The sequence below is a fragment of the Strix uralensis genome, chromosome 2 (assembly GCF_047716275.1).
Source record: "Strix uralensis isolate ZFMK-TIS-50842 chromosome 2, bStrUra1, whole genome shotgun sequence".
Taxonomy (NCBI): Eukaryota; Metazoa; Chordata; class Aves; order Strigiformes; family Strigidae; genus Strix; species Strix uralensis.
Window position 1 is genome coordinate 61273861 of NC_133973.1, and position 101989 is coordinate 61375849.

Genomic DNA, 101989 nt, shown 5'->3' on the forward strand with positions numbered 1-101989 from the left:
TGGGTGATGTAAAGCTGCTCCACTGAAACTCCCAACTCTTTCTGCCCCAGGTCTGTCCCAGTGGTGTGATATCAGCTGGGCTGCAGCAGGTCTGGCCTGAGCAGGGGCAGCCCGGCCCTGAGGAGCAGCTAATGGTGGCAGAGCCAGGGGCTGAACTCAGGGCCTTTGAAAATGGGGGCTCAACAGCAGAGCTGGTCTGAAGTTTTCCTGTGAGTATCACTGAGAAATGCTGTTGTTTTACCTAAAGTATTTTCTTGGAAACATATTGCATTATCAACAAAGTCGCTGGGTCCCAACCAGGGCTCTCAGGGTCCTGGAGTGTGTGGCCAGCAGTGTAAAAACAGTTTGGGGTCCGGCAGGGATGAGTGTGACCATGGCCTGAGAAGCCTGTGCTGAGAGCGAAGGGTTCAAGGTGTTTGACTGTGCAGCAGGCAATGGGCATACTCAGTAACTCAATAAAATCCTTGAGGGTTTGCTGCACCAAATAAACATGAAACTTTCAGAAACATCAACCTTCTGGAACAGGGGCAGCACCCAAGCTGTATTTCATCTAAGGAAACATCATAATTTCTTGGAATCTTTGGTTTGTGAGAAATTAAAAAAAAAAAAAAAGAAGTCTGTGTGTGTATAGTTGTGTTCTGACTCAGACCAAACCCAAATTTTGAAAGCGCCCAAACTTCCCAGAACTTCAGAACTCTTTCTGATCATCTCTGGAAGGAGGCTTGCTCTGCCACTCACCATTTTGTTCTTTTGAACAAAAAAAGTTGATTTCTGCACAAGTCTTTTTCAGGAAGCACATTGCTCTCCTGTGGCTGTGGCTGAACTTTTCAGAACAGAACATAAAAAAAAAGACTTTCACAGTAGAGAAGAGAGAAGTTTACAGCTGTAATGAGGTAGAACAGATTGGAGCAGTTAAAAACCTTGAATGTTGAGAACATCACTTTTATTTGCATTTATTTCATTCAGACACAAAGATAATGACTTTTTGTAGTGTGGTACGGACTTACTGCTCTCAGGAGGAGATGAAGGCAGACAGTTTTGAAATCTCTCTCTCTACAGGCAGTGGTTAGACCATAACAGAAATGTTACTTGATAACAATGGGGCTTATTTGTATTTCAGTACAAAGTTTCAGCGTGCTACTTGATACTTCAGTGCACTAAAAGTATTGCTAAGAATATTACTGACATCAATAGGCAAATGAGCTTCATATCACTTGTTTTAGATATTAAAGCATCTTTCCAGGCAGTGATGTAGCTCAAGTTACACACAAGTAAAAGGTCTAATCTGAACAATGTAGAGCTTTTTCGGGACAACCAGATGATCAGGCCCAGTCAGCATGGGTTTATGAAAGGCAGGTCCTGCTTGACAAACCTGATCTCCTTCTACGACAGGGCGACCTGCTCATTGGATGAGGGAAAGGCTGTGGATGTTGTCTACCTTGACTTTAGTAAGGCCTTTGACACCGTTTCCTACAGCATTCTCCTGGCGAAACTGGCTGCTCGAGGCTTGGATGGGCACACGCTTTGCTGGGTAAAAATCTGGCTGGATGGCCAGGCCCAAAGAGTTGTGGTGAACGGAGTTAAATCTGGTTGGCGGCCGCTCACGAGTGGTGTCCCCCAGGGCTCGGTTTTGGGGCCACTCCTGTTTAACATCTTTATTGATGATCTGGACGAGAGGATCGAGTGCACCCTCAGTAAATTTGCAGATGACACCAAGTTGGGTGGGAGTGTTGATCTGCTCGAGGGTAGGGAGGCTCTGCAGAGAGACCTGGACAGGCTGGAGCGATGGGCTAAGGCCAACTGTAGGAGTTTCAATAAGGCCAAATGCCGGGTGCTGCACTTGGGCCACAACAACCCCCAGCAGCGCTACAGGCTTGGGGAGGAGTGGCTGGAGAGCTGCCAGTCAGAGAAGGACCTGGGGGTGTTGATTGACAACCAGCTGAACATGAGCCAGCAGTGTGCCCAGGTGGCCAAGAAGGCCAATGACATCCTGGCCTGTATCAGAAATAGCGTGGCCAGCAGGGACAGGGAAGTGATCTTACCCCTGTACTTGGCACTGGTGAGGCCGCACCTCGATTACTGTGTTCAGTTTTGGGCCCCTCACTACAAAAAGGACATTGAATGACTCGAGCGTGTCCAAAGGAGAGCAATGAAGCTGGTGAAGGGTCTGGAGCACATGTTGTACGAGGAGCGGCTGAGGGAACTGGGGTTGTTTAGTCTGGAGAAGAGGAGGCTGAGGGGAGACCTCACCGCCCTCTACAACTACCTGAAAGGAGGTTGCAGAGAGCTGGGGATGAGTCTCTTTAACCAAGTAACAAGCAATAGAACAAGAGGGAATGGCCTCAAGTTGCACCAGGGAAGGTTTAGACTAGATATTAGGAAGCATTTCTTTACAGAACGGGTTGTTAGGTGTTGGAATGGGCTGCCCAGGGAAGTGGTGGAGTCGCCATCCCTGGAGGTGTTTAAGAGTCGGGTCGACATAACACTTAGGGATACGGTGTAGTTGAGAACTGTCAATGTTAGGTTAATGGTTGGACTACGTGTTCTTCAAGGTCTTTTCCAACCTAGATGATTCTGTGATTCTGTGATTTCCACTTCTCATCAGAGGAGCTTTTTTCTTTTTTATTTATTTATTACTACCTCACCATTCACAGACAAGTATAGGGATGTGATTTGGACTAAATCTTCTGTACAACAGCTGCCTTGCCAAAATCATTTCAATGTAAAAGTCTTAATGGAGTTGAGGAACTGGTCTGTATTGTCTGGCTGACTCTCTTTAAATGGTTTTTACTTTTGGCAGTTCTGAACAGGTTTAGCTTCAGCTGAGCACAACAAAGTAAAAATTAACAGTGTCTTGTTTCTGGTGAGACCCTACAGGGAGAAAACAGAGCTTTGTTGACAGTGTAAGTGCAGTTTCATTTAAGGATTGAGAATGTGACCCAGCCATTGCATAGAATGAAAGCCAATAGACTTGGGTTTCTATTGCCTCATGTATGTATGTGCAGTTGAAACTACCTTTCCTATGTACATGGTAGGGAATAAATCCTGCCTTAAGTAAGTCGATTGAACATTGAGCTTGTCAAATTGTTGTGTCCTTTCTTGAAACAGCTTGAAACTGTTTCTGTGACAGCAAAGCTGATCAGAGATAAGGATGACTTGAAGTTTTTAACTGTTGGGTCTTGAACTGAGCTGTGAGTAAATCAAGGTGTAATTTATAGACAAGTCGTGAGCTAGCTGTAGAGGTGAAGGACCCCATTGCTAAAAGACAAGGAAGGGAAAAGGAAAGTGACGAATAATTTGCAATTCAGTGTTTCCTTTTTTTCTGCCTTTTTGTGCAGGTCATGCAAAGTCCATTCTTCAAAACCTGTTTGTGAAACAGCTGAAAAATCCTTCATGGTCCTTACTAGTGAGGAACGCCTAGCAGAAGGAAACACAAACACTATTCTTTGCCTTGTGTTGTATTTATGAGGTTAAAGATCAGCACAAAATCAGCACGAAGCCATGGTATTAAGATGAAGAGGCCTATAGCACCTGGTCTGAGTCAGAGCAAAAAAGTCCCTTTCTACAGAGGTGTTTCAGGTGCTTTATTACTGTCACAAGAATTGTAATATGGGAATGAGCTTTCAGTTACAACCCTCTGTTTGGGGGTCAGAAACTTGCCATTTCAGTCATACATCAAAGCAATGGCATTAAACATGTTTTCCCTGCCCTGCCTCAGCAGCAATTCCCTGGAAATGAACAACTGGGGTTTTCAACAGGTGCCACTGCCTCAGCCTTGGGAATCCAAAACTGACTCAGCAGTGTCTCTCTTGCTATGACCCCACTCAACCCGAGACAGCTCTCCATCTGGCTGAAATGAGGGCACTTGCCCCTCTGTCCTCAAGTCTCAGGCACCTTCATCCAAGGATCTCCTCTGAGATGAACCCAAGCTGTCTGCACTGAGCCCCAGGCCTGGGAACATGTCCCAGGAGCTCTGAGGCAGGTGCAGGAGGTGTTTTGCTTCCAGCACCTGGAAACTCTGTCACCCCTCAGTTGGGCATTATAAGATCCTACTTTGAAATGGCTATATTCATGTTATCCCAATGCCCTGAATGAGGACCAACTCCTTGTAGCGTTTGTGAACAGGAGTGGTTCACTTTGAAATTGTTCATTGGACAGTACTGAACTTTGATAACTGCATTGTGGGCCATTGCTTCTTGGGCTTTAAGATTTTTCATATAATGTTTTTAAAGATTTTTGAATTATACTTCAGGGCTATTTGGGCAAAACTATCAGGACTCAGCAGTTTTTTATCAACTCTCTTCTTCTCACTTGCATCAAAGCACCAAACAGCCCAAAGAGCCCCCCAAAAGTATGATGTATGGAGAATCCCTTCTCATCTTCTGCCTATACTACATTATTTATCTCCTGCCTCCAAAAGAGCCATATTTTCCTGCTGTTTGCAGCTCCTCAGCCCTGCAGATGAGGTCCATCCAGAAGAGGAAGCCAGACACAGTAGATACCTTGGCAGGAATGAGTCAAATGGAAAAGGGACAAAAGGAAGTCAAATGCTCGGTATAGATGAGTAAACCATTCTTCTTAGGGAGTTCAGGAAGGAGATGGAAGTCCAAGGGATGATGATAACCTTCTTTTCAGTTTCTTACTGTCTAAAAGAGATTGTTAAGATATGTGTGGGAGAAAGCACATGCTAGTAAAAGTAATTGTGAGGATAAGTGCAAGAAAGAGGGAGTATTACTGGATGTCAGAGCTCACCTCCCACTGTAGGACAGCAGATATACATATTTCCATCCCAAGCTGTGTGCTGTCAGTCTTGCTATCTGCTGACCAAACCCCAAAACTTTTTCACTATTATAGCACCAGTTTTCCTGCTCATTGCTGATAAGCACAATCTTTTCAACAGTGAAACATCAACTGAAACTTTTATCTCAGGACTGAATACATGCTCTTCAACACTGAGGGAAAGAAATGCCGATGGAGATAGTGTCAAAAAATGTATGAATTATATCAATAATTTCTTTCTTGTTCTTTCCTTCCTGTCTACTTTACATTATTTCTTGAAAAATAGAATACAGCTCAAAAAAGTAGGGTAACAACACAGTTGCAAGAATTGTCTCCTAGGGTTGATTTCTACTACAATAAAAAGAGAGTGCTTATATGTGGAGTAAATCGGATTTCTACAGTTTGGGAGGAGCACAAGGTCCTTGCTGGAGGTACCACTGTAAACCAGTGATGGTAACTCTCATGCTTGCATGGCACCACCTGGTGGGTAGCTACACATCACTACAACTTCCAAATCCTACATGTGTGATGGCAGTTACTGGGCGAGTTTTTTGCATTTTGTCTACACTTGGACTTGCGCTCAGTCCAGATGCACCCACACTCCAGCCCATGGTTAGGCACAGGCATAGTCAAGTCCCCAAGCCTTTATCCCAGTGTCCCTCCCTTCTCTGGGTTCCAGAAGGACGGGGCACAGGTGAGGTCAGGTGTACTTCAGGCTCATCCCCTTGCAAATATTTGAGTCTGGGTATCCATAAATACTGAGCCAGAACTGTGGCTAGGCTAACGTGCAGATACAAAATAAATGGGGCTGTGGGGCTGGGAGTGCATAAACTGAACTCTTGCTTCGATGAGCAGTGTCAACAAAACCTGGTTTTATAGCATGCATAATTGGCATGTGTAACCCTTTACATCCACACAGGCAAGTAAAACTGAGGTAGCCTAACAATAGCCACCCTCTGACTGAGGAAGATACACAAGGGAAAAAGGGGAATATGGTCATGTAGTTAAAGAGCAAACTTTCTCACCATGCTTATAAAGAGGGATAGTGATTTTCATGCTATTATCTCTGCTGGATTTCTCTCGTTTCCCTGGAGGGAAATTTTTGTGGATAAATAGAACTGGTTTAGGTTCAACTCCAGATCACCTCAGATCCTCTTTAAATTGCATTAATTGATTCCTTTAAATTATAATTTGAACTTTCTTCTTCTACATTTTGGCTCTTAAGAGAAAGTTTTTCATCCCCATAGTTTCAGAAAAAGGTTTGAAGATATGAATCTCAGTGAATGACAGTCCATAAAGCAAGTATTTAAGAAATAATCTGATTTTTCAAACAATCTCTTAGTATTTCTCACATTTAGGATTTCCAGATGCATGAGACTGGTAGTAGGACCACCAGGTAAAAGTGTTAAGGAATAAAAATACAGTGTTACTTTCTGGTTCCATGCTCTAATTCTGCTACATTTTATTTGAAAGATCTGTATGCATAGCTAGCAATACTGTAGACTTACTCTGCTAGAGCAACAGTTGCATCAACTGGTACTAACTCAGAATCAGGTTTTCAATTGTTCTAACCTGTACACCCACAGAAATGAAATAGTTAAGGCTCTTTATGATAAATGGGGGGTGTGGGGGGAGAAAATCACTTTTATACTCATCTGTTACAGATTTCATCTAAGATTCACTCTAAAATAATTTAGTTTTATATACTGAGTATACCAAGGCCAATTTGGGGAAGCTACATGCTGAATATATACTCAGCAATGACAGTAATGAGTTTAAGTTATTAAAATACCCATGAGTTAAGACTTGCTTTTCTGGAATAAGTCACAAAGGATGGGATTCAGCTCATGTAAATTAAACAGTCTAAAATGTAGGTGTCTGGGTTAATCTTGCCAGCTGGGGAGAGATGGGCACTTCTAGAAAGAGATTTCATTTTATTCCAGGACAGCTATTTCAGAGAGATGGGACAGACCATGCTCTGGGCAATGCTTCTCTCTTCAAGGACAGAAATCTAGCCAATGAGGGTCAGCAGCTTTTACATGGCTAATGTGATTCTTATCCACAAAACTGTTGCAGTATCATTTGATTAGCACTTGAGCTTTAAACTCACACTTATCTGGCCTGACAGGGTAGAGGAAGATAAAAAGGAAATGTTATTTTAGCTAACAAAACAAAGGTGAAGGTAGTTACAAGCCATAGCTAAGCCTAAGAGAAGTTGTTCATTGTTAGTCCAACCATTTTGTCCAACTGGCCAAGTCTGAGTCAAGTAGAGTAATGGTGGCAGCAGAGAGGAGGCCGAGGGAAGCGTTTGGGTTTCAATTGCTCCCACACATCTGCAGTTTAGTGCTAGCCTGTGCCTGGGCTTTGGCCAAGAGGTGGCAGGTCCCTGCCAATGGTCAAAAGCTCCCTAGTTTCTGTTGCATCTGACAGTCAAAGCAGAGGCTGGACAGGTCCTTGAAAGCCTCTCAGGCTCCCCGAGTTGCAGTCTCAGCTGCCCTGGGAGTGGCACACTTCAGTTTTGCACTGGGGCAGTGGGGCAGTGTGTGCCCTGCAGCAGTTTGAAAATGTATTTTGGGGGACAGAGCACTGCACTGTATCCAGCCGGAGCCTGCTGAAGGGAAAGAAGCTGGGGAGAGGGGGTTAAGGAGCAAAGACTTGGAAATCAGCAAATTTAATTTTGCTGAAGCTGACCTGGCATAAGTTACAACAACAGAATAGTGTTGCCGGCACTTGGAATACGGGCTGGGTTAGCTGTCCCTCCTGCTGCTTTGCTTCCCTTTCCTTCCCCGGGACAACAATTGTTTGCTCCTGCCTTGTTCTGGCAGGAGCAGGAGGATGTTTGTGGTGCCAGCTGTGCTGTTAGGGAAGGGATAGCACAGCTCATCTCGAAAGCGAGTGACTTTTGCAGTGAAGGAGGATCTTGCTGCATGTAGGAGCAAGGTTTTAGGGTTTCATGCTCATGAAGATGCCTGCTTTCATATGAGGAAGGAGGATGGTGCTAACAGAGGCTTCTACATGTGTGATGAAGAAAATCAGTCTACTGAACAATTAAATTTAAACGCATTCAATGTAGCTCAATGAGCTGCAATTACTGACGTACTAGCCTTAATTTTTATCCCGTTTGCTCAAATTCTTTCTCCTTTATAAGTTTTGGTATTCTCTAATGCTTCCTCATTAGGGAATGCAAACTAACTGTGTCATGAAATTTCTGATTTAGAAAACACATTTCATTTTTCCCCATTGTTATGAAAAACAATAGGTGGAGTTGAAACCTGCAGGAAGTATCCCTTATCATCCCCAGCCATGGGCTCGTTAAAGACTCAGCCTCTCACATTTGCAGCAGTTCTAGAATCAGAGATTACAAACAGGTCACTACATATTAATAAAAGCTGAAGCTGCCCCTCATCTATATGTGTGGGAGTCAAAAAGGAAGGTGAACAATATCCCCCATATCTGAGGTGGAGCAGGAGGAATCTGCAGGATAGAAAATTCAGTACAAATTAGTTCATGCTGTGGGAACTGGGGAAACACAAAATATTTTGATCTTCTAGAGGCTTACATGTGCTTAGAGACTTGAAAATCTACCTGCCATCTAGCTGCCACTGTAAGTTCAAAATCAAAATCCTTAAATTTCCCACCAATGCCTTAAAGTTAAGGTTAAAGATACTTCAACATTGGGGAAAAAGAAATCAAACCCAGATAAACATTTGCTTCAGGTCCTAGCAGGGGCCTTTTCTTTTCACAAAACCGTAGTGCCAGACTACATAGGAAACAAAGAATTCCTGGAAATTATTTATCTATTTATTTATTTAATTTTCTCATTTGGCTCCTAGCTCCTTCTTAGGAGTTTGTTCAGTGCTGAACTGGTCAGTGAGGACCAAGGAAAATGCTGCTGCAGATGCTTCTGGACTGAATTTTACTCTCAGTCAGCCAAACAGGCTTGTTTCTCTGCCACTGTATTCAGCTTTCCCAAAGGATTCCACATCATGTAGAAGAAGAAGCGGCTCATAGCGGTCCAGCAGGTTGGCCACCTCAACTTGGATGACTATTCAGTGTCTCCATTAGAGCTACAAAAATATTCTGGGGCTTTCCTCCAAACGTCTTCAGATCCATTTGCTCACTCACAAGTGTATTTTACTGCAGCTATAGTAAATGCTCCCACACTTGCTGCCAGTCAAGGAGCTTCAAGCCTCACCCAGTGACGCCCTCCCTTGCCTTCAGTGAAGGGGGAATGGTGTTCAAGCTGGCATTTGGCTGCTGCCATCAGGCCTGTGATATTTGTGTGTGACAGCATACAGCCTGCAGGAGGATTTCAGTGTGTGTCAAATAATTGAGGACATCTGTGTTCATTGCTTCAGGAGCTTGGCATCATGGCAGAAGTCACCAGGAGGCACTGTTACCTGTCTCCTCTCATGTTGGCCTGAGACTCTCTTCACACCTCACTAACTTTGCAATATCAGGAGCCGTGGCAGGTGCAAAATTAGATTTTCTGAGGTGGCAAGTGAAACTCCACATAACACACAGGGAGGAAACACAGGCAGGGAGGGTGGGACCTTCACTGTGTTCACACAGGAAAGGTGCGTTTCAGCCTCCAAAATCCTTCTAGCCCTTTCCTCCAGTTGGTGAAAACAAGTGGCTGGGTGGGCTAAAAGCAGAGGTTGTCTTTAGGCTGATTGCCCAACTCTAGCATCAAGCAAGGTAGGTGCTGCAAAGGTATTCCTAGCAGCTGTGTGAGCAAGTGCTTCCCCACCAGCACATTAACTGGCAAAACCCCAGAATAGGCTGGTGCATGTTTCCCCCTGCCACCGCTCCATTTTGCAAGCTGGAAATCTGCAAATACTCTGGTCACAAGTGAGAGAGACAGGAAAAGGTACCTTGCAGTGCTGCCTACAGCACTGGTGCCCAGTGATGCAAACCAGGACCAGTGAAGTGCATTCCTTCCTCTGTAAACAACCAGGTTTTTACCCCCATTTAGGACAAAATGCCTTATCCAAAAAAAAGCATAGGTTTAAATCCCACTAAATTTAAGAAATCTAAACATGTAGAGCACATTCTAATCAGAATCCTGTTAGCAAGAACTAGACTTAATCTAGGGTGACAAGACAAGATGGGACTGGGAGAATAGAGAGGAATAATAATTGAGGGGGGTAAAAACATACATTAATGGAAATATTTATTTGGTGAAACAGCTATTCAGAGTACCTAAGAGAACATCCTTTCCTGATGCATTATGTACAAATGCCTAAACTGCTATTACAACTGGTAGACATACTAAACACTGCAAAAAGTAACTTTTTTTAAAAAAAAAATATTTATGGATGAAAATGCATAGTATTTACTGATATGAAAATAAAGAAGTTAAAATATAACTTTATTGTTTCTTCTTAAATATATATAACATATACATTTTTAAAAAATATGGGCCTTCTTTCATAAAAAAAGGTCTTCTTATCTAGAAGAGTAATTTCAGAAGAGATCACCAAATCGATCCTACTGCTGTGGCAGCATCAGCTAACAAAACAGGGGAGATACCCAAGAGTGAACACTGCACGCTGCCCTGCCAGCCCTCTGCTTGCTCACTTCCCTGCCAGCCCAGGCTCGTGGCAGGTCCCCCATAGATGCTGGATGCCTTGGGCTCCCTTTCTGGATTTCCCCCTTAACGTGACCAGCAGCGCGTTGCTGTACAGCATGAGAGCCCACATTGCCTGCTGTCTCCAGCAAACATCTGGCTCTTTGGCCCTGCTCTCTGTCATCCTGCAGCTGTTGCCTTCTGCAGCAAGAGGCTATGCTCCAGCTCAGGCCACACGCAGCAGCCTCGGGCACTGCCCAAGAACTGGTCACTCAACGTTGCAAACATTTGAGATGTTCAGAACTGCTCCTCTGGTGTGCGTCTTCTTCAACTCTTCGCTTCCACTTAGGAATACACACCACACTTTTCAGTAGGAATGGTAGACAGGAGCTCACTTTGATGTGTTTGTTGCCCTGAATTATGTTTTCCTTAAGAAACACTGCTTACCTTAGAGATGCTGTTTTGGCTCACAGGTCTTTTTGTGCTTTCTCCCCCCTCACTAGCAATGGCATTGCAATTATTCAAAAACTTCTTACTGAAAATGTCTTACTTCCCCTTGTACACAATTTGGGGAAACCAGAAAGCACACTAGTGCTTTCAAGTTTGTTTTGTGTAAGATATTTATGATGTGCTATATGCTTGATACTGTGATAACAGTAATCCAGTTAACCTATATAGCCAAATTGAGGAGTTTGTTTGGGGTTATACAAGTTTTTGCTAGCATTAAACAGTCTCTGCTTTGGTCCTGTTGTTTATTATTGTGCTGCAAAGACTTTCAACAAAAGGCACAAATGAAGATCTGCAGATGCATTCCTGAGACATGCAATGGAAATGAAGATATGCCAAGAACTTCCTGAGAGAAGAATTGCAGAACTGAAAATATATTTATTCTGGAATAGATACACATTACAGTTTTATTTGGGACCTGAAAAAGACTGCTATTTTAGAGCTCAGACTGCAAAAACCAGAAAAGAGTGTGCGCTGCTCTCTGCCAGAACATGATTGCAACTTCTTTGGGAGACAATTATTGGCACTAAATACAGCTCAGTGTGAATAGCAAGAAAGGAACTGATCTTCCTTGGCATCAGAATACTCCAGCATATGAATGTGTCTGGTAAGGTATACATTAGTGCAGGGGCCATGCACCCTGCTGGACTACATTTCTTGGCCTTAAAAAAATTCTTCTAAAGCTTCTTTTCCGTTTGCATTGTTAAAGGAAATGACTGAAGACAATACAATAAACATTCAGTCATGCAGCAAAGAAATATCTGGACTGAGAGCAAAATTCATTGTTGCCTGGGTCAAGGGTAAGTGCAGATGAGCTGACAGAGCCTGCAGTTAAAAACTGAATGACAAAAGACCCACAGATTAGCTTTAATCTGTCGACGTAAATTTGGTTTCCTCTTTGCAATCAGTATTTTCATTGTTGATACAGTCAGTGTTAACACATTGTATGTATGTTTTCTAATGGTGTTGGTGCTTTTATGAGCCATTTATGGGCATGGCCCATCATGTCATGTAGCCCCTAGTATCTGAAGTACATGGCAAAGCATAGCACAGCAGAAAATCAACCTGATGCTTTGCATCTCTCCTCCCTCTGGGCACTGGCTGTACAGCCTCACCTGCTGCCCAAACTTTGGCCTTAGGCCCATGTCTGCTGCCAAGAAGCACCAGCCACAAAAGCAGCTCCGTGGGCCTTGGCTGCACCCCATGGGAGCCCGAGTCGTGCCGCAGCCAGAGCGCTGCGGGCGTCCAAGCCCACAGGTTTGCATGTGAGGCCGCTGGTCCTCTGGAAAGCTGCAGCTGAGCAGACACCTGCCACAGCAAGTGCCCCAGACAGCTCTGCTCCTCAGTTGCCTGGGGACTCCTATCAAGGCTTCCCAATCCATCCTGCTTCCTTCCTTGCTTCTTCCCCCTCCCCGCTGCCCCTGGTGCTCACTGCATATCCAGAGGTCCTGCACCCCTTGCACTCCCTCTCAGCTGGTTCCCTGCACCCCCTGAGCATCCCAAGAGCCATGTGTGAACCAAATTCTTCCCTAAGCTACCCCAAAATACCTCCCCTGCCCTGAGTGGGAGCACTTTGCATGCACAGCTTTGCAAGCGAAAGCAACAAGGATGTAAGGAGCAAAGCTGTAGGCCCAGTGAGATGGCAGCAAGCGTGGAATCATCCCAGGACCTGCAATGGTTTTACTCCCACCTTGGCAGAACTGGGAACAAAATTTGGCCCTCACTTTTCTTATCTGATGATCCGCAGGAATAATTACAAGATTGAAGGCACTGACTGATAGGAGTAGGATCCAGGTTTCTGATTTGAGCTGCAATACAGAGCCCTTTGGAAATATTAATCACCTAACTTCTCACTCTCTCACACACCATTTCCTTTCTGCAAGAAATAACACTAAATCTTTTTGTATCTTGATGAAAGGATTTCTTAGCAAATGTGCGGCTGGAAAAATCGAAAGCTTTTTTGGGTGTAACTGCCATATAATTAATAACTAATGAGTAGAAAGATCATCTGGTTTTTTTCCCCCTTTTCTTTTTCTTAAAAAGAAGAGGAAAAAACAGATTTCTGTTGAGACACAGGTGACACCTTTCAGCAACGGTGCATGATAAATTAAGAAACTGGGTGGAGTGCTTCCTTCCTGTAATCCGTTTGTAATCAGTGAGAAGTTAGAGACAAATAGGACATCTTAAATGCCATCTGAAAAACAACCTTTTTATAGTTAAAAAAAAAAAAAAAAAAAAGAAAGAAGCTCTCCCAGCTCCCAGGTGGGCCTAATCCTGAGTCCTCTTAAAGTCCTGGATGACAGTCCCTCTGCCTCAGCAGGTGGAATTGTTGGTACTCGTCAGCTGATATCTCTTCCACCTTTTGTTTTCCCTTCTTGTTCAGTAGGCAGGCTTGTTTCTTGCACACCTACTATTGGAGGTAGAAGTAAATGTGTCTTTAAGGTATTTTTGATGGCAGTCAAGACTTGACAGCATCTGCTTACCAAAACATGGGTGAATATATTTTCCCAGCAGCTGTGTGAAACAAGAAGGGGACAGAGGAAAAAAGAAAAAAAACAACAAAAAACCTAAGGGGATGTCACTGTCCCGTATGAGACAGCCACAGCCTTATTTTTCAGCACCCACTGCTCTAGAGCTGATGGATGCTCTGAAACATCTACTCGACATATTCCAATTTGTCACACACTTTCCAAATAGATGCAAACCAAAACTGAAACATTTTAGTTGTTAAAAACAAAAAGCAAAAACAAACCCAAAGAATTAAAAAGCTATTATTTTTAATGACAGAAAGGTACTTTGCTTCAGTAAGATGAGTATATTGACTTTTGCAGGAGCTGGCCATTTTCCTGCCTGTTTTGTCTAAGCACAGTTACAAGGAGCGAGGAAGCTAGATGGCCTGAAGAAAGGCTTTCCCACTTGTGCATCCTTCATTTGGGGTTGGACTAGATGATCTTTAAAGGTCCATTACAACCCAGGCTATTCTGTGATATATCCATGAGTTTGGTTAATCAGGGAACAGGCAGACAGGAAGCATTGGTTTCCTGCCAGTCTGCCCACCAGTCACTCAAGTGTCTGGGTTGGCTGAGGTCTGGCAGGAAACAAGCCTTGTTTGTGGTTAACATAACCAAACAACCTTGATGACCACCAGCAGAAGTTTTGCTGGAACCTATATGTCCCTAGTTGCACAGCTTTTGACCAAGACCTTGCCCCTACTGACTTCGGTTGGTCAGTTCCCAGGTGTTTCAAGGTATGCTCCCAGAAATTGAGACCCAAGAATATGTCCAGTTTGGGAAAACTTTGGTTGACATGGTCTTACTAGTATCTCCTAGGAACCACAGGGCAGAGGACCAAGACAGAGTTCAGTTCTGGGGCAACACTCAATCGCTTCAACCATAAGAGTGTAGAGGGACCAGCAGACTACTACCTTCTGCAGAACCGTAGAAATTTGTCTCTTGAGCTGACCCACTCTTTGCGAGGGCTTCAGAGAAATGGGTGTGTGGAGAGAAATGCCTGTGTGGCCATGTCAGCAGAGACATTGTGTCGGTCTAATCTTGGGGGCCCAGCTCAAGCAGGTGCTTGGAGAATGGCAACAAGTGAGTGCATTTTCCTCCAACCCAAGTTACCTGAGTTTCTGATCACTCTGCTTGTCTCTGTCCGGGAGGAAGTTCCCCTCTGCAAAATGCAGTAACCCAATGGACTGAGGTCTGGATCCTGCCTCCTCCCAACACTTCTCCCACAGAAATAGCACTTGAAGTGCTCAGTCCTGAGTCCAGTCCTTAGGCTGAAATTTAAATATATCTTTAACAAAGGCAAATGACAAACAGAATTGAACTTTATGTGACTGTTGGGAAAATTACCTCCAATAATTAAACACAAAGGAAGACATTCTGATACCTGCTTTATTTCTTTTTTGCCTATTTAATGGCCCCTTTACACTGCCTGGGAAAATTAAGGGACACCCACTTATGTGGGGATCATACCCTGAAATAGAAATAATAGCTAGGGGAAGTCACTTTTAAAGTCTGTCTGTGTATTGGGATTATCAAACTGAAATCTGCCTAGTAGGGGTTAGTCAGACCAGCAATCAGTTAGCAAACACACAGTTTTCTAAACGATTTCAAAAGCAGTTATTAGTTTTCTTGAAGCTGAGTCAATTCAAACTAGGGCTTTAGCCACTTCGTGCTGTGCAGGTGGTTTTATTCAGAGTGAGCTTGTGCACTGCTGCACTTCGCTGCAGTCTGGAATGGAGGCAGTGATCAAAACTACAATGACAGGGTGGTCAAAACTTTAAAACCCCTGTCATACTGAGGATTTGGGATGAAAATTTCAAGAATTCTCAGTGAATCGAGAAGTGTGTATTTTATTTTGTGCTCATGAAAATTTTATTTTCAGCCCAAATACATCTTTTCATTTGGGAATTTTTTTCTAAAAATCTCACTGCTAGATTCACAGGAGTTCTGTGAGGTGGCAGCCACACACCTGGAAGCAGAGCTCTGGTGCTTCACAAAGTGGGCTTTAGTTTCAGCTGCAGGAAACTGAGGCACCTCTCTTGGTTCTTGATCCAAGCATCACCTCCCTCCCAGGAACCTGACTGCAGATTCATTCTGCAGGGAGTAGTTCAGTATTTTATACAGTATAGAATTGGAAAGACAAATTCTGCATCTGGACTCGCAATCTGATGCATACCACAGTACATCTGATAAGCCTGTTTATTCCTGATTTGCAGGCTGTGCCCCCTGCCTACTCCTACCTGAGGGCTCTTTCCCCTTTTCTCTGGTTCCCTGCTTCTCCCTCCTCCTTGCACATCATAGAATATTCACTCCCCTCTGCCATCTATCATCACTGTCCCTCTCTTTTTGCCCAGACTTTTTTGCATCCTTTGCTTGCAATAACTCACCTGTTCCCACTTTGTCTCTACACAGCACCAGGAACCCTTGCTCAGACTGCAAAAACACATGCCATGAGTCTCGTTTGGAGAATGCCTCCAGTTTTGCATAGAAACCAAGGGACATGTGTAAGTCTATTTGGAGGGGGAGGAGATGTTGAGTCTTAAAGTGTGGAGACAGTTTGACTCTGCAGTATAACTAAGACACTCACCTCAATGTAAAAAGTATGAAGTTTCCCTGGGTGTGATAGGACAGATATAGTTGGAGAGATCCTATCCCCAGATTACACTGCTGTCCAGTAACTGAAATGCTACCCCAGGAAATGGAAGGCCTCTCTCAGGCAAAGCAAAGACCCATATCATGTACTACTGCCGTTGCCACCGAATTAGGCAGTACTCGTTTCCTTTGACAGAAATTTCTTATGCTGAAATGAAAACATGTCAGTTTGAAAAAACTAAAATGAATCATTTTGGCTTTGAGTTTTTTTCCTTCATTTTCTCTTGGGCAAAACTACATGAACCTGCAGTTTTGGAGATGAATAACTATCAGATGAAATGTTTCTTACACCCTATGAATGCCGTGTTGTTGGACAAGGAAGCAGGTCACACCTCCCTGTGCAAGAAAAAACTTAGGTAGGTTTTCTTTCTCACCATACCACCCCTTCATGGGCCTAAGACATCTGGATACTGAATCTAACTTTAGAAGTAATGGGCCAAGATTGTCTACTTATTCCCTGGAGACTTAAGAGGAATGTCTTCTTCCTGGAGAGATCCAGAGGTGGTTGCATGTTAGCAATGAAATGGACAATGAGTCATAACTGAGGTCTGGAGTTTCATCAGATGTGTAATGGCATCATAGCACAGCCAGCTCAATGGCATGGGCAAAAATGAGTTTTTCCACCTGGATGATGAGCGCCAAAATACTGTATTCTGTCTGTCCTTGTCACTGTTGGCATCACAACTCAGTTCTGAGCTCTGGAGATGGGTGGGTATTAGGGAGCTCGGAGATATCAGGTTGACTGTGAGGCGGCGGTCTCTTCTTTCTTCTCACTGGTTGCCTGCCTTCTCTCCATCCCTGTGCAAAGCTCATCTTGCTGTGGGACACTTCATGCCTGCCCAGAATGGACCAAGTGCCTGAGCCGTGGAGACCTGCCAAAGACCTCCTGGTGCTGGATGACAAAGAAGCATAAGTCTTCCAGAATACTCTACTCCTTTCCTTCCCCTCTGCTATGATACAAGATGGGTTTTACCAGAGCCTCTTTCCTCCCCTTCATTCTGCTTGCCCTCCTTCCACAGTTCTGGGACTCATTCTCTCAGCCTCCCTCACTCCTACCACCTTCCATCACTTCTCCAGCCCTCCCAGCTCCTCCTTCTTTCCATACAGATATACATTTCCTTCTTCTCACTCACAAAGCACGGGACTTCTTTATTGAAGTTGCCCACCCTCCACCACCCTGTTCACACTTCCATATCGCTGTGTTTATAGACCCCTCCACCACCACCACCACCTGTTCAAGCTCTCTTTGCCTCCCAATGCACCTCAACCTGAGATGAAGAACCCTTTAGGAAGAGTGCCATGACAGCTTGCCTCTCATGCTTGTTTTCATGTCACAGTTAACAGTGTGCCATGCCCTCCAGTGGTTAGGCCTTCCTCTGTTCATTGACTGCCAGGCTGGGTCCATCAGAGGAATCCAAAGCAGGTCCTTTATTTAGCCGCAGTTGTGCATTACCCCAGACCCTCCACAGCTGCAGAAGAGAAGCTGGTGTTTGCTTCTCTGGGAGTAGCATTGCTATTAATAAATAAACACATTTAGCCTTAGTGCAGATCCCAAAGACCATTTATTTTTTCTCTGTTATTATGCAAGGGGTTGGTATGTGCTGAGGCTGGGGACCCCATAGGGCCTTGTGCAGATCAGATCCCCATCTGCATCTGCTTTCTCCCAGCACCAGGAGCCAGAGCCACATTTGGATCCCACTCAAGGTTGGTGCAGATTCACCCTAGAGGAAGATCTCTGCACTGGAGGTATACTGAGGAGCTTTCTATCACTTCAAAAAAAAAGATCTAAAATATTACCACAGTAGTCTAAAATGTCTTGGACAAAAGTCATGATCCTGACTCCCAGAAGAACATAGTCAAAGTGCATATTCTTACCAACAAAGTCAGGAACCCAAATACTAATAGACTGAGACAGCTTCAGGGAGTACTTGCAATATGAACTGATGACCCTATTGAGCTCAATAAGAAACCAACTGTAGATTTATAGAGGGCTAGAGCGTCACCCAGAGGAAACTGATCTATAAAAATTCACTACATTGCTCATAATCATTCTGAAAGATGTAATTAGTCTTCAGAGTGATGCTTTCTTAGCACCTAATTGCTTTCTGAGGAAAAGTTAACATGGCCGAATGAGTCCCATCAAATTGGTTACCTTGCAGTAGCAGTAATAACAATAATAATTTAATTATTAAATATCTTTCTTTTCATTACATTATGTTATAACATAGTATATTGTACAGCAGCATTAATTACTGCTTATACTTATTATATCATATAATACACCAGGACTGTCAAATTTCTTTTTTTTTTTTTACCAAAAGTAAATGCTGACTTTTTTTGTTCTGAAAGTTCCTTTCCCCAGTTTTAGGGGGAAAGGTTCTTTAAAAATGGTAGTGAATAAAAGTTGTAAAATTTTAAATCTTTGTAGCCTTAAGGATCAAATATTGGAAAAAAAGCTCTATTTCTAACTTCCTATATTTGAAGCAAAAGATTGTTGCTAAAAAATATCAACCTAGGAAGTAAACCAAATCTCATTAGTTTTTAGTAGGTCTGATTCAATATATTTTGCATGCTTTGAGGTTGTGAGACTGAAACTCCTTCCTGTTTACCTGTTGGCTCATGGTGAGAAGCAAGTCTGGCAGCTGACAAAGACTGACAGTTGATTCAGTTTTTGTATGTGAAAGTGAGAGGAGTCAAGGCAAGAAGAACTTGAGTCTCTGTCCTGCAACCACTTTTAATGTAAAACTCCCCAGTGCTTCTGCATATGAAGCTATATAATAAATAGCCCTAGCTTGAGGAATCACACAAATGTTTTCGCCTCCATTCAAAAAAAGCAACTAAGCACCTGCTTACACTGAGGATCCTGAGTATCCATGTTATTTTTGTGGTAGGGATGTGGTAGGGATGAACATCAAGTGCAGTTCACACTCCTCAGTGACTCGCAGGAGCATGCCTCGGGAGTCATTATTATTGGAAATAATCCCTGGGAAGTCAGTGGAAGAACTTAACTTCAAGAGAATAAGGATTTTATTTCCTTTTATAAAATCTTGATTGCATAAAAAATTATGCAAGCATATACATATATATAGCAAAAGGAACTCTTACTTGGCTGTTAAAACTCCCAGATAAAGAACCTTGCAAAGTTCTGTTTCTCTCCATTGCCTATATTCAAAAGTGCCTTGAACGACTAGCCCTGGTGTAGACATCTGTAGTGCAAATGCCCAGAGCTAGGTGAGACAACTGCAGACCTGCCTCAAATAACCCAAACATGAGGTCTCTCCACAGGCTCAGAAGCTCTGCAGGCTGCAGGCTGAGGGACCAGAGCTGCTGTCATGCGGGGGAGGGAGGAAGCACCCAGCCGTGTCTGCCTGCACAGAGGAACCTGACCCTTGTCCAACACGGGTTCAGCAGTGCTCTCTGCACAAGGCAGGGGGGCTGTGAGCAGTGCTGGGGAAGGCGGTCCTAGCCACCCTCGGTGCAGTAATCCAGAATACTGCCCCAGGCAGTGGAAGATCCTTCAGTCTGGGCAGGTTCAGGATCTCTATTCCCACTTTCTGGGATAATCCGCTAAGGACATGCTGGGATGTGTACCCTTTCCAGTCCTTTAAGTGAAGCTGAACAACACTGCTGAGAGGAATCCAAGATCTGAGTGACCAGGTCTTATAAATAGTAATAATCTAAGAATAAACATCTTTCTGAAAACCACCATCCACTGAGAGCTGGACAATGCTGAGGTCTCATCCTTGTTTCTAAAGCCGTTTATGTAGTTCATACAAAGCTTCTCCCATGGAAAAGTCTGTGGAGCACAGGCTCACTGACACACCAAGTCCTGCTTTGTCATCTCAGCTTTGCTGAGAAGAATGGGCTAGATCCCTACCTCTTCTAGCTTCTGTGGAAGGACATGCTTTATGCCCAAAAAAGGGATCTAACTTTTCTTAAAGAGAGGACTATACCCAAACCATCATAGCTGGGTGCTTGAGCTATGAAACTGTGGTATAAAAGTGCATGTTGGTGATTCTATTCTCTCTTCCTCTACCAACATCCCAAATGCAGGGAGTGACACTTCCCCCCCACCCCCACCCCCCCTAAGGTTTTTAAAATAAAAAGCACACATGCCTAGGTGAAGAGACCTCAAGACTGTGGAAATGACACATATGCACATATGTCTAGGGCTTGTTTTCTAAAGCATAAAAAAGGGAGAAGGGTGAAAAACACAGGTCTGTCTTCAGTGTTACAGTCTGCATTGTTGGAAGTGTTTTCTTTCTCAGCCTGCTGTTTTGGCGGGGGGACTCCACTTTGGGGTGCTGATCCTCCCTGCACCTGCACGCAGGGAACCCAGGTGCCACCTTGGGTTCAGTGTGGAGGTGCCTGCTCCCCAAAGGCAGGTTGTGCTCCTGTTTGTGCTTTTGTTGGAACTGGCCTTTACTAGCTTTCAGGCTAATGGGTTTATATAGTGCTTAGACTCAGAAATTATTTTCAATCGAACAGGTATGTTCAGACACAGGAAACGGGTTTTTAGGGGCAGAAGGTTTTTTGTGCACGGAGGACCTAACTCCTGATGTTCCAGCATGCCTGACTTTCACCTAGAGACCCCCTGTGCTTAAAAGTATCATACCCCATATGTACATCAAAAGCCTGTCCAGGCTGCAATGGATGCTGCTCCTTTAAATAACTTCTTTTTTCTTGCTCTGTTGGGCACTGCAGCACTGAAGTCATGTTGAGAATAAGCCTCTTCTAAAAATGAGAGTTAGGCACTCAAGCCATTACTTAGTCATTTCTACACTTCATCACATAAACTTCACTCAACAGTAAAATGTACTTGGTCACAGTTATGCAGAAGACACAGCAAATTCTCTCTTCCATGGAGGTGATCAGAGTCATCTCCTCTAGTCTCCTTCATATTCTCAGTGTGAAACAGAAATCATGTGTAGGGCATGGCATTAGTTACCAAACTGAAGTGGAAGGGTAAGATGGATTTTTTTACTGTACTTGAAAAAGCGAAGACATTAGAAGTGAGGAAGGAGTTAATCGTTGCAAAATACACGGTCATTTCCTGAGCCCTGTGGTTGGATGAGTACAAACTTTCAACTATTTCTAATCCTTCTCTGTCATTTAAGAGGCTTTCAAGGTGCACTGTACATCCCAGACCAGGTAAGTGGTACAGCTTTTCACTTCTTGATTGTTTATTCAAAATTGTTTTTCAGTGGAGTCAGACTCAGTCAAGACTCATTTGTTCTCTCTCCTATTATTTACATCCGAAGGGAGAACAAAGTTCATTGCAATCCAAGAAGTACATGTGTGTCTTTGTGCCAGATGACTGTGAGCTGTAGAAATAAAGAACTGTATGAGTTAATAATAGAGCAACGATAATGAAGAAGTTATGTTACACATAGTCAGAAGTCAGAATTACTGCAGCAAATACTGCAGTAAAAGGGAAAGAAAACTCTTCCTGCCAGTTTTAAGGAGTTCACTCTGCACAAACCACTATCAAAATAAGGGGTTCTCGGGTGTACAGATTGCTTTAGTAAGGAGAGTAGTAAAAATCATAGCATGTCTCCAACTGTATTTTTAAAAGGAGGAAGAATGAGCTTCTACATATTGGGGGAGAAAAAAAAAAGATTGTTTTGAACCAGTTTTATTTGTAAATCTGGACCTGATATCTATCTTTAGCTATTGCAGAGTCACGTATTGTAGTCATCCTGAGACTGTTCCTGAGGTTTGCAGCAGCCAAACATACACAGAAGTGACTGTGGAACCATATCATAAAATGATGTAAATTCATCGGGGTCTTTTGATGCATAAAAACTGAGCTCAGACAGGCGGGCACCAGAAGGAAGTCTCGTAACACAGTGCGCTCTTGCATACTTCATTTCTTGTTTCTTAATAGACAGGGTGAGAGACTCTTTGCATGAAGGTTTTTTTAGTAGTTCAGAAAGAAGCATAAAATAGACATCTGTAGGGCAGTTATTGTAATAATGTGCTGTCACCAAGCTGACCTACAGAAAGTGAAATTGTATGTGCCATGAGGATCCCTGGATGAAGTCATACACTGGAGATTCAGGGTTTTGGCATTTGCTTGTTTTTCAGTCTTTGCTTGTAATCAGTTTTAATGTTTGGACATTGGGTCCTTGACTGTGCTCAGCATTTGATATAAACACTTTCTGGATTTTATACATAGTGGTCAGGAGAATCTAGCTAGGGTTTTCAAAAGCACTCATTTGATTCAGACAACATAAGTCCCATCAGTGTTTGGACTTCATTCCTAAATCACCTCCACCTTACTTGTGAGATTGCTACTATGGTAGTAATGAGTTTCATCCTTAAAAGACTCTATGAGCCACAGAAGTTTTGTCACTGTCATCTATGGATGGGGAACTCAGATGAATCTCAGTTGATGTCAGACTTATGCCCTGGTTTTTGCAGCTCCCCACTGCAGGTGATCTGATCAAGAATTCCAGGTTTTCCCTTGCAAACAGCTGTACGTCAGTTTAGACACAGCTGGAGAGCATGTCACCATTCTGCTAGGGAAGAGACTCTGGCATGGGTAGAAGCATTTGCATCAGCCTTAGTCTTCTCAGTTTGAGTATTGATGCTAGGAAATGCTGTTCCTTAGAGCTCTGTATGGCCTTAACTGCTAAACACTTGCAGCCTATGCTACAGCTTGCTAGATGAAAGCTCGCTGAAATGCACCTACCCATCCTGCAGTCACTTTCCCCAATTACTGCATAGGCACAACTCAAGGGAAACTACTCATCAGCTTTCTGTGGGAAGAGCAAACTGAACCCAGGCCTCCTCTGTTGACAACGAGCAGCTTACCCACTGCTTTAGCATCCCTTCAGGTACATTTATTGAAAATGTGCATACACCTTCTGTCTTTCACAGGGGGTTTCAACTTAGATGCATCTGCCTGTGCAGACAATTTTGCTTTCACTGATGACTGTAAGCACAGAAAAGGCCAGCTTAAGGTGCTTTAAACTGTTCTCAGTGCTCTCTTTCAGCATGAGTATCTTTGGTGTGGGAAAAGGGTGTACTCCCCAGCTCTCTGTCAGAGGGAAGCGTACGTTATATGTAGCGGCCATAATAGGATGGAAAAGAAAAAAACCCTAGAAAAGCCATTCCTTGTATGGTAAATGTGGTCTCCTCCAGTAGCTGCTGTGTTCTGGTCCAGTGGCTAGAGGGTAAAAACCCAGCAGCCCACAACCCAGCCTCAGGAAGTTATCCTGTGGTGGGATCTCCCTGTCCTGCTCAAAAATGAAGACACACCAAGACTATTTCTCAATCTGTTAAACATTGATATAGTGGTGTTTTGCACACGTATTGCCACCTGACAACTTTACTTCATATTTGCATAGTTTCCAGATAAAAAGTTGTATTAAAGCAAAAGTCCAGGGGGCTTCACTGCTGACAACTAATGCTTGCAAAGTCTCCAAATAGACAGAAGGATGTTTTTTGTATCAAGCATATTTACTGACACTGTTCTCGTGTTTTTCACAGAGTGCAAAATGAGCTTGAAAATGGAGCTCTACTCTGAAAAATGACTTTATAGAAATGGGAGTGTTTGGCCCTTGACTACTGCCTCAAAAATTCCTGGATGAAATGAGGTCATTTTATAAGTAAATGTCTTTGAGACTGTTTGGGCTTGTTTACTCTTACTGCCAGTTCTCAAATGGGAAGGTCAAGTTGGTGTTCCTTCTGGGCTTACTAATTATACGCAGGAAACCTGAAAGTGACTCTTAGCCTGAGAGTTAGGGTTGTAACTTTAAAATAGGTAATATAATCCAATTTTTGTCTAAATTTAGGTGCTAATCAATGAGAAATATCTCACAGGGTTCATTTTCTACATCACTTGAGTTTGGTAGTGTCAGTTTGATCTGGTGTCTTTTCACATAGTTTTGATCGGAAGCCTTCCATCCTTACTGAAATTTTCCATTGGTAGTCTTATTTTTTCAGTGTTGTTGAGTAGTTAACTAAAACTAAATACTTAGAGAAAGAGAGAGATAGATCTGTACATGCTTCATGCAACAGCTCAATTTTTTGAAATGCTGGATTTTAGCTCTCATTGATATCGTAACAGAGAGATTCTGCCTTTTTGTACACAGACTGATGAGGGCCCAAGAGTTGTTCAGGCTGGGTCAAGGCATCTATAAGCTTGTTCACCAAGAGCTCCTCATTTTTTGTCACATTTTCACACTACTGCATGAGGAATTCAGGCTCAGCAGCTGATGAATTGAAAATAATTTTACCCTCACATCCTCATTCTCTCAACTGCTGTTTAAGTCTTGAAATAACAGAAATTATGCACTGGTACAGTCATGATGAAGCAACTAGGGTTACTTACTGCCAGATACACTGTACCTGATTCAGATCTGCAAAAATAAGAAGGAAAAATATCAAGTCACCAAAAAGAATGTGCTCTTTTATCTTCTCTTAATCTTCAGATGTGGATATTACGCATCTTTAGTAATCCTGCAAACGCACATTTTACAGCTAGTGAACTCTGTTTTAAAGCTTTGAAAGGTAGTATTATCAGTGCTTGTCACTGTTCAGCATTATCTTTAGATGTGCTCCTTTCAAAAAATTTTTTTTTGTAACAACTGATTCTTAAAGGATTTTTTCTTTGGTCCCTTCTGCATCTCTTACTCATAGAGGAAATCTGATCTGCTGCAGCACGGAAACATCAGCGGTGACCACGGCGAGACAAATTCCTTAGGGAGCTGCCTGTAAGTCTGATCAACATTTAAGATGAAAAGTTTTGCATTTTCTTTGGCAGGATGTTACATGCAGAGTTTATCTGTATGAGGCAATTGCTGAGGCAATAAGGGAATATTCAGGAACACAAGCCTCTGCTTTGAGTAGGTGAATAAGCACAAAGAAAGGAATCATCTTGTAAAGACTTTTTCTTTCTTTTTTTTTTTTCCTCCACAACTTCTTAAAAATATGATCAGTCTTTGAGACTCTCTAAATCATGCCTAATTGAAATCCTGTTCTCCCAGGATCATGGGTACAGCAAGTAGACCCCCCCCCTTCTGGGATACAATGGTTCAGCAGCTGAAGGCTGGGAGAATAAGCATCTTGTACTTTTGTTACTTCACTGTGTGACAGTCAAGCAGTGCAGGGATCAATGGACAATCCTTCTGGAGCACAGGCGGTGATGACAGGTAGGGTAGGAAACTGTGGATAAGCAGAAACAGAAATGGTGAGGGAAAGAAAAAAAAAAGAGGAAAACAGGTGGTATGAAATCAAGGGAGACAAGGAGAGAGGGCAGTGTCTGGACAGTGGTTAACAGGAGAAAGACAGACTTTGGGTTACATGCTCCATGATGACGTAAGTGGGTTTGCAGAGGACATCAAGGCATGATGTCCTCTCAGCTCTTTTTCTCAAATACTCTGGAGAAAAACCTGAAATACCCAGGTCTCGGTAACCTATAAATCTTCAAGGCAAAGTAGGTTTGTCTGCACCCTCTAGTGGTCTCGACAGAAAAGACATTTTTACCCAACTAATTTTGCACTAGATCCATTTGTGGGAACCAGTCATACCCTGGTCTTTAGCTTGTCTGACACATCTGTAATAATTGTTCTCAGCCTCTGAAACAGGATGGCTACATCCAAGCACCTTTTTGGGAATGGACTTTGGTCTATGATAACTCCTAAACTACACAAGGAGGTTGTGTGGGCCCCAGAGTTTGAGGGAGCATTAGTTGGTGTGAAACAAAACTGTGCCAGAATTGTGACAGCCCGAGGAACTGAAATTGATGGCCTGAGCTCAGGTTCTGACAGCATTTATTTTACTAATATTAACATACCCTTCATGTAGTAACATCTCCCTTGTGCACCTGGTATAGTCCTCAGTCTCCTAAGTGTATATATTACAGAAGAATACTTCAGCACAAAAAAATCAATCAACAGCTCATTCAGAGGGAAACCATTGCCTGTCTCCTTTATCAGTTCTCATCTGCCTGCTGCTGGAGGACACATGCTAACTGAGGTAGGACTGCAGGAAAAGGCAAAGTAGCCTTGTGATTTTAGTGACTGAATGATGTCCTGGAAAATGAGATCCTGCCACTGATTCTGCCTGAAATTCTTGTATGATGCTGAGAAAAGGGCACCTCCATAAGAAAAGGCTACAAGAGAAAGGCCTGAAATGGAGCTGGGGTGGAACTTCAGAGCTCCAAGTGGGGACAATTCTTACAGAGCCTCTGATTACTCGGGAATTATACTCTAGTAGTTGCTTCTCATAACATAAGATAGCAGTACTTAGGATAGCAGTACTTAAGATACTTAAGGACAAATAGAGAGCAGATATCCATTTGCAATTATAGAGCAATTGGATTTTGACAGGACTGAGAGAGCTGGCCTAGTGCCAGTAAGGAGCATGCTTAAAGTACATCAGTAACACTATGTTTCTTCTTTAGAAATACAAGTACTTTCTTTTCAGACATAGTCAAGGAGTAGGAAATAGTGTAACTCCTGCTCTAGAGAACTCTCCTAGGAGAAAGAGCATGCACATTCAACACTCTCTTTGGAAAGTATTTAAAGCCTTATCCACCTCTTTCCTTGCTAGCTAGATAGTATGCTAGCTGTCACAGTCTGGGCTGATTTGCATCTGGCCAGTTGAAGCTGGAAGAGCAAGCAGTGTCACTGGACTAAAGAGGAGCAGATGCCTGAAATATTGTTCAGCTAGAAGGCAAAAGACCTCATCTCTAGTCTCATCTTCAAAGACACTGTTTCACATTAAGTAGTCACTGGATAACCCCAAAGGCCAATCTAAACAGTAGATACAAGGCCATGTCCACTACCTTACAACTGATGACTGCCCCTGTCACTAGGCTAGAGAATCTCTTGCCCTCCTGCATGGTGTTTTCGTCTTTCCCTGAGTTGTTGTATCTATAATTTTTTATTGCGCATCTTTGATGTGAAATATGGGCGGTGCCCAGCAGCTCTGTGGTTAAAGCAATCTCCTGCTCAGATAATAAGTCCCATGGTCAGACTTGGGAGGCAACTGGAGACATCAGTTTCCTGACCTTAACCACTAGTCTATCATTTAAACAGGGAAGGGAAGTGTTTCTCTTCTATCAACCATCTTAAAAGATTGTAGCAAATCATATTCAGTCCCCAGAAAGAAAAGGCAACAGGGAATTTTCATAAAGGGAACCTTCACAAACTGGTTCAAGGTTCGGGTCTTCAAGTAGTTCTTCTGCGAGAGAGAGGATGTTCTGTGAGACTCACTAAGATTTTTTTTTCCAAGTTTTCATGTTTCCAAGGCTCATCCATCGTCTCTTCCAGATGACCTATGTGTGTGGCACGTGAAGAGCGCTGACTTCACACTGTTCCTCATAATTTTGCTGACTATTTCAGATCCTCTTCTGAGACACCTAAGTCTTCACTGGAGCCTTAATCCTTCCACTCATGTGGTGTTCATCTTACAGAGCCTGAAATCCTGTTTCAGATCTGGCTTCAAGGGGTTAAGCTTTCAGAAACAGGCACTAACTCCGAGTTCCTCATTTTCAAATGCTTATTAAAAGACACCTGGGTCTGACTTGCAGAAGTATTGAGTACTCACAGATCCAGATACAGTCAATAGAAATGTGGCCTTGAAACAGTAACATTTTATATAATGCCAAATACTCTTAGAAATCAGGTCCTAGGCAACTCAGGGCCTCCATTCCTCACTTTTCTGCTTGCAATATGGGGTTAAATAATCTTCATATTAAAGGAAGGCAGCAAAGAAGAAATTTGCAGGTCTTTTTGAAGCACTTTAATGATACAGCACTGGATGCCACAGAAATGCCCATAAATAAATTATTTATTTGGTGTTGAGGACAAAAGTTTGAACAGTGCACTGTACATAGGGCATAGTGTCACTCATTGAACAATGAGGAGAAAAAAGTCTAAATCTTTCTGATGGGGTATTTTGTCTTTGAAAAATTGCTGGGTGGGCACTGGTTCCAACAAAGATCAAATGGAAATGGTCAGGCTTAAACTTGTCCATTTTCAGCCAGCTGACTTGTAAGGTTTCTTGGCAGCTGGGTTGATTGGCTCTCTTCAGCTTGTTGACTTCCAGCTTTTCACTAGTAGGATCATTAAACTGCAAAGCAACCAGGGGAACCTGCTGATGAAATTCTGGCTCCCAGGCTTTTCAGCTGTTTATTTGTCCAGGCTGCTAGAGGAGCAACCTTTCTGAGATATACGAGCATTGTGAGTATCTTGACAAGGAAGGAAAAGAAAACATTTTCATAAGGAACACCTTCCCCTCAATCCCATGTCTCTGCAAAGATGACAATCTCAGTTACACAGTGCTTAAATAATCAGTGCACTGCTCAGACCTGTTGTGGTCATTAGCAACACATAGTTAGTCAAAAAGTTTGCGGCTAACAGAAGTTGGCTGCTAGCACAAGACTGTGAGACTAAGTTAAGCAGGAGCAAGATGAAGCTCTTAAGCTGAACTAAACACTGCTTTGCACATTGCACATAACATCTCCTTATCAGCCCAATTCGCAACCTAAATCTGTACATGTTTGTCAAAAAAAATATTTGGAACCCCCTCTTTCACATGAAGACATGCCTTCTCAGTCACACATTTCTTCCATGGGGCATAAAGATATCATTAACACCTGTAAGAGGATGAAGAATGAAGTTTCCTGCTAGGTGTCTGGCTTTCATGATCTCAGTAATTCTCTGCTGTGTAGATACATAACCTTAAAATCTGGTCTTGGTGGATAAAATAGCATCACAAACTCATCACTGACATGTTTCAGGTTCAGCATATGTTAAATGTGTGATATTTTAAATCATACATACTTATGAAAGCTTTTTTTCAGCTTTTGAAATGAAAAGTTTTCCATCAACACTTCTCAGAGAAACTAACAGGACATGGTGCAGTTTTACGTGTTATGGTAGGCTGATAGGTTTGCCTGACTCACACATCTATTCCTGCTAATGTTTGTGGGCTGTCTTACATGAGTACATGATTACCCCCACAGGAGAGAGGCAGAGATCATAACTGATCTGGATATCAGTAACATAGATGGTTGATCTACCCTCGGCTTGAAAATGTTTACACTGAGTGGGGTGGATTCTCAGCACCTCACAGTTTTTGCTGCCGCAGTATGAACTTTGAAGTCTCTCACAGAAGTGCCTGGGGATCACTTTGTTATACAGGGAACACAGGCATACGGAAAGATTATTCCTATGCCGGTTAGCAGTAGGAAAGCAGAGAGAGATAAATTGTACTAGAGAAATATTGGCTTCTTTGGTTGTGCCTACTCTTCTGGCTGCTCTAACTTGTCTCTTGGACCAGTGTAGTTATGAGTGTAGAAGGAAAAATAGGTGGTCAGAAACATCTTTGCCTACTTCTAAAGCATGTGAGGGAACCTGGGGATTTGACTTCCTCACGTTTGAAATAAAAAACGTAGAGTTGCAGCTTGCCATTGCCAACAATTTTATAGTTCAGACTAACATGCTACAGGAGCTGTAAAGGATTCTCTACCCCCACCTGCCTCAGCAAAGAAAAAAAGGTCTCACCTTCCATATATCAACTGCTTAAACTTTTCTAGTAGATCTGAAAGAAAGAAAGGAATGAGTAGGGGTTTGTTCATAAAGAACTGTCCAGAAATTCAAAGTGTGCCAGGCATTAGAAATAAAGTCACACTTCTATATCAAGGATATTTTTGTGTCCGGCTGTGGGCCCAAGCGAGCTGAATGCTAAATGCTCTCACTTCCTGTTGCCTTCAGTGGAAGATAAATGTATTCACTGGGTCTTGGTCCATTCATAAATTGGGTCTGTCATGTGTTAAGTCAAGCAGGATTTGGTGTAGGATTTGCAGACCAGTTTTTGTAACCTCATGAAATACTCTGCCATTGCTACAATTCTATTTCTTTGATCCCAGGCTGAAAAAGGGATGGATGAGAGACATTTTGATCAATTAACATGAGAATCACAGTGGCACTCTCCCAATAGGGGAGATAACACCAACAAGCTCTCCAGTGGCTCTGTGGACAGTAGAAAACACTAGCCTATTTTCTTCCTACAATTCTATGACTTACAGTGAATTACTATATAGTGAAGATGGACATTACTGTCATTGCATATGTCTACAAACTTCTCCTGAGTTATTATGGCCATGACGCACAGAAAACCATATGCAGTTGTAGAAATCAGGGAAAGGAACTAAAAATATTAGGTGGAATTGTAAATGTCTGAATTGGATGAAAGTGGCTTTCGAATTGTCCAAACATTTTTATGCAATGCACAGAAACTTAGTTAATCTTGGGACCTACACACTTTATCAGATTTGGCTAGAATTAACCAAGATGTTCTCATCTATTGAGGGAGAGAGGGGAAATACAGACCTGTGATATAGACCAAAGATCCTTTTCAGGCAAAGCTGAACAGCAGCCGGGCTCAGTAGTTGTTTGGTTTTTGTTTATATTCTTGCTTCTAAATTAATGATAAAGTGAACAAGTGGAGGTGTTTGATGCCCTCTGGCTGACTGTCACCCAGGACTCCCACATCCCTTTCTGGATTCTCCCACATCACATCCTTCCCCTACAGATGAGGCCACATGCCCACCCACAAACCTCATTTGTCAGGTAAGAAGGTGTACTGAAAAAAATGCTTTTCACTTTTAAGTCCAAGCAGCCTATGCTGTTTCTGTGAACAGTATTTATTGACTGGCTCATAGAAAGCATTGCCTGGCCCAGCATCTCGGTGCACGTTATCCCCATGGTAGTTCACAGAGTCCTGGCCTTCCATTTCTACAGCCCAGTGCCATTGTGCCCTTTTACTTTCTTCTGGGAAGAAGGCAAACAACCAAGCCTCCCCTGAAATAGATCCAGTCTACACTTTCTGTGTCAACATTAATGCCTCAATGCTCTCCTCCCCCGGAGGAGAAAAGTACTGTAGTGACTATCTTGTGGGTGCTTATTTCCTTTTTCAGGATCTGAGCTGAAGCTTAATTCTTTTGATTTGTAGCCATCAAAGACAGTGAAGATAGCAACTTGCAGTGGTGCTCATAAATAAAAATCTTACAGACTGTTACGTGCTCTCTTACTACTTCATGCACAAGTGTTAAATGGAAGCAGAAAGTTAAGCTTACAGCAATTAAACTACTAAATAGCTCTGAAGATCAAGATTAAATATTTTCAATGTTATCTATTTATTTTATATTAATTTTATTCACATTTATTTCACTTATGAAATAAATTAATCCAAAACCATCCTAATCTAGATCCTTTTCCATGACCACTCACACTGGTAAAACACAGTGCCGTAGATTTTGGCAATGCCCTGCATACAGACAGTTGCAAATGACAGCAGTTTTTTGAACATACATCTCTAAGAGACAGTGACTTTAGCATTAGAACTCCTTTCTCTGTGTTAGGGCTGCAAAGATCATACTGCTGCTGAATCACTACTGTCAATGATGACAAATAACAAGAGTATTTCCCCAGTGGAAAGACAGCCAAATATAGTATAATTTTAAAAGCCAGTATAGCATTCTTAGATGAGAATTATAAAGTATGTAAATGTTCTTTGCAACTCAGTTTGTATTTGTCTTTTTGACACTGACAGTCCAGCTGTCCTTATTACTGCACTTGTTCTGTTTTATATACTTTTGATCTAATAGTTCTCAAAGTAAATAACTGGGTAGAAAAGATAATGCTACCCTATACTGGAAGGGTTTGGAAACCAACCTCTCTTCTCATTATTAGAAATATTCCCTTCACTTCATGTTTCAGTCTGGGTGGGTGAGAAACCTGTGCTTGTTCTTTGCCTAAACCTACAGAGTTTCCACTTCTGAAGTTCCCATTATAGTTTCCACTAGTTCTGAATGCCCCTACCCCCCCAAAAAAAACACCTAGTTTGGGGCTCCTCTGTGTTGTTCGTACACTCTGTTTAAAATGTTATCAAGTATTTTTTAACTTTTTGTATTCTTCAAAGCAGATTGTTTCAACCACTACTTCCTCATTTCTCCTCCCTTCCTCTTAACTCTTCAATATACAATCTCTTAGATACTCGTGCTTTTCTTCTTTGTTTACAGTCTATGAATAAGTTGATCTGTGCATCTTCCCACCCAACTGGGAATATGAAAGCCAAGCAAATTTACAGGTAGCTTCTCATCGGAAAAACAAGATGGGGTTGAAGAAGTGACAACAATTTGGTAAGGAATGGGGTTTTGTCAGGCTTTTACCACTGAGAATCTTATGGTCTTATTCATCCTTCTAATAGTGTTTTATTTGACAAGCCTACGTCACACATTGCATCGTAAGTATCAGGATTACTTGCTATCTGCCACCACACAACACTAAAAAAGACCTGATCATCTGCTACTTTCCTCAAACCCTGTCCTTCACAGTGATGCATCCACATATCCACTGATACGAGTTAGTCATACCAGCAATGACAGGGTGTCACAAGAGATAGCTGAGGTCTTGTGCTGGGGTGAGGAGGTGTGTGTGAACTACTCCATGTGTGTCCCATGGGCCTAGTTCTGTTAAAAAAGCATTAGGTTATTCTCCCCTCTGAGGCCAACCTGCCCCACACACATTGTAACTCCATGAGCCCAGCTTTCATTTTTACTGAAGTCCTTTTCTCTAGCCTTAAAGTGGGGAAAACAGCTTCCTAGGTATCTTCCTGTGTAATTGCCCCTCTTAATAGGTAAACGTAGTCAGTGTAATTACAGAATCTTTATACTGTTCTCCCATCTCAGCCTGGGGGAGGGAGGAAATGTAAAGGACCTCAGCAAGAGGTAGAGCAAGTACATACCTATACACCTTTGAGACAAGGCTCACCATCTTTCTCTAAACAACCCAGGAATCAGGTACGTTTGTGCAAGAAACTGCCCTACTTCTCTCCTGCCTGTCAGAAGAGAAAGAAACACAAGCGTTCAGCCTGGTGATTTGCAGTGAAGGCACCATACCCACCTGCCAGACTCACTCTCGTCCACCCGCACAAGTCCCTTATACCCAGACTGCTCTGTCTGGGAGAATGCCACAAAAATGCTGAGTTGAGCCAGGTAGCTTTTCCCCACTCCATGCCTTTCCTAGTCTGCTGGGATAGGATTTATGAACAGGGTACGTGTTCTCATGGAGATTGGCAAGGGAGAAGTTAAAATGTCTGCAGACATACCATGATCTGGGAGGACTGGTTAGCTGATTGAGCGGCTGTACAGTATGGAGTACTTGCCAGGAATTTTAACCTAGGGAAAAGCCATTGAGACTGCTGCAAAAGCAGGAAAAGCAAGTACTTTTACTTGACTGCCACTGAGGCTTACAATAGACAGCACAGGCAATCCAGCCAGGGTGGGACTATGCTCACCAAGGAATGATTTAGCTGCACAAGCCAAGGACATTCTTCTGCAAAAGGGGTCCAATCCCAGAAGGCAGAGCAAGACAAATGTGCACTTGTGGCTCACATTATATGCCCAACATCAGGCCTCTGCATGTTCATATGCCTGACCTACTCGTTGGCATTCACCCCAACCTCACACTAAAGGAGAAAAGATTTCTTCACAGGTGGAATTTCCAATATCTGATTTTAATGCTAGCATTGAAAAAAGGCTTTAGGAGCCTAAATACTTTCTTGTCACTGTAAATGTTAAAACTCAAGACTGAGTCTTCAGCTGCTCAGCTTTTGCTAAGGGTGCCAAATATCAAAACTGTGAAGCCCAGTCACTAAGTGCTCAGAAGCATGTATATCCTAATACCCAACTCAGACTGAAGACCTAAAATGATCCACAGTTATGGAGTGGGGAAAGACTATGCCTTGCACTGTATCATTTTGAGCACCCAGTATACTGTAAATAGTTAAAGCACTTATCGGAGACTTACTGGAGTAGATCCTCCATGGGATACAGCCAGAAGAAAGGTGGCAATGCCATGTGCCCTTTAATCCTGTGGATGCTACGAGCACTCTCTACAGATTAGGGATGTTTACCTAATCTGATTGGAATCAACCATTCCTGCAGAAATGCATGTTAAAGTTATTTATCTACAAATTATCTTTACTCTTGCACCTGAATTTGTTCCAATTTGTGTTCTGCAACTGGGATATAGAGTCCATGGGTGGAGAAAAAAACAAGACTGTTGTATTTTGTTCAGTACCTGAGAGGAGAAGACATCCAAACTGCAGTACCTATTTCAACATAATTTATATGTTTTATATGAAGTGACTAATAGAAAATCTTATTGCCTGGTGGGAGGTGTAGATTCAAATCTCATCACTCTGAAGAGAAATGAATTCATATCTCCCACATCCCCACTTGAGTGACATTTGGGAAATGTGAACAGTACTGTTGCTGCTGGTGTGGATCCTTCTATTTTTTTGTAAGATAAGACTGATGCAAGTATCTTGCTCCAGGAGAGATTTCATACATAATATATGGTTGTAGCTAGTGGCCTCCTTGCAACCCTCAGCAAAGTATTGAAAGCTGCAGCTTTCTCAGGGACCAAGGCACTTCCTGTTGTCTAGCTTGCTTGCTGCTCGGTGTCCTGGTTTTCTGGATCTCATTCCAAAATGCTTAATTGTGAGCCAACGAGGTATGGGACATCTCAGCTGGGGCCGTGGAGACTCCTGGGCAGACAGGTGCCTCTGTCTACCTGTGTTTATACAACCTGAGCTAGAGGAGGTGTGGATGGTGGGTGCTCTAGGCTCTATCCGTGGATTTGAATTCTGTATTAACTGCCTCTAGGTACTTGTTGCTTTCCTGTGTGTCTTTTTTTATGATTGAGCAAAACTAACCGCAATCTCTTTTCACACCCAGTTTCTAAAGAAACTCTTTTAACTGGTTTTCAGCTGAACTGTGGCTTTCTTGAGCTTGACTAATGACAAGAAGGAGACATCAGAAATCCAGTGTACAAAGTCATACCTTGTCTTTTTTAATATGAACTATTCAGTCATTTGAGAAGCAGAAAAACCTATTGTATGTTGCAGTTTGGGGAGATTTTTTCTGCTTAGGATATTATTGCATTATTATAATCTGGGCAGAAGAAAAACCCTTACCTGTAAAGAAAGAATTATCTGTTTCAAGAATCAGTTTGGGAAGTCTCATTATTTGGATATTACAATTTAAGGTACAAGGAAGTGCTCAATTTAAAAATAAAAATATCTGAACACAGTTTTGACAAATGCAGTCCCTTGAATATGGCTTGAACTGGACATTCAAGAAGATAGCACAAAAACTCACTCATTCAAGAGCTTTCCATCATAACTTTTGAATGATTTCATCAAGCTTACTGCACTGTTTTAAGAAGTCATTGAAAAGCTTGCAGAGATTCCAGCATAAGAGATCTTGATGCCTTATCTGGGAAAAGCATAGTTATAAACCATCAGAACAAGTCCACTGATTCCAGTAAATTAATTAATTGGATTAATACTTTCTGTAAAACTGGATACAGAACATATCTAAATTCTTGAGGCATTCTAGAAAAGAATGGAAAATCTTCTAAGGCAATAGGTACTGTGCTACAGCAACAGTTTTCATCTTAGAATGCACATCCAAGTACACAGGTTGCTTCTTCAGTTAAATAAAAGCAGATGCTGTGCTGGCAATTTCCAAAGCCACTTGTTCTCCTTATAACACTTGGAGCATTTACAAAGCAAGACACTAATATTTCTTAAACCATCATCAGCCAGGTAACTGAGCAGTGCAAATATATTAGTATTATAAAAAAAAAAAAAAAAGAAAATTAAATCAGAGTAGGAAAAGGCACCGAGCAAGCGAAGGAGAGAGCACTGGAATTGAAGATTATCATCCTCAAGGACACACCTAAAGTCTTGTCAACTCTCAAAATACTGTTTCTTAATCATCTACTTCTTGTGTTTGCGAGGAGACTTTTTCACAAAAAGATACAGTGAAGTCAATAACATCTTCATCTCCTTATTGACACGGCTTTCTGTTGGAGTGACAATGAGGAAGCTTGTTGTGGGTGTTGTCCTCAACCCACTTCATGCCAGCACTTTGGAAGTGCTCTTGAAGTGCCAAAGCAATCCCTTTACACAGGTGTGTTCAATAAGGTTGATCCTTACTCTGATCTAGAAAGTCATGTTTTGGTTATCATGCCACTGAAGAGAGGTCATTGACATACTGATATCCTGGTCAAAGCATTGTTGCTACTTTTTCATTGACAGTTTTGGCATCAGGATACAAGCTTGCTTTTGCGTTTGTTTTTGCAGAAAAGAGCATGGAAACCAGTCAGGAATGTTATTGCTAAGGACTGATTCCTCAAAAATACTTGGATGCCTAATTCCTTTTGAAGACTTAGGCCAAAATTAGCATCTTTCCCAAATATTGTTTTGCTGCAGGTGCTTAAAGAAACAAGAAAAAAAGGTCAATAACTATGAGGCAAACAAAAGCCAGACATATTTAATTAAATGTAAACTAGCTAGTTCTCTTTGCTTCTGTCAGATTATGTATTTGAGTATAGCAAGTAAGAACAAAGCAAGAATGAAGTATGATCCTATTATTCTTGAAGACTGCAAAAGTTATTATTTCATCTGTAATTAAAATACAAATGGCAATGGCAAGGAGTTAGCATGTGATGTGACCTAAAAATAAGAGACTAGCATAAACACATGTTCAGCCTAAAAAGTAGTCTGTCTTGTGATTAGTGTGACCATTTCAAAATATTTCCTGTTGTGATTATATAACCTTTAAAAAGAAAGGATAGGTTTTAGCTGATGAATTGCTAGGTGTCTTCTCTTTCTACTAATCTTGGTACAAAAAGGATAGATTTCTTTTACATTAAAGAAACATGTAAGCAAAACTAGTTAACAAACCTAATTTTTTTGTGTGGGGTAGTTTATAACATGGTGTAACAGAATGCTCTAAAAACTATCAGTCTATGCAGTGCAAACACAAGCAACTTTTCTATGTAGTTTATAGTATGTCTTAGTGGTAGCATCTATAGAGATGGTGTGGGAGTGGTGGAACATTTGAACTGAGGAAACCGCTTTTGAAATTTGTTTTTTTCTTTGTGTGTAATTTTTTTAAAGAGTTTCAGAGAATTGAAAGAGGAACCTGCATTGAGCAGCTAGTTCTAACTTGTACAAAACTTTCCCCACATCATGTGATGAAACGTCTTTTATCACTGCATTCTTATCTTTGGTATCTGAGATGTTAGAGCACTATGGCTTTGCTCACCTACATGGCTGGACATACGGTGTTAGAAGGGGTTCTGAGAACTTTTTTGCCTTTCCAGGCTCTTTTATGAAAATGTAATGCACAACCTTTACTAAACCCCAGTGCTCAAGAAAATGCATGTATTTTCAAGCTTAAAACTCTGCTTTCCTTCTCTTCCTCTCTGTATATGTCTATGACAATGCAGCAAGAGACTGAGAAACACACACAGAAAAAGAAATGATACTAAAGCTGCTCTCCTGGAATTTTTATTGCCTTTATGTTTTTATGAAGACTTGTTAGGATGTTAAAATTAAAAGGACTTGGGCCTGTTTCCTTCAGTTCCCTGAATGAGTTTCAAAACACTGCCTCTTTCCATCATTTGCTTGCCAAACCACATTAAATCCCCCACGGGCTGCAAAGCTAAGTGACTATCGCAGGCATCGGTGACTCCATCTCGTGTGCCCCGCTAGGCCTCTCCACCGCCAGGCTGATATGGCACAGAGAGGCAGGCTGGACACCACACACATGTGCAGAAACTGTGCCCCAGCCCCAGGTGATTCCAGCAGGGCTGGGGAAAGCATAGGCTTGTCAGGTCTGTAGGAAAACCCTGAGACGGCCCCAAGCCCCTGAATTTCCCGTGAGCAAGCATGAGCCATGGGGCCCAAAATAGAGCTGGGAACTAAGTAGTAGCAAAACTTAAATGACCTCCACTATTCTCAGAGAGAGAAACAAGAAAGTAGTTGGTGCTAATCTTTCTTCACAGCAGGCAGGAGGACAGGTTGTGTTTTCAAAAACACCATTCTGTCTCTACTTCCAGGAAGTTGAGGGCATCCTTGGAGCTTCGGAAGAGAAGGTGGCTGCTGTCGGGTCTGCAGTCACATTTCAATCACTGCCAAAGCATCAGGTGTCTGCTAATGAAGGAGCTCCCATCAGCAATTCTCCTTTGAGATCTACAGCACTACAAGAGAGTGAAAAAGGGAACCAAAACCTTTCGATAGGGAAGCCCTCACGAGAGCCCAGGTTTCAAGCTTGTCGTTTTCTACCAAGTCTTATTTCTCACCAGATATTCCATATATTATGGCATTTCTTTGGAGACAACAAGTTTTATTTTCATGTTTTATCAATGCTAATAGATTCATCAGCTCCAAGGAAAGTTTTTGGTCCCTGGAACATGCTTCTCTGTACCCTTAGCTCACAAGAAGGATCCCTGGTGCAGATTTGGTTTGTGCTAGCTGACTTCTCCCCACCAGTTCCCAAGCAAGGTTCAGCAGCGAGTAAGCAGGCTGCATGCCATTGCCCTGCTGAAGAAGCCTGATAGCATGGGCAGAGGCCGTCCCTGGCCAGCCAACCTCCACAGCAAAGAACAGCCCCAAGCGCATGTGGTTTATTAGTACCAAGCAAGACTCGGAGTACCAACTAAGGGCCCTCTCTACTTTCAGTCAGAGCACCTGTTCTTCTGGGGACAGGAGAGGGTGTTTTTAAGAAGAAAAGGGATTCTTCAGTGATGATAGAATTTCCTTTGGTATTTCTCCAAGACCTAATTCCGTATGTGTGTAGCAAAGGACCAGGCTCACCAGTAGGCTCCCCTCTCTGATGGGCCTTGCCATTATCTAGTGCTGCTTGTGTCAATGGCCCAAAGCAATGGCTGGGACAGCCTGGTGTGTATCTTCCAGCTGAGCACTGTAAGGATCCAGAAAAAAATGCAAAAGAGAAACTCTGTCTCCTTAGACATATCCAGTAGACACAGGTAGGGTCAAACCTCACACACAGACAATAGAATATTATTTTTTTAAATTAAGCAGCTGAAGTTGTAGAAATTTATTTGCAATGGGCTATAGGCCAAAGCCCTTGGGTATCCTGATGGTGGAGTGGGAGACCCCAGGTTGGTGGTCCTGCTGCTGCAGAGGTTCAGGATGACAGAGGCCTGAGTCAAGAGTTGGTTCTCCTTGTCTTGCAAGGAGCTCCCCTCTGGATCTTGAATAAGTGGTTTCCACGAGCACTTGTGGTACCTGACCACACACATCATGCCAAAACCAGGAGAGCGCATTTGCCCATTTTGTTTAGGGGTACTTGAAGGGTTTTGTTATTTCCGTACTGTTTGCTCTCACAGCTGGTTTTCTATCCCAAGAACATTGCTGCGACATTTACCATCCTTGTTATGTGACTGATGATACAGTCCTGCAGTTACAGCCTTCAGCCCATGGAAGTTCTGTCTCATTTGTTGATGCAGCTGAACTGTTTACTGGAAGTGACACCAAGCTTCCTGTAATACAAGAGCACCGGTCCTTCAGTGACACAGCCTATTTTGGGAGGGCTGTACCAGCGTGTGCCCTGGCCATACCATTTCCAACAGTTACTTTCTTTCATCAGACTTCTCAGATGCCTAAATTAGGTCTGATTCCCAGCTGAAAACCAGGTCAGTCAGCATCAGCATTTTTACACTTTTTACATATCTGTAGAGACACAAATATGTGGGGTTTTTTCTGGCTGACTGTTCTACGTGATCTGCTTCATACACTTCACACATAGAAACTGTTTGTCTGGTTCCTTCCTGGACTTTATTAATACCTTTTCCTGCCCTTTTTTCTAAGAATACAGAGGATTTAATAACATTCCCACCCCTAAGTATGTGTAATCCTGAACTATATGCTTTTCTGTGTCAGTTGGCTTTCTCTAGTCTTTTGTTTAAAAACTATAACCTTTAGTAACAGAAGCCTTACCCTGTTTTGGTTTATGTCAAGCCATATTTTCCTGAATAGTTGCTATCTGCACCAAACATTTCCTTTATTCTTAGTACATTTATATTATTTTCCAATGCATCTATTTTCAAGTTACTAACTGAAGCTGCAGAAATACAGTAATATTTCAGAGTATGTTACTTAGAGGTCTCTAGGGCTCCTAACAACCCAGATTTTGCCTCTAAAGAGCTGTCTGCTACTGCTCTATTGTTATTAGTATCTTATTGGATCATAATTGTACCAGTCTTCAAAACTACCTTAGAGTTTGTCTTTACATATCCCACAAGTTTCACCGTCTTCCCCTCCAACGGGCAGTTTTCAAACTGAAATCTATAAAGTCCATAATCAGCTCCCCAAGGGAGATGATATTTTAATCTGTGCCACCAAAGGACCTCCTCTCTGTAGGTTTTTCTCCAGCTTGCCATTCCTCTGTCAGTAAATGTCCATTCTGCTCAGAAAGGCAGGGACTGCTTGTCCATGGTGGGACTGCTCATTTATGGTGTGCTTGAAAGTTTCTTCAGAGTATTTCTTTTCTGCCAGATTATTGCATTTGTTTTATTGTGTTAGTAGGTTTTAGCAGAACAGGAGGAGTTTGATTTCCTTTTCCTTATAAACTATTCGGGGGAAGGGAAGAGTGTTTGCTTTGTCATTTTCAAGTGCCAGAGGGTAAGAATATTGTGTTTTCTTTTCCCACACCTGAATTCTTACCACAATCAAGTTCCTCTCTGTCCTGTAGACTCATTTTGAGAGCTCATGCCACCCAGGGGCCCCCTTCTTGCTCTGACAAAGCCATGTATTTCACTTGAGGTTAGACCCCAGCCTCAGCTAGAGCTCAGATAAGCCTCAATAGTTTGATCCACAGCCAAGAGATGATTAATTAAGGGTAATTAATTAGCTATCACGGAGTGTGGCACCTCACTGAAGACTGAGTCACACCAGAATCTTATGTATATAGCTACATTTGGAATCACCTGAACCTTGTGTTTAAAATATGTGGATTTGTTTTTTGATAAAACTTTAAAAGTTCTAAATTCTCCAGTCTAGGTGTTAAGCTAAGCAAATTTTTAAAAATGCAGTTTTATGTGTTTGTCCTTGTCACTGCAGCTCACAGACTTAGTATGCTTTTCCAGGTGGTTGAATTTTAGGTGTCACCTTAAAAGGAAATTCTCTTTAAGACTGGCTGAGCTCTGGAGGCCACATTTTTCTCTATAGTGTTTTGGACCCAGTGAAACTCAGACTTTAAATTTACATTTTACATTACATTTTCCTGTACTGTAGGATTGCTTTCCTTTCATTTAAAGGCTTATTCTACTAACATTTAACATACAAATAGCAGAAATTTCACTTGTAGTCCTGAAAAAAAGTTTAAAAACAGAAGAATGTTATCAGTTGTAGCTATACTATAAAACAAGAAAATAATATCATATATTATTATATATGAACATACAATATAATAATATCATAACATATATAATGCTGTGCACATATGTATATACACACACATATATATATGATGAATCAGTAACACAAGCTAAAACATCATCCAATAAAAAAGAGAGAAATTCTAGTACTTGGGGTGTTGATTATGGGGTTTTTAGGTATTTCAGTTTGTGGTACCAGTGAAAAAATATTTATAGCATACATATATCATATAAATCATATTTAATATATAATATCTAATATATACTATTATATCAGTGTATTATAACAATATCTCATACATAATATTCATTTTATAAGTTGGACAAATAATAATGCTTTACATGTCCTTATGATGGCTTCCCACCTCTCCTTTACTTTGCTGGTGCACCTTGTCATAAGGCGCTGCCTGCATCAGCATCACGCTAAGGCTGTTCTCACCTCATACCAGCCTGTGCTGCTTGCATGTGGTCACCATATGAAATATCATGGCTGTATTTATTTACCTTAAGCATGTGGGCAAGCAGAAAACTCATGACACAGACAATGTAGGGCGTAAGGTGGTAGTATATTGGCTGTAGTATAGTATGTCTTATGGTATAGTAATGAATACACTTTCTCACATGGTAACCTGGAGCTGTTTTGCAAAACTTTATCCCAAACGGGTAAGCAATTTCCTTTGTATGTATGAGTGAGATCAAATATGTAGAGTGGCTGATGAGATATGGATTCATACCTTCGCCTACATTGCAAGAATGTGTTTGCTTGCCCATACGCTTAAAAAGAGCAGACCACAGATATATGTGGTAGAAGAGACTGTGAGATACAGACTGAAATTGAATTACAAATTGAATACCCAGATTTATCTCTATTAAGTTGGAGCTAAATGCCGAGGTCATAACATTTATAGTTAAGACATTAATTTTTAGTGCATAGGTCAATAAATAGCACCCTTCAAAGCCCAGCATCTTCACTTTCATTGTTTTATCTCAAGATGGCAAGATTCCAGTAATGATCTGCAGAGCAGCGATGATACAGATATCTCAGGGCATTTTGCTAGCAGTAAAGAGGAACTCAACTAAAGCCAATAACAAGCTGTTGCAATGTATTGTTTGTTGATAAGAGCAGAGACTAGCTCCCCCAACAAAACCAGCTGCAGAACATGTTTGACTTCTGTCTGTGATTATTTCGTAGGTAGCATTCATATAATATTATATCAGCGTATATCTTGACTATAATTAGGGCACTTATGTACTTCTCAGTGCAGAAACAGTATATTAGACAAGGACAGAATCCTATTTTTGTCTTATTTATGTATCTAAGTTACCGAAGTGCTGTGAGGACTTGAGAGGAAAACCAAAGCCTGAAAATGAGGGCACTTGCAGTTTGGTTCAGCTGAAGTGCTGAATTTTGACCTGCTGTCTCACCTGCACTTGAGGACTTTCAGAAGAATGAAACAATAGCAGAAGTGGTTTCAGGGTGCTATTGCTGTTGTATCTCTTTGTATTAGTGCGATAGCTCAAGTAGTCACAAAGAAACTGAACAAGAGGTGCAGCTTTTGTTAGAAATCTTTTTCTTTTGTTCCCATTTTATAATCTCCACTTCTTGTATGTTACCAGTCATACCTCTAACTGGTATCAAATTGCCAAACTGAAGAGAAGCCAGGAAAAAAGTGTTAAGTCAGGGAAAAAATAATACTTATGTTGGCTCTTTCTTTTCCTTTGTATGCATATACAACACTGCTTTAAAAACTAGGTGATACAGTACATCTGCTCCTGTAGTTAGCTATTTCTGGGGTTCCCGTTACCTGTGCGTCGTGCCTTTGGGTACATCTGCTCAGCACTGTCCAGGCATGTGTGAATTTATATTGTGCCCTGTGCCAGCCACAAGCAGCGCAGCTGCAGTTATCGATGCTCAACATGAGCTTTTGCAGAGAAGCCAACTTTCAGTTCTTTCAGCATGTGAACAAAGTGAGTTTGCATGAGCTCAGACGGGGTGAGCTGGCTTCTACCTACCAAGCAAAAAGCTCTGAAGTGCTGTGCACATAGCACATGTAGCTGCCTCAGACTTCACTGGGACTTGCATGAATACCAGACCTACGGAACTGGTCCCAAGATAAATGAAGCCTGGTCATGCTATCTGGGCTCCATCGAGACACTGCATGTACCCTAAGTTGTTCCTCTCAACATATATGCAGGCAATACATGGCTGTCCTAGTGACACATGCCCTGATCATGATATGACCATAATTATAAGGCAAAATTAGCCAGGGTTCCCCATGATTGTAGCTTGAATACTGTTGACTGCTGATGACAACATTGAAAAAATGAAGAAACTTTCTCTAGCAGAGAATCATAAACAGTTTTAAGACCATATACACAGGCAACTGAACATCACTCAGGAAAAATACAGTTATATATAGCTCAATAGTAGAGATATGATTCAGGGTTTGCACTCTGAGCTGTGACAATAAGCAGTAAGAGAAACTGTGCAAAGGAAAGAGTCCTGACAGTGCAAGATTTCTCATGGAGACCACCTGAGGTGAGCCCCAACCACTCCTCCCTTCAGGCAGGGCTGGGAAGTATTGTCCAAAGTGCTAGGGAATGAGGAGGCAACCACAGAGCTCACACATTTCCCACTGCCTTGGATTGCACACAATGCTGCCTATTGGCCCTTCACCAGCCTGGGCACACCTCTCTTGCTAAAGTACATGTTGGGACTTATTTTCAACTGGTATTGACAGGAGGCCCAGGGAAATGAGTGGACACAATATCAGTTCCAGCCATACGAAAGAGCCCATTTTTTGTATCAAAGCCTTCCAGTAAGAGGCACAATTTGACAGGAAGCAAGGCTCATTCTTCCTGTACATCTAGCTCTTCTTGCCCTTTCAGGAGCAGAGAATCAGACATGCAAGAAAGCTGCCAAGTTCATGTCAATTTAGCTCCTGCAGAGCCCCTGGTCTCATGTATTTTTTCAGCCAAGACTGTTTTCTCGAGTGCTAATGTGAGAATCACTTCTAACTGATGTGTGAGCCAGGAAAATGCCCAGTCTGCCAGGAGTTCACCACCAGTACACTGCAGTAGGCATCTGGGGAGAGAGCAGAGCAGTCACTCCTGTAGGTGAGCTGTCAATAAAAGCTAAATTATATGTGCTGAGCAAGTATACCAGCAGGATCAACAGGAGACAAAATAATTTTTATTCTGAGTTCCAGCTGTGGCATCTTTGCTACACAAACTGTTTTATGATCACATAAAACTGACTGTAGGTTTTGACACACAGGTGGAAGAAGGTGGATACAGGTAAAATCATGCATTTGGTCCTCTTCTGTGCCAATTCATTTTCACATGGAAGCTAGCCTGGTCATTTTAAAGTGGTGGCTGAGTGGTCCAAGTGTGAAAAGGGACAATTATGTTTTAGTGGACTAATTCAGATTTTGACAGAATCCAGGCAATTGTGTGCCTCCAGGAAACCAGGATCTGAATCAACGGGATGTTTAAAATGTGCTGGATTCAGCTTCAAACACCTGCATTTACAATGGAAGTGACTACATATGAGCCTGTTACAGTTGCTGGAGATCTGCCCAGTACAGTCAGTGGCATCCACACTTTCCAACTCACCCTAAAATAGACACTTGGATTTCTATGGATGTTAAATCCACAGCTGTAGCAAAGACCAGGCAAGAAAGGTGCCAGCTATACCCAAATCCTGCTTACATTATGCTACTGTTCTGGAAAACGAGTTGCATACTCATATAGATCTTATTTAACAAGAGGAAAAATAATTTAGCTTGTATTTACAAGTCACCAGTTGTTATGAATCCAGCATGGGCTTTTGGAGACACGTCTATTTATCTAGGAGGTAGTAAGAGGTTTCGTACATGCTGAAACCAACTAATGGAAGTAGTGGAAGAAAGCCTATCTGAAGACAGCCTACGTGCTCAGCCAAGTTCTTTGATTCACCCCTAACAAGACTGTTTCCAATTTCTGGCCCCAGTACATTACCTGAATGTTAGAATTACCCTACATTCTTTTCTCAAAACATTTCCCAAATACCATGCCAAATTATCCTTTCAGCTCCACCTGCAAAACTTGGTTCACTGTCCTGTTTATGGACTGCATCATACGTTAAATCGACCAACAGCTACAGACTGTCATATCCTTAGTGCAAGTGCAAGAAAAAGCAATGTGTGAACTTTTTTCTTTTTCTTTTTTTCTTTTTTAATCTTGAAAGATAATCTTCAAAAACACACATGCAGATCTACCTCAATTCCTTTGTGGACTGAACAGGAGAGGAAACATTCAAAAAAATTTTCACAGAAAAGAGAGATGAAAAGATAGGAAGTACAGATTTCAAATAGAATATATACACACACACATAAACGTATGTTTTCTGTAAAATGCCAATCAGACCATACAGACTCAATATAAGACCATCAAGCTTTATTCTCTGTTGGGAATCTGTCATATTGTCTACCACACACACCCTGTGCCAACAAACCGTTACTTCTTTTCCTGGCATTTGAGGTCAGAAGGGAAATGATCAACTACACTTTTTCCTCAAATTTCACAACAGCTATGTGAGGCAATTACTTGTAGTAGGAAGTAATTGCAGACCGGAAGCCATTGTCTGTTAATCCTGGACATAGGCAACATCTGAAAGATTTAAAGTTATAAAGGAAATCAGTTCATATGTTATTTAAATTTAGGCACGATTGGGCACTTTCTGTGGACAAAGTTCTATAAAAATATAAATCTTCACCATCTTGCCATAACTCAAGGGCAAGCTACCTGCAGGAGGGCCCCCTGGCACAGGATAACTCCACATTACCTAGGATGTCTGCCAGAGTGGTTAAAAGGAGCTTTTCAATCTGGTTGTCCATGGCTATGCATCATCCGACAAAAACTGTTCTCTAATGAAGTCAAGGTTCCCCGCCAGGCATCAGCAATATTTCAGTAACTGCTTACATGCATGCTCTTCTTCCGTGATATGTGCATGATAGAATTATTTCACCAAGAGGCAAGTTACCTTATGCTGTTGGGAAATAAGAGCATGCACATGGGTAGTGACTGCAAAGGAATATAAGTCCTGGAGAATGAATTCCAGAGCTGTTATGCTGAATTCTTAAAAGGGGTTGCCTTAGCTTTGCTAATCCTTTTAAAAATATCAGGCTTGAAAAAATTAAGCTTACCAAGTCTGTGTTTGTAGGAAAGACCAACATATATATATAATATTCTAGCTATTAGCCCATAAACTGGAACCTCTTTAAATCAGTTTAGGATGCTTACTCTGACTGAAATTTAAACCAGTCTAGAAAATCTATCAGTGGAGTTACACAAGTTGACCTAAGGTTTTGCTCACAGAATTTTTAAAAGCTGACTATCTTGCACACCAATAAAGAAAACTGCAAGATCTTCGTTCTGTAATGTAACTAGCACTTAAAGTCATAGAATCACACTTCAGATTCTGAGAGGTTTTTGTCAATGCTGGCCCACAGCCTTACTGTTTTCATAAACCTGACTACTGCAGAAATGAACTTTTTAAAGATCACAGTGACTGGTTTCACTCTGAACAGGTTTACTGACACAGATGATAGTGACTGTGTTTATGCAAACCTTATCTAAATTAGAGTGAAGGTTGATAACACCAGCACAGAATCCTGACTTTGATAATTTATGGTTAGCAAAGGTGAAGGTTCAACTGAACTAAAATTCAACTATCAGCAAAACTGGATAGTCCAGGACAGACACAGGAAAGGTAGCTATGTACTGTTAATTTTACTTAGCTAGTTCTGAAGAATTAGTACAGTATTTCCTTGTGATATTTCTTTGCCTCTCACCTGTATATTTAGATTTTACACTTAGTAAGACTTCTTCAGCTGAATCTTGGAAACTGCCCACTTGCACTCTCTCAGGCTAGAGAAGAGAAGCACTCCCTAACAGGCAGAAATGATAGGATTATTTTACTTCACCTTTGAATAAAGCTCTTTTCATCTAGATTGATATAGCTAACAAGCTCAACAGGCATGTACCCCTCCACTACACTAAAGATAGTAATGCTTCTCATTTTCTCACTGAAAAAATAGAGGGTTTTTTTACCTCTTAATGTGAAATCCTTGTGGAGAGAAGACACTCTTGGTTTACCTTGCTCTAACTCTTTGAGGTCAGAGCTATAACCACCATAGGGTTTACTTTGACTGGGTGTACTAAGATAAAGACTGACATTTGTCTCCGCAAAAGTTTTTGATTAATACAGTGATTATAATGTAACTCTTTCATTGTAAAAAATATGTCATATTTTGCAGTGAAGGCATACATATGGTATTCTTTATGTGAATAGTCTTTGGTGAAAAATAAGAAATAAATAACAGTTTTATTTTTCTAAAGCTAAATGACGTAGACGGTCAGGAATATTGCAAGTAGTTAGATGTTTTCACATTTGTTTTGTTTGCTCAGAAATACTTGTATACACAGGTGCACAGCAGGTAGAATTCTCATTTCCCAAATCTATTTATTCTTAAAAGATGATAAGCTAAAGCCTAGTGTGAAATAATGCCTTTGTGATAACATAACTACAGGCTCAGCAAGTTTCTGATATTTGCAATAATGATACTCAGAACAGAACAACAGAAACAAACGAAAAAGAAATCTCACAAAAAGAACAGGGAAGGCCCAATACAAAGAAGTTTCTTAGAAGACTTACGTTCAGATCTTGACTGAGTGAACGAAACCCTTGGCTTTTAGAGATGTAGAGATGTAACCGTACAAGCTAAAATTTGCATGAAAGTTTATTGCAAGGGTGAGAAAGAACCATCTAGACAAAACCTGCAGCCTCTTTTGGTAAAGTCCCTGTTCAGTTTAAGGAACACGCAGTCAGAGATGCACTCATTTACATTTCCCAGTTTGGTGAACTTGAACATTTGCAGAAGTGTTTCTCTGAATTGCATCAATGACGCTTTAGGAGCAATAACTGAGATGTGTTACAAAAGGACACTTTTTCTTTTTGTTCCTCATATTAAAACCCTTTACTCTATTTAAATATCAAAGTGTTTGCCACAACTCAAGATGGCTGGCTCTTGGCTCCTTCTTCTCCTCATACTCTGTCTACAATAGAAATTAAGTATCTGTTTCCTGTGTTTCTCTAATATTCTGTCTTCTCACTAGCAATTCAGACAGTCCAGGAGGGGTTGAATCCTGAGCAGGAACACTGCACACTGAGGATCCCTAAGTTTTCACCAGTTTTAGCTATATTTAGGTAGACATAAACTATCCTATCACTTTAGCTCTTGTTACTGCTTTGTAAAATTTTTAAACTGAGCAAGTAAAAAAAAAATTTTAAAAAATTTCAAAAAATGCAGTCTTTTGAGAAAAAACAAAATACATTCTTCAGCCACATTTTCATTGATTAAAAAATGTTAATATGATTTCTCTAAGTGCTTACAATAAAATCTGTGCTTTCATTTTGCTTCATTCTGAATCTGTTTGCAATTGTCTTGAAATTGCAGTTCAGGGTTTTTTTCCTGTAATCTGAAACATTCTTCAGCTGGAAGGGTGTCTTTCCAAAAGTCTAACAATGTTAAAGAATTTATGAAATAAGACCTTTTTATTGTACACAATAGTGCTTTGATGGGTAGTGAACCAAAAATTATGAAACAAAAGAGGTTTTGGAAGGCTTTCTGCTGCATGATATGTTTTGAGATTTATTTTTCCATCTCAAAACACACAACAAATCGCAAAACTTTTTATAAAATGGAAATTACGGTTTTCATTTTTCTTACAGGCTTTTCAGTCTTTTTCACAGGTGCACTTGACATTGACAACAGGAAGAGAATAGATGTAAGAGAGGAAACACATCAGTTTTATTTAGTAGTCCCCTAAAAAGAAAAGTAGACACATGTCTACTGTTACTGTTCCACAGCAAAGAAATAACACCGTTCTTTTCTGAGTTTTTACTGTTTGATTTTCAGTATACCCTTTAATGTTTTATTTGTCAACCTTTGTCAGTTGAAGGGAAAGGAATCACCATTCCTGTCAAAAAGGCACTGAGCAGCTGTCACCTTTGCTGACAGTTACAGCTCAGATGAAAACCTGATGTTACTGAATTTCCAAGTGAGCTTTCTATTCAGAGTGCCATGAACCAGGGAGTATGAAGAGAAGCAAAAAAATTCTACCTGGATTTAGTGAGGGTTACTCCAGAGGCCTTAGGTGCTCTTAGTACCTAATATAAGACTAGAATAACATCCATCCACTAAATGTTTCAGAAATGAGGCACGCAGAAAAGCTTAACATTTCTTTTTCTATGTCAGAAGCTTGAGGACTGATGTAAATGGCAATAAGACGGGATCTTCTCACTTAAAGAATCCCTACTGAGTTTTTGTTTTAGTCTACTTGTATGTCCATTTGTCTGTTGTAGTTTAAATATAGCTCTCCCCAAATAAAAGCAAACCCATGTCTTTCTAACAGGGATATTTATGTAACAGAACTATATTTTGACAGATTATGCATATGAAACCTTAGTTAAGAGTTGATGTTTTAAACTTATCCTGCAGCAAAGTTTCTCTTGCAGAGAATCGATGCAAGCTCCAATGATTTGAATTGTGTTGGAAACCTGTAATTGAAAGGAAGCAACTTATAAAAGGATTAGAGCCCCAGAAGGATTTGACAAAAGGAAAGACAAAGTTGGAAGGAGGATTTTCTGTACTCCACATTTCCCCAAGAGGCTATTTGCCTTCGAGAATGACTTGCAACAATAGTCTTGTGTGCTTTGCATGCCCCCTCCTCCTCTGCAGAAGACACTAGGGAAACATCACTTCGTTCTTTTGCTCCTTGTGATGGACATCTTCCTTACTGAAAACCATGCCAAGGGGACCTACCCTTTTCAGAAAGCTCTTGTAGGCATCTAACCACAAAGTCTGGTGCCTTTCAACCCCAATTCAAGAGGTGCATAAATTGGGGAAGCAATTTTGTTTCACTGATGGTAGTGTTCCACAAGTGCATAAAATTTGCCTTTAGCCAGGACATGAATTCTGACGCTGTTTGTGCAGAATCTATGCATGCATTTTTTTATCTCCTTATCAAGGTGTGCTCTCAGAAGAAGCAAGTTTAGAAGAAAATACTGTCATAAGAAAGAAAGTTTAGATTTAGAAGAAAATACTGTAATTAGTCCTAACACAAAACCAAATGTAAGTGGTATTCAATAGCTTTATAACCACTGTGACAGATTTAATGGAAATTTTCACCCATGCTCGTACTTTCCAAGAACATACAATTTCTATAGGAACAGTATCTAGGGATGAGATCCCTTAGCCTGTGAGAGCAAATATCTTTCACTTGCAAAGGCTTATTATTAGAGCTCTGTAGATACTTTGATACAGATAAAAATTTTCTGTTTGTTTTAGGAAATTTAGCGTTGTTAGGTACAAAGTAGTGCCACTTGAAAAGGATTTCTGAGGCAACAGAGTTCATGAATAGGTATTTAGTATGGTAAGTCATAGATAGAAGAGTTAAAATAGACAGCATTAGGGTTTTTTTCCAAGAGCTTTTTGTCAGTGAGTGCCTTTTCAAGTTCCCGTGAAAACTGAAGAGTTAGTTTCATTCTTGATATAGCTCCCTTGACAAGAACAGAATTTCATCTGCAATGGATTCGGCTCAAAGTTTTTTTGCAGTTGTGATCATGTGATGTGCTTATTACTTGGAACATGTTTGCTCTGTGTCATGTGCATGATATATTAGGAACGCATCTCTGACTTCTTTGCAATTCCTATTTTCTTGTGCCTTTTTCTGGGCTTCCAACAGCTCAGCTAGAAGCTCCTGAAAGACTGGCAACATTAGTTAACATCACTTGTTTGACACTGACTCACACTACTTCTGAATATTTTTAGCTGAGATTTGAAGTACTATGTCAAATTGATCAGATCAAGAAACAACAGAAATAAGCCCCCTCTGATCTTCTTGCTGCTGTAGCTGTGCTTTTTCTGGATCTGCACTCAGTTTATCTTTAGAGTTGAGTATCTCTCTCTACTGAACTACAGCCTTCAGTAGAGACTTCACCTTTGCCAGGTTTCAGGAATCATCAACACTTATTTTGTGAAAGGTCTAGCAAGTTATTCAGTAAGAGCCTCTGTCAGAAATGACAGTTTTTGTCAGAATGGTTATTTCCAACTAGCATTAGCCAGCACTGAGGGCTGACCTCTCTGAGAGACTGATCTGTTACACTGCTCACAGGCTATGACCACACAATTAAATTAAAGGTCTTATTTAACTAGATCTGAGGTTAAGTGACACCAACTGGCTGGCATTTATGTTTTTTATAATCTAACCTCCTACACCAGGTGCGTCTTGCAAAGAGATGCTTGATTTAAACAGTGCAGGTGATCAGAGTCCACAAGTAAGAGTGTGTGCCTGAACCCACTCTCTGCCCCTCTTTTATTAAACAGCATAGATGTGCCCACAGTTATTGGCTGGCTTGGACTGGTACCCTTTTCAAGCCTCTGTTGCCACTCTTCACAGAACTTACTGTTGCTCTGTCATCTGTCTTTCTGGTCATTCATTGCCATTTCTTCACTTTGCCGACTCTGTACTTTTGTGAAATTGAATCCCTGTACTTGCAGCTTAGTGAAAGTAAGCACGCATGCATGTAGCACATTGAGGCATGAGTTCTTACTTGCAGCTGCTAAATGCTGCTACACTATACAAAATAATTAAGCTAAACCATAAGCTTGTGTCTGTCAATAAAGATCTATATAGGCCAAACAGTGGAAGCATGGTTTTGCTTTGCAGGCTGGAAATCTGAAATTAATTTTGTAGAATTACAGGTGATGCCAGTAAGACAGCTGCAAAGAGAACATGTTTTAATAACTTACATCTTGCAGAAATTGAAACTCAATACCTTTCCTTTTTGTTAGAAGAGGGCTTGTCACTTCTTTAGCCTAGTCCCTTCAGCCTGTAAACCAGTCCAGGCAACTGCAATCTGTCCCTGGTTCTTGATTATACATGGTGTTTTCCTTCTATTATGTTTACATCATGAATATACCAAGAATAATTGATTGCATGTTCTCCTTTCCCCAACTGAAAAAAAAAAAATCTGGTACTTACTTGTTATGGATCAATGTTTAGTTGGGGGGGGGGGGGGGAAATGTCAGAAAATATTGTGTATTACAAGAAGCAAGATCATGACATCTAGAGTAGATAGGATGGATTTAGCTCATGGAGATCCTGTGGCGTAGTGTTCTCATGTAGACATCAATTTAATTTTAATTTGTGGTATGTGATTTTCTTTATGTTACAATAACATAAGAGGTATGAACACATAGAGTGCAAAAAATATCAGAAAGCCATACAGCAGGGGAAAAGTAGCTGTTCAAAGCTAGGAAGAAGTGGGACTGGTAAAACATTACCATGATTTGGAGGGAGGAGAGAGTTTTCAGAGATAATTTTAATAGATTCAGTTCATTCAGAGATAATCTGTCAAACTACATAGAGGCTTTTTCTTAGTTTGATTAATAGAAGAAGTACGTTCTTAATTTCTGTTTTGACATATTGCTTTTCTCTCTTGACAGTTGTCCTCTAGGTTTTTAAGCCAAGTGTTCATGATATGATCCAGCTGTCTTATAGGGATCAACAACCCCCTTGTGAATAATGGTTAAAAACGGATCCCAACTGGATGTTGAAACACTGGCAATGCTCCAGAATAAAGCTATCTCCATCACCCTCCCAGTTGTGTATACACTGGTGGCTATGATCAGTATCCCTGGTAACTTGTTCTCCCTTTGGGTGCTCTGCTGTCACATCAAACCCAAAACACCTTCTGTTATCTTCATGATCAACCTAAGCATCACGGATCTCATGCTGGCCAGCTGCTTTCCCTTCCAGATTTCTTATCACATCCAAAGCAATCACTGGAGCTTTGGCAAGACCCTTTGCAGCCTTGTGACTGTGATGTTCTACTCCAACATGTATTCTTCCATACTGACCATGACCTGTATCAGCGTTGAGCGGTACATGGGCGTGGTATATCCCATGAAGTTGATCAAGTGGAGAAGAAAAAGATATGCCCTGGCTACCTGCCTAGGTATGTGGATTTTCTTGCTACTAGCCTTCTACCCACTAGAAAGCACAGACCTGACCTATGAAGTGAAAGAATTGGGGATTATAACCTGTTTTGATGTCCTCAAATGGGATATGCTGCCCAGCTTTGCAGCCTGGGTAGCCTTTCTCCTCACGCTATTTTTCGTGCTCTTCCTCATCCCTTTTGTTATAACAGTTGCATGCTATATTGGCACCATTCGGAAGCTTATTCAGACATCAAACAGATATGGTAACAGGCAGAAGACTAGATCCATATACCTGGCAATGATAGTCCTTCTGGTATTCATCACTTGCTTTGCTCCCAATAACTTTATTCTACTTGTGCATATGATCATCCGCCTATTTTATGACAGGAGTTTGTACCCTGCCTACAAGCTCACCTTGTGCTTCAGCTGCCTCAACAACTGCATAGATCCCTTCATTTATTATTTTGCATCCAAAGAATTTTACCAGAAATTCATGCAACTGTTTCGCCCTAAGGTACTGCTCAGTGACAGTCTGGAAAACAGAAGGGAAAGCTTATTCTCTGGCAGGACCATGTCAGCCAGGTCAATGTCAAGCGGACCTATGGATGGGTTAGAGGGAGTAAAGGTCTATTTGCAAAGGCAGGAAAGTGTTTTTTAGCCTTAGACATCCTCAGAAGAAAAGCAGCTGTGAGGTCCATGAGCAGAACAGAAAACCTTCCTTTCTGAATGGTTACCCTCAAAATACCTTGCTCCAGTGACGGAACTCAAGCCATACTTATATTGTGCATCCTACTTCAGTATTTTCTGGTGAGAAATGGAAGCATTAAAGGAACTGAGTTTATTCAACAAGGCACTGAAGTAAACCCAACATTGTTAATTAGGGGTTGGCCTGGAATTAGTCCTACTGAATGAAACCAAGGGATAAGTTTAGAACAAAAATTACTTTCAGGGTGTGTGATCTCAGTGTTTAATCAAAGGCTTGTGATTCACATTGAATGTGAAATATTACTGTATATGAATTAGAGCATACACTGAAGTTGGATTTGGGGTAGGGGAGTTATTTTTCTAAGCAACGTGCTGGGTTTTTTGTTTGTTTTTGTCTAATGTATTGCTTTCTCTCCTGTTGTATTTCTATAAAAGAATGAATAAAAATAGCTTGTCTTTTTATCATTAATGCATAATGCATAGCCACTGTGAATTCACCACAACACTCACCCAGCTGTTTATCAGAACCAAACCACACTAACCTTTGAAAAGGTTAGGTTGACTCATATTATTTATTTCATTTTATATAGCAAATATCTCATACAATTGAAGGAAAGCTAGAACTAACAATGTTTGAGACTACTTCAGCTGCTGAGTGGATTATATTTTAATTTCCTGAAGCTATTAATTTCTCAGGACAGTGGGGAACAGTTGTTTTAAGAAAACGTTTTCTCACATTGACCTACTACAGTTATAATGCTGCTGCTCTTATGTGATTGGTATCAACAAGTCCTTTTCACCAATTCACTATAGGCTATACACAGAAGCACCATCCCCCTCAGCAGAGAGTGTAGCTTTATATAGCTCATGGACAGTGAGTTTATCTTCCTTATGGCAATGGTGTGGATTATTAATCAGATTTTCAGATGGATATATGAGAATTAACCACAGACTGAAGTGAATCTGTGCCAGCAGAAACCAGCTGAAAATCTGTCCCTGTGGCCAGATATCAGAAACATATTTCTTTCAAGAGGGCAAACAGAAAGAAGAAAAAATGAAAGCAAGGCTTGAGAATGGGAGATGTACCAAATACCCTGGAAATAGGTTACAGCAGGTTAATTGTGCAGTCCTGTGTTTGGGACTCCTCTCTGAAATATCCTTCTCCAGCTTGTTTGCATATACTGTGTCATGTTTTAATTCTTTTCACATCTCAGCAACTGCCTGTGCACTTGGATAGAAAACTGCTACAGGATATGTACTGGGGACAGACAAAGGCAAAGTTTTTCCTGTAGTATTTACAGCTTTTTACCTACCTTTGTCCCTCATTGACAGTGAAGAGCCAAAACACACCTGACAGAGCCAGACAAGTTTGCCCTCACAAGCAAGACACAGCTATACAGTATCCTTTTGCTGCACTGCAACTCCATCCAATGCTGAGTAGGAGGCTGTCTTTGACATTGTTGACAGTTGGTTCAGACACCACATGCTATGTTTGCCTTGAGCATATCTATACTGATTTCTGAGCTCCTGTGCCTAAGTGAAATACATCACCCAAGGCCCTTAAAATCCACCTTTTTTTGTGTCTGTATGACATGATTAAAACACAATTTTCCACCACTAATCACCACAAACTTCTTCACAGTATCGGCTGGATAACCACAAAGTCAGCTGTGAGATATTTGTATGTCCTATCTTCTGCTAAAGTATCATCAGTTATTGGAGCAGGATAAATGTCAGTGGACCTAGTACTACCTTTCAAAAGCCATCTGAAGTGTTTTGTGGCATTTCACAGTGTTAGTTTTAATTGATCTGCACATTGTCTGCCCACAAGGCCAACCTTAGTGATATGCAACCTGTCCAAACCTTCCCATCAATTTGCCTGGAAGCTACCCTGCACTACCAGTCTGTGTGTTGGGTGCGCATGTGCAGTGAGATGGGCTTGCTACTTTACATCACCTCTTGGGTGCTGAAAGAGAGGAGACCACTGCTGTGTGAGTCCAGGGCTCTGAGCTCCTGTGTCAGCTCTAGCACATGCTCCAAAATGCCTGCTTGTGCCAGGACATCTAAAGAAAGAACGATGGCTCTTCCTAAGCCATTACACATCCATCAGGCAGAAATTTAGTTTACTTATGTTTTGCAAACCTGCATATTAATTTATCAGTGCATGGTTTCACCTTGCTGTTCAAGTCTCTCCACCATCCACTTTCACAGAATTCCACCTTTCTAACTACCGAAAATGTTTTCAGCATTTTGGTGTGGCAGAAACTTTTTTGGAGGTTATACTGAAATCTCTCTCCTTTTTTTTTTATTTTATTTTTTTTTAACATGCAAGTATTTTTACAGTAAGAGCCATTACTTCTCCTAGCTCTAAAGCAGATTTTCACTCTATTTTATCTTGAACCTGATCTTCAAGCACTCAGTGCCTCTTAAAATGTGCTGCAATGTGCCTGAACTATAACTGACAGCAAACAGAGCCAAAATGGAAGAAACTTTGCACTTTGGACATTAACTGCTCTATTTTGAAAAATACCGAATTGCTTCTTTTGCAAGCGAGAAAAGATGCTTACAACTGACTGGAAATGTTCTTCTCTTTGAGCCTCACGCAGCTCTTCATAGCCCTTCATCCCTCTTCTGACATTGTCTAAAAATGAACAAGAAGGATGCCTCATTCAGGTACCTCTTCATGTCATTTTACTAACTAGCCTCTAGTTAGCTCTGATTAGGGAAAATTCCCATTTGAGTCAGCAGGATTGTTCCTTGAGAAAGGAATATAAAACTGAACCCAATGACAGCAGTGTTTTGAGTCCGATGGTGTATACTGTGAAGTTTTGAAGGCATATTTTAGACAGGATGAGCAGAAATTATTTTTTAAAAGTGACCCAACATACTGTTCTTTGACACTGGAAACATGTCCTTCTGGGGCATCATAAGGTAGCAAGACTTCTACCCTCCTTGGTCAGTGGGTGTGAGTTGACATACATATATATATATACATAAATATATACACATAAATGTAGATTGTCATTTGAGAGGTTATTGAGAAGTTAATGTCTATACTGCCTTCAGTTTGGGGAATATGGGTCCTGAGCAACATGCTTACTTAATTGCCTCTATGGTTAATGTCATTTTAGTGAGAAGACATGAATGTATAGGCCTCCGTCTGAGTTTGGGTTTTGGGTTTTTGTGGTGGGTTTTTTTGTAATTATTGTTTATCAATTTAATCTATGAATGTGCTTGGACTTTTCCGAATATATAATAATAAAAAAAAAAAACATAAAAAGGACATGATTTAAGATTCTTTCCTTTGTTTGCACCTGCCATGTATGAGAAAATTCCAGGGTTAGAAGAGGGCAAGGAAACCAAGTTATGAAATAAAACTAATCCATTTTCCATTGCTGTTGTGCTTTTTTTAGATTTCTGTTTCAAGTCTCTTATTTTTCCCACACATTTTGAAGATTGATTTTTTCTTTGCATACTTGTTCATTTTTTTCTATATATCTTAGAAGCTGGCATTGGCATACCCCCTTCACACAAATTTTAAGAGCAGCAATACTTGAATGAGATGTTGGCTAACTTGGAATCCTTCTCCTTGCCCAATAGGTACACCAAATACATATATTTTTAAATTTTAATGCATTTCTGAAGGGGACTGGCAGCCTGGGCCTGTCCCAGCCCCAACCGGGAGCAGGGCAGCCTGAGGGCACTGGGGCAGCCCCAGCCCCAGCATTGGTCACCTTCCTGGGGAGGGGGATGGGTCATGGGCCCACGGGTGGGCCTGGCTCGGTGGGGCCGACGGTCAGGCAGGGCAGGGTTGTGGGGAGCTGGAATCTGGCTGATGGGGCAGGGGCTGATGGCCCTGGAGTGCTGACATGGGGTCCTGGGCCCTGGGCAGGGTGGGAGGAGTGCTGGGGGGCTGGGCAGGGACAGTCAGGGCTGGTGGCGCCTTGATAAACATTCCCTAGACTGACTATGCTCCATTTTGGGTTCAGTGTCTGTTTGGCTACATCTGTGCTGATACTTGAGAGGGCTAGGGATCATCCTAAAGTCACTCGATCATTTTTTGTTGTTTTTTCTAGTTCAGTGTTTAAAATAACATGATGTCTACATTGATACCCACCAGAGTGTGGGTATTTCTCTAAGGAGATGCTTAGGTTACATTGGTGAAATTCAGCATTGGTAAGTGTGAAGTAGTGCACATGGGGAAATCCAGTCATAGCTTTGTGTACAAAATTATGTTGGTCTCTTGATCACAGATAGGATCTAGAAGAACTGGAAAAGGTCAAGAGAAGGGCATGTGGGGTGATCTAAGGTATGAATTTAAAGCCTTATAAGTTAAATAGTTTAGGCTCTTCAGCTACAAAAAGAGATGAAGTATGTTATGTAGGGAGTGCAGAAGCTGACTGAGATGAGTTTCACTGCCTTTGCCCAAACAAGAACTGCAGAATAGTATATTAAGCTGAGAGCCAGGCTCATAACCAGGAAAAGTTAGTATCTCTTATCATAACACATAGTATAGGTGGGGAACACCTTGCAAGGATGCTGTGGATGCACATAGTACATGGGTCAACAGAGAGACTGGAAAAGCACCTGAAAAAGAAATTCATTGTAGGTTACTAAATAGGCAAACAACAACAGACTCAGGAGAACTCCTAAAATTAGAATGGTCAAAGGTTGGAGGGGTATTAAGGGGAAGTGACATTATGTGATTGCCTTGTTCTCATTTTTCTTGAAATGCCAGTGCTTGCAGCAGGACACTGTAGGCTAGACAGCCCCTTGGCCCCACTCTACTCAGTCTCATGGTCCCAGGTAAGGCCTGCCAGAAAACTGCCTTACAGCCTGGCCTCTTCCACCCTGCCTGCGGGGGTGCTGCCAGTGGAGATTCAATGGGGAGCTTTGCCTGCTAGTGTCTTGGACCAGAGTCGGGGGGGGAGCTACCCTTGGGGCACAAGCTTGGCCCTCTGTCACTTAGCACCATTGGACAAGGCACAGAATGTCAGGGTGGTTGAGGGTGAAAAAGACCTCTGGAGGTCACCTTGTCCAACCCCCCTGATCAAGCAGTCCCTCATGTTCAGGTAAAGATGAACTCATGTATCACCCTTCAACAAACCCCTCTAGCTGCTGGTAACAGTTAATCCATTTTGCTTCAAAGCATATAATTATTAATTCAATTTCTAACATCTTTTCTCACCTCTGTTCTCATTTTTTCCATCACCCGACTCTCTTGAAGGCTGCTGCTGTTAGAGCTGACTAGCAGCAGACCTCATTGTCCTCTTGGGGCAGGGCCATTCGCATTTGCTGGCTCTCTTTCAACTTCTCAGGCAGCAGCCTAGTTTACTCTTAAAAGCTGTCATAGTTGCATTAGTGGAGTATGATTCCCTGCCCTGAATTGTCACAAATACACTGACAAATACACTCTAGTGTTCCTTTGCAGAAAGAGAATGTAACAAGGTCTTTTGCAATGACCTGACAAGTTCTTCTAGAGAAGCTGATTTAAGATATTCTGATAGTATCTTGTCTTGGCAAAGCCCATTAGGAGAATCAGTTTTATTGGCAAAATTTTTAGATGTATCTAAAGCCGCATTTCTTTTAAGTCCACAAAATTAAAATTCTAATATAAAATTACTCTCACAAGAACGATTAGGATATATGCCTTGGTTATTGTACTTAGTAATTAAATCCATCCTGAAAAAAAGAGTAACTCGTTATTGGAATAAATCTTGTGCTGTCTTTCCTCATTTATGCTGCAGTTCATACTCTTAAAAGGAGTTATTGAGAACAAAATTTCAATCATGCTATTCATCTTGATATATATAGATTAATTCTGGATTAAATTTTTGCAAGTAAGTGTTCTCTTGTCAAACCTATAAAGTGCAATTATGGAGCGCATAATAGAGTAGAGCATAAGGCTAAGTTGAAATATCTTTTTAATGCTTGCTTTTTTATTTGACAAAAAAACCCTGCCTGTCTGAAGTCTGGACTCCTACTGAACTCCTGGTCTTTCATGACTTGGTTGCAAGTCTTATGACTTCTAGTATTTTTCCTTAAAGTCTAAACAGCTGAAATATGTTATCAAAGGAGGAGATTCTCATGCCTCTTTAATTATAAAACAAGAAGTTCAGAGGTGCCAGACAGAATACCTTTCTAGTGTTTAGCATAAATAAATACCTCAACCCCCTGCTTGACTGTCTTGGCTCATGATAATGTCCTGCAGTCAGTCTTTCTCTTTTCCTTCTGAAGAAATTTTCAGCACTGGGACAGGTTCTCTTTCCCAGTTTCTGCACCACTGCCCACATGACCTGCCTCTGGCATGCCACAATTACTCAGATGCAGAAAGTAAAGTGCGCATGTTGTCCTGCTGGGAGCTACCAAGGCTAATTGTCCTTTGAAGCTTATCCCGGTATCTTCCACACCCTTTACTGGTGTTGTTGGATATGGTGAGGTACCAGAAAAATGGGCAAATGTTTTGCTGAGTGGCTTAAATCTGAGGAAACATAAAGGTTTGGCTCTTCTGCTTGTATACCTGAGCAGCCTTGTCAAAGGAGAAAGGACAAGAGACTTAAGGCAGGTATACACAGATTCAAGCTAGAGATGGCAGAAGGGTTGAAGAAGTAACCTTTGTGGCAGCTGGGCAGAGAAATACAGTGAGAGTTTGGAAAAAGATCCAGAAAGTTAGTCTCTGCAAGAGGCCATCGGCAGTTAGAGAATGTCTGTAAATAGTTTTCTTCATAAACAGCCAGTTTCATTTTAGAAACATGGAGCCCTTTCAGCATGAAAGCTGGAAGCAGCAGCAAATCTCCAGATCTTTGCTGTAAGGTAAGGAATGTGATTAACAGACAAATAAACCATTACCTAGATACCGAGCAAACATCTCACACAGGGACTCAGATGTCTGGAAATCTGGGCTTGCCAGGCACAAAAGGTGCAACTTATCTGATCAAATGTAGATATTCAATATTGCTCTAAGCATCTTACTGCTTGGCAGCATTCATGTTGACTGCCTCCTCCATTTCCAAAACCTACATGATAGCTGCTTTGGCTATTGGTTGCATTCAGACATTCAGTTGTTGATAGATTTCTGTGTTACCACAGACCCACACCACAAAAGCAATGTTGGTATCCCAGGACTGCTACCCCCTTCTTCTTGACAGCTGTCTTCAGGTTTTGCCATCTTCATGCTTGTAACAGCAGTCTGTTCATCTGATATAGGCTCATGACCTGGGAAATAATATTCCTGGGGACCTCAGCAAACACTTACATAGTCTGCAGGTCTTTCTCACCTCCCCAAACTCAGAAAATAAAGGAAAAAATATAAGTTAAATGACTGGAAGCCTCTTCCCATCATTTACCTCTACAAAGAGTCTGTCCACCTTCTCAATTAGAAACTCTTTATGGAGGTGCAATGGCTTTTTCTCCTTCAAAAAGTTTCAGCACTGCAACACTGATGGTTTGGTTTCCCCAGTTCCTCATTATTATCCACAGACTGACATTTTTCCTTTCCCTATTTCACCCTGCATTCCATAGTACATGCAGAATGCATCAGTATCTCACCCCATTCTGATGAATAATATACTATAATAATGTACACTTTCACCTAAAATGTCCATATATTTGAACTTTTTTTAACAAGGCAAGTGTTCCCATATTGCTCCTAAAACTAAACCTTGAAAGGAGTACAAAAATAAAATAAAATACAGCGGATAACTTTTCTTCAATTGATAAATCTGATCAATAAAGCCATTAATCTGACAATATTTAAGTTTTTATTTTCATATTCAGTAAAGGTATTTGTGTTACAGGGTGGAATTATTTCTGTTCTTACAACCATACAAATTTGCTGGAGGGGCCTTAAGCTCTGTTAGAAACATATCTTAGCACCTAGTAATGTGTTTATGATGTCACTTTAATAGCTCCAATCTCCATGCATCTCTTTCAAGATATTGCTAGATTGATGACCTATTGACATTAACATTAGCTCTGATTGTCCCTGTATGTACACATATGCATGCACACCCAGTTATATTAAGTAATCCTTATACTTAAAACTAGGACTTTGAGTGTTTGCGGTGCATGGTCTTTAGTCCTTAAAAGTTACAGCGCTCTACAGCTATTTGAAAGTTAAAAATAGAAAAAATATAGTATGCACTGCCCTCTTGTGGAGATTTAAATAATAAACATATTCTTAAGAGCTCCACAAATGTTCTTGACCTTGGAGCCTCTGAAGTAATTTTCTGGAAGAGCTGGGATTCCAACTGAGGCAATAAACCTTCTTTTCTCTGCATCTCATCTTCATTTTTCCCAAACTTTATACCTTTGTCTTTGCAGTAATCATTATACTGTACAAGTAGAAGGAAGAATTGTTTTTCATATTTAGGCAAATATATATTTGTATTTTACATTACATATGTGTACGTGTGTTTCATATAAATACACACACATATATAGCATGCACATGTTGTATATATAATATACACATTAGGTACCCACACACACACATTTTCTGACAATATTTTATGAACATGTTTATGTGCTTTTCAAATATAAACAATTCAGGAACAGTCATCTTTACAGTCTGATACACTATTTATTTTCCTCTAGGGATTATGTAAGTGTTAACAGGAGTGAGAGGGGGGCAATGCTGAGATCAGAGGTGAAACTACCTGTGCAGCCCAAGCCAGCCATGTGACTTTAAGAGAGGCTTGGGGATTCAATATAATCCTGTGACCCTCAAACACACAACCGCACAGATAACTAGGGATGTTGTCAGCAAACACTTACCCTCCTGGCCCAGTGATTACAGGTTGTTAGACACTGCCCATTCTTCTCTGGGGCTGATTCTTGGCCTCAAGCTAACAGCACAGAGAAAGCAAGCTGCAGATCAGAGGTTGTTTTCAGCGGCAGGGACTGGGCTGTAGCAACAGCTGGGAAAGACAGTGCTGGAAGCATATGTAACTGTGATGCTGCTTATGTATCATGTAAACTGGGATGTGCCTGCAGCACACCGTTCCATCCTGGAAGGGGCTATAGCACACATTTGATATCGAGTGGAAACCAGCAGGAAGGAACCAATCCTTTCCTCTGCCCTGTGTTGCTGCTGTGGACCTGGCAGCTCATCCTCTTGGACAACACAGGGACAAAACCTGTCATTCTGTGCTCCTCTCACTAGGATTTAGTTGTGTTCACAGTGAGATTTTTTTTTCAAGGCTCTAGGCTTCTCCACTTTGCAATAACTTCTTTGTGGCAGAGGCCAAAAGCAAAGCAGTTAGTCTGAATCCCTGACATCCTTTCTTTAATTATTCTTGGAAGAAAACTCTTTACACTATTTGAACATGCTGGCTAAGGATGATTCACCAGGGCTTGGATAATGATTTCTGTGTTGGTAAAAGGTGCTTCGTGAATGGCCACGTTCTCCTCCTGGGCACTGCTACACCCACATTTGATGTAGCTGCTTCTCCTTGTCCCATGAGATGGACATGGAGAGACAGGCTAATATTCCTCTGGTACTAGATATACTGCATTTCCTCAGCAGTTACGAAGTTTCCTCACAGGCAAAGTATAATGTCATTTGATAACTATGTGAGATAAACATTCAGATTAAGTATATGTAAAAACACTTACAGGGACATTACATACTATACAGCCCACATATTTAACTTAAAATCTTATTTAATCTGACTTCCTGTGGTCCCAAAATACCTCTATATGCTTGTAACATCACTCTACTTCAAATACAAAAGAAATCATGGGATGTGATCCTGTTGACACACTGAGCTATTGCAGGCCTTCTAAGTTGGACAGAAGAGGAAGAAGGAGCATTTAGACCTGTGCTGAAGAAAACTGAATTGATAGGGGTTCTTAAAAATGGACTATGGGAACACAGAGCTAAACAGTAAGACTGGTGAAAGAAGTCTATGGTGCCCATTCTGAAAGTACTCCCTGAGTCTGGTAAAATGGCTCTTGAAAGTCCAGTAAAACTTCAGGGGTACTCTGCATGAAGCAAAGACAAGGCAATTTCAGACCCAACCTATACTTCTGTGTTATACACCTTGCAAGGATCTGAATTTATTAAAAAAATCTAGAATACCCCTTTATAACCCACAAATCTAGTTGAGCATGTAAAGCAATTTTAACAGATCAAAGAGACAGAGTGAAGCATGTAACTCTTTGCTCAGAAGACCAGTAGCTAAATACCAGTTGTACTTGAAAAGATAAAACATAGCACAGGTAATGTTAAATGACAGAATGATGTTTTTAAACAGAGAAGAGCTCCTGATGATTAGCTGGTGAAACAGAATCCATCTTTAAATCACTAATGTTCTTTTCTGTATAGTAATAGAAACGAGTTATTAACTACTTCATGAACTGTGCAGACACACTGGACTATGGCAAGGATTTCAATGGCAGAAAGAGGCTCCTTGAAAAACACAAGTCTGAGTTCTTGGAATTAATGAGGTTATCCTAGAAAAGCCAAGCTGCCTTGTGAAAGGTGAAACATTCATTCCCTTCATAGCAATGTCCCTAGGATTCGCTAATCTTCACAATGGAAATGCATTGTTCCCCAAACAAGTTGATCTTGCGCTTGCACAGGTGACTCAGCCAAATAATGCATCCAGGTTGAAATCCATACACTCATTGCGATATACACAAAAGTAGGCAGAAGAATTTGGTTATCATAGTGTTCTTCACCTGTTTGAAGGTATGACTGTGGTGGCCATAGTGTAAATACCTAGACAGAAAAGCAGAGAAGTCCAGAACAAAAATATCAAAGAAAGGTCTCTGCAGTTCAGAGCTCTTAACTGCTGTTTTGCTTTTGTTCAAAATACCTTGGATATTTGAAAAAGTCAACAGTTTCATAACCAACCTTGGACAAGCTAATCTTTGACTAGCACAGTCAGCCAAGACAGAAACTTTTCTGATAACTGCTGGTGTCATTGATCTTCACCTCGGTCAGCTCGCTGCAGCCTCACACTTGTTCTGCCTGACTCTTGCAGGGCTGCTGTGGAGCAGTTAACAATGATTTCTTGTCAAACCTCTCCAGCTGTAGCTTATGTGATGTGGTTTAGCTTTTCTCATAAGGTTCTTTGCATTCAGACTAGCATAAATAACATAAAGGTAAATGAAAACATGTATTTCAACAGCTTCATGGTCTTGTCTTTTAAATAAACTAAATCACTCTGTCATGTAAGTTTATCAGAATAACAAATTTAGTAATTACCACTCCTTAAAAATAATAATCAGAAAGCCACATCTCATTTTCTTCACATAAAAAAATCTTTTAGCAATCTCCATTATTGGACATTGTCTGAACTTTCACAGAAAAGAATCTATAGAAATTCCACATATTTCTTTTATTTATTTATTTATTTAACCTTCAAAAAGTCTGTTGTGCAAATGAGAGGAGCGGTGTGCAAGCAGAATTCAGCTAAGGGAGGCAAGTCATGCCTGTCTTACTCTTAAGTTAATGGGATGCCTCACGTAAGAAAGATGAGTTATGTTGCACGCATCTCTACAGGCTCTACAGGTGACTGAAGACAGATCTGTGTTCCATTATTGTCTGTCACACAAGAGCAGAAGGTGTTCTGTCTTGTCCAGTCTGTTCTTTATACCTATGCACATGTTGGGTTGGAGTCACAACTCCATTGCTTCATTTCTATGCCAGTGAAACTATACTGGAAGACTGAATAAAATGAGAAAATGAAGAAAATCAGGCCTGTTGATTTGAGATGGAAAACTTTGCATTATTGTCTTACTCCTCTGGAGCATCTGAATTTAGTTTACCAGGCTTGCTTAGATCCCACAGAAAGCAAGGCATAGTATAGAAAGATGACTCTGGATAAGAAATGTGACCCAAATTCTAGGATCATCCATACAATTGCAATTTCCTTTTCTTTGGTTAGTATTGCAGTCACATTGAAGATGTACACATATTAGGATTTACAATTATGTTAAACTTGCAGGCATTAGGGGAGGGATGTAATTTTTTTCCAAGAGGAGTAACTCCCCATCTTTGTCCTATGTATGCCAGGAAACATGTGTTTCTGTCACTTGATGAGATCCTTGTCCTTTTATTTAGTCAAAAAATACATTAGTATCATATGAAAGTTGTCCTGATTTCCCTTTCTGTAGTATCTTCCAAGCCTCCTTGCTTGCAAGGAGCAGTGTCACAGTTCACAGGCCTGAAAAAAGGGCAATGTTCCACCAAGCTCTACAACAAGCACAGACTATTCCTTTGTTTCACACAGGCCCTTTTTTCCTAGTTGGCTCTTCAGCTATCCCAGAAATATTTCCAGTATTACGGATTTGCAGAGGACAGCTGACTACATTCACAGTTGTACTTAATTTAAGCATTTTATTTCCATTTTCAATTCAGTATAATTTCCTTAGGTTCTCAGTATTTTTTAATTATTTGAGTAAAAATATCTTTCAAAATAAATTTTCAATTCTGTTCTCAGGTCACTGCCACCCATAAAAAAATCTAATTTCAAAATTTAAATCCTGATACTTAGGATAATGTACAGCCTGTTAGGTTATGGGGACAAAAGGCTAATCCCTGTGCACTGTGACAGGAGCAGGAGGCCTGAGGGTGGGGGAGCCCCAGCAGCCCCACCGGGCAAGAAGAGCCCCCTGCCCCAGCCCCTCCTGGTGCCACAGGAGCCCTGTCTAAGGTCTGCTCCTGGAGGGGTCCATATTGCATGTAGGTAGGTAGGTATGTGTGTGTATACACATATATATATATATTCCACTAACAGGCCTTCATCCTGATTAGCCAGCGAGGGGAACAGGAAGAGACCTTTGGTGCCGTTTGTGTCTGTGTGAGCGCGGAGCATGCTGGCCTGTGTTGCTCCATGTGTTTGCCATGCACCCATGTACACGTATAGCATGTGTGCGTGTGCCTGCTGGCAACTCATGCTCAGCCGCTGGCAACTCACGCTCAGCTGCTGGCAACTCACGCTCAGCTGCTGGCAACTCACGGCCAGCCTGGCTGCTGGCAGCCCCTGGGAGCACGACTCTTCAGCAGCCCAGTCCCCCTTGGGCTGCCAGATCCGCAACCCCTAACACAACCCATAAGGCAGACGGTCCATGAGATAGATGTCAACAGACGCACTTATTCAATGCAAACTCTATGTTAATAACAGGATATAATTTTTAATGCTAGAGTACAGATTCCACTTTCTTACTAGTCAACTGAGGAAACACATACCATCACACTATTTGCAAGCTATTGGGAATAAATCTGAGTTATTATCCTGAACTTTTTCTACTCGCTTAAAAGATCAAATAGGGGATAGCTCAGATTTGCATCCGATCAGATGATGATAACAGTTCCTTCGGACCGAAAAGAAAGAATGGTATCGCTTCTTTGCCAAGCACTTCATTCCGGAATTACTGGAGCGGAGAAGGCGGGGTTGTTAAACGTGGCTCCCGTGTCGCGACACGCCCAGTGATGCCCACCCCTCCCCACCAGCCTGCCGTTAGCCGGTGAGCAGCTCGCCGCCGGCAGAGCTCCGACCTCCCACGAAGTCGCCCTGCCCCACACGCGGGGCCCACGGGCGGCGCGGGCCCTCTCCCGCGGGGCCGCCAGCGCCCAGAGGCCGAGCCTGGGCCGCAGGGTCGGCCGAGCCCCCAGCCCGGTCCGGCCCGGCCCCGAGGGCCACCCGCCCGGCTCCCGCGGCTCGCTGGGACGGTCCCGGCCCGGCTCCGCCCCGCGGCCCCGGCGCCGTATAAGGCCGCCGCCCCCCTCACCCCCGCTCTGCGCGGAGCGGGAGGCCGCGGCGCGGCGGGTGCTGCCGCCGCCATGGTGTTGAACCCGGTGCTGGGGAAGCTGGTCAGCAAGAGGGTGGTGCTGGCCAGCGCCTCGCCGCGCCGGCAGGAGATCCTCACCAACGTGGTGAGTGAGCGAGGGCGGGCGGCCGCTCGCCTCGCCCGGGCAGGGGAGGAGGCCGCCGGCGCTGGCCTCGGGCTCCCCGGCCCGGGATGCGCGGGCAGCGGCGGCCTAGCGCCGGGCCTGCGGGGCCCGTCCCCCGGCCCTCCCGCCCGTCAGCTCCCGGGGGCTGGTGGCACGGGGGGAACCGGCCCGAGCCGTGTCTCCAGCAGCAGCTGCGTTTGTTCCGTCTGGGAGCGATGGCGGCGGCGCCACCGCCGGGTTCCCGCCCCCTCGGGCAGCGGCGTGCGGGCCCGCAGGCCTTCGTGGCTTCGAACCGCGCGGGCGGGCGGCGGCCGTCGCCTTTCGGTCCCCGGAGCTGCACGCCGGTTTACGTGGAAATACAATTTTTTTAATCACAGTTCTTGGTGAGGTTTCCTCTGTCAGCAAGTAATCGTGCGCCAGTTCTGCTTATGATCGGGTTAATATGAGAGTGGATTAAAGTATCCTGCTGACAGGAAGGTGGTGTAATCAAACAAATAAAAGACTTGCTCAGGCTGAGAAATGCTGACATAATTACTTGTGGTGTATAATAGAAAAGTTTGGAAGGTCTTGCAACAGACTGAAGTAATTAAAAATGTACTCCCATTGCCCTTTCTTTAGATACTTAATACCAAAATTTATGAAAATTTGACTTAAGTTTTTGAAATGCATGAAAACATTGGGATTAATAGTATGACGGGGGGGGGGGGGGGGGGGGCGGGGCAGGGGGAATAAGGTAGCTGTCTTCTTTCTGTAAAGCACTTGTGGAGCACAAAGGAAGTTGTAGCCTGTCATTCAGACTCTTCAACCCCTGTGGAGGAACATGTCCACCTCACTGGGCAGCTGCAGGAGGCTTTTGAGTGGCACTTGAGTATTGTAGTGCATCTAATTTGGATTGTTTAGTGTTACTATTCTTCATGAGAGAAGTTGAATTTAAATGGGAGAAAGTATATTCTTTTCAAAATACAGAGATGTGTAGAAGCAGCACGGTTCAAGTATGCACTAAGTTATTAGAAACATAATGTGTCTGCTGGGTGTAGTAAATTTACAGGTATAACCTAGAGGCAAGAAGTAGGAAGAATAGATTTGTTTGGACAAAACCATACAGAAACTGTCTCTTCTTGTTTTCTGTTTATCATGTGTATGACACAAAGTGTGGGTGGTACAGTCCTGTAAGAATGTGTATTATTTCATGCACAAGTGCATGAATTTAATAAAAAACATCCAGTGGTAGAATATTCTGTTTATGAAGTGCATAACTTTTATACTCTTAGATTTTGAAGAAAGATGAAATTACTAATGCAGTTAGGTTCTAATAAGGATAAAACCAAGTAAGCTCACCAGTTTAAAAGTTCTGATTGGGCTTTTTGTTTTGGACTGCTTGCAAATGATATGCATGCACCAAACACTGTAATGGAAGCACTGGTTTTGCCCCTGTATGTTTTGGGGGGAGGGATGTTAAAGTGGAAAGGGCAAAAATCAAGTTTGTCACTTGCTTAATGTCTTGGGCGCAACCTTTAATAACAAGATCAGACTGACTTCATTGCTTTTCTTTGTTACAGGGCCTGCGTTTTGAGGTGGTTCCATCCTGGTTTAAGGAGACACTTGAAAAGTCATCTTTTGCAGCCCCTTACGAGTATGCTGTGGAAACAGCAAAACAGAAGGCTCTTGAAGTAGCAAACAGAATGCATGTAGTAAGTTACTAGCTATTTCGGCAATGAGATTTTTGTCTTTAAGTGGTGCTTGTTACTGTGACTTACTTTGCATTTACTTCTTAGGTGGTCTCTTGAGTGCATTTTCCCCACTGAAGGCAAATGGATTTTTTTCTGTCATTTGTGGAAGATAGCTTCCCAAAATTAACTCACCTAATCAAAAGAAGGTCTCGTGCCTGCAGTTTGGGCTTTCCACAAACAGAAGTGGCCTGCATCTCTTGTCAGAAGAGATACTCCTACTCTTACTTGGGATATATACTTGGTAGTTCTTTCCAGCAGTGAGGTGTGTGGCTGGACAGTTGTTTGTTCCAGGTATTTGTTGGCTGTGGAGGCAGACTCTTACCGAAAAACACACCAGTGTGAATCCAGTGCTTTGCTGTAGCTTTCATTGGACAGTCGTTCAGCTGAACAGTTGTGATGAGAATAGCTCAGAATTTGTCAGTATAGAGATGCTGGAGGAAAGCAGAAAAAGAAGACATACATTCGTTTTAAAGCATTCTGAACAAAGTAATAGTTTCATTTTAAGAAGGGAGAAGCTGACACGATTTCAGGTTCCCTAGTCAGGGCATCCATTTTGTGTCCTGAATATTGTCAAAACCAGTGATAGAACTTATACTGTCAGTGACATATTTGACTTTGGCCCTTGGTTGTGATCACTGTTTGAGCACATACAGCTGTTCTCTACCAGAACCTATTTCAAAGTCTAGCTGATTAGATCCCACAAAATGTACCATAATAATTTCTTACTAATGCAGAGTAAGAGAGGAGTATGTTTGTTGAACCTATACCGATGGCAGAAAAGGAATGTCGAACACTTTAAACCAACAGTGTTGCCAGATGTCACCACTCTTAAAAGCAAATATTGCATGATCCCTAATGTAAATCGTTATCCAGGTTTCTGTCAGCTCCTTTTCAAGAGAATGGTATGACATTAGGAGAGTGAATTTTAAACCTAACCTTACTGACTTACAATGGGCTTTCATTGCAAAACACTATGCTGGCAATAATACTAGATCAGTGGATTTCAAAATGCTTCTCTATACAGGAATTTTTTTAATGTCTGGAATTAGTTCTACTATTTAAAGCATGTCAACAGCCTTTCTGTAGAAGAATTGCTTCCCTACAAACTTTTCAATATAATGATCACAGTTACAGACAAGTTTCCTGCCTTGCTATGTTAAATAATAGCTGTGTACCTCATAACATGCAAGTAAATCAAAACTCAGCTATAAGGACAGATTACAGTTTAAAGCCAAGAAAAAGCTACAAGGAATCTTTATATATCCCTATCTCTCAATTCTCCAAATGGACTGTATGCCCTCACTTTTAAGAGGGAGAGAAGGAAAGTATAGCTAAAGAAAGCTTGGGGTTTTTTTCAGCAAAACCTGGCATGGAAAAATGATCCTGGAGGGCTGAACTCCTTGGCTTCCATACTCTGGGCACCTTAAAGGAATTCTGTCTACTACCTTGAAGGCCAGGTTGACTTTTGAGAAGACAGTTACTTCTTTCCTGGATGCATTTGTTTAACATATTGGGGCAAAGTCATGACCTGAGAATGGTCTGTTCAAGCCTCCTTTTTTCCTCACTTTTATGGTGATATAAATGATTACTGTTTTATAAACAGTGCAAAAAGAGAAACAGTGTCTTGTTTTCAGGTCAGTGCAGAGCCCTACCAGTAAACCAGCAGACTTACATTTTCTTACCTTAAGTTTTAAAAGGTTTTGTTCTTTTTACCTCTTTTGAGAAGTATCTTTTTTCTTTATGCCTTTGCAGAAACACCTGAGAACACCTGATGTTGTCATAGGAGCAGACACTATTGTGGTAAGAAGTCTTCTGTGGTTTAACGTTTTAATTTATGGCAAGTGTAGAAAATGCTTGTATCTTTAGGTTTAAAGTTGAAGTTTGAAAGCTGTGTTCACTGAGAACTTATACTTGCAATATGATGCATCCTTCGGGTTTTGCAGGTGTGGGTTTTAGGGCTTTTTTTCCCAACAAGGCAATTTTTGGTATCTTGAGTGCTAGAAGCCTTACTGCTGTTTTTGCAGAGACACTAGTATTGCATAAGTATTGCCTTGCATCCTCTGGTATGTAATGGAAGTTCTGTTCTTGGGCAACTGTTAGGAAGTCCAGATCATGTGAACTGTTCAGTGTGCCTTGTAGTGGGGTATCACTCTATACCTGTCATCTCCACAGAGACGGTAAACACTTAAGGGCAGAAGAAGTTGAATTACCCTTCTGTTTGAGAGCTGCAGCCACTGGAGGGGGTAGAGTGAGGCACTGATTATGTGCTTGACACTAAATTACCTGTTCTACCAAAGTATTTGTGCTTCTTGCTCTACGCAGTAGACTCATGTTTGAAGCCCTGGCTGAAATCCTGGTTTAAATGTCATTTCTCACCTCGGTTTCTGAAAAGTAAGAAAAAGCAGCACACTCACTCTGTCTTTCTGTTTTAGACTGTGGATGAGCAGATCCTGGAGAAACCAGTTGATAAGCAAGATGCGTACAGGATGCTGTCAAGGTCTGTAGTTTTAAGTAAGATCACAAATGTGTATATTAAGCTGTTTTAAAAGGAGATGTACAGATACCTTAATGTATATGAAGAACTCCATGGACACAGATTTTTCGAATCATTTTTAAATAGTGTAAGCCAGTTCTGCCACTGAAAAAGTTAGACCTGCTTTTACATTACCCACACCTGCTTGCTCTAGCCCCTTCATCTTAGGAAGCTGATCAGGGACATAATGAACCATTTTGTTTTCACTTGGATTAGTTTTCAGAATCACTTACCACAAGACTGTATGGATGCTTCAGCTGGTACAGATGGGGAGTTACGGAGAGAAATCATGATGGGAAAGATGACAGAACCATCATAGAAGTGGTTTGAGGCTTGACATTTAATGGAAGAGTGTTGCCTGTACAAGAAAGTACATGGTGATATGCGTTCATGGACAATTGCTTTAAATTCTGTAGTTTAACTGAAGAGGAAAAATATCTTCCATCAGTGTTCTTCAGGCACAGTGGGCTGGTGTTCTTGGAGGCTTCTGCTTTTTTTCCTAAAGGATAGGTTTCTCTACAAGCTTAATGTTATCTTGTAGCACTCTCTTTAAGAAACATCAACTAAATAACTCTAGTTCATGAAGGATGAGATGTGATGTATCCTCCAGTCAGTCTTCTGTTTTATGGGAAGAATACAGAAAAGGTGCAGTGCTTGTTTCACCAGTTGACATTGTAGCTCAGGTGTCTCTTAGAGAATACAAGTGCCTTGGTAGTTTTTGGAGTTTTGCTCTGTAAGTCTATTTTAGATTTTTTTTTTATATTGATGACTTAGGCTGAATTTTTGATCCATTGTGGCATGTTGCTAACTTAAAAGTGAAAGCCTTAAAAAAAAAAAAAAAAAAAGTGATACGAGATACGTTATTAGTAGGAGATTCCCAAAGGAGTCTGTCTGGCAAGAGATTTCTCACAACTGTTTTTGGTTGCAATCATGCCAAGTTCAAGTAGTTCAAAAATAGTACTTTTTTTTCTTTATTTCTTTTACAGTGCTAAGTCAACTTCTAACCCATGAAAATGTTTCAGGTTGTTTTTAAGTTCAGTAGGTCAGTCTCTTAATCATGGGTATGAAATGCACTTAAAATTTAGTTTTTTAAAACTCCTCTTAATTTTGTTCTACATGAACAGGAAAAAAATGCAGACAAGATAGATATTTGCATATATCCAAGGGGTCAGATTAAAATTTTCACTCACTGTTTCATCTTAGTTAATTATGTGGAATCTTGTGGGGGATAGTAAGAGTGTGAGATGCTTATGATGACATCAAATAATGGCCTGGCTATTCTCTAGGAGACTAAGGAACAGTCTCTTCAAAGATTCAAGTTCCCATGCTATTTATTATACTTCCATTGTTTACACATTAGATTAATAAATTTAAGGCCCTCAAAATTAATCGGCCACAGTGTGGCATGCTGGAGCCACTACAGGAGAGAGCACATGGGTCTGGGGTAAGAGGGAATATAGGCTCTTCCGCTACACTCTGCATCTGTTACTCTGGCTTGCCATGGGATTCTTGGGGGCCAGTCTGGATGAAATGAGTACGGAAGGTAGGTACCTATCACTTTTGTAGTCTGAATTGCATCACCTAGTTATTTATTGCCTGCTTTGAGTGAAGATGCCTGTAATTGTAGTGTTTATGCTGATTGGCTTTTTCTTATACATTTGAAATAGTCACTTCTCCCTATGTACAGTAAATAAGCTGGTACCATGCACTACTTTTCCAAATTGGGGACATTGGTACAAGTGAAATTTTGGAGGCTTGAAATGACTGAATCTCTTGATACTATATTTTTGTTTTGCCAATGTCTTTTCACCTATATTGAATTTTTCTAAAAAAAAGTATTTAAGATAATGTCAGAGCCATCAAGTGGTGTACGAATATAATGATCTGTTTCTCAGACTGTAGTAACAATCACATAGAACATCATTACACATTGCTGATTTCATAAAACTGTTGCTTAATGCACATTTTTTTTCCCTGACAGGTTGAATGGGAAAGAGCACAGTGTTTTCACGGGAGTGGCTATTATACATTGCAGCAGTAAAGGTACCTGTGCCATTTTATTAAAACTCAGTATTTTCATTAAAAATTACTCTCATAAGGACTTGTACAAGTGAAGAAGGATGGAAATTTTTCATATACAATCTGAATTGGCTTCCTACTCACTTATCAATATATAAATTAAAAACTCCCCACAGAAGCCAACCTTCTCACTGTATTCAGTTTTCACACAGGAAGGAAGAGGACAAAATACGCTAGATACTACAGATACTGTCTCTGAAAGCTATGGGAATAATTAAGACCAATGTAAACTGTGGGAATATTCTAAACGAAATTCAAGTAAGGCACTACAAACTGTGGGACTGAGCAGAATCTGACCATATTAACTTTATTCCTGCATTGTGTTTACACTAGCTGATGAATAGAAGCAGTTGCCATATCTGTACTTAGTTCATTTTTCAGTAAATAAGGGAAGCTTTAGAGCCCATTTTTAGGGGATAAGTAAAGTAACAGTTTAATGCCTCGGACTGTTAATGAACTGTAGGGAGCAATACATTAATGTTCTTTATCAGATAATTTTATATAGTAAGTGGTTTTTGAGAACTGCACCATTAATATAATTTGAGTGACTTCCTCTGATAGTTGTGCTAATATTCTGGAACTTCTGCAAGGATCATTTCTCTGAAATTTCATTGGATGTAGTCTTTCTGTAGACAAATTAGATTTTAATCTTTACTAGAATGATTGCTCTGAACTCTTGTAGTAGAAATTAAGTCAGTGATCCAGTACCTTTACTAATATGCTAGTACAGTAGAAAGAGAGCTGCTGCAAAAGAAATAAAACATGTTATCAAGGGGTTCCTGTAAGCAATACAGCAAGAGTAATAATGCCTTTAATTGTTTACTCTAGGAAGAAAGTAAAAGTGCACACAGTTGTACTACTGATGCTATGACAGCACATCTCATTTGAAGTTTACAAATTTAAGCCACATCATATTTAGATGAATAAAAATACCTTAAGTCTGCATAGTGATGCAATCAATGGAAGATTTATCTAGAATACATTTTTAGTTTTAGTTTATAATTACAATGCTGTTGTTAAGCATCACATTTATGTTACAGGTGGAATTTTCATCTTGAGGTGAATGGGGTTTTTTATCAGTACTGAAAGATATAGTAATCTGTCTTCATATGCAACAATTTTTTTATTTCATCTGGGTCATTAAATGCTTTTTCCACACTAACACCATTAGCACTTGGTTAGTATTCTTCCCTTGGTCTGTACTGTGGATCTTTCTTACTCCTCCTTAAGTATTTGTACTGCTATCAGAACAGTGGTAACAGGAGATGCTGACTTGGTATTTATAGAAAAGGGTAGAGAGAACTATTAATCTGTAATGTGCACACTCATTTGTGCAAGGCTGTTCCCTTTTGAACATGTTTTGGAAAAGCCTCTCCCTGCAATGATACCAGATTGAGTGTATCACATGCAACAGGGTCCACACCCAGGTGTGCAGTACTTCATTGCACCTCTGGCCTTCTCTCAACCACTTCTAGATACAGAAATCTGAAATAATCATGTTATTTCTTGAGAGTTGATATGAAAATAACACTGATGGTTACTGATGGGACTGTTGGATATCTGACTCTGCAGCACAGATGCAGCTGCATGTTCACATTTGAGCATCTATAACAGCTACCTGTTTATGATGTGTTGTTAAGAGTTCTTTGACAATAGTCAGGAAGTTAGAAGGGTGTTTGTAGCCTTCTTTGTATTCAGTGCTGGATGTGTATGCTAGCAGTCCATAAATAGCTTTGCATAAGCATTGTTAATTTAAGAGTGCATCCAATACAGGCAGAGCAACCTGCTAGCTCCAAGACAGGACTGCCGAGGTTGAAAATGCAAGCTTTTGCTTTTTTGGAGAAGTTATGAGTCCACTCTTCCTAAAGAACATTATTAGTAATTTCATACATCTGTGTAGTATTTTTAATTTTTCCCCAAGAGAAAACATCAAGTGAATACAAAATAAAACAATGTTATGCTCCCTAAACTACAATTTCTGTTTTTAATGAGACCTCTTCTTTCTGTAGATAATCAGCTGGAGACAGAAGTCACTGATTTCTATGAAGAGACTAAAGTAAAATTTTCTGACCTGTCTGAAGAGCTCTTATGGGAGTACATTCACAGCGGGGAGCCAATGTAAGTAAGACCCTGAAGCTATCACACAGTACTTGAGAATAGGCCTTAGGGTACGTTATTAGCCACCAGCATAAAACACACGTGTTCTGTGAAATTTTGCTGTGTGGATAAACGATAGCATGGGTGATGCAAGGTGGGTATTCTGTTCTTGTCTAGAGCTATCATTCCTCCAAGGAGCTCCAAGTGAGCTACCTTTATAGTACCCTAACACATTTGAAAAGTGAAGACTGTTGAAATACTCTAGATTACAGCAAGCACTCATGCAGTATACAGTTACCTCTCTAACAGAGGCATTCAGGGAGCTTGGATACCTGAGAAAATGTATAGTTCTCATTATAAAACAGGTGAATAGAATGAGTATTAGGTAATCAGGGTACTGAAGAACTTTATTAAAGAAGCCAGAACTTGGTTTATTTAATTTATTGAAATTGTGTTGCCCTGACGCAAGAAGTGCCAACAATTTTCACTTATTCTTCTGTCCAGCTTATATGTGTTCTGTGCCATAATTGTCTCTTAGCTCATGTGTTTCTGCTACCCTTATAATATACTAGTTACTTACAGACAACATTGATTCCACAGAATAGAATGAGAACAGAATGCCTAACTCCTAAGATGAAGTTGACTAGATTTTTATTTTTTTTAAACAAAGTACTTTTTTTTGGAGACAAGGGAATGTTTGTGACTTTATGAAATTTGCCTTTCCTTTGTTTTAACTGAACCTTAGTGAAGGAAAATCAGGCCATAGTTAGCACTGTGGCCTGCATACCTGGTGATCTGAAGTGAACTTTTGGCTCTGTAACTTCAATTCTGACTCTGTAAGAATATCAGCTGTGGTGTTTTTTAAACTCATTTGTGCTGTAAAACAATACAGTCATGTTTTACTGGGGAAAGAGGAACCAGTGTAGACTTTGGATTTAAGTGCTTATGTGTAAATGAGGCATACCTTCTGAACATGCAAGGTTCCCAGCTTGTTAAAGAAACTGAAGCTAAATTGGATTATGCAGAGAAGAGTGTTTGGCAAGAACACAGTTTGTAACAAATTCCTAGTTAAGTTTTTGGAAGCTGATCTTTAGTATGCAGTTGGCAGTTTGAAGGAGAAGTGACAGTGGATTTTTAGGAAGAATGTCAGCTTGAAAAATATTTTGGAATATTCAGATTATTTCCTCAGGAAGAAAATATGCTTTAGCAGTGCTGTGCTGCAGCAAAATGGCTCATGAGCAGTGCTGGGTAATTCTCTTCATTCTGCTAAACAGGGTGTGTGACAACAAGGGTTTCTCAGGGATCAAAGGTTCAGAGAATGTATTTCATTACTCTCTGAAGCACAAGCCAATCAATTTTCATTCATATAATCAAGAGGATAGGAAGCATTTGCTCTGGCCTTGCGAAGGAACTACTGAATATAGTGTCCTATAAATTTTGCAGATCAGTAAGGAGAAGTCTCTTTTTTTTTTTTTTTTTCTGGTTGGTTGGTTGGGTTTTTTGTCCCTTCCTTCATGGCCACCCATACTGGTTACACATTTATGTGCATACAGGTTTTTCTAAACACTATTGCAGTTCAAGTGACCATTTGTTTATTTTTTTAATGGCTACTCAATTTTGTGAAATCATTCAAGTCTTAATGAACACATGAAAAATTAAAATTGACTCTCGTGCTGGTGAGGATTGGATTGAGTTCTTTTTATAGCAAGGACAAAATTGGCTTATAGTGTTTTAAAAGTCACTGGTGACATAGGGACTGATTCTAAAAGTATTTAGGTACCTTAAGGTATGAAGTAGGGAAAAGCACTGTCTCAAGGTAGACTCTGATGAGGCTATGAAAACCCTCAAAAATTTTGGCTGCAGAAAGATGGCCTTTCCCTTTCTGTTTTATTCCTGTTTGTCTTTCCAGCCAAGGATTTTGTGCCTGCTGGCAGGGTCTCTTTCTTCTTTCCTATCTCTCTGTAGAAAGAGGGCTGGACCATAGTAATCCTAACTTTTTGGGCTTGTGTAATGAGTAGACGTAGTTTCTGCCAGCCTCTTTGACCCAGCTTTTTATTTTGTAATATTTCCCTTGTGAACAACTTCCTCTGTCTCTGCTCACAACTTCCAGTCTGAAGATCCTGTGTGGTTTTTGGTAGCTCTGCTCTGAATGGTGGAAATGAAACCAAAGGACCCTACTGCACTCCAAGAAAGAAGTGATGACAGAGGCTGGAGCTCTGCAGTTTCAGACTTAACTATGAAGTAATAAAATGCAGAATGTAAATGTCTAACTTTCTTCCCTTGTATGATTTCTCTTAAGAGTTCTTTCCTTCGAAGCTATAGCAAATGTATCTTCTGAATTTTGTGAATAATTAGTCTCACTGCACAAATTAGCTCATGGATAGCTTGACATTATCAGCTGTTAGAGCATAAGAGCAAGAATCTTCCAGGCGCAGGATTACAGAAGTAAGGGGAGCTGTACTGTACCTATACTAGAATTAACTTTGAATCTTGTTTTTAATCTTTTGTGTTGTTATAGTTGACTTCTCTGTATGAAATAGTTGTTCTACATTCACCAGAATGTACTAGCAAATCTTTTTCTTGTACCTGCCTATCTCTGCTCCTTTGCAAGTTCCTTAGCAAATGAAAACACATCTCTGACCGGCTCCATGATGCGTGTATGCTGACCAGGCATCTAGCTGTTGCTGCTCCCAAGAGATGGGTGACCAAATTCTGCTGCTTCTTACCTCTGTCATGCCAGTCTCTCTGCTACAAAACCACTAGCTTCATATTTAAAGGAACTAAAGGTGCAGCTTGGATGTGAAGATAACTAAGCTTGGGTATCCAGTCAACTAATAGTTGATAGAGATGCAAGAAATTAGTGTACAGCTTCTAATCTATTTCAAATGTTTGCTTCAGTAAAGATGAATTTTGTCAGTGATGTACTTATATCTTTCAGACTATCAGTGAAGCCCAGTCAATAGCTCAGATGGACTGTCTAATGTGACTGAAATTTGCCTGTATGTCTACTAATGCAACTATATGAGCCAAGACACACATACAACTGTCATACATGTGTTCTTGCCGTTGGAAACCCACCTAAAACCCAACCAAGCATCTCCCCTCATCTGTAAGAGCAGTAGTGCTCGTCAGTGGAACAGTGATTTTTTTTTTGTTCATTGGCTCTGTGTAGGAAATACAGATATTATATACATGGATAAACTATTTTGTGTCATTACTAAAGTTCAAGTTTTACAGCTAATGAAGGAAACATGCTTTAATGTTGCATTTTCAAGAGTTACCTCTATTTTACCTCTTTCTTAATATTTTTCCTCCATTGTATTGTGTGTAGGTTTGTTTGTGGGGGTTTTTAGGAAAAAAAATAGTGGATGTTGCACACATTCCTGCTGTATTTTGTTTGTTTGTGGGGTGTTTTGTTTTTAAATCACTGGATTTGCACACACTCATATATCCTCTACAAAGGTCAGTTACTGAAAAATGTTTTAGTTGCAGCAGGGATCTTGTTGTTTGTCAAAAGGTCTTTAAAGTGAGTTGTAATTTTTTTTATTATGAGGGAAACTAATTGATGCTATGCCTAGTGTTATAAATGAAGCCTTAAAGTTAGTGCTATGCTCATAAAAATACCCAGTTACAAAAGCTAATCAGATTAGCCAGAGCTAGTTGAGAGCTATGTAAATACTGATGCATTCTGAGATTTAGCATGAAAGACACTTGTTGAAAAATCAGTGTTACTGTTACTAACTACATAGCATCATGCTTTTGGAGTAGAAGCTGTACCTGTAGTAGAGAATCCTACTCGGGATGCAATGCCAGGATACAAAGTTCTGTATAAAAACAAACAAAATGTGGCCGATTTTGTTAGTGTCCTTGCTGGGAGTATGGTGGTCAAAGTGTTTTTTGTCTCCCTGTCAGCATATAGCAGAATGTCTTCATCCTGCTGGACTGCTACTTCATTTAAAAATGAAAAGACTTTTTAGTCATTAGAATATTCCTAGTTTAGATGGTGGTGGAAGTCTTAAGTATGTCTTTATAAAGGAATAATTTAAACAATGACAAAGCCATACAGTAGTGCTTAAAATGCAAGATTAAAGGAAAAGCCCCATTCCCTCGTTTACAGCAATTCAAAAAATCCCATTTACGGGGGTACTGATTCCTCTGTTTCTCTTAGGACGCTATTGGAAAAGGAACGCAGAAATAAGTTCTAAAAATGTAAAGAGCTGGTTCTGATGAAATTTAAGATGAAAAAATCTAGTGCCTTCTTTGTGTAGTAAACTTCTTTCACAAATAGTTTGTGTAATTCCATACTATGTTAAGTTAATAGATCTGAGACTGACCGACCTCTGGTTTCAAAGCTTGCTGACTTAGGCTTTCAGATTTGGGTGTTATGTAGTAAGGATACTTCTAACTGCCTTGTTCCTTAAATGTAAACAGTAAAATTGTTGGGTCTATTGCAGCTTATCTGACTTCATGCATTTCCATTCTACACGGTGGAATTTGCATAATTACTCCTAAAGACAAATTAGATTTCCAGGGTTACTTTCTGTGAAAAGACATTCCTGTGCCAAATTACTAGTATTACCATGACATCTAAGAGCACAGTGGTGTGACCAGCAACTCATATCTTAGAGGGTTATGCAAGAATTGGATAGGGCTAAATGGGATAGAAGTGGATTTTGTATTTGAATAGGTTGTTCCTCCCCAAGAAAGTCCTATCTTCCTGATCCTTATTTTAGATACTCTAATGACAGAGATCCGCAAGATGCGTACTACAGTCATTTGAGTTCTAAGATGCTTTCTTTGGTGTGAACTCCGTTTGGAGCTAACTTACTCCTAAAGGTCCTTCAGCCTCCTGTGGAATAGAGCGAGGGTCAGTATGCATCTGGGTGACCTAGTGGCAATGTTGGTCTCAAGTGATGCTTGCTGTTGCCTTTTTGGTAGCCAGGACTTGGAGAATGCTGGGTAGCCTGTGGCAACACAATCTGACTGCAGTCAGCTGATGTACCTTCTGGTTAGGTGACTACGGCACTTGAACTGTCTGAAGCATAAAGACCTTAGGCTACTCACCCGTAGTAGAAATACTGATTTATCTTATGATTTATAAATTGAAGTGTTAAGCCTAACTAGAAGATTTAATCTGCCTCTGATTTGAGTACACTAGTCTTTATTCCAGACTCTGCGGTCCTGGTGGATTATTTGTGTTCTGTGCTACCTTTACTCTTAATCTTAATTAGATATATGTAACTTTTGCTTTCTTGCCCCCAGGGACAAGGCTGGTGGATATGGAATCCAGGCCCTCGGTGGAATGTTAGTTGAGTATGTCCACGGAGACTTCTTGAATGTGGTGGGATTTCCTCTGAATCATTTCTGCAAAAAGCTAGCAGAACTGTACTATCCGCCCTCTAAACATAATGTACAACATAAAAAGTATGACTCTATTCCTTCTGTGGATACTTTTGAGAACCTCAGTGATGGAGAAAGTGATTCTTCAAATTTCACAGAGCACAAAGGTGCTAGTAAGTTGGACAGCAGTGGGATGTGTTCCTCAGGAGCTATTTATAATTCCGAAAACAGTTCTAGTGTCAGAACTGGTTTTATGGTACCTCTGGAAAATCAGAATGGAGTGTCGGAAAGTGCACCAAAACTTCCATCTAAAATTCTAGAGCTGATGGATGGTTTTAGAGCTTCAAAGGTAAGGGAGAAAATGGAACTACTCCTTACATTGCTGACTGATACAATTGTTTCACTGGACTTCAATATATAACAGGTAATGTGAAATACTTGAGCCAGGTTAAGAACGTATTAATAATTAGTAAAAAAGGACCACTGAAGTACCAGAGAATCTAAGATAGCTGAAGCTTTTGGTACAGTGCAAACATTGGAGTTTTTGGTATTTGCTTTTATCTGTTCTATGAAATTTCAGTTACCAATTTGATTAAAAATTTTTGTCTCTTGAGAGGAAAAATTTTTTTTTTAACTGAGCACAATCAGGCAGGAAATTACCTTTATATACTCTACAAAGAAAGCATTTAATATGGTTAGCTTATTTGACTTAAAACTGTGACAAGAATTGTATATATTTTATTTCCTTTCTAGCTTTAATGCTTGAATTCTGTGAAAGGTTTTAGTTTTCTAATGCCCTGCAAGGAGATTATTTTTTTATGCCATGTTTCATGTTCTAGCTATGTTTAGCTGATAATCTCCATGCAGTATCTGATGGAGACATACGCATAACAGCTTACCAACAGAAGGTCACATGCTCTGTATATCAGCCAAGTGTGAGAAATGAGTAGCTGGACATTTTAAGTACTACCAGGTTTTTTACTCACAGTTCCAGTGTAGTGAAGACAATAGTGAAAAAGGTGAAGGAGAAATGGAACACCAATCATTTTAATAGATCACTGATCTCCATCAAGTCATTCAAGTTTTAGGAAGAGTGAAAAAACTGCTGAAGTGGAAGTGAAATGACAAAACTAAAGATACAACAGGATGGAGGGAAACACGCAAGACAGCGGACAGTGGTTTTGCTGAAACAGCGGAAAGTTGTACTCGGATCTGAAGAAAACCATAGTGTGGTCACTACGGGATCTGTGGGTGTGCTGCTTGCAGGCATGCAAAGCAGTATTGAGAGGTTTGGAATAAAGCAGCCTTGAGATTGCTGCGTTTGTGAACTTCCTTGTGTATCCATAGGGAGCAAATTTTGATGCATTTGAATGGGTGAGATTATGTTTAGCATTCCTTCCATTTAAGTAAAAAACACATGGAGAATCATCAGCATTTTGTTGTGGAAAATCATCAGCATTTTGTTGTGCATTGTGTACACTGTTTGAAGTGACGTGATGCCAAATTCAGTTTTGTGCAGTGAAAGATGGTGGAGGCTGTAAATAGAAGCAGAAGTTTTCTTTTCTCACTAATCCTGTGTAAAGTCATAGTATGAAGTGCTTAGTTTTGTGTTGAACTAGTGGGAAGGTTTTTTCCTTGGGGCTTGGATTTTGTAAAATTAATTACCAGTTTCAATGAACGCTTCCTGTGATCTGACAAAACTCATCTCTCCACTTGTAGAATAGGGATAAGAGCACAAAAGCATTTAGTTTCACAAAAACTCTCAAGTTCTATTCAATTTTGACCCTAGAGTGTTTTTTTTCAAGGACTTCATAAAGCAGAGTGCCATCTCCTGCAGGGAAAGATGTTGCCACCTATTTTACTCTGAACAGCTGCTGTTCAGGGTTAAATCATACTTTCTCAATATGTTCTGAATTTGCATAGTCTGATTTGTACTCAGACCCTTGGGGTTTTTTCTTGTTTGATTGCCTCCCTTCCCCTTGAACTGAGAATTACAGAATGGTAGAAGGAGTGATTTGAATCAGTCAAGTCTTTGACCCTATCTTCTCACCTTCTCTTTCCTGTTCTTAGTTTCTAGGTGGTGTCAGTCCAAAGATTGGGTAGGTCTTGCATCTAGTCTACACCATTTGGCTTCCAAGTGGCTCAGTATTGTGACAGCCCAGATTATAATAAATCCTAGCTATATGTTCTGTTTAGAATAACAGAGGAAACTGTAAAAAGAGGATGAAGATGATAAAACATATAGACACAAAGTAGCAGACCTACCTCTCAAAGTTGATCTCTCTTTCTCCGTTTGATTTTTTATTAAACAGCATGTCAATCCTTTTTTTTTCCTTGACTGGCTTTGATTTTTAAGTATCTTATAGTTTCCTGCAGTTGCAAACAAATGGATTCTCCGATAGCTGTGTGTGTTTCCACTCTTGTGCTCTACATAAATTCCTTGGGCTTAGGTGATTTAACAATTTCAGAATACTGAAAGTTGTACTCTCTGCTGAGAGCTGTTCTCTCCCTCATTCCATTTGTACATGTCCTACTAAGGTGTGCATGTAGTACAGTTGCGCTTTGAAGTTTTGTTATTTTTTTCCTTTATTTTTATTAAACAAAGACCAGTATTATAGCAACTGAAGCTGTTACAAAGCCTTAGTAGAGCTTTCCAGTTCCTTATGTTTTGGGTAAATCAGATGATGATCTTTTGGCCTTGGTTCAGATGCTTAAGAATGTTTGACCTTATGGAACAATCTTACAGATGGGGATATGCTAAATATCTGAATAAAGAGGTCGTCTTTCTACAAAATCTGTAGGCTGCATTCCAGAGTATTTTGAGTTCCTTTGTTCAAACCTCTTTGAACCTCTGTTCAAAATTCTGTTACTTAGCTAAGATAATTAAATCCTCTGAGAGGGAAGGAAACGTACCATAGCAGTTTTTAGTTTTGTTAAACTGTGTTGCACTTCTTAAAGAACAGTAATTGTGTAGAATAATTCTAGGCAAAAGGTATAGTTCTTTTGTTTCTTGACTGCAAGCACAACATGCTAACAACTTTTTTCCTACATGTAGGCTCTGTTTGTAGCCTCTAAGCTGAAGATCTTTGATCATCTGAACCATAGAGGTCCACTGAAGGCTGTGGATATTGCAAATGAGGTTGGAACCTCTGTGTGTGGAACAGAAAGACTCCTTGATGCATGTGCTGCGCTTGGATTACTGGAGAAGACACCACAAGGTGACTACTTTCTCCTCTCTGCAACTGCATATAGTACTGAAAGACATGCAGGACTGAAAGATGCTTTGAAGTTCAGAGGGTCTGACTTGATATTCTGGGTAACTTGGGTTGGCGGGAAAGGAGAATGAATTGTTGCTGCTTTGCTTTCATTATTAGTAGCTGGAATTGTTTAATTTTGGGGCAGGCTTTACCTCAGGAACACATTCAGGTTTCCTTAGAGGAATCCTTAGATTGCTTCATGGTGTACTGACCAGACTTCTAATACGTTGCGTGGGCAGTCCCAGGGAGCAGCGTAATAGCTCAGATGTATTGTCTGCCCTTGAGTCACAACAGCCCCATGCAACGCTATGGGCTTGGGGAAGCCTGCCTGGCAGAAAAGGACCTGGGGATGTTGGTCAACAGCTGGCTCAATATGAGTGTGCCCAGGTGGTCAAGATGGCCAATAGCATCCTGGCTTGCATCAGAAATAGTGTGGCTAGCAGGACTAGGGGAGTAATTGTCCCCCTATACTCAGCACTGGTGATGCTGCACCTGAAATACTGTGTTCAGTTTTGGGTCCCTCACTACAAGAAAGACATTGAGGTGCTGGAGCTTGTCCAAAGAGCAATGAGGATGGTGAAGGGTCTAGAGGGCAAGTCTCATGAGTAGCAGCTGAGGGAACTGGGGTTGTTTAGCCTGGAGAAAAGGAGGCTGAGGGGAGACCTCATCGCCCTCTACAACTGCCTGAAAGGAGGTTGTAGCAAGGTGGGTGTTGGTCTCTTCTCCCAAGTAACAAGAGATAGGACAAGAGGAAATGGCCTGAAGTTGCACCGGGGAGGTTTAGATTGAGTATTAGGAAAAATTTCTTTACTGAAAGGGTTATCAAGCACTCAGAGAGGCTGCCCAGGGAAGTGGCTGCGTCACCATCCGTGGGGGTATTTAAAGACGTGTATATGTGGCGCTTAGGGACATGGTTTAGTGGTGGACTTCATAGTGTTAAGTTCATGGTTGAACTCAACGATCTTAAGGGTCTTTTCCAACCAAAATGAGTCTATGATTCTATCTAAAATAAAGACCAAATTCTATTCCCTGCTGCAGCAATCAGAGTCACAATCTTAAGTAGGTAATCAGGGTTTTAATGAGGAGAGCTCTGGAATGTGTCCCTCTTCATGGACAACAGCTTAACTTTTAGTGCCCCTAACTGAAACAGTGCTTGAAGGTGTATGTAGGTGAAAGAGTCAGTATTAGGATCAACTTTTTCAGTCTGCACTGTGTAGTTCTAAGTTTCTGTATGCATCATTTACATAGTAAGACTTAAAATGGTCAAGTGCTGAGAAAAGGAAATAAAGGGGTCTTTCAGCTCTGTTAGAGGACAAGATCAAGGACAAAGCCCGAAAGGCAAGACATACTGCAGAAAGGTTGAATTTAAGGGAAGGAGAAGCCATAATCTAAAGAAAAATGCAGTCAAGAATGAGGAGCTTCTAATACTCTCCCTTGAATATTAGGTGACTGTGGTACTTTGGTTTAAAAAATAATAAAATAATCGGTGCCTATCTATATCTTCCAGCATAGAATTTTTTTTTATAAACAAAGTACTTACTCCTTTAAGAATGAGAAGACTTTCAGAATTATTTCATAGAAGTCTTTGCACAAAAACAGTATGTTCATAAGTTCAGGATTTGCTAGCTATTTAACAACTACACAAGAAAACATGCCTTCAGTTTTTAAATGATAGTTGTGAAGTACTGCAACAAAGCTGGTTACAATTGTTTTCTTCCCATAAGGTTACAGTAATACAGATTCAGCAAATGCCTACCTGACTTCAGATGGTGAATACTCACTTCATGGCTACATTATCCACTCTAATGACCACCTTTGGCCTCTCTTCACAAACTTGGAGTCTGCTGTGAAAGAAGGCAACAGGCAGAACCATAGAGCCTTTGGAAAGAAAGCAGAGGATTTATTTAAGGTAGTGTAAAGTCCTTATTAATATCAAAACTAGCTGTGAGGAGCCCAGAACTGGATCTAGGGGCAAATGGAGACTAAACCATCTAAGAAAGCTGGTCAGTCTCAGAAATCATAGAAACACAATGCAACTCACTGATCCCAGACTTCTGTCCCCTTCAACTTTAAGCTCTAAAGTGCTGGAGCAATCACAGAATATACTGGGAAATTTGAGTGCTGATGAAAATTCTCTGGCTAAAGTGTTGCCCATCCAGCTAATGCACTCACAGAACAACCTCTGGGCCTGTTCAATTTACATTTATGTCTCCTTTTTATAACACCAAATAGTACCTTATCACACATGCACTTGCTCCATATTGGATGCCAATCACTTGGTATTGATGTGCATCCAGGTTCAATCTGTGCTGACTGTGTAATCAAATCTGTTTTCAAAGTTGCTTTGTGTTGATGCAGTGGAGAAGGGTTCTAATCTCTTATGAAGGTTTGTAAGTTTGTATATTCTTCAAGCTGGTATATATTGCTGATAAGAATTGTAATCTTTTCTTTTATCTGTTTCCATCTCTGTAGCATTCCTTTTCCAATGCTAGCCCAGGTGGATATGTTCAGACTGGAGAATCACTTAGGGTTATAACTAGCCGAACTTGTCAATTATCCACCTGGTAAAGCAGGTTGAGGGGCATAAATATTTGTCCTGTTTAAGGAGAGGGCTTGTGGAGTGAGTGGGAGAATATGTCAGGACTTCATCTCTGACAGCAGTGCTGGCTTAAAGTCTACTTGAGACTACATCCTGAGGTTCTGAATTTGTACTTCTAGATGCTGATGAAGCCAGTCTCCTAAAGGAAATAAGGGCTTTTGGAGGCTTAAGAATGTCCTGTTAGCCTGATGTTAGTACCTACATTACTGGTGGACAGAGCCTCCTTTAGGAATCCTTCAAAGGCTCTTTTAAAGAGGGTTTAGATACTTTGCTTTAGGATAACTGCTGCAGTAGGTGGTGAAATTTATGTACAAAGTAAGCGTTTTAACATAGGTGAACTGGTTCTCATCCTTTGTTAAACATCTGGATTACCATCTTGAGTTTGCTTGGGTGATGCTTGTGGCAGGAGTCACTACCAGTTCAGGCCTGGGCTACATATGCACAGGATGGTAAGTCTAAGCAGAATATATGGGCTGCCTATGGCACTATGCATACCACAGCCTGGAAATGCTTCCACTTCATGGTAGTTGTAAAGCCAGGCATAACTGATGAAATCTGTATGAAAGAGACATAAAGGGATTCAGGCTTACGTATCCTTTAAAAGGTAAAGGCATGAGGTTCTGGTACTGAATACTTGCTTCTCCCGTAATCAAAAAACCCCATTTGAGCTTTAATGTTTCTGGTTTAAGTTATGGTCCAATCATACAGTTATTTTTCCATCATGGGAGAATAAATGTCAGAATTAAATGAAAGCAATCTGTGAATATATCAAGGAGGAGCACTTTAGGAGTCTGAAAGAAAAAACTCTGTCACTTCAAACAGATTAAAGTCTAGAGACATCTTGCTGTGGAGCAAGTAAATTGCTGTGTTAGTAAATGTATATCAAAGGCACAATATATCTTTAAAAAGCACTTCTCAGATTACCCCTTCTTTCTGCTGTGTTACGCCACCTTCAGTGGGCAGAAGTGTTGAATTTAACAGCCCTTAGGACATCACCAAGACCAGGTTCAAACCAGCCAAGTGTATGTCCTTTGAGATGCCCTGCAGAAGATACTCTGTGTGATCAGAATTTTTGAGAGGATGCAAAAATCTGCTTATTGCTACAGTGAAATGGCAAAGGATTTGGATGAGCCACTTGTCAATGACACTTTTAACTCATCTTTTAATTTTAGAGTTCTAATGTTAATAGTTTGCACCTACTGCCTTGGTTGTACATAGTTTTAGTTAAGTAATGAAAATAAACTTCAATTACTGTGCTTTTTTCCCCTTCTTAGGACTACTATCACAGCGAGGAGGTGAAGCAGCGTTTTATGGCTGCCATGCACAGCATTGCCCACCTGACAGCCAGAGATGTGGCTACAGCATTTGATCTTTCACGGTTTAAATCTGCTTGTGATTTAGGAGGTATTGCCTGTAATTGAACTTGTATACAAATTAAAAGGAAAAAGCTTGATTTCCGTTCCATATTTTATTACTTAAAACGTATATTTTTTTTTATTAGAACTGCAGTAACTTTTACTGAAACTGTTATTTTTCTGATATTGTAAAGTCAGAATAAAAGGACTGAGTGCAGATAACTGAAAGCAGAGTTACTTAAATGGCATTTGAGTCATTTGAAATAAGTGAATGCTTGTCACATTCAGTTACATACTGACACAGCTCAACACAGAAAACAAGATGGTTTGTGGCTCAGCTGATAGAATATTGGGCTGGGAGCTCCATTTCCAACTGTGCTGTTGCTGTCCTTTGGCATGTCCAAGATTTTCAAAAGTAATGAGGGGTTTATTTCTGAATCCTTCTATATCGGGGTGTCAAACTTGAAACACTGCACTGCTAGAACAAAAAGTTTTGACTGTTTGAGAATTGTTTTTTGTGTATTGGTGTAATTATTAATATCCAAGGTGACCACCAAAATGTTGAAGACCAATGATATACCTGAAGAAACTCTTGTTAGTGTCCTTTTTTGCCCTGTGCTTGGAGTTGCACAGAAGGAGTGTTACTACATAGGGAAAGATCTGCTGAAGAAAGAACACTTTACTCCGTGCCTGGGGAGGTGGACAGCATGTCAGAGGAATTAACACAATACTGGTGCAACCTTTGCCACTTGTGCAGAGATTCCAAGATTTTACCATCCTTATCCTTCACCATGCTGGAGAGCATGTGTCAAACTTCATGTATTAGTGCTTTGTAAATGGTCAATAGTTCTAGTGCTTTTCATCCACAAATTACAAGTCCTTGCCTTTTCACTAATGTTCTTCTATCCCCAAAAAAACCCTGAGGTACTGGTATCAAAAGTTTTATTAGCAATTCTATGAAAGTAAGGAGTCATGCCTGCGTTCCTCGAGCTTGAAAGCATTGCTCTATCCACCAGGAAGTGCTGTTGCCCATGTTAATTGTGGAGCTGACTGTCCACCTCTAATTCTGATTTGATGTCTCTATTTTAATGTTATATACAGACTTGTCTTTAAAAATGTCTGCAAATGCTGGGAGAGAAGATTTGATCTTTTTTTTTTTTAAACTTTCAACAGGTTGCACTGGAGCTCTGGCTCATGAATTAGTACAAATATACCCAAATCTCAAGGTCACAGTATTTGACCTTCCAGAAGTCATTGCAAACACCTCTTACTTTCAGCCATCAGGACAACACATGGCTCCAGTGACATTTGTATCAGGTAAATGTAATGCATGTTCTTTTGTCCTATTCTGTTATCCTGGAGCACAGAGTAGGCTCTTTTGCTGCAGAAAATGGTGTGCTACCCTGCTTCAACCCCAAATGTGTCTTAGTACAAGGCAGCGTAGGCTCACCCATGCTAAATGGGGACATTGTATTTCTCAAGCCTGTGGGGATAAAAACAAACTGGCTATGGTTGGAGAATGTGGATAAATAAGGAAGTATGAATTAGTAATTTTTGAGCACCATTGGGAGTAGAGGCTGCATGTCTTTGTCTCAGGCTTTTCTTTTCTACGCAAGATTGACATGGTGGCTACAAAGGATTGTCTCCTTCCTTACTTTAGGCTTTCTCTCCATTTTTATGTGTTACAGAATTCTTAACTGTGATTTGCTCTTTGACTGTGCTTTCCTTATCTGCAAATCAGTGCATAGCTATACCTGTTCATTCTTGTTTCTTTACATCTGCTGAAACTTCTAGTTCCTCCGCAATATTTTCATTTCACTCTGTAAGAGTGTACTCTGTGGTTTCTGTAGGAATGTACTAACTCTGCTTTCCAACAGGTGACTTCTTCAAGGATAATCTTCCAGAGGCAGATCTTTACATCCTTTCACGTGTTCTTCATGACTGGCCTGATGAAAAGATACACGTGCTGTTAAGCAGGATATCAGCTGTTTGCAAACCAGGTAAGTTTTTCATCTTGTGGGGTTAAAGGTGCATGTTAATGCATAAACATAATGAGTAATCATAAGAAGTTCATACTAAAAAAGCATATTTTTCTGTCCAGTCATAGTAGCCTTTGCTTGAATGTCTATGCTTGCATTATGGTAACACCTACTAAGAAGAAAGGAAATGACGCTGGTAATAAAACTACATAAAATAGGCCCTTACTGTAGTTACAGGCTTCACATACAACTACGTCATCTCCCCTATCTCTGCCATGCCCAGTCTTTCTTACTAAGTCCTGTATCGTCAAATAACTAAGCATGTGCTTATGTCTATATGTACAAGTAGTCTAACTGAAGTTCCTTCAGGTTAATCAAGAAGAAGCAGTTTGTCTTACTATCATTTTGCTATCTCAGTAGTGCCCAGAATATGGTAAACTGGAGTTCAGCACTACTGATTTCATGAGAAATATGTAGCCTTGTCTGCTTTCTCCTACATTTGCATCAGAATATCTCAAGCTGGAAGAGGTCCATAAGGATCATCAAGTCCAGCTCCCTGTTCCTTGCAGGACTATCTAAAACTAAAGCATATGACTGAGAGTGTTGTCCAGACAGTCCTTGAACTCTGACAGGCTGGGTGCCGTGACCACTTCCCTGGGGAGCCTGTTCCAGTGACTGACCACCCTCTCAGTGAAGAACCTTTTCCTAATGTCCAATCTGAACTTCCCCTGACACACCTTCATTCTATCTCCTCGTGTCCTATCACTGGTCACCAGAGAGGAGATCAGCACCTCCCACTCTGCTGCCTGCCTTGAGGAAGCTGTAGACTGTGATGAGGTCACCCCTCAGCCTTCTCTTCTCCAAGCTGAACAAACCAAGTGACCTCACCTGCTCCTTGTAAGTGTGGTCCTTGAGGCCTTTCACCGTCTTGGTAGTCCTCCCCTGGACACATTCTAATAGTCTGATGTCCTCCTTATGTTGAGGCACCCAAAACTGCACGCCGTGCTTGAGGTGAGGCCACACCAGTGCAGTGTAGGGTAGGACAGTCGCCTCCCTCGACCAGCTAGCTATGCTGTGCTTGATGCACCCCAGGACATGGTTGGACCTTTTGGCTGCCAGGGCCCACTGTTGACTCATATTTGGACAGTATTAAAATTCAAAGAAGACAAAAAGCAGAAAAGCCTGACTGCTAAAATCAACTGATTGCTTAATCCAACAGGATTAACTGTAGCTATGAAGCTTGTTTCATAGGAGAGCATTCAAAATTAGACTAGGCCATAAAGCATAATCCTGTTTATAAACTGAAATTGTGGGTGGCTGTCTTAACCATATGCAAAGATTGGGGTATGACAGATGCTTACAGGAGTTGCTTGGTTCAAATGGAAATAAGACTGAGCGTAGTCAGGAAGTGATCTGAACTTCATTGAAGTGGAGACAGTGCTCTAAAGTCCCCTTTCCTTTTAACAATTTAATGGTTGCTTCCAGGAAGAGATGACTGAAAGTAAAGTTCTGTCGCTGGTTTCTACTGAAGACCATTAAAACACTAGTCTGAGGGTCCTCTATAACTCTCTGAACAAAACAGTAAGAACTTGAAGCTAGAAGTACTTTACTGAACCATTTTTGGTTGTTTTGGAAATGCAGGAAGTGCCTTGCTAGTGGCAGAAATTGTGCTTGATGAAAAGAAGACTCACCTTCTTAGAGCTGTACTACAGTCCCTCAGTATGACTGAAGGAAAGCAGAGAAGTGGCTCAGAATATAAACAGCTACTGGAGAAATATGGATTCACAAATACGGAAATTAAAATCACAGGAAACTTACTAGATGCTGTTTTGTGCTTCAAGAAGAATCTGTCACCATAGTGTGCCCACAAGCAAACTGGGATGCTGAGTTTTTACAATACTCATGCAATATCCATCGTCAACCAGCACATATTGTCAGTTTAATATCATTTTGATCCTTTATCTGAAGCATAGTTGTTACAAGCTTGGAATAAAAGTTGGTCTGCAGCTTCTGCAGGAGTGAGTCCTATGCATTTAAAAAGTGTCTGGGGCAGGCCAAAGCTCCTGTGTATTAAATACCTTCATGTCCAGTTCTTTTGGCTAATTTGCAGACCGTATTAAGCTTAGACTTGACATAGCTGTATAGCACGGCAAGGTAAAACTGCAGTCTTTTATGAGCCACAGGAATACCTTTTTTTTTCCTGGACCTTAAAGATAATTCTCTGTCTGCAGTGTATTCAGTCGTTACTACTCATTTTTATCAGAAATGAAAAAATAAAAATGAATACCATCTGTCTGAATTTGAGGGTGCTGGTCCTCTTGTTCACTTTTCTGTGACGCTTTACTGAAAAACATCTCCAGGATACCTTTTTTTAAGCACTCTTTCTGCAGGCAAAAGTGAAAATAGGACAAAGTTCAAACATGTTCCTACAGCAGCTATAATGTCACGGAGAAACTTCAGCAGCCTCTGACCTCTAGCCACAGCATGTACCCACACGGGCTGCAGTTGACAGCTGTTCTTATTGGTTCCTGTCAGTTTGGGGATTTTTCTGAATCTGCTTAAATGGCCATATATACTTTCTGTCTCATTACTTGAGATGAGTTTTAGGATTTATGTATAAATTCTCCTATGAAAATTAAAAATAGAAGTTTCTTCATGTTCCAGTTTTTAATTGGAGAAGTATATACTGTATCCCATCTCTTCAAGTAATTTGTCACTAATGTCACCTCTTCTAATATTTATTTTTCCTGATACTTCATTGGTATTTATTTTTTCTATTTAAAGTGTACTTTGTAGTGGAAGTCTTCCTGGAGATTAAAGTTGCATTTTCAAACTATCTTTCTTCTCTATCAGTTGTCAGTTTCTTGCCTGTCACACTTCTACAGCAATAAGTCTGATTAAACCAGTGTGGAAGAGGTCATGCCTATGCTGAATCACCAACTTCAGCAAATTAAAGAGAGTTGATGAGCAAGAGCGAGAGATGTGTCTGCCTGGTAGACTCTGTCTTATGTTACATAATCAGAAGTTACTTTGCTCTTTGAGCACTGAGTAAAGCAAAAGTGCCACTGTGATTCAATTCATTGTGAGAAACATGCTTACTGCAGAGCATTTCAGCTGCACAAAATTGAGGAATGTCAGGCTTTTACCACATTGGGGTCTTGATTTCTTAGCATGTTTTTATGAATGGAAATTTGACTGATGTCATCTGTACAGACACTTAAAGAGATAAGGCAAAATATTCAACAACTGAATAAATTTAGAATATTTCTTTTCCATAGTGACATGAAGCTTGCCGTTATGCTTAACAGGTTTGTATTTTGAGGGAGACTTATTCTAGCAATCAGATGTTTCTCATCTCATACTTATTCATAAAGTTAATAATGCTATTCTTTAAGCTGCTATAAGCTGTTTGAGTCAGACTTTTTCAATCCTTAAGTCGGCACACCTGTAACTGTCACAGACTTTAAAAGTGTACCTCTAAGTACTATGTATCTGACTGTAAAATTTGAATAGAATGTGCTTGGCTACCACACAACCTCACCGTACTCTGTGATTAAAGCACACCACTATACATACACACTAAGCATTAGTCCCCTGGGCATGGTGTCTGTGGTAATGCACCGCAGCTTTGCACTCTCAGGATAATTAAGCATTGGAGCAGGTTGCCTAGAGGTTGTGGAATCTCTGTCCTTGGAGGTTTCAAGGTCTGAGAAAAAAGCCTTGAACAAGGTGAACTGAGTGTAGAGCTGCCCTGCTTTGAGCGGGAGGTTGGACCAGAGATCTCCTGTGGTCCATTTCAGCCTAAGCTGTTCTATAATCATTTGATGTAGCCCAGTTACCTGAGAAATTATAAACCCATCTTCTCTCATTAATGTCAAAAATGAGTTTTTCAGTTGTTCTGGAGAAAGCTGGTATGTTTGACTGGTAGAAGAGGTGGTGTTAAGGGTGTTACACTGAAAAGACTTTCTAAACAGTGGGCATAACTGAGGAAAACTGGACCTGTTCACTAATCAAGACATGAAGAATAATGGGGCTGAGTTTTAAAATCTTAATTAACTTCTGCCAATAAAGCCTGTAGGTTTTGTGTTGCTCCTTGGGAAGTGACACTCAGCTATGTCTTCTTGGTGATGCTTTTACCTACATTCTGGCTTAACAACAGTTTAGAGGAAACGTGATGCACAGAAAACAATTTTTTGACGTGGATAATCGTGGAGGTTAACAGAATGATAGATGAATAATAGAAACAAGAACTTCAGCACTTGCTCACTGAACACAAAGGTAAGAATCCTTGAAGATAGAAAAGTTTGTAAGAAAAAGAGACACAGCTTGCTTGGCTGTCCTAGCTTAATCATTTTTATATCAATTTTTGATGATGTTACAGCTATTAACAGTACTTGTGCCTGGACAGAAGCGAAGGGTAGTACATCATCTGAGCCACCCTGCACAAAATCTTGGGAAGAGCTATTAGACAGCTAAGCCCCTTTGTGTGAGCTCTCTCAGTTCAGTTTTGGATGTGTTAGCTGACTCCTGGATAGTGAAGTATTTAATGTGGGGTTTTGTTTTGTTTTTAAAAAATGTTTTTGGAGGGCTGGCACTCCCCCCCCCGCCCTCCATCTTTCAACTGGAACAATGATGATCTGGATTATTAATTAAATTACTTTTTAATTCAGAAAAGACTCTTACGATCATTAGTTTTTATCTCCTATAAAACCACGGCCAAAATTTCTTCATCATAGTATGCTTCCTGAAAGGGTTGAAAGTTAGGTCTGTTTCAGTCCCTCTCATGAAGTTTCCATTCACAGAATCACAGAATCATCTAGGTTGGAAAAGACCTTGAAGATCATCTAGTCCAACCATTAACCTAACACTGTCAGTTCCCATCTACACCATATCTCTCAGCGCTATGTCGACTCTACTCTTAAACACCTCCAGGGATGGGGACTCCACCACCTCCCTGGGCAATCCATTCCACTGCCTGATAACCCGTTCTGTAAAGAAATACTTCCTGACATCTAGTCTAAACCTTCCCTGGTGCAACTTGAGGCCATTCCCTCTTGTCGTATCGCTTGTTACTTGGTTAAATACGCTCATCCCCAGCTCTCTGCAACCTCCTTTCAGATAGCTGTAGAGGGCGATGAGGTCTCCCCTCAGCCTCCTCCTCTCCAGACTAAACAACCCCAGTTCCCTCGACATGTGCTCCAGACCCTTCACCAGCTTCGTTGCCCTTCTTTGGACAAGCTCGAGTCATTCAATGTCCTTTTTGTAGTGAGGGGCCCAAAACTGAACACAGTAATCGAGGTGCAGCCTCACCAGGGCCGAGTACAGGGGTAAGATCACTTCCCTGTCCCTGCTGGCCACGCTATTTCTGATACAGGCCAGGATGCCATTGGCCTTGTTGGCCACCTGGGCACACTGCTGGCTCATGTTCAGCCGGCTGTCAATCAACACCCCCAGGTCCCTCTCTGACTGGCAGCTCTCCAGCCACTCCTCCCCAAGCCTGTAGCGCTGCTGGGGGTTGTTGTGACCCAAGTGCAGCACCCGACATTTGGCCTTATTGAAACTCCTACAGTTGGCCTTAGCCCATCGCTCCAGCCTGTCCAGATCTCTCTGCAGAGCCTCCCTACCCTCAAGCAGATCAACACTCCCACCCAACTTGGTGTCATCTGCAAACTTACTGAGGGTGCACTCGATCCCCTCGTCTAGATCATCAATAAAGATGTTAAACAGGAGTGGCCCCAAAACCGAGCCCTGGGGGACACCACTCATGACCGGCCACCAACTAGATTTAACTCTGTTCACCACAACTCTTTGGGCCCGGCCATCCAGCCAGTTTTTTACCCAGCAAAGCGTGCGATCATCTAAGGCTCGAGCAGCCAGTTTTGCCAGGAGAATGCTGTGGGAAACGGTGTCAAAGGCCTTGCTAAAGTCAAGGTAAACTACATCCACAGCCTTTCCCTCATCCAATGAGCAGGTCGCCCTGTCGTAGAAGGAGATCAGTTTGTCAAGCAGGACCTGCCTTTCATAAACCCATGCTGACTGGGCCTGGTTGTCCCGCATGTGTTGTAAGATGGTACTGTGGATGATCGGCTCCATCAGCTTCCCGGGTACCGAAGTCAAGCTGACAGGCCTGTAATTTCCTGGATCATCCTTCTGACCCTTCTTATATATGGGTGTCACATTGGCCAATTTCCAATCTGTCGGGACCTCCCCAGTCAGCCAGGACTGCTGGTAAATGATGTAAAGCGGCTTGGCGAGCACCCCAGCCAGCTCCTTCAGCACCCTCGGGTGCATCGCATCCAGTCCCATAGACTTGTGTGTGTCTATGTGGTGTAGCAGGTCACTGACTCTCTCCTGGATTGCGGGGGAGTCGTTCTCCCAGTCTCTATCATCTGGCTGAGGAGGCTGGATTCCCTCAGTACAACTGGTTTTGTTATTAAAGACTGAGGCAAAGAAGGCATTAAGGACCTCAGCCTTCCCCTCATCACTTGCTACCAAGTTTCCTTCAGCATCTAGCAGGGGATGGAGACTCTCCCTGGTCTTTCTTTTGCTATTGACATACTTATAGAAACATTTCTTGTTGTCTTTGATTGCTGAAGCCAGATTAATTTCCAGCTGGGCTTTGGACCTCCTGATTTCCGCCCTGCATAGCCTCACAGCATCTTTGTAATCACTGTGAGTGGCTAGCCCCTTCCTCCAAAGGCTGTAAACTCTCCTTTTCCCCCTGAGTTTCAGCCAAAGCTCCCTGTTCAGCCAGGGGGGTCTTCTCTGCCGCCTGCTCCTCTTAGAGCACCTGGGGACTGCCTGCTCCTGAGCCATTAACACTTCCTTCTTGAAGAGCGCCCAGCCTTCCTGGACCCCTATACCCTTCAGGACCATCTCCCAAGGGATCCTGTCAAGCTGGTGCCTAAACAAGACAAAGTCAGCCCTTTATATTAGTAAATTTACATTACTAAATCTTCATTAACTGTAGAGAGAATTTTTTTTCCCCTGTACTAACTTAATTTACTGTGTCTAATTTTTGAATGTGTTCTTCCCACATTGGCTGTGCTTTCTGAATGTATTTTTCCAGATTTACCTGCATGTCCCAAATAACTTTCCGTGGCAAATTATGATGACCATTCTATTTGTGTCCTCCTTTCAGAGTGCATAAAATTTGTACACCATCTTGCAAAGCTGTAATATAACGGTGACTTAAAAATGGTAGTCCTGCATTAACTCTACCTAGCAATTTTTGCTGTGTAACCAGGAACAGCAATTCCCCGGTCTCTCTGTTGAAGGCAAAGGAGAATCACACAGAAATGGGGGTGGGGCACAGAAACCACAGAATCATTACAAATGGGCTTCATCGCCCTAACTTTAGATACCTAAATATTAGACATTCGAATCATCTAGTCACCTTGAGCTCCCCAATCAGTAGAAAAACAGGCATTTTCAGAGGATGATTAGTCTCACCTATCTGTGAAAGGAAATTTCCTGGTTTTCCTAAGAAAAGCGATTATACATTTCATAGTGGATAGAGCATATTTAAGAGGGTGAGCTGAAACACAGCTATCTAATCCATGAATTAGGGCAGGAGAGTCCCACTGGACAGATAATGTATGTTCAGGCTCACCTCAGACATGCTTGTCTAATCCTTTTTCTTTGAGAAACAAACCTGTGTCATGTGTTCATCACAGAGTAGGCAGCTTGAACTTGCATTTAGTAAGGTAGCTGATGATACAGGGAAGAAACAGGGAATCTATTAATAAGCTGCCAGAAGGACTTTCATGACTCCTGATAGTTAACACCAAGGTTTCAGCAGTCTTACTTATCCGCAGATGTCAGTCACTTCTCTAAGAAACTGCAGTGTTAGGTTTAATGTACTTTTTATCAATTGTTAAATGACTGAGGTGTACAGGTAGGAATGGCTTTGAGGAGATTGTCTTAAGGGTCAGAAAGATAATGAATGTTATACAGCACTTAGGAGTACTAAAATCACTGTAAAATGCTGCTGTTTTGATCTGAGTTGGTGGCCTCCTACCCATGCTGTGCCAAGAGAGAGCACCACATAAGATGCAAGGCCAAAAGACAATTTAAGTGCAATAATGCTTGTTTTGTTGGTAGCCCTCTCTTTGTCTTCCCTTTCCCCTCACGGGTCTGAAGATGGAGGAAGAGGCTGTGTGTAAACAGGATCATTTAAGTTCTGCTCGCATTCCTAGGTCAGTTCCTCCTCAAAGACCTGCCATCCACCCTTTTGTCTGCTTGGCAGTGTTTCAGTATGAATGTGAAGCAGCAATATATCCCAAAGAGATGTAACTACTATTCCTGGTTTGCAGTTTTCCGTAAGCCTCATGCCAAGCCTACAGAAGTTGTCCCCTCTTCCCCTGAAAACAGAGACGTGACTTGACTTGTGAGTGTTTGATCCCTCCCATAGTGTGGAAGGGAATTTCCTGCGTTTTGTGAGAGGAGTGGATTGTACATTTAATAGTGGATTAGTCATTTAATAGCAAAGCAAATCCATAAGTGATAAATTAAATCACCTGTGTCTTGTAGTTTTCACCCTTATATATGGTAGCAGAAATTCTCTTGCCTGATAACGGATTAGTACTGTTGCATGCATTTGTTTTTAAATTAGGCTGTGGGATTTTGCTGGCTGAAATGGTGTTGGATGATGAGAAGAAGAACAGGAGCACAGCGCTACTGCAGTCTTTGAACATGCTTGTGCAGACAGAGGGAAAGGAGAGAAGTGGCTCTGAATATCGAGGCTTACTGGAACAACATGGATTCACAAATGTCAAAATCAGATTGACAGGAAATTTGTTAGATGTCATTCTCTGCGCTAAGACCTAGAAAAAATGTATTTAGTAGTAAAATCGGCATGTCTCTAGTCATGTTTGATGTTTTGCAATTATGCAAATATGTTCTCAGTTTCCCATCAATATCATAAACAAGAAATGTTATGTCAGCTTTCTGAAGTTTCTTTTAAAAAGGGGGAGGGATTGATTCTATTTGTTTTGAACTGGAGTAAAACGATACCAGAAGATTCTGGCATCATTTGATGGCAGTGATACTGTGGCTGCACAACACCTCTAGTACCCTCAGAAATGTTATCAGCACCCCTATGTCAGTATTCATGTTGCTGAGGAATCACGGTTTCTTCATACTTGGTGCAATTGCAATTGTCCAGTTTTCAGACCAGCACACATTGCTTTGCCCTGTTTTGGGAGGTTAATGCAGGTATCATTTCAATACTCCATTTTAATATCATTTTATGTTACACTCTCTACTGTAAATAAAGAAATGTTCTCTAATGAAGTCTGGAAACTGCTACTGCAATGGTGTAGTCAAGATTGGAAATAAGAACTGAAGTAGCAGCTTCTCAAGAGAGTCAAGACAGACTCCTCTGCCTTCTGTGAGGTTTCTGGTAAAAGGCAATTGTATAGAAGTGCGTTTCATCTGTGATTATAATTGGAGATGAAATGTGGGGGCACCACATTTGGTTCAAGAACGTCATTCTCTTCCTTTTTAGCCCTACTTAATTTGTGAGCTCTTATAAAAGTGGAGCATATGAGATTAGATAAAGAACAGAAAAGAAAAAAAAGGTGCAGAAACAGAAGGAGAAGCATGGTCCCAAAGAGAAGAGGATTTCCCCCAGTCAGATGCATCTGAGCTCCCCTGGTGAACAGGACAACTATGGACTGAACAGTTTCCTGTCACAAAAGTTATGTGCATTTTACCTTCATTTTTCAAATCAACAACACTTCAGAGTCCTAGAGTATGAAATTCTTTTTTAATCAATAGAAAATTTTATGGGGAAAAAAATCCCAGCCTTGCACACGTTGTGTCGTGCCATGAGAGTATTAACAGTTACGAGCTTTTTTTAAAAGAAAAATACCGTACTAAGCTGTGCGTGTCTGCCTGAGAATATGCACCACAGCCTTTCATTAATTACATCCAAAATACAGTCCTGTAACACTGTATGTGCCTAACCCTGTGTGGGCACAGCGAGTTGCTTAACGATATCCGTATTACAATTTAGAATATAAAATAGCACACAATTTATATCTTTTGATGTGCAAAAAGAACGTGTGGTGACGTATAATAAATAGTCTATCATACTATGATGGACTGCCAGGCAGAGATGAAGCCGATGCCTGGCATCCTGTTCTCACAACGTGCCGTCTCAGCGATGCTCTCATTTTGAAATCCTGCAAAGTACATACATGTGTAAGCAGTGGTTTCAGACACCTCAGCTACTGCAACTTTGCGGTTCACCAGCCATCTATTTTAAAAAATGTTTGGCTTTATTTACTTTTGTAGAAAACATCCATTAAAAGTGAAAGCAATAACAAAAGGTGCTCGAGAACTAATGCCCTCCAGCCAGAACAATTTCAAGACTTACTTTTAGAAAGAACAGGTATAGTTTCAGGCAGAAGTTTGGCCATTAGTTATGAAATTTCACTTTCAGCATATGATAAATTTAGCAGAAATTACTGAAGGAGACTAGGCCTGTCTTTGTAGGGACAGAGGCCTTGCCAAAAGTGCCTGCTCTCGGGCAACCTACGGAAGAACCTTTCAGAGCATCTAACTGAGCGCCCAAACCAGAAGCCGGGACCACACTTCCCCACCGTCCCTCTGGGAAACGCGGTTACGTTCTTTGGCATTTTATTGTCTCGGATCAGCTCTGTGACGGGCAGAAAAGCCCAGCGATGTGACGCCTGGCACCGCGCTGGAGAGGAGGAGCAGGTGGGAACAGAACCTGGAAACAAGGAGGTGCCTTCGATCAGCATTACCATGAGGGCGGGGAGCACGGAGCAAAAGCCGCCGGCGCCCGGCCGTGCGGGACACGCCGTTCCTGCGCGAGTGACCCGTGAGACTCGGCCGGTGCCTCTGCGCTCCACCGCGAGCGGCACAAAGCGGCGCCAGGAAACCCCTCAGAAAGCGACTGCTGTGGAAGAACCTCGTGCGAGACGCGGGGCCCCGCGCACCCGGGCGCCGGGCTGGGGCCGGGGCGAGGCCTCTCGCCCTTCACAGGTGGCGGCGGCGGGCGGCGGGGCCGGCACGCCCGGGGCGACGCGGCGCTGCGCCACTG

General features: G+C 41.3%; 2 protein-coding genes across 8 annotated transcripts; both read left to right on the forward strand.

Annotated features, from left to right (window-relative positions):
* The first annotated feature begins 21058 nt into the window (after positions 1–21058).
* On the forward strand, positions 21059–54518 carry P2RY8 (P2Y receptor family member 8). 5 transcript variants are annotated; one of them, XM_074858919.1, is made up of 4 exons: positions 21059–21168; positions 24664–24737; positions 32057–32176; positions 52847–54518. In XM_074858919.1, the coding sequence occupies exon 4, from the start codon at positions 52926–52928 to the stop codon at positions 53997–53999; it is 1074 nt and encodes a 357-aa protein (XP_074715020.1). In that variant the 5' UTR covers positions 21059–21168; positions 24664–24737; positions 32057–32176; positions 52847–52925; the 3' UTR covers positions 54000–54518. The 5 variants fall into 5 exon arrangements, with proteins under 5 accessions (XP_074715020.1, XP_074715019.1, XP_074715022.1 ...); XM_074858918.1 differs by lacking the exon at positions 32057–32176; XM_074858920.1 differs by lacking the exon at positions 24664–24737 and having other exon boundaries at positions 21148–21168.
* A 13262-nt stretch (positions 54519–67780) lies between these two features.
* On the forward strand, positions 67781–99862 carry ASMTL (acetylserotonin O-methyltransferase like). Of its 3 annotated transcripts, none has more exons than XM_074858925.1 (13): positions 67781–67931; positions 69509–69640; positions 71432–71479; positions 72112–72176; positions 74194–74255; positions 76301–76409; positions 81651–82077; positions 84784–84946; positions 86710–86894; positions 88859–88988; positions 90113–90256; positions 90817–90939; positions 99533–99862. In XM_074858925.1, the coding sequence occupies exons 1-13, from the start codon at positions 67839–67841 to the stop codon at positions 99745–99747; spliced, it is 1896 nt and encodes a 631-aa protein (XP_074715026.1). In that variant the 5' UTR covers positions 67781–67838; the 3' UTR covers positions 99748–99862. The 3 variants fall into 3 exon arrangements, with proteins under 3 accessions (XP_074715026.1, XP_074715027.1, XP_074715025.1); XM_074858926.1 differs by lacking the exon at positions 99533–99862 and adding an exon at positions 95078–95479; XM_074858924.1 differs by lacking the exon at positions 99533–99862 and adding an exon at positions 92560–93754.
* Positions 99863–101989: the final 2127 nt, after the last annotated feature.

Coding starts and splice junctions, on each gene's coding strand:
- ASMTL (XM_074858924.1), top strand. CDS start 67,839: ATGGTGTTGAACCCGGTGCTGGGGAAGCTGGTCAGCAAGAGGGTGGTG. Junction 67,932..69,508: donor AGGAGATCCTCACCAACGTG/GTGAGTGAGCGA, acceptor TCTTTGTTACAG/GGCCTGCGTTTTGAGGTGGT. Junction 72,177..74,193: donor GCGTACAGGATGCTGTCAAG/GTCTGTAGTTTT, acceptor TTTCCCTGACAG/GTTGAATGGGAAAGAGCACA.
- P2RY8 (XM_074858919.1), top strand. CDS start 52,926: ATGGTTAAAAACGGATCCCAACTGGATGTTGAAACACTGGCAATGCTC.